The sequence below is a fragment of the Taudactylus pleione genome, unplaced genomic scaffold, assembly GCF_031769625.1.
Source record: "Taudactylus pleione unplaced genomic scaffold, aTauple2 ptg001839l, whole genome shotgun sequence".
Classification (NCBI taxonomy): Eukaryota; Metazoa; Chordata; class Amphibia; order Anura; family Myobatrachidae; genus Taudactylus; species Taudactylus pleione.
The window spans coordinates 300,719-444,897 of NW_028286236.1; the positions used below are offsets into that span (position 1 = coordinate 300,719).

The following is a 144,179-nucleotide window of genomic DNA, read 5'->3' on the forward strand; positions in this document are numbered from 1 at the left end:
TGGAAAGGTCAGTGAACGGAACCGCGACCCGTGATTCGCGGGATGACATTTTGGCTTCTCTCAATCCACGTAACACTGCCCCAGATTTTACTCTGCGGCCAGCTATAAAGTGCAGGCAGTCACAACAGGTCACTTTCCTCCTCCTGGTCCCTCCTGCCCTGTGTACTTTACTATACCACAGTGCATGTTAAGTGTATAAGCTAACTGAGGCTATGACCTCCATTACTGGGTGGAATACACTGAGCTCCTGGAGACAAACAGGGACCCTGCTGCCAAACATCCAGAAAAGCTCCCTCCTACCCTCAGATCCCCTCCAGTGGGACACAGACAGCTGGTTTGGTGAACCCTCCTGTACCACTACACAGCCCTTCACCTTCTAGTCTGACAGACCCATCACTCATCCTGTAATAGTGACTGCAGTACTAGTGCAAATAATCTGTCACCCTGGAAGCTGGTGTCCCTTGGGACCAGAGGTCTTATAAGTGATACCCTTCATTTCACACAGAACTTACCTTGTAAATCTTAAGACAATCTGCCACGACCTAGCTAGCAAACAAGACAGACGCAACTGTGTGGAGCTTTCCCCCTGTGGACTCTCTACCTACCCCACCAGACCATCACCACGGTCACCGGCGTCCAAACGGAGACCTTTAGACTCCCACTATAACCCAGGTCTACTGCCTGGCCCCTGGGACCATCCTAAACTCCAGAAGCTGTTGCAGCTTATCTACCTCTCAGAAGACGTGGCCTCGAATTGGAGACGCAAAATCACAACTGCAATCTCAGGACTCAAATTTAGCCGCTTTAAATGACAATATTGAAGATTTGGAAAATCTCAACAGAAGAAACAATCTTCACCTCATTGGTCTCCCAGAAATGGTGCGACTCAAAGATCTTCTTTCCTTGGTCTCTAACTGGCTCCCTGAGACCATGGGAGTCACATCAGCACCGTCATTATGCAAGGTATAACCATGCACACCGTATCGGACCAGAACGTCAATCCTCATAACAATAACTCAGACCAGTCATCTTTAAGCTACTAAACTACATTGACAAGGTGAAACTTCTGGAAGCGTATTTCTCGAAGCATATAGGAAACAAGATAATCTCTGCTATGATGGAAACAAATTACTTATTTTTCAAGACTTTTCTTTCCAAGTATCATCAAGATGAGAATTTTCCCCAGTATGTAAGGAACTCTTCTCTAAAGGAATCCGCTTCGCCCTACTGTATCCCGCAAAATTATGGGTTATAAACGCGGGAAAGCCATACTACTTTGATTCCCCTAACACGGCAAAGCCCTTCCTTACTTCTTTGAATTCCGCTTCTCCTGGTTCACAGATGGATGACAATGACTGAACACGTAGATTGATTAGTATCGTTTATATATCTGTCTTTTATAATTATGTTCATGCCTATAATATTGCTATTACTATTACGGCTCAATACGGTATTCATACTATTATTGATGTTGGTGAGATACAAGGTTTTATATCTACCCTGGATAATTAAGCGGAGTGGGTACGTTCTCTCACTCATGTTCTTTTCTCACTAACTAATTTTCTCTAAGCGAGTAATTTTTCTTTTTATGAAACGACGATTTTTGAAATCGTCCTTTTGGGTTAAAAAAAATTGTAAATGTTTTGACAGGTCACAACTTGTTTGGATTACTGGTAAAATTGTGCACACTGAGGTATACAATTATATTTCAAAAAGTTTAACATTCATTCTTTTTAGAGTTTTAAATGACCTTATGCCTGCTAGCTGGGATGGGCGGACGGTATATATAATGTGGCTTTGCCCTTCTTACTTCCATAGACTGGGTATAGATTGAGGTCAGTGAGACCTGATAGTGCTGTCTCTGACACTGTTGCCAAAAATACTCTCAAACTAGTCTCTTGGAACGTGGAAGGGTTGAACACCCCAATTAAGAGAAAGAAGATATTAAAACATTGAAAGAAATTTGATGATCCTATCACATTAAAAGACACCTGGATTAATGAATACAAATGTGCATCTTTTGTCACAAAATCCAGTGGTGTACTTATTTTATTTGGCAAATCTTTACATTATGAGATCACAGATGAATGGATAGATTCTGAGGGAAGATTTATATTCTTAAAAGTTGATATTGAACATGAAATGTGTACTTTGGCCTGTGTTTACACCCCTACAGGCCCAAACACCACCTTTTTTTCAGACATATTTGTTCATTTACAGAGCTGGACAGAGGGCTTTAATTTTTGGTGGAGATCTAAATGCTATTCTTGATGCCTCCTTAGATACCTTAGGTGGTCCTAGACAAATGGGATACTCTCGTAATGCTCCATCCACACTATCTTTAATGATGGAGTCACATAAATCCTTCTCTAGGCTACACTACTGGCTCATATCAGACTCTTTGTTGCATAGGGTCGAAGATTCAAAGATCGCCAAAATCCTCCTCTCTGTCATTAATCATTAATTAGGCACCCATTAATCTCACAATATATTTAAATTCACCATGCTATAGCTCTTTCAACTGGAGATTTCCTGACTACCTAGCCTCCTCTGACAACTTTAAAAATCACCTACTGCAATCTTTTCATAACTACACACAAAATAACCAAGCTCACACTGAGAACATTAACTTGTTTTGGCAAGCGTCAAAGCCAGTATTGAGGGGTCATTTACTGTCCTATGTTGCTTCAAATAAGAAACAATTCCAAGAGAGGCTTTCCCAGGCCACCCGTGAAGTAACAACGGCATATTCAAATTTATTGGCTAATCCCTCAGAGGCTCATAGATTGCTATATAAAGATGCTAAATCTGTCTATGACATGCTATGCACTGAACAAGCACAACTCCATTTGTCATACCAGAAAAATATTTTTTTTTAGATGGGGTAATCGCCCAGGGAAGTTATTAGCTGGTTTGGCGAGGTCATCTAATGTTTATAAACATATATCTTCCCTCTGGACTGCTCAGGATGTGAATATAACTGACCCAGTACACATTAACAAATTATTTTTGGAATTCTTTGAATCTTTGTATACAGCTCCTTTTGATGACCCTATTCAAGGTTTAACATTTCTAAATCAAGCAGAACTCACAACACTCACTATGGCAGATAGAGAATTACTCATATCTCTCCAATCACTGAAATGGAAATAAACACAATTATTAAGTCCTTACCCACCGGGAAAACACCAGGTTCTGATGGCCTTTCGGCAGCTTATTATAATATCCTTTCTTCCCAGATACAACCCTATCTCTCTACACTATTCAACTCTATTCTCACCGGCAACCCTGCTCCCAAAGAATTTAACACTGCCAGAGTAATACTGATTCCCAAACCTAACAAAGATTCAATGCTCGTTTCCTCATACAGGCCAATTTCCCTTTTAAACTAAGATTTCAAAATCTTTACGAAAATTATGGCTTCTCGCCTACAGTTGATATTACCTAGACTATTGCATCCAGCACAAACAGGTTTTCTTAAAAATAGATACTCTGTACATAATGTTCGCACTTTACTGGCAGCCATGTTCCACACACATAATTCACTAGAACAAGAAATATAGTTATCAGCTGTGACACTGATAAAGCGTTCGACAGAGTCTCCTGGTCCCATCTAACCAGAATTCTCCAACTTCAGGAAATCATCCCTGAGTTCCTACATGTATTTCACACAATATGCCAGACATCAGTGGCTTTCCTGACCATAAACGCTCAAGATACAAATCATTTTAATTTATCCCGAGGCACAAGACAGGGATGCTCACTGTCCCCACTATTATTTAATTTGGTGCTTGACTCCCTATTTCGACACTTCCTAAAGGAGTACAGATGGCAAGGTATCCGATTTAACCATATAGAAATTAAATTTTCGGCATTTGCCGATGACATACTGCTTTACTTCAGGAATCCACAGGTCGCTATTCCTCATCTATTAAAGATGTTAGACATTTTCAATTTGATATCTGGATTTAAAATGAATTATAATAAGACAGAAGCACTAGCCTTTTTTGCATCTGCAAAATTGAGATGGGGTACCTCCTTTCCATTCCATTGGGCCACTGCTAATTGTCTTACCTACTTGGGCATAAAAATTCCTAATCACCCTTCCAAACTATACACTTCAAACTACTTGCCTCTTTTCACTAGAATTTATTCTGACTTTACAAAATGGGCTCACCTCCCTCTGACAAACACAGGCCGATGCCATTTATATAAAATGTTTTCCGAGATTTTTATATGCACTACAAATGCTCCCTATAATTCTGCCGAAATCTGCTATTGATCAACTTAATAAAGCATTATCTAAATTTATTTGAGCAGGGAAACGTCCAAGAGTTTCTCTATTTAAGCTGCAACAATCAAAAGATATGGGAGGCCTTAATGTACCTTGCATATGTACCTATGCACTGGCAGCTAATTACAGAATTGCTCTAGACTGGATAGGAGGATATAATACAAATACAACATTAGGTCTGTAACAAACTTTTCTACCATATTCGTATTCAGTATCACTTCTACACACACCCCCACAAGCCATACCAGAAAATGTTAAAAACAATATGTTATTGTAAACTACCTGTATGGCATGGAGAGCGATCCACCAAAAATTAAACACATCAAGATATTCCTCTATTTTCCAGTCATTATGGGGTAATCCTAAATTTGACCCACATAAATCTTCTCCAATTTTTAGGACATGGTATAATGGGGGTCTACGTTATGCTTATCAATTTTTACAAGACGAGACCATGACTCTTCTTACCCATTCTCAGATAAAGGAGAAATATCCTTCACTAACTATCACATTATTCCAATTCTTACAAAAGCTAATAGTTATATTTCAACCATCCTTTCATCCTTAACTAATGAGGACAGGGATTGTTGATTGGATGGGATGGTGCGATGTAAAATGAGGACTTCCTTTACCACCTCTCTCATCTACACTCACTCCCGACCATTGCTTAATTTAGAGTCCGGTAATGTGGGACTGTTGAAATGGCAATCAGATTTCCCTGAACTTATAATAAATAATATTTTGGAGGCCAACACCAAACTAGACAATTAGTTTATATTTCTTACACTGAAATGCATCAAAAAATTCTACATAGATCCTATGTCACACCCAAATTAAAATTCCTTATTGGAAACGCTCCTAACTCTAACTGCTACAAATGCGGATCACCAGAGGCAGATATTGTACATTGCTTGAGGACTTGTCCACAGGTACAGACAATATGGGAATCGCTTCAAACCTATATCACTGGTGAATTAAAAATCCAATTCATTATCTATAAAACTTCGGCTTTCTGGGGAATCTATCCCAATACACACTCGAATACCTTGACAAAAGGCAACCGCATCTTGCTTAATAAGCTGGCTGCAGCCACAAAAAAATAACATACTTTCCTAGTGTATTACTCCTAAACCAATACCCATCTCACTAATATATCCTAGGCTCTCATTCCTATTTTCAATGGATTGGACAAACACCACAATACAAAAAGAGAAACTAGCAAAGACATTTTTCAACATCTGGCTTCCTTATATACACACCTTATCAGCTACATTAAGAGAAGCCTTAAGGAAATGTTTCACTCTCACATCCTGGTATAATATGGAAATACTCAGCTCTGGGAACTATTTTTGAAATATGAAATAGCTTTTTGAATTGTTTTTGTGTAACTTGTTTAACACCGATTTTGCAATTTTCAGATGAATATATGTATGACCCGCTCATATTTGTTCTGAATGTTTTCAATACCAATATGTGAAAATATATATATAAGACCTTTTGTTCTTTCTATTATAATGTAACATGATTGTTATATTGTTGTACTTTGGTTGTGTACTCTATACCTTGTGATAAATACCTGCCAATAAAAAATATTGGGTAAAAAAATGGATACTAAGGTGTCAGCAATTGTAGATGAAAGTAATTTATAAAAATCATTCCCAAGACCAGCAGGTCCAGGTATTTTATCCGGCTTCAGGTGTTAAATGACTCTTTGTACTTCCTCTAAGGTCACCGGGGCCATTAATGCGCCAAATTGTCATTATTTATGCTGCTACCAAACTGGACATGTGCAACTAATCACAAACTGATATTAAAGGGGATAAATGCAATGCTATAAATAGAACTGTATTATCAGGGCAATAAGACAGATATCACATGGAGGGGAATATTTGAATCCACCACACTCTGTGCAAACAATACAAACTTTTCTATGGGAGATGTGCAATTATTTAATCCATGATTATATACTGTTACCCAATGGGATGTGTGGAATTATTCATACGCTGCTACTGAAGGGGGTATATGCAATATTCTAAATAGATTTTGTGTTGTTAGACGCATATATACAGATATTATGTGGTGGTGAATATTTGAACCCATTATATTTTGTACAACATTACTACCTCTTGGGAGGTGTGCAATAATTCTATCCCTGTCCGAATATTATTGACATACTATGTTGTTGGGCAAAAAAACATACTGTAGGACTAATTGTGCAAGTGACAAATAACTAATCTCTTAAATATTTTCATTCCCTACTGGGCAATATAAGAATTTTTATTGTATCTCAGTATACCCATTCATTAATTGTGACCGGTAGGTAATCTTTCAGATATTATCTATGATTACCATATTTTTCTGAATTTCACCTAACCATGTTTTTTTCATAATTTCTCTTTATTATTTTTTTTAAAGTAGGTAGAAATAAAAGTTGTTTTAATTACTACAATCAATACACTTGTTACACATAAAGAGTGCCCCAAAAAATAAATTCTTTCTTTTTGCCTTTGCAAAATACCAACCAGATATACAAATATATTGATTCCTGGGAGCACTCTATTACTTATAGATATGAACCCAATATAATATTCCCTACAGTTGGTTATAATAAATGATACACAATGTTATCACCATTCCTGTGCAGGACCTGTTTTCCCATTTCCTTGTGTTTCCCTTTTTCTACATAGGCTTCTGGTTTCAGGTCACTGTCTCCTGAAGAAATACTATATCCATATTCTGTTTGGCCAGATAAAGTAGTACCCTACGCCTCTTAGCAGGAGAATTAATGCTCCCAATATCCCAAGATCCTATATTTAGCTGACACATTATAGCAATAGGAATAGACATGATGGTCAGTTCCTTATAGATATCAGATAACAGTTATGAGCATGGGAACAACAGGGAAGAGGAAGTGCAGGAGGGAAGATACATGAGGAAAAAAGACAGACACAGCAAAATAAGGGGAGCGATGTTATAATAACCCATAGGATAAACATCCCTGTAACAGGGCAGGTAAATATACCAGATCTATACAACTTCCTGGTGTAAATAAACCCAAACCACAATATGTACAGTAATACTGTATACAGAAACCTTTCCACGCAAGCTTTTAGCCACTACCCCTGTAGTAGAGAAGCAGGGGGTGATATCATAGTGAGTATACCAAACCATATATATATATATATATATATATATATATATATATATAATAGAAAATAGTGATATAAAACAAGAATAGAAATCAGACGTGTATAATAAACAATATATAAATATCCTATTCAGAAAAATAGGTGGGCATGACTGGATTTTGCATTTAAGCCCATGGAGCAGAAACTGGGTCGGAGATATCTGCACTTCATTATTGAGCTTTCTCATGTAAATATACTTGTGCGTCGTCTGGGCAGGTGAGGTCTTAGAAGGAATCCCCTTGGAACAAGCGGAGTCTAGCAGGGTATATCAGCATGAATTTCCTGCATTCCCGGATGAGTTCTGAACAAATTGGTGAAGAAGATTTTTGGGCACGTGTGAGATCCACAGAAAAATCTTGGAAGATATATAATTTATGGCCCCCCCAGGAGATATTCCTATTCTTCTGCTAAACACTCCAAAACACCACCTTGTGGATATAATTTCAGCATTTAAATAATGTGACCCTAGGTCTGGTATCTGTGGGTCTACTAGAAGGACCCACTCTGCATGGATGGAACAAACTGTGCCAGCACCTGTCCCTTCACAGACTCAGGTGACCCCACCACCCTGATGTTGTTTATTCCAGACCTATTTTCAAGGTCATCAAGTTTATTTTTCAATTGAAAATTCTCCTTTTCCAATTTTTTATGGAGTATTGAACATCCGCCATATGGTTATAGAGGGAGCCTACTCTATGCTCTGCGTCACTCTGTGGGACAATTGCTGTAACTGTGTTAAAATGTCACTAACAGCTTGTTTTAAAAGGCGACCCATAGTGGATTTAATTGCCTCTACGACTGCACTGTAGGAGGCAGGGGAGGTAATCTGCGTTGTACCAGCATCAGAGGATGCAGCTTTATTGTGCGCTGGGGAGTACCTCCATGTTAGCTTCAGTCTGGCATTTTCCTTGTCTAGGTTGGAGCGGCAGAGGATGCAGGAGAGAAGAATTTCTCCATAAAGCACCGGAGAATATAATAGTAATCGGAATCCCTTTTGGAGACTGTTTAATTAGCCTTTAAAAGTTAAATTCACTGGGTTCATGGCGGAGCACCAGGAGGGAGACGCTCACTCCATGCAGTCAGAACCGGAAGTCAACTATCTCCAATTGTTAATATCTGTGTGTGGTTATATAAAAAATAGTTTAGGTTATACTTTGACCTCAAATGTTGGATTCTTCATAAAAATTAATTTTGGTGAAGTTCAAATACATTTATATAAGTAGTTCTAATGCCTTACAATAGGAGATATATATGATCTCTGGAGGCAAATACTGTGCCATATACATAAATACAGGCTCATTGAGATTTTATTCAAAAATCTGTAAAACCACCCAAATAATATATATGTATTAAATATATGTACAAATATAAGGTCAAGAATATTACTGTAATCACTCATAAAATACTCCAAAAATACACGGGACACTGACAATTTCTTACACATCCAACTTTATTGATAACATATTTGATTGACATAGTTAGAAAATGTGAATAAAATACACTGCACATTCTTTTCACAATTTTCATTTTCTTTCTGTTTTTATTTTGCTAGTTTTAAAACTTGATTCCATATTTTAGAATGAAACATACAAAGTTATATTTTATTATATGTTTCTGTGAGTACACCATAGCTGACAAAGCTTCTCTTTCCCAATTGTTTCATTGATAATTTGTGTCTATGGTAGCACCCCCATTCAGAATAGCTATTTTTTATGTTAAAACTGGAGGTTTGTCATCCTTAAGATATAATATCCTGATTTAAATTCAATGTTCTCACCAAAATTGATCCACCTCCCTTCCCAGGACTCGAACTTATCACCTTGTGCTTCCTAAACCTTTTCTCTACCACTGCTCTATCTCTCCACCTGCTAGTGATGGAGCTGGGCTCAGATTAGACCTATTTCTATTAAGTTAACATATTCTATTATCCCTATCATCAAAGTCACTGTAATATGACTCGCTCATAAGGTATAGTCCAATTTATTTTTCAATCATTTAATAGTCAACAATATAATCTTCATATTTATGTACTTTTATACAATCTAGCCCAATTTTCTCCCATGTTATTAAATCCTCATATAACACATTATCAGTGGGCGCTAAAGTTCACTCGTATACAAACAAATGAGAGTAAAATATGAGAAAAGGGTTATAGTTGAGAATAAATTAGCTAGTTGTTATCCATGTATATAATTACATCATGTGACTATAAAGTATAAGGATTTGTATTGTATTGAACCACAAATTACATATTTGTCCCCCCAAGTTCTTACTTGGCCTCAAACCTATTACCTCTTGCTGCAGTAGACAAATTTGAAAGACTACTCTACACCCACAAACATTAACACATGTATCTTCTTTACCTATTACAGGAAATATACCACTAGTTACACCACTCTAACCACAATGTGTCTTAGTGGTGCATTTATTAATGCTGAACGTACCTAAATACAGAGAAAATTACATGTCTTATCCTGCACATTCCATCATTGTAGGCTGGTCTCCTCTATCAGTTATTCATTTCATCCTGGTATCGTGTTACCTACATGTGGGGAATACGGGTATGAGACCTAAATACAGAGAGAATTACATGTCCTGCACATCCCATCATTGTAGGCTGGTCTCCTCTATCAGTTATTCATTTCATCCTGGTATCGTGTTACCTACACATGTGGGGAATACGGGTAACAGACTCCACACACAAGTCATGTAACCCCTATTTGTACAAAAAGAGATGCAGTTATGGCCTCATATACGGGTCCAGCTGACCAGGCTGACTACACCAACATCTAAGCACAGGACAGGACTCATAATCTATAGTATCACTGAGCCCTCGTGGGAACAAGATTTGTAATGTAAACACCCAAAATGCCTCTTTAGCACATAAGTTCCTGTCTGCGCCCCTGCTTGTCCTCCTCACATGCTGCACCCCTACATGTGACAGGCCTTCAGGAGCACAGCTATGATTGGTAGCAAAGTGCTGCGACACACTGCGCGGCTAGTGACCCTTTACTATGTTCACTCTGTGTTCCCTGAGTCTAGATTTCAGGAAACGAATGGTACATTCAACATATTGTAGGCCACAAAGGCTTTTATTATATACATTAATGTACACAGCTTTTACAGTATTTAGTATTGATGCACCATAAGTAGTACCTAAATAATATACATTAATTTCATCAATCGGCCATAGTGTAAATATTCAGCAGCTATTTAATATCTCAAGCATATAAATGTGATAAAGGTGAATGAAATGGTCAGAGCATAAACCACACTGCGATCAGTCACCAGGAGCGTCTGCAGGTCACATATACAGAGCTGATAACACTGTAACTGTATATATGATGGTAGCGCAATAACACTGTAACTGTATATGATGGTAGCACAATAACACTAACTGTATATGATGGTAACGCAATAACACTGTAACTGTATATGATGGTACAGAGCTAATAACACTATCTGTATATGATGGAAGTGCAATAAACACCAATTGGTAGGAACTATATGTAGAAACTCCAGCTAGGATGAGTCTCCCTAGATTGGTTGTTATTGTGCTACCATCATATACAGTTACAGTGTTATTACGCTACCATCATATACAGTTACAGTGTTATTAACTCTTTATATGTGACCTGCAGACGCTCCTGGTGACTGACTGCGCTGTGATCTATGCTCTTCCTGAACCATCTCCACTTCCTGCTGTTGTACTTTGTTTATGTGTGACTATAACGTATAGACTGGCAGCATGACATAGACTTCCTCACTAGATACCAACTACATATTGTTGTTTACTTAGTCGTTATTAAGACTATTTATTGTGTTTTCCTCCTACACACCTGAATTGTGCTCTGTGCAGCACCTAGGGTCCATGAATATCAGCTCAATGAAATTGTATTTCACCTGTGTGAGTTCTTTGATGTATAAGAAGATGTGATTTCCGTATAAAACATTTCCCACACTCAGGACATGAAAAAGGTTTCTCACCGGTGTGTGTCATCTGATGTCTAACAAGAAGTGATTTCTTGGTAAAACATTTCCCACACTCAGAGCATAGAAGTAACTGCTCAACTGTGTGACTTCTCTGATGTACAACAAGAGATGATCTCTGTGTAAAACAGTTCCCACACTCAGAACAGGAAAATGGTTTCTCACCTGTGTGACGTCTCATATGTGTAACAAGATCTGATTTATGTATAAAACATTTCCCACACTCAGGGCATGGAAATGGATTCTCACCTGTGTGACTTCCCTGATGTATAAGAAGATGTGTTTTCCGTATAAAACATTTCCCACACTCAGGACATGAAAAAGGCTTCTCACCTGTGTGAGTTCTCTGATGTCTAACAAGAAGTGATTTCTTGGTAAAACATTTCCCACAATCAGAGCATGGAAGTAGCTTCTCACCTGTGTGACTTCTCTGATGTACAACAAGAGATGATCTCTGTGTAAAACATTTCCCACACTCAGAACAGGAAAATGGTTTCTCACCTGTGTGACATCTCTGATGTGTAACAAGATCTGATTTATGTGTAAAACATTTGCCACAGTCAGAGCATGTAAATGGCTTCTCACCTGTATGTGTCATCTTATGTCTAGCAAGATGTGATTTCTGGGTAAAACATTTACCACACTCAGAGCATAGAAATGGCCTCTCACCTGTGTGAGTTCTCTGATGTTTAACAAGAAGTGATTTCTTGGTAAAACGTTTCCCACAATCAGAGCATGGAAGTAGCTTCTCGGCTGTGTGACTTCTCTGATGTACTACAAGAGATGATTTATGTGTAAAACATTTTCCACACTCAGAACAGGAAAATGGTTTCTCACCTGTGTGATTTCTCATATGTGTAACAAGATCTGATTTATGTGTAAAACATTTCCCACAGTCAGAGCATGGAAATGGCTTTTCACCTGTGTGTGTCATCTTATGTCTAACAAGATGTGATTTCTTGGTAAAACATTTCCCACGCTCAGAGCATAGAAATGGCCTCTCACCTGTGTGACTTCTATGATGTGTAACAGAAAATGACTGATGTATAGAACTTTTACCAGAATCAAAACAAGATAATATCGTATCACCTTTATGAGCTGTATTGTGTGTAACAAGATCTGAATTATCAGAAGAACGTTCCTCATGATTAGAGGGACCATATGACATATCCGCACTGTGAAGTGTTGGATGTATATTTAGGGTAATGGGGTTTTCTCCTGGACAATCTTGTCTGATGTTCTTATCTTCTATTTTAAAACCTGGACACACAATGAGATCTCCCTCCGAGGTATTCCTGCTTGTGCGTCCATCTACTGGAAACAAACGTATGAGGATAGACATAATTGTTTATATTGAGGAGCAAATGTTCTGGATGTCTCAACATTTTCTTAAACTTAACATGTCTAAGAATGAGCTGATTGTCTTCCCACCACCTGGAGTCCTCTCACCTCCCTCAATTTTACTATCCATCAGCAACCTCACCATGTCATCCATCTCACAAGTCCTCTGTCTTGGAGATATCCTCAACTCCACCCTCTCAATACCCTCATTCAGTCCCTCTCCCAGTCATCCACTCACCAGTCACCTCCAGACTGGGTTACTGTAACCTCCTCCCGTGTGTCCTCCCCAACTCTGATCTCTCATTACTCCAAACTGTCCTCAATGCTGCTGCCAGGCTCATCTTCTCCAATCTACTGCTTCTGCCTCCACTATCCCAAAAGGTCCAACACTGGCTCCTCATCTCCTTCAGAATCCAATTCAAACACCTTTTACTCACCTATAAAGCCCTCTTCCCCCTATATCTCCAACTGCATCTCCCTCTAGACTACCATCACCCACTTTGCCCCGACAATGCTTGGCACCTCTCCTCCCAACTAATTGTATCCTTCCCCTCCTGCCTCCAAGACTTTGCTGGTGCTGCTCCCCACCACTGGAACTCTCATACTCTCAGACTCTCCACCTCTTTCTAAGCTTCATATAGACTCTCAATCCCACCTCTACTACGTCCCACCTTGACCTCTACTAAAGCTTCCCTGCTCTCATTCTAACTCATCTCACTATGATCCTCGCTCACTGTCTCTCCCGTGTGTCACCCCTCTCTGTCAGCCCCTCCACCTATAGATTGTAAGCTCTAATGAGCAGGGCCCTCTTTCCTTTTGTGCTCTCGCTCCCCTGACCTATACTATTACCTCCTCCCCAATACTAACAGAACCATTGGGCTCAGCCCATGCTGCTTCTGTGATTACTGTGACTGTATAAGCTTCAATGTTGTTATAGCTGGTATCCCATGTGCTACAATGTTTTGTACTGTAAGTCTTATGCACTATTCCCTCGTTAGGCTTGCAATGTGTTATGTTTTTATACTGCGTAAGGCATACGGACCCCCTAAGAATAACAGTAAATAATACTGATAGTGAGACCACGATGTCTAATTTTAATTTGCAAACTACGGTACAGCTAATTATTACAATAATAACTGTACATACAGCAGATATGGCTCTTGCTGCACAGATAAAATACAAACACAACAGGATTACCAAGCAGATGGCATAGACCCAGCCACGGTGACATGTGGTGAGTAACATTCCCCAACCTTACACATTGCCCAGCTAGTATCATGGGACAGAAAACCACATAAGCCAGTGACACAGGGCAACCAGTCACTACTCTCACACATACACACTGGAGATGTGGAAGCACAGTAGCTGTGTACACTAGCAGCATGTCCTGGCCACCGGTTACACTACTCACAGGTCTCCAGGTAGGCACAAAGGTAGCAAATGGCAACAGTCATTATATATTCCTCTGGTCACACTCAGGTGTCACAGTCCCATTGTCAGAGTCACACTACTTTTATAGGCCGAATCATTCATTGTAGACAAGCATTGGTGGAAGCACTGTGCAATAATAAGTGTGTGCTTATAGCTTTGTGTGTGTGTATATACATGGAGTTTGTTGTGATGTGTGAGTATATGGTTTTATAGTGCAGAGAGGAGACTGGTCAGATCTCTGGGCTGGTAACACACAGTGACATGATGTGAGGGGGAGAGCAGGAGTATAATAGGGGCTGATGGTTCCTGATGTATGAGATACACCAGAGAGTGTGGGGAGGAGACTGGTCAGATCTCTGGGCTGGTAACACACAGTGACATGATGTGAGGGGGAGAGCAGGAGTGTAATAGGGACTAATGGCTCCTGATGTATGAGATACACCAGAGAGTGTGGGGAGGAGACTGGTCAGATCTCGGGGCTGGTAACACACAGTGACATGATGTGAGGGGGGAGAGCAGGAGTATAATAGGGGCTGATGGCTCCTGATGTATGAGATACACCAGAGAGTGTGGGGAGGAGACTGGTCAGATCTCTGGGCTGGTAACACACAGTGGCATGATGTGAGGAGGAGAGCAGGAGAATAATAGGGGCTGATGGCTCCTGGTGTATGAGATACACCAGGGAGTGTGGGAAGGAGACTGGCCAGATCTCTGGGATGGTAACACACAGTGTCATGATGTGAGGAGAGCAGGAGTATAATAGTGGCTGATGGCTCCTGATGTATGAGATACACCAGAGAGTGTGGAGAGGAGACTGGTCAGATCTCTGGGCTGGTGACACACAGTCACTGGATGCTCCTTCCACATAAGCAGATTGTGGTTTAGCTCGGGCATTACATACAATGTCCAGAGCACAACCCTCATTTGCCTGCGGGGTGTCACGGCCAGGGTATTTCAGCATGGCGCTAGGCGAGTGTTACCTGTGAGGTCATTATGGCGCGGGCTGTCTGGTGGCGGAGCTGGTGTCTGGCGGGGGGCTTTGGCTGCGCGCGTTGTTGTGCGGGCCTGTTGTCACTCTGCGCTGGTAAGGCCTGGCGGCGTCTCCATTCCGTTTGGCATGGGCGCCGCCATCTTGCCTTCTGGCCATGTGATGCGGCTGGCCAATCCTGGTGAGTCACATGTTCCCTCTGGTCAGTAACAGCACGGCATGGGGTATTTAGGAAGGGTCAGTGCCTTCCTTCTTTGCCAGTGCAACGTGTATCTCAGCCTAGCTGAGAGGGAGTTCTCTGTGCTTACCTGTTCCTGTGAATTCGCAGTCTGCCTGTCAGCTCCTAGCTCCCACTGGACTACCCCGCTTCCTCCATCACCCTTGCCCATACCTGAGTGCCTGAGCCTGCTGACATCCTGCGCTTCAGTTCACTACTTGTATACCTGGCTTGTTTATTTTCAGCTCACTACAAACCTGGCTTGATTATTTTCAGTTTCACTACCTGCACACCTGGACAGCTTTAATTGTATCTACTTGGACATTAACCCTTTTACTCCCACCACAGAACTCTTGTGCACATTATATATTCCTGGACTTTTATTTATTGCCATTATCTGTCTACTCAAGCACTTATTAAAAATTCTAGTTTTATTTTTAAATCTGCTTCTGTGATCACTCCTGCTACCACCCCGGGTCCACAAACAACCCAGAACATCACACGGGGGGAATATAAACAGCCACCACTATCACTGATAAGATTTCTCTAGACATTCCACATCCACACAACAGAAAGTCTCAATAAAGGCAGCATTGGTGCACCACATATTATTCACGTAATTACAGAGGCTATGGGGCTGCAGATTACTTGGGCACGGTGGTAGATGAAAACCAATGGTGGTTTATTGATCAGAATGGGTGATATAGAGCACAGCACACTTCAGTAATACAATTCCACACGACAGTTTCCACAATGATTCCCTGGCAGAGTATCACCTCTTATCCTAGGGCCAGGGACTCATCTCTACAGCCCTCAGTCTAACCCTCCTTTATCACCCTCCTAATACCCTCGTTGGAAGGATCTGCTCAGGGGAGTTACCGAAGGTTCAGATTGGTGGGGTCTTTGTGCTATCCTGCCCCCAGTACCCTGCTGGGTCAGACTCCTGGCTCTCTGGCAATAGGGAGTAAAAAGAAGGTACAAGGTACCTTAATTCACTCAACCCTTGAGTGTCAACTGTGGAGGGAGAATTTAACCTGTGAAGAAGGGCCGATGATAGGGTGTAAGGCACCCTCCTGCAAACTTGTGCCATCATATTTCTAATATAGTAGCAAGTGGCTCCATTGGTAAGGTGACTAACTGCAAAGTATAAGGTGCCAAGTTCAAATCCATGGTAGGACTGTATTTTAAATTACAGAGAATGTGAATTAGCTGCATTTAGTTAGAATTCAAAGGCTTCCATTGTGGCAGAAAATCCCTCTATTTGTATGTTGTCTGACTGCAAAGCAGAGGTGACAGGTTCGAGTCCAAACTATGTCAGTATTTTAAATTGTGTTAAATTAAGGAGAATATAACTGAAGGGGGATGTGAAAAGATGCAGAGAGGAGATGCCGGGACTCACAAAGGAGAAAGCTACATTGCGAACGGGGCACGGAAGGCGCCGGGCTACTCTCTGCAATGCATACACCGCTTACCACATTGTGCTGGCCTTGATGTCATATTTCCCTCACAGGTACTTCTGGTATGATCTATTCCTAAGGGCATAGGGATAAACATTCTGTATGGAAACATCTATCACCTAATGTCACACGGCAACACATAACCATAAATGTAAATACAATGTCATATTATCAGTAAAGGGCTGGTATAAGCACCAGGGTATGAAGTAATTAAAGAACACTGGGCTAAAAAGTACAGTCCAGGTAGGGTTTGGAATAAGACGTTGTAACTTTAGTCACCTACACAATTCCGGTTTCTTTACTTTCCTATCCAACTTTTTAGTCCATGTTCTCAGCACAAACTTACTGGTGTTATAACCAAACCTGGGTCAGAAGGCCATGCTACCTGAGAAGTCTAGTGCATAGCCTATTGGATATGGTGGAATTATGATTAGCAGGTCACAATTTTTACATCCTCCACCAGATTCCTAATTACATGTCTCTGGTAGCAAATAACTGTGGCCCAAACACACTTGTAAATGGCCGCCCCTCTCCCACTCCTGACTTCCAGGCTGATCATTGATCCACACTTTGAGCTGTAGCCTGCCTTAGGCATCCGAGGAAGGCATCTATTAGCTTCACCATTGAATGTCTTCCTAAGCAACTTTAAAGGACTCCTAAGGATGTTGTAGGCATAACAGGGCTCCTTCATCCACAGTCTCCACTTTTGTAGGGTCTATGTGGTGCCCTCACGCTTATGTAGTGCCATCTTTGGTGTGAGGCTAACAACCACCAGCAATCTGCTTGTTTCACAGCCTGGCCCCTGGCAATGTGGCTCTCAAATGTCTCCTGGTACTGCTGAGTGTGCAGACGACCTCTACTCCAGCCAGTACCATGGCAGCTCTTTTATGCCATTTTAGAACCCATTCAGCGAGCGTTGTTGGTGCTGCTGTCTCCATTCTGCTGATTCTTGCTGCTGAGCTTTTAACTTGAGCGATCCCACTGCTGCCACCAAATGTGATGACACGGGGTTGCAGATCACTAGGGTTTGGAAAAAGGTGTTGTTACTTTGTTCCCTAGACAATTCCGTCTCTTTACATAGTACTATGCCCATGTGCATGTCCTCCATGCTGAGCACAGACAACACATGTGACAGCGCCCACTGGCCCACTGGACATTTTCTCACTGCTGCTGAGATGACTATATCACACCATCAGCAAGTGCTACCCTTACTACAAGCCATGTGGCTTCCAGCACAACTCTCCATCAATAAATGTCAGGCACACACGAGTAGGATAATGGGATGTTTGTACTTACTGTTATATCCTTTTCTCTGATTCCATCTGAGGGACACTGGATCATGGGTAGCAGAGAGGACCGTAGGAGCTGGCACTTATTAGACTAGTATACCTGTAAGATGGTAGCTCCTCCCCTTTGCAACCTCTTCGTCATCAGTACAACTTCAAAAGTAGCGATAAACCAAGGGGAAACAACACAGTGTAATATACAAACCAGCAAGAACCAACCAACAAAACAACAGAGTGCAACGGTGGGAACACGGTGTCCCCCAGATGGAATCAGAGAAAAGGATGTAAAAGTTATTACAAAATTCCTGTTTTCTCTTTCATCTAAGCTGGGGGACACTGGACCACGGAAAGCTGAAAAGCTTCCCTTAGGGCAGGGTAGGCTTACAAAAACCTAAACGCAACGTCTTCCGTCCAAAACCATGGATTTCTCGATGTGAAAGCCGGAAACGGTAACAGATCAGGAAGGTGTGGGCAGAGAACCAGGTGACAATTATTACATCATGAGTCTTCTCTGTTTGCTTAGTGCTGGCCTGTATTCCAGATATGGAGATCATTAAAGGTGGTTGAAAAAGTGTCCAAGGAGAGATTATCCTGACTTTCATCACCCTTGAGTGGAACCACACTCAGATAAGCATATCCTTACCTATTTTACACCCATCAATTGGTATTTTATTTATTACACTATGAGCTCCTTCTTGTCCTGTTACTCTCTCCCTCTATATTAACACACACACATTTATTAATTTGTTTATAAGGGCATTTAAATATATTGATTTACCTCACAAACTGTTCCTCAGATGAAAGCACATTGGAATTACAGCTGAAAACAGTAGTGAGTAAGATCACACAATCATCTACTGACTTACCTCAGAGCACTTATTCATCACAGTGGGTGGAACCAGTGTGGAAAGCAGCCAATAGCAGTGTGGTAAGCAGTGACATATTTGCATTAGATATATACTACTATTACATCCCTCATAGACTTAGACATCATTCTGTCACGTCTGATTACACTTTCCATGTCTCATATAAATTGTGGATGATTCTTCTATAATTAGCTTTACTAAAATATAAACTGTTCACTGACAGAGGAGGGTAAGAAATAAGAGATTATTGTAGTGACTGAGCAAAGAGAATATGTGACTCTATTCTGTAGTAAGTGTTTATTACTGACCTGTGCTGATATCTGTAGGGATTTCCTCCTCCTTACACTGCTGATCACCTCTCACATATGTCTCTTGTCCGTCTATATCTTCTGTCTTCATATCAGTCACATATGTCTCATCTTCTCCCTGCATATCTTCTGCCTTCATATCAGTCACATACGTCTCTTCTTCTCCCTCTGTATCTTCCACCTCTATAATTGTCAGATACATCTCTTCTTCTCTCTTTATATTTTCCACCTTAATAGCAGTCAGGTCTTCATCCTAAATTACCCACAAAACAATCAAATGAGGAGATTTGTGTACTTACTTGATTAAATCCTTTTCTTCGAGTTCAATAGGGACAACGCTGGTATAGGGCACTACACACTTCTTTGATTTAGGGCAGCCCTGCCTCCTTCTCATCTATACCCCACTCCCAGGCCCAGGCAAGCCAGTTGAGTTAGCAAGCCCAAGGCAGGAGCGAGAAGAAGGAAGACTGGCAGACACACATCTCCAAACACACACAAAGAGATGGACAGGGGAACCAGAAACAGAACAAACCTCCGCAAGCCAAGTGCGTAAGGGTGGGCGCCCTGTGCCCCCTATGGAACTTGAAGAAAATGGTTTAACCAGGTAAGAGCATAAATCTTCCTTTCTTCTTCCTACCTATAAGGGACACAGGGACAAATCTGGGATATCCCAAAGTAATTCCCATAAGGGAGGGGATGCTCCTGAGCTGCACTGAGAACTCTCCACCCAAATGCCACGTCTGCAGAGGCAAAGGTGTCAAAGGAATAGAAAAAGAAACGTGGACAGAAGACCACGTAGCCACCCTGCAGAGATTCTCTGCCTACCATGGCGTGCTGCCCAAGAAGTACTTATCAACCTGGTGAAATGAGATGTCACCACGGCTGGTGCTGGGAGAAATGTCACCACATACACGTGGCAGATAGTCAAACAAAGCCAGCGGGCCAAGGTCTGCTTTGTAGCCAGCCAGCCCCATTTGTGAAAGCCATAGAGCACAAATATGGAAACGGACTTACGGATGTAAGAGTGGTCTACGTAGATCTGGAGGGCGCTCATCACATCCAAAGAGGCCTCTTCCAGCGAAAGACAATCTCCTAGTTGATATGGAACCGAGAAACGACCTTCAGAAGGTAGCCTGTGTCCAAAGAAAGGCCCGATCGAGGGAAAGATCTTGGCGGCTTAGAAAGTCCACATCCCAATTCTGGACCCCTGGAATGAAGACCTCCGACAAAGCTGGAAGATGAAGCTCTGCACAGCTAATAATGCGACTCAACTTCTTCATGGCGCCGCAACTGCAAATGCTTCCCTGATGGTTGATGTAGGCAACGACAATTGCGTTGTCGGAGTGAACCTGGACTGGACGATGTTGGAGGAGCAGTTGCACTAGACACAGAGCCTGAAAGACCATTCAGAGTTCCAGAATGTTGATCAGAAGGCTGGTCTCCTGAACCGTTCACTGACCCTGAAATGACTGGCATCGGTGAGGAGCAGAACCCAATTCTGAATCTAAAAGGGGCGGCCCATGTCCATGTGGATAGGATCCATTCCATCGGGTCAGAACTGCCCCCTGAAGCGGCCAACTGGAAAACTGGGTGTCAAAGGTGGAAAACAAGTGTGCCCATGACCCGCATGCAAGAGTGGATACTCGGCAGTGATGCAAGAATCTGCGCATCCTGTCCTGAAGTTTGACTCACTAAACAGTTAAGTACATTCAGGCCCCCAGGTGGAGCCAGATGAAGATGTTCACTGAGGACATCTGGAGACTGGCCCAGGATAAGAAGGCCGTCCAGGTAATGGAGAATCCTAACACCTGTAAAGGAGATGCCATGACTGTCATGATTTTCGTGGAGCCGTGGAAAGACCAAATGGCAAAGCCCAAAATTGGTAATGATCCACCCGGACCGCAAAACCAGAAGAAGCACGGGTGACTGAGCCAGATAGGAACATGTACATAAGCATCCTGAGTGTCCAGGTAGGCCATGTAATCTCCCGATTCCAGTGATAGAATGATAGAACATAGAAATTGTATACGAAATCTGGGGATCCGCAAGAAGCGGTTGAGTGACTTTAGTATTGATGAAAGGTACCGCTTGACTTCTGAACCAAGAAGAGATTGGCATAGAAGCCCGTGTCTCTCTGAGCCCTGGGTACTGGAATAATTACCTTGTAGGCCAGAAGGGAGTGAAATGACTCCAGCAGTGCTTTTGCTTTTTGTAGATCTGCTAGAAAACCTGTGGAAAAGAACTGGGCTGAGGACGCCTTCAGAAGGTTAGAGTGTAGCCCTGAGAAACCACCTCCCATACCCAGTGGTCCGATGTGTTGGCCAGCCAGGTCTCGGAGAAAAGCAGAAGTCAGCCTCCTATGCTGGGGTCCCCAAGGTGGAGGCCTGCCCTGTGTGGATGCAGTCTTGTCGTCAGGCTTGGTGGCGGGAACACTGGCAGCCCAGCGCTTTTTGATTTGGGTATGGAGCCCTTGGAGGAAGAACCATGGGACCTGGAGGAAGACTGGCCCCTAGCCTTTCCCTGTGGATGAAAAGAATGAAAATTAGACGCTCGAAATCTAGGGGCTGCTACAGATGGTAGAAACGCTGTCTTAGATGCCACCACCTTGTCCAATTCCGGACCAAAAAGAATTTCCCCATAATAAAGAAGGGCCTCCATAGCCTTCTTAGAATCTAGAGTCTGCACGCCAGGAATGAAGCCAGAGGGCTCTCCTAGTCGCGATGGGGGAAGCTGACACTTTGGAGGTTATACTAGTGTCAAGGGCTGCCTCGTCCAGATAGGAGGCAGCCTCCTTAATATGCGCCACTTGGAACAATAACTGGTTCCTAGGAGTACCAGAAGAGAGGTCGTTTCCAACTGCCGATGGTCTTAGCCACCCAAGCGGAAGCTATAGCCGAAGGTGTGATAGCACCTGCATGGGAATAAATAGCCTTAAGGAAGCTTTCCAACTTCCTTTCCATTGGATCCTTAAAGGAAACCATATTAGTGATATGAGAGTGAGGTATACAGGGAAAGAGGAGCCCAGCTCTCCGGAGACTGTCTGTATAACCTGACCTGAGAGTGATATACAGGGAGACAGGAGCGCAGCTCTCCGGAGACTGTCTGTATAACCTGACCTGAGAGTGATATACAGGGAGACAGGAGCCCAGCTCTCCGGAGACTGTCTGTATAACCTGACCTGAGTGATATACAGGGAGACAGGAGCCCAGCTCTCCGGAGACTGCCTGTATAACCTGACCTGAGAGTGAGGTATACAGGGAGGCGGGAGCCCAGCTCTCCGGAGACTGTCTGTATAACCTGACCTGAGAGTGAGATATACAGGGAGACAGGAGCCCAGCTCTCCGGAGACTGTCTGTATAACCTGACCTGAGAGTGATATACAGGGAGACAGGAGCCCAGCTTTCCGGAGACTGCCTGTATAACCTGACCTGAGAGTGAGGTATACAGGGAGGCAGGAGCCCAGCTCTCCGGAGACTGCCTGTATAACCTGACCTGAGAGTGAGGTATACAGGGAGGCGGGAGCCCAGCTCTCCGGAGACTGTCTGTATAACCTGACCTGAGAGTGAGATATACAGGGAGACAGGAGCCCAGCTCTCCGGAGACTGTCTGTATAACCTGACCTGAGAGTGATATACAGGGAGACAGGAGCCCAGCTTTCCGGAGACTGCCTGTATAACCTGACCTGAGAGTGAGGTATACAGGGAGGCAGGAGCCCAGCTCTCCGGAGACTGTCTGTATAACCTGACCTGAGAGTGAGGTATACGGGGAGACAGGAGCCCAGCTCTCCGGAGACTGTCTGTATAACCTGACCTGAGAGTGATATACAGGGAGACAGGAGCCCAGCTTTCCGGAGACTGCCTGTATAACCTGACCTGAGAGTGAGGTATACAGGGAGGCAGGAGCCCAGCTCTCCGGAGACTGTCTGTATAACCTGACCTGAGAGTGAGGTATACGGGGAGACAGGAGCCCAGGTGTTGACGGCTTGTTAGAGCCGGTGGGTGAATTTGCAGGAAGCCACCTTACCTGATTCTCCCTGGTGACGGCTGCAGCTGGGGTCCTCTGTGCTAGAGGAGTACACGGACGAGGTCGCTGACCCAGTTGCCAGCACCACGGCTACCGAAGCCAGCGGTTGGTGGAGCGTCAGCTTTACTCACTCAATTAGAATAAAATGTAAAAAATAAAATAAAGATATGGGACCAATGTTAGAAGGGTGCCCGGCTCCTGCCGGCACAAAATGAGAACTGGCCTGCCTGGAGCTGGGGGTGTGGTATAGGGGAGGAGGCTGGGCTGCCTGGAGCTGGGGGAGGGGTATAGCGGAGGAGGCTGGGCTGCCTGGAGCTGGGGGCAGGGTATAGGGGAGGAGGCTGGGGGCAGGGTATAGGGGAGGAGGCTGGGCTGCCTGGAGCTGGGGGCAGGGTATAGGGGAGGAGGCTGGACTGCCTGGAGCTGGGGGCAGGGTATAGGGGAGGAGGCTGGGCTGCCTGGAGCTGGGGGCAGGGTATAGGGGAGGAAGCTGGGCTGCCTGGGGCTGGGTGCGGGGTATAGGGGAGGAGGCTGGGCTGCCTGGAGCTGGGGGCAGGGTATAGGGGGGGAAGCTGGGCTGCCTGGAACTGGGGGCAGGGTATAGGGGGGGAAGCTGGGCTGCCTGGAACTGGGGGCAGGGTATAGGGGAGGAAGCTGGGCTGCCTAGGGCTGGCGGCGGGGTATAGGGGAGGAGGCTGGGCTGCCTGGAGCTGGGGGCAGGGTATAGGGGAGGAGGCTGGGCTGCCTGGAGCTGGGGGCAGGGTATAGGGGAGGAAGCTGGGCTGCCTGGAGCTGGGGGCGGGGTATAGGGGAGGAGGCTGGGCTGCCTGGAGCTGGGGGCGGGGTATAGGGGGAGGAGGCTGGGCTGCCCTGAAGTCAAAGAAGATTAACTGTCTGGTGAGCAGTCCTATTGCACAGCCCCAGACGAGCGTTGTCCCTGTGTCCTCTATGGCAATGAAGAAGAAAACACTTTAATACTGTCTGAGCACATTATTTGAGAATAAATAGTATAATAGAAAAATGACAATCAATTAGAAGCAGATTAATTCATTAATAAAAAGTCACTTTGGAATTTGGATCCTTAGGAAGAACCTATATTACCTGATGCTCCTGTGGGGTCCTGTGATTCTCCTCTGTACAGTGCTGGGAATACAGAGGACGGGGACATCTCTCTGGGGTATTACTGTTACTGGCTCCATCTGTAGGAGACACACAGTGACTGAGTACATTCTGTATATGTGATCATTAGATGCTGAGGTGACAGTAACATAACCAGCAGGAAGGAGTCGGCACAGATTACAAGCGGGAACAACCACCCGCAGAGCTAGCAGCGTGTGACCATTGTTACTACCAGCACAGAATAAGAAGTTACAGACAGTCTGGTCAGTGGTGATTAGAGTCCCCTGTGCAGGACACAATATACTGGGCGGCATGTAGGGTCAGTCCATAAATGGGCCCTTTATCAGTAAGGCCGTCTGTGACTGGATGAGCTTACTCTGCCAGGTGATCACAGATGTATAACATGATAGAATAGAGGGTGATTACTGATCCCTGAGTAACCCGAGTCAGCTTACTCCACCACTCCTAGGGATTCCCTCTCACCGGCAGTGACTGCGCTATTACTGACTCCTCCCACTGCCTAGTGGGCGGGAAACTCGCTGCCACCGCCAGGCTCCAACACCGGTACCTGGAACTACTTCTCCCACGCTCCTATTACCAGCACCTGGAACTACTCCTCCCATGCCCCTATTACCAGCACCTGGAGCTGGCTTCTTCTGGGTACGTGTGGACACACTGCTGCAACGCTTCCTGGGCAGTGCCGACTAATTCCCAATGGTCTCTTAGTATGGACTAGTCTACACGGAGATCTGACAGAGGGTTTCAGCTATGAGACATGGCCTCAATCCAGAACAGCTGGAGAATGGAATAGCATTTTGCCCTATTCTGGTGGTCACAGGATACAAGCAGATGCAGGCGTCTAAAGGCAAAATGTTTATTGCTCAAACGTCTTGAAAGAGACAATTCCCATTGCTGAAGGTGCTTGGGGCAATCACAGCATACAAAATGTTGCAGAAGTACAATCCTTCTTGATGTTCCAGACTCCATATACTCAGGGTTCACAGGCACCCTTATTACACAGTTCTAACACAGAATACCACAGGGGGAAGCCTGCCCTGGTCATTTAACCAATCCAGCTAAGTGCATATGCTGTACATGCACACATTTATCATTGTCCCTAGTGTACAGTAGGGAGTGGTCACTCTTCTGTGCCTGAGACCACATGTAGAGTTAGCCACAGCCCAGGTGCCAACAAGTCTGGAGGGGGGATTGTGACGTCTAAAACTTTACTTCCAGAATTCTGCTAGGAGACCTTATCACCTCCCCTGTCTGAATTTGGGACTAGATGTAGGGAGAAAAGATCCCCAGACAGCAGTCTATTGGCCACCGAGTGTCAGCTCTTTGGAGCTCAGAGAAACCAATCAGCTGGCTGTGCTGGCTGCTCTCCCTGCATCTCCTCATGTCACTCTGCTGCAGGAGGCTGCATGGGAGGTCACTCTGATTCCATGGGAGGGGGACCAGCCGCCCACAAAGGGATCCAAATCCCCCTAGATCACCAGGGAAGAGGTAAGTGCAATGTTACTTTTACATATTACACTGTATCAGGCTTTTATACCAATGACCTGCACACAGCCATAGATATTATATGTAGTATTTATCCAACACAAGCCCCAGAAACTAGCGCTGGAGCTTAACTCTTTCAGTGGTGGGGACTGTGAGCTAGGCTCTAGTTCCATAGCATTCGGGAGCTCGTAGCCCTGCAGACTGGGACTAGGCTCCCGAATACAGTAACTCTGGCTGCACAGTCTGTCTGCATCACCACAGCCACCGGACTTAATCCCCGCTCCACATTGAGGTACCGGGATGGCTCCTGATATACGAGATACACCAGAGAGTGCGGGAAGGAGACAGTGACATGACGTGAGGGGGAGAGCAGGAGTATAATAGGGACGGATGGCTACTGATGTATGAGATACACCAGAGAGTGTGGGGAGGAGACTGGTCAGATCTCTGGGCTGGTAACACACAGTGACATGATGTGAGGAGGAGAGCAGGAGTATAACAGAGGCTGATGGCTCCTGATGTATGAGATACACCAGAGAGTGTGGGGAGGAGACTGGTCAGATCTCAGGGCTGGTAACACACAGTGACATGATGTGAGGGGGAGAGCAGGAGTATAATAGGGGCTGATGGCTCCTGATGTATGAGATACACCAGAGAGTGTGGGGAGGAGACTGGTCAGATCTCTGGGCTGGTAATGCACAGTGACATGATGTGAGGGGTAGAGCAGGAGTATAATAGGGGCTGATGGCTCCTGATGTATAAGATACACCAGAATATGTGGGGAGGAGACTGGTCAGATCTCTGGGCTGGTAATACACAGTGACATGATGTGAGGGGGAGAGCAGGAGTATAATAGGGGCTGATGGCTCCTGATGTATGAGATACACCAGAGAGTGTGGGGAGGAGACTGGTCAGATCTCTGGGCTGGTAACACACAGTGACATGATGTGAGGGGAGAGCAGGACTATAATGGGGGCTGATGGCTCCTGATGTATGAGATACACCAGAGAGTGTGTGGAGGGGACTGGTCAGATCTCTGGGCTGGTAACACAGTGACATGATGTGAGGGGGAGAGCAGGAGTATAATAGGGGCTGATGGCTCCTGATGTATGAGATACACCAGAGAGTGTGGGGAGGAGACTGGTCAGATCTCTGTGCTGGTAACACACAGTGACATGATGTGAGGGGGAGAGCAGGAGTATAATAGGGGCTGATGGCTCCTGATGTATGAGATACACCAGAGAGTGTGGGGAGAAGACTGGTCAGATCTCTGGGCTGGTAACACACAGTGACATGATGTGAGGGGGAGAGCAGGAGTATAATAGGGGCTGACGGCTCCTGATGTATGAGATATACCAGAGTGTGTGGAGAGGAGACTGGTCAGATCTCTGGGCTGGTAACACACAGTGACATGATGTGAGGGGGAGAGCAGGATTATAAGAGGGGCTGATGGCTCCTGACTCTCCAACTCTGCAGATTAATTTCCCTCATTAGTTTGCACTGATAGAGGAGGGTGTAGGATAAGAGATTGATGTAATCACTGAGCAAGGTGAGTATGTGATGAGTTTCTGTAGTAAGTGTTTATTACTCACCTGTGCTGATATTTGTAGGGATTTCCTCCTCCTTACACTGCTGATCACCACTCACATACGTCTCTTCTTCTCCCTCTATATCTTCTGCCTTATTATCAGTCACATATGTCTCTTCTTCTCCCTCTATATCTTCTGCCTTCATATCAGTCACATACGTCTCTTCTTCTCCCTCTATATCTTCTGCCTCAATATTAGTCAGAACTTCACTCTAAATTACCCATAAAATAATAACGTCTGATTCCATTGAGAGTAAACAGCACAATACGAGTATATTAGAAAACACATAGATTGGCGAGACCCTAATCCCACCTACCTGATGCTCCTGTGGGATCCTGTTATTCTCCTCTGTAAAATCCTGGGAATAATGAGAATGGGGACATCTCTCTGGGGTATTTCTGTTACCAGATCCATCTGTAGGAGACACACAGTGACTGAGTACATTGTATATATGTGATTATTAGATGATGTGTGTATATAGGAGGCCCTCATACCTGTACAATAAATGACAGTTTCCTCTTACCCAGTGATGTGGGGGGACGGTGATTCTCCATAATCACGTCCTTGTACAGACCCTTGTGTTCCTTTATATACTCCTCCTCCTGCATGGAGACACAGACAGTGACATCCTGACACCTTATAGGAACCTGACACACACAATGATACAGTCATCATCCATACACATGCCCTGGTGTTACTGTATAATGTCCCAATCCCAGCAGTCACCTCTCCAGTCATCACCCAGACACATCCCCTAGTGTTACTGTATAATGTCCCATTCCCAGCAGTCACCTCCCCGGTCATCACACAGACACATCCCTTGGTGTTACTGTATAATGTCCCATTCCCAGCAGTCACCTCTCCAGTCATCACCCAGACACATCCCCTGGTGTTACTGTATAATGTCCATTCCCAGCAGTCACCTCTCCAGTCAGCAGATGAATGATCTTGTTGGTGAGCTCCAGGATCTTCTGGTCATTGTGTCTCTCATGTATCACTGAGGTAGGTGGAGGCACCGTGATGGGGCTCTGGGTCCTGCTCAGTCCTCCTGACACACGGGGACGGCTGCTGGGTGTCTCACACTCAACGGATGTCTTCTTCACTACTGTGTAATCCTGAGTAGTGGAGGAGAGGAAGTACCAAGGTACTCTTGTTACCTGATTGCTGGAGGAGCAAACTGGGACACAGACCGATAATTGCCTGCCGCATTCTATTTCAAGTGAGCCCATTTCTGAATGCGTTATAAATTATCACATTAAGTGATGTCACTTTGACACTCCCAAATCCCCTCACCTCCCCCATCATGTCTCTGTATTATTACTATAGATATAAGTGGTCAATGTGACACTACCAGATCCTCTCTCCTCTCCAGTCATGTCCCTGTATTATTACTATATATATATATATATATATATATATATATATAAATAAAAAAGTGATGTCACTGTGACACTCCCAGATCCCGTCAGCTCCCCAGTCATTTCCCTGTATTATTACTATATATATATATATATAAGTGATGTCACAGTGACAGACACTACCAGACCCTCTCACCTCCCCAGTCATGTCCCTAGTGTTCCCTCTAACTCCGGCGGCAGGCAGGGCGCTGGAGCTAGAGAGGGCAATGCTGTGCGCGCGCACGCCCAAAAAGGGGGCGTGGTTATGAAAAGGGTGTGTGTCTATAAGACACGTCCCCTTTTCGTCATACTTGGGGGCGTGCCCGGCGCTTACGGACATGCCGGGCAGCCCCCAAGCGCTGCAGAAAGGGAGAATAGATGCCGGGCGCATGCGCCCGGCGTCTATATTTTCCAGCGGTGACCGGGTCACCGCATGTTTGTCCACCCCCGGGACACTGCGTCCCGCGGGTGAGAACGGCTCCCGCAGGCTGTTAGGGCAGGGCGCTTTTTGCCCTCCTCCTGGAGGGCAGGGTGCTTTTTGCCCTCCAGAAGGAGGGCAGGGCGCCGCGCCCCGCTAAAACAGCCTAGCAGGAACGCTATGTCCCTGTATTATTATTATAGATATAAGTGATGTCACTGTGACACTTCCAGATCCCCTCACCTCCCCAGTCATATCCCTGTATTTTATTACTATAGATAAAAGTGATGTCACTGTGACACTCCCAGATTCCCTCACCTCCCCAGTCATGTCCCTGTATTATTATCATTATAAATATAAGTGATGTCACTGTGACACTCTCCTATCCCCTCACCTCCCCAGTCAGCAGGTAGATGATCTCCAGGGAGAGATTTAGTATCCTCTCAGTCATGTGACTCCTGTCAGTGTCCATCCTCAGTGATCAGTGAGTTATACAGGACACGTCTCACCTCACGTTACCTCTGGCAAAGACTCTATGGTTCTTCACGTTTTCCTGGAATAAATATACTAATTATAATAAATATTATAGAATATATGTAACACAATCAAGCAGGAAACACTGAGAGACCATTAAGTCCTTCTCTCTTCCCCGAGGTCACACTGATATCACACTGATCACTATACACAGGTCACACTGATATCACACACCTGATACACACTGATCACTATACACAGGTCACACTGATATCACACACCTGATACACACTGATCACTATACACAGGTTACACTGATATCACACACCTGATACACACTGATCACTATACACAGGTTACACTGATATCACACACCTGATACACACTGATCACTATACACAGATCACACAGATATCACACACCTGATACACACTGATCACTATACACAGATCACACAGATATCACACACCTGATACACACTGATCATTACTATATATAGGTCACACTGATATCACACACCCGGTACACACTGATCACTATACACAGATCACACTGATATCACACACCTGATACACACTTATCACTATACACAGGTAACACTGATCACTATACACAGATCACACACCTGATACACACTGATCACTATACACAGGTCACCCTGATATCACACATCTGATACATACTGATCACTATACACAGGTCACCCTGATAGCATACACCTGATACACACTGATCACACTGATTACTATACATAGGTCAAACACCTGATAACCAGTGATTACTACACATAGTATAATATACACAAGTACACAACACCATATGACAAGATATTTCCCCAGGTCAGATCCCTCACAGCCCACCCACCTTTTCCTCCTCATTCCACCCTCAGGTCATTCTCCCCAGTAACCTAGGATAAAGTCTTTGCCCCCATCATCTTACCCTACTTCTCTGCTCCCCCTCCCCCATTATACACCCTCCGATAGTGCACCACATCTCCCAGCCCAGCCTCTCTCCCCCACTACTGCCCTATTCCTCTGTCTCCTAATATCTGGGCGACTTGTGTACAATCACCCATCTTATTTCCCTGCTCCCACATCTGTAATAATTACTGAGAGTCAGCAGTGTTATACAGTATGTGGATCCGCAGCTGTAAGGAAACCATAAAGGCCCCTACACACAGAACGATGGAGGTAACGATACAATCTCATTAGCGATTTCCCTTGAACTCTCCCCGGCAGCTCCCTGGCACTCAAGGACACGATGCACAATGTGACAGAAGGTCTATCGTGCACGATCTAACGATTTGCAGATCAGTAGATTGTGCCCGATAGCAGACAGATACATGCACGGATCAGGGAGATCCCTGCTACAAGCACCTTTGTAAAAAAAAAAAATCACTAAGACACAGATCCATGGACGTATCAGTGAGATCCGCCCGTGAATCTGTGTTAAAACAATGAATACAAAGTGAAAAATAAAAAAAGGCCTTCTGCCTCTCAGCCAATGACTTCAATGGTGGGAACCGCTCATTGGCTGAGAGGCGTAAGGCTTGCCTCTCTCAGCCACTGAGCCGTCATTCAGGTAGTACTGTCCTTAGAGTTCGGTGGTCCAGGTAATTGTCATTTTTTTTTTACCAAAACCCTGGATGAATACATGGATGGAAGAGGACATGATCCACGCATAGGAAGAGGTCAGTATGGTATGGTTTTCTTTAACAGGTATCGGTGGATCTATATGCACGATCTGTCATTCCAATGCATCGAAAACGGCCAGATTGTGAATAATATTGTACAGTGTGTGTACATATTAAGTCCCAGCATGCCCTGTCATGCTGGAATCCACAGTTAGCCTACCACTGTAGGATGTTCGTTCCATATGTGACAATCCTGCCAGCCATGTTTATGTAGCATAGGGAAGAGGCTGAAGCATTTCTTGGAAGGTAATCACTTACACACTGAAGATCAGTGTTTCCCATTTCCAGGCCCCAGGTGTCCCTAACAGGTGCTAATTATCTCACTGTGGATTCTGTGAGATCTGGAAAACACGCAATGTCGTGGTTCCCTGAGGAGTGGTGCGGGTAAACGCTGGTCCCTAAACACAGGTAGTTCCGGACTACAGATAGACAGTAATTAGATAGACAATGTCTAGATAGACACTAAAAGTTAGACAGTCAATAGTTACAGGGACAAAAGTTCGACAGGTACAAAAGTCAGACACATTAAAGTTCGACATGTAAAAAGGTCGACAGGTACAAAAGGTCGCCATTAAAATGGTTGACACTTTTTTATTTTATTAGGGTTAGGTTTAGGCACTTACCCCCACGGTTAGTGTTAGGCACTTACCCAGACGGTTAGTGTTAGGCACCAGGGGAAAGTTAGGGTGAAGATTAGGGCTAAAAAGCAACAAAAAAAAAATGTGTCGACCATTTTTGTGTCGAACTTTTGTACCTGTTGACCTTTTTACATGTTGAAATTTAGTTTGTCTGACTTTTGTCCCTGTCGAACTTTTGAACTATTGACTGTCCATCTAGACATTGTCTATCTAATTACTGTCTATCACTTATACCACACCCACACAAAGGCTAGTAAAAGAGAAGGTGCGGGGAGCGGAGGGAACTCCAAACAGGTTGGTGATAATTATCTCACTGGGGATTCTGTGAGGAGACCTGGTAAACATGCACTGTTATGGTTCCCTGAGGACTGGGAAACACTGGTCCCTACTCACAGGGTAGTAAGAGATAAAGTGCTGGGAGCAGAGTTAGCTCCAAACAGGTTGGTGATAATTATAGGAATGAAAATAAAGCTAAGAAAGCCTCAGACAGGTGAGGACTCAGCAGGGCCTATTACAGAGGACGTCTGTGCATCTTATACATCACCCGGTGTACACTATGGTGTCTCTCTGTGTATTCTGTCACTTCCACACTAATAACCACCTACTGAGGGTACTGACCGCCAGCTACAGCTGCTACGTTCTGTATGGGGGGTCTGAGTGCTCCGGACACCTCCCTTTCTCTATAGTCTGTTACCCACCGAGCAGTGACTGCTCCAGCTGTATTATATGTAACACCAGGGTCTGCTCCACCAGTATTATATGTAACACCAGGGTCTGCTCCAGCTGTATTATATGTAACACTAATAACCACCTACTGAGGGTACTGACCGCCAGCTACAGCTGCTACGTTCTGTATGGGGGGGGTCTGAGTGCTCCGGACACCTCCCATTCTCTATAGTCTGTTACCCACCGAGCAGTGACTGCTCCAGCTGTATTATATGTAACACCAGGGTCTGCTCCACCAGTATTATATGTAACACCAGGGTCTGCTCCAGCTGTATTATATGTAACACTAATAACCACCTACTGAGGGTACTGACCGCCAACTACAGCTGCTACGTTCTGTATGGGGGGGGTCTGAGTGCGCCGGACACCTCCCATTCTCTATAGTCTGTTACCCACCGAGCAGTGACTGCTCCAGCTGTATTATATGTAACACCAGGGTCTGCTCCACCAGTATTATATGTAACACCAGGGTCTGCTCCAGCTGTATTATATGTAACACTAATAACCACCTACTGAGGGTACTGACAGCCAGCTACAGCTGATACGTTCTGTATAGGGGGGGGGGGGGGCTGAGTGCACCGGACACCTCCCTTTCTCTATAGTATGTTACCCACCGAGCAGAGACTGCTCCAGCTGTATTATATGCAACACCAGGGTCTGCTCCAGCTGTACTATATGTAACACCAGGGTCTGCTCCAGCTGTACTATATGTAACACCAGGGTCTGCTCCAGCTGCACTATATGTAACACCAGGGTCTGCTCCAGCTGCACTATATGTAACACCAGGGTCTGCTCCACCTGTATTATATGTAACACCACGGTCTGCTCCACCTTTACTATATCTAAAACTGATGTCTGCTACAACTGTATCATATGTAACACCAGAGTCTGCACCACATGTATGACAATAATGCAGAGAAGGATGCTCCACCTGTGTTCTAAGATGACAACAATCTGTTCTATGGGTATAATAAGTAGCTGTATAATATTAGTAACTACCATTACCTGCTGCCACTTCCTTCCTCTCACCCGGAATTCATAGTAGGAGAAACGCCCCTCTACATAACCACGCCCCTCTCCACTTCCGTGTAGCTATGGCTACCGCCAGCCCCGACCCTGTATCGTAACGAGCGCCCTCCTCTTTCAACCCTCAGTGCAGTGATTGGCAGCAGCGAGTAGCCAATCAGACGGCACACAGTAGGAAGGACGTTCTGTAACTAAGCAGCCACCTGCACCTGCCGCTCACAGCTTCATCACTAGAGTAACAGCCAAATAGTCTAATGGTGCCCTCATGTACGGTGACCGTCGGCCATATTCTTATAGTTTCCCAGTCACAGAGCAGAGGGGGCGGGGCCACAGGGGCTTTAGCTGCCATTTTGTCATAGACATTCCTGACAGCCGGAGCCAGGTATCGTGTCCTGTTACTGTATATATTATATTATTATTATATAGGGGGAGGGGACTGTACAGTGATATATGAGGGGGAATAACACAGCTCCCAGCACACACTGATATGTGGTATTATTATATAGGGGGAAGGGACCGTACAGTGATATGTGAGGGGGAATAACACAGCTCCCAGCACACACTGATATGTGGTATTATTATTATTATATAGGGGAGAGGGGACCGTACAGTGATATATGAGGGGGAATAACACAGCTCCCAGCACACACTGATATGTGGTATTATTATTATATACGGGAGAGGGGACTGTACAGTGATATATGAGGGGGAATAATACAGCTCCCAGCACACACTGATATGTGGTATTATATAGGGGTAGGGGACTGAACAGTGGGATGCAATCGGAAAACCGACTGTCTTAATCCCGACAGCCGGCTTCCCGATTGCTTTATCCCGGCGTGGGATAAATGACCAGCGTCTATATCTAGACGCCTGTCATTTACCCGACGCCGGGAGACCGGCGCCCGGCATCCCAATCGAAGGGATGCCGGGCGCCGCCAGCGGACAGCCTCGGGGGGGGGGGAGGGTTAGGTTTAGGGTACCCGGGGGGGACTTAGGGTTAGGCTAAGGGGAGGGAGGGTTAGGGTTAGGCACCCCCGGGGGACTTACGTTTAGGCAGCGGGGAAGCGGGGGGTTAGGGTTAGGCACTTAGAGGGGGGATTAGGGTTAGGCACTTGGGGGGAGAGGTTAGGGTTAGGCACCCCTAAGGAAGGTTAGGGGGTTAGGTTAGGTTAGTAGATACCTATCCACGATCGGGATTTCCAGCGCTGTCGGGCTTCCGCTGCCGGGATCTCTGCTTTTGTCGGCCAGGCGCTGACGGGATTCGAACTGTCGGCCACAGGGCCGCCGGTATTTCATACTGATTCCGTACAGTGATATATGAGGGGGAATAACACAGCTCCCAGCACACACTGATATGTGGTATTATTATTATATAGGGTAGAGGGGACCGTACAGTGATATATGAGGGGGAATAACACAGCTCCCAGCACACACTGATGTGTGGTGTTATTATTATATAGGGGAGAGGGGACTGTACAGTGATATATGAGGGGGAATAACACAGCTCCCAGCACACACTATGTGGTATTATTATATAGGGGAGAGGGGACCGTACAGTGATATATGAGGGGGAATAACACAGCTCCCAGCACACACTGATATGTGGTATTATTATTATATAGGGTAGAGGGGACTGTACAGTGATATATGAGGGGGAATAACACAGCTCCCAGCACACACTGATATGTGGTATTATTACTATGTAGGGGAGTGGGGACAGTACAGTTATATATGTGGTGGATAACACAGGTCCCAGCACACACTGATATGTGGTATTATTATTATGTAGGGGAGAGGGGACTGTACAGTGATATATGAGGGGGAATAAAACGGCTCCCAGCACACACTGATATGTGGTATTATTACTATGTAGGGGAGTGGGGACAGTACAGTGATATATGTGGTGGATAACACAGGTCCCAGCACACACTGATATGTGGTATTATTATTATGTAGGGGAGAGGGGACTGTACAGTGATATATGAGGGGGAATAAAACCGCTCCCAGCACACACTGATATGTGGTATTATTACTATGTAGGGGAGTGGGGACAGTACAGTGATATATGTGGTGGATAACACAGGTCCCAGCACACACTGATATGTGGTATTATTATTATGTAGGGGAGAGGGGACTGTACAGTGATATATGAGGGGGAATAAAACCGCTCCCAGCACACACTGATATGTGGTATTATTACTATGTAGGGGAGCGGGGACAGTACAGTTATATATGTGGTGGATAACACAGGTCCCAGCACACACTTATATGTGGTATTATTATTATGTAGGGGAGAGGGGACTGTACAGTGATATATGAGGGGGAATAAAACCGCTCCCAGCACACACTGATATGTGGTATTATTACTATGTAGGGGAGTGGGGACTGTACAGTGATATATGAGGGGGAGTAACACAGCTCCCAGCACACACTGATATGTGGTATTATTATTATGTAGGGGAGAGGGGAGTGTACAGTGATATATGAGGGGGAATAACACAGCTCCCAGCACACACTGATATGTGGTATTATTATTATGTAGGGGAGAGGGGACCGTACAGTGATATATGTGGTGGATAACACATGTCCCAGCACACACTGGGCCTGATTCAGAATGGATTGCTTTTGCGATAGCGTACGCTGCTCGGTCGATGGTGCGCACTTCGCATGCGTTTGCATCGCTGAGAGCGTGTGTGAGTTAACATTGCTATTGCTCTGCAATCACTCATGCAGATACAAAGCCATCGCAGAGTGAGTGACTTCAGATCAGTGTTTTGGGGTTGGTGAGGGGAGTGGTCAGAGGGTCCGATGTGTCTGATGTATATGCAGGACTGCAAGCTATTATGGATGTGAGATAGCGGTAGTGGGGGTCTCTATGATGGCTGTGTGACGGCATTGCGATAGCATTCACAGCTGGAATTACAATAGTGATCCATATGGAATCAGGCCCACTGTTATGTGGTATTATTATTATATAGTGATGTCCAGGACACAACAAGGAACCACCATGTGCCGAAAACCAGACCTCACAACTTTCCTGACCAAAAAGATCAACTTGTATTGACTTCAGGAATAACAAGGACTATAATTATATTCCTGGTGAGGATAAACTGTCATCCTATTTTGCCCACCCTTTTACCTTTCCTCCCCAAATGACTTTATTGGAGTATTACCCCCCATCCCTGGTGCTTGTAGACTCCTAGCGTTCCCGCTAGGCTGTTTTAGCGGGGCGCGGCGCCCTGCTCTCCTTCTGGAGGGCAAAAAGCATCCTGCCCTCCAGAAGGAGGGCAAAAAGCGCCGTGCCCTCACAGCTTGCGGGTGCCGTCTTCACCCGCAGGACGCAGTGTCCCGCGGGTGGAGAAATGTGCGGTGACTCGGTCACCGCCGGAGAATAGACGTCGGGCGTATGCGCCCGGCATCTATTCTCCCTGTCTGCAGCGCTTGGGGGCTGCCCGGCGTGTCCGTAAGTGCCGGGCACGCCCCCAAGTATGACGAAAAGGGGACGCGTCTTATAGACATGCCCCCTTTTCATGGCCACGCCTTCGGCGCGCGCACATACTTGCCCTCTCTAGCTCTGGCGCCCTGCCTGCCGCCGGAGCTAGAGTGAACACTGGACCCTGTTGGGAGTATTACCCCTCGCCCCCCATGGGCAATACTCCCCCACATGCAGAACTTACCTGATGATCAGTGCCCCCTGCTGCAGCTAATCTCTGTACTTGCTGAGATCAGCCAAATATCTGTCCCTGGTACATGCGCTCCAGAATTACTTTTGCACAGTATTCTGGGGTGTGATTCCGGAAGTGATGTCATCGGTCACAGACTGCTGCAGTATTGCAGGGTGGTACAGGGAGTCAGAGGGCATTCGTTTTGCATATATATATATATTAGCGTTCCCGCTAGGCTGTTTTAGCGGGGTGCAGCGCCCTGCCCTCCAGGAGGAGGGCAAAAAGCGCCCTGCCCTCACAGCCTGCGGGAGCCGTTCTCACCCGCGGGACGCAGTGTCCCGCGGGTGGAGAAACATGCGGTGACCCGGTCACCGCCGGAGAATAGACGCCGGGCGCATGCGCCCGGCATCTATTCTCCCTGTCTGCAGGGCTTGGGGGCTGCCCGGCGTGTCCGTAAGTGCTGGGCACGCCCCCAAGAGTGACAAAAAGGGGACGCGTCTTATAGACACGCCCCCTTTTCCGATGGCCACGCCCCCTTCTCGGTCGCACGCGCGCCTTCGGCGCGTGCACGGGCATGCCCTCTCTAGCTCCAGCGCCCTGCCTCCCGCCGGAGCTAGAGGGAACACTATATATATAGATCAGATCGCCTCTGAAAAACTGAGGGACACAGCGGGTGGCGTTTTCGGGGACCTTGTCTACTGAAGCACAGCTGATTGCGGTTACATCACATGCTACAACGCCTATTACATGGTTACACCGTTATAAACAAGTCTGAGGATGTGGATAAGTAACTTGTGAGACTAAACGGATAATATCATGTCATGTAAATGTAATCTGTGTATTAATGCTTTTCAGGTATGTTAGTAGTAAGTGCTTGCTGGTTGTCGTGACTGTAAATAATTAAATTATACAAGTATTTATAGATAAAAATTAGCGTTATGAGTGAAATAGTTGCTCAAGCCTATAATAATAAAGATGAGTGTATAATAAAAGTGTGTAAGTAATAGCGATGGTGGGCACGCGCTGTGTATGTATCTACTGGATGGTCTCTCTCGCTGCTTCCCTATTATACATTGCCCCTGCTCTGATAATCTCTGTTGCCACCTTGTGTCTGTGGTTCCTCATAGCCGCTTACATCATAGAGGTTTCTCTCGCTGCTTCCCTATTATACATTGACCCTGCTCTGATGGTCTCTGCTGCCACCTTGTGTCCGTGTACAGTTATTGGTAGGGTTCCTCATAGCCGCTTATATCATAGAGGTTTCTCTCGCTGCTTCCCTATTGCACATTGTCGTTGGCCATAGTACCGCTTTCCCATCCTTCCTGGACGGCTTCATGATAATATTTCTCCATTTTTGTATCTCTCTCACAGCTGAGGTTTCTTCTCTTTGTTAGATCTTAGATGTTCAGCTCCTCCTATGTGGCTGTAATGAGTCCAGTTCCGTGGAGATAACATCCATGATAACAGTAACCAATAGACAGATGGTAAAATCTTGATACAATTTGGATTTTTGGTTTTTCAATATTTTTTATAATTTTCTGTAGCTTAATTTGGTTTCCACAGTAGGTCCCTGTTCGCAGCACTAATTCTCATGTGGAGCACGCCTGGTCTTTGCTAGGGTCCTTGCTGTTATATTTGTGCTGTGTTCTCTATTAGAGTAAAACTGGTGTAATAATCGTTTTCTTGCAAACAGCTGTAAATAGCCTTCCCATTGGATACGTCCCATTGGCTGTGCCCCATTGTATATGTAAGAGCAAAGTTTGAATTTGGGCCTTATTGAGGACTTGATCAGAAAGATTGCTTATTATTTCTTTCTGTTCATCTTTTTGGTGGTGGCACATGTTCCTTCCAGTACTTATCTTCTCTCCAGTATCTTCTCTCTCTCTGTTTTCGGGTTTCCTTGTCTCCTCTTTATATTCCAATTGGTCTCATCTGTGTTCCTCACAGCTGCTCTGAGTAATCCAGGTTCTGTATTCCTCACAGCTGCTCTGATCGATCTAGGTACCGTCTGTGTTCCTCAAAACTGCTCTGAGCGATCCACGTCTTGTCTGTATTCCTCACAGCTGCTCTGAACAAGCTAGATCACGTCTGTGTTCCTCAAAGCTGCTCTGAGCGATCTAGGGCCGTCTGTTTTCCTCACAGCTGCTTTGAGCGATCCAGGTCCAGTCTGTGTTCCTCAAAGCTGCTCTGAGCGATGTAGGTCCCGTCTGTGTTCCTCACAGCTGCTCTGAGCGATCTAGGTCCCGTGTGTGTTCCTCACAGCTGCTCTAAGCGATCCAGGCCCCGTCTGTGTTCCTCACAGTTGCTGTGAAAAAATTCCAGGGTGCTGAATTTCTTAGGTCTTTTGCTTTGGAAACCAGATAATTTATTAGTGGCATATACAGGCGCAATAAGGAGCATATAGCGGTAATGATCAGCCATCGGGAGTCTTTATAATGGAACAATGTCTCATATATTGTGTTCACTCTAGCTCCGGCGGCTGGCAGGGCGCCGGAGCTAGAGAGGGCACTTTTGTGCGAGCACCCGAAAAGGGGGTGTGGCCATTGAAAGGGGGCGTGTCTATAAGACGCGTCCCCTTTTTGTCACTCTTGGGGGTGTGCCCGGCACTTACGGACACGCCGGGCAGCCCCCAAGCGCTGCAGACAGGGAGAATAGATGCTGGGCGCATGCACCCGGCGTCTATTCTCCGGCGGTGACCGGGTCACCGCACATTTATCCACCCGCGGGACACTGCGACCAGATGGTGAAGACGGCACCCGCAGGCTGTGAGGGCAGGGCGCTTTTTGCCCTCCTTCTGGAGGGCAGGGTGCTTTTTGCCCTCCAGAAGGAGAGCAGGGTGCCGCGCCCCGCTAAACCAGCCTAGCAGGAACACTAATTTATCTGTGCGAGGAATGATAACGTATTGGCCATGTCCCAGGAGAGAGTTATGGAGGATTTCAGGAATCACTCCCAGAGTTTGTGACAAAACCTCAGCAATGTCCCATTCTGATTATGTATGTATTTATGCATGGATGTTATTTCTATGTACACTACCATTCAAAAGTTTGGGGTCACCCTAGACAATTTCGTGTTTTACATGAAAACTGACTTTTATTTATCAATGAGTTGCAAAATGAATAGAACATATAGTCAAGACATTGGCAAGGTTAGAAATAATGATTTTTATTTGAAATAATAATTTTGTCCTTCAGGCTTTGCTTTCGTCAAAGAATGTTCCTTTTGCAGCAATTACAGCATTGCAGACCTTTGGCATTCTAGCTATTAATTTGTTGAGGTAATCTGAAGAAATTTCACCCCACGCTTCCCGAAACGCCTCCAACAGGTTGGATTGGCTTGATGGGCACTTCTTGCGTACCATACGGTCTGGCTGCTCCCACAACAGCTCAATGGGGTTGAGATCTGGGGACTACGCTGGCCACTCCATTATAGACAGAATACCAGCTGTCTGCTTCTTCCCTAAATAGTTCTTGCATAATTTGGAGGTGTGCTTTGGGTCATTGTCGTGTTGGAGGAGGAAATTGGCTCCAATCAAGCCCTGTCCACAGGGTATGGCATGGCGTTGCAAACTGAAGTGATAGCCTTCCTTATTCAAAATCCCTTTTACCTTGTACAAATCTCCCACTTTACCAGCACCAAACCAGCCAAAGACCATCACATTACCTCCACCATGCTTGACAGATGGCGTCAGGCACTCTTCCAGCATCTTTTCACTTGTTCTGTGTCTCACAAATGTTCATCTGTGTGATCCAAACACCTCAAACTTCGATTCGTCTGTCCATAACACTTTTTTTCAATCTTCCTCTGTCCAATGTCTGTGTTCTTTTGCCCACATTAATCTTTTCCTTACATTGGCCAGTCTCAGATATGACTTCTTGGCCACTCTGCCTAGAAGGCCAGCATCCCGGAGTCGCCTCTTCACTCTAGACGTTGACACTGGCGTTTTGCGGGTACCAATTAACGAAGCTGCCAGTTGAGGGCTTGTGAGGCGTCTATTTCTCAAAGTAGAGACTCTAATGTACTTGTCTTCTTGCACAGTTGTGCACCGGGGCCTCCCACTTTTCTTTCTACTTTGGTTAGAGCCTGTTTGTGCTGTTCTCTGAAGGGAGTAGTACATACCTTTGTAGGAAATGTTTAGTTTCTTGGCAATTTCTCAAATGGAATAGCCTTCATTTCTATGAACAAGAATAGACTCGAGTTTCACATGAAAGTTCTCTTCTGGCCATTTGGGGAGTATAATCGAACCCACAAATGTGATGCTCCAGATACTCAACTAGCTCAAAGGAAGGCCAGTTTTATAGCTTCTCTAACGAGAAAATCCGTTTTCAGCTGTCCTAACATAATTGCACAAGGGTTTTCTAATCATTCATTAGTCTTCTAACGCGCTTAGCAAACACAATGTACCATTAGAACACTGGCGTGATGGTTGCTGGAAATGGGCCTCTATACACCTATGTAGATATTCCTTTAAAAAACAGACGTTTACAGCTTGCATAGTCATTTACCACATTAACAATGTATTTCTGATTAATTTAAAGTTGTCTTCATTGAAAAAAACAGTGCTTTTCTTTCAAAAATAAGGACATTTCTAAGTGACCCCAAACTGTTGAATGGTAGTGCATGTATGTAATATATATGTCTCTAGGAAATAGAGTAAATAGTGTCATTTGTGTAATTTATATTTTATGTAATTATGTGGTCTGACATTGCCCGTTTCTAGGGTGAAATTAGAACAGAAACCAAATTATCTGGAAAGCCCTCGTTTCTGTCCCATTGTTATGTAACTGGATACCTGTAATGATAGCTGTGGAGTCAGGAGCATAGTGAAATATAAATTGTTGATTGAAACAGAAACATAGTGCAGGCAATGCAGAGAATCCAGGAGTGATACATGAACCGGACTGGAACTGGTGGTAACAGAAACTTGAGGGTCTGCAAAACTGGATACTAACAAGAACCATATACTGCAGAGTGGATGAGTCAGTCACATGCAGCAATAGTAGGAGCAGCTTGCAGAGGCCCAGCTGGCTTTAGCTGCACATATTATAGGCTGGGGATATACAGACTGGATACAAACAAGAACCATATACTGCAGAGTGGGTGAGTCAGAGTCACATGCAGTAATAGGAGGGACAGCTTGCAGAGGCCCAGCTGGCTTTAGCTGCACATATTATAGGCTGGGGATATACAGACTGGATACAAACAAGAACCATATGCTGCAGAGTGGATGAGTCAGAGTCACATGCAGCAATAGGAGGGACAGCTTGCAGAGGCCCAGCTGGCTTTAGCTGCACATATTATAGGCTGGGGATATACAGACTGGATACAAACAAGAACCATATGCTGCAGAGTGGATGAGTCAGAGTCACATGTAGTAATAGGAGGGACAGCTTGCAGAGGCCCAGCTGGCTTTAGCTGCACATACTATAGGCTGGGGATATACAGACTGGATACAAACAAGAACCATATACTGCAGAGTGGATGAGTCAGAGTCACATGCAGTAATAGGAGGGACAGCTTGCAGAGGCCCAGCTGGCTTTAGCTGCACATACTATAGGCTGGGGATATACAGACTGGATACAAACAAGAACCATATACTGCAGAGTGGGTGAGTCAGAGTCACATGCAGTAATAGGAGGGACAGCTTGCAGAGGCCCAGCTGGCTTTAGCTGCACATATTATAGGCTGGAGATATACAGACTGGATACAAACAAGAACCATATGCTGCAGAGTGGGTGAGTCAGAGTCACATGCAGTAATAGGAGGGACAGCTTGCAGAGGCCCAGCTGGCTTTAGCTGCACATATTATAGGCTGGGGATATACAGACTGGATACAAACAAGAACCATATGCTGCAGAGTAGATGAGTCAGAGTCACATGCAGCAATAGGAGGGACAGCTTGCAGAGGCCCAGCTGGCTTTAGCTGCACATATTATGGGCTGGGGATATACAGACTGGATACAAACAAGAACCATATGCTGCAGAGTGGGTGAGTCAGAGTCACATGTAGTAATAGGAGGGACAGCTTGCAGAGGCCCAGCTGGCTTTAGCTGCACATACTATAGGCTGGGGATATACAGACTGGATACAAACAAGAACCATATACTGCAGAGTGGATGAGTCAGAGTCACATGCAGTAATAGGAGGGACAGCTTGCAGAGGCCCAGCTGGCTTTAGCTGCACATACTATAGGCTGGGGATATACAGACTGGATACAAACAAGAACCATATACTGCAGAGTGGGTGAGTCAGAGTCACATGCAGTAATAGGAGGGACAGCTTGCAGAGGCCCAGCTGGCTTTAGCTGCACATATTATAGGCTGGAGATATACAGACTGGATACAAACAAGAACCATATGCTGCAGAGTGGGTGAGTCAGAGTCACATGCAGTAATAGGAGGGACAGCTTGCAGAGGCCCAGCTGGCTTTAGCTGCACATATTATAGGCTGGGGATATACAGACTGGATACAAACAAGAACCATATACTGCAGAGTGGGTGAGTCAGAGTCACATGCAGCAATAGGAGGAACAGCTTGCAGAGGCCCAGCTGGCTTTAGCTGCACATATTATAGGCTGGGGATATACAGACTGGATACAACCAAAGGCAATAAGCTGCAAAGTAGATGAGACAGATTCACAGACAGCAGTGGAGATGCAGTTTGCAGAAGTCCAGTAGACAGGAGATCAGGTTCAGGCCATTGTATACAATCCAGGGATAACAATCAATGACCAGCAGGGGGCGTGGTGAGGGGCATGAATAAATAGTCTGTATGGCAGGTGCAGGTGATAAAAAGAGTGATATTAACTCCTTCATGTGAGGAGACAATGTCTGAATACATCAGCAGCACCTCTGGTAGCACAGAGGTACTACAGGCCAGATACAAAATAAAGGACAGTGTCCTAACACCGATGTAAAATTTCCAGTGGTGCAAAGAGCATCTGATATGTATCTGGGACGAATAAGACCCCCAGCCAGAAGCATTGGTGTAAACTTATGCAGTACAGCGTTGTGTGACGGCCTCTGAGGAGCCTTATGGGACTGGGACACAGGAATATCTGATAGACACTGACCAGGGCTCTATGGCTGGGGGGAAAGGGGAGACTTACTGGTCACTCAGTGTAACATGTCTGACTGTGTTACATGTGTTATCTGTGATGTGTATTATATTATATTTATTCCTAGACAGTACTGCTGTGAGGAATCAGAGTCTTTATTACACATCACACGATTTGTATTCTCTCCGATTCACTGAGGATGGACAAGAACGAAAGTCACAGGACTGAGAGGATCTTACATCTCACCCTGGAGATCATCTACGAGCTGACTGGGGAGGTGAGAGGGCCTGGGGGTGTCACAGTGACATCACTTATATATATAGTAATAATACAGGGACATGACTGGGGAGATGAGGGGATCTGGGAGTGTCACAGTGACATCACTTATATCTATAGTAATAATACAGGGACATGACTGGGGAGGTGAGGGGATCTGGGAGTGTCACAGTGACATCACTTATATCTATAGTAATAATACAGGGACATGACTGGGGAGGTGAGGGGGTCTGCGAGTATCACAGTGACATCACTTATATCTATAGTAATAATACAGGGACATGACTGGGGAGGTGAGAGGATCTGGGAGTGTCACAGTGACATCACTTATATCTATAGTAATAATACAGGGACATGACTGGGGAGGTGAGGGGATCTGGGAGTGTCACAGTGACATCACTTATATCTATAGTAATAATACAGGGACATGACTGGGGAGGTGAGGGGGTCTGCGAGTATCACAGTGACATCACTTATATCTATAGTAATAATACAGGGACATGACTGGGGAGGTGAGGGGATCTGGGAGTGTCACAGTGACATCACTTATATCTATAGTAATAATACAGGGACATGACTGGGGAGGTGAGGGGATCTGGTAGTGTCACAGTGACATCACTTATATCTATAGTAATAATACAGGGACATGACTGGGGAGGTGAGGGGATCTGGGAGTGTCACAGTGACATCACTTATATCTATAGTAATAATACAGGGACATGACTGGGGAGGTGAGGGGATCTGGGAGTGTCACAGTGACATCATATATATATATATATATATATATATATATATAGTAATAATACAGGGACATGACTGGGGAGGTGAGGGGATCTGGTAGTGTCACAGTGACATCACTTATATCTATAGTAATAATACAGGGACATGACTGGGGAGGTGAGGGGATCTGGGATGGCACAGTGACCACTTATATATATATATAGTAATAATACAGGGACATGACGGGAGGTGAGGGGATCTGGGAGTGCCACAGTGACATCACATATCTATAGTAATAATACAGGGACATGACTGGGGAGGTAGGATCTGGGAGTGTCACAGTGACATCACTTATATCTATAGTAATAATACAGGGACATGACTGGGGAGGTGAGGGGATCAGGGAGTGTCACACTGACATCACTTATATCTATAGTAATAATACAGGGACATGACTGGGGAGGTGAGGGGATCTGGGAGTGTCACAGTGACATCATATATATATATATATATATATATATATAATACAGGGACATGACTGGGGAGGTGAGGGGATCTGCGAGTATCACAGTGACCACTTATATATATATATAGTAATAATACAGGGACATGACGGGAGGTGAGGGGATCTGGGAGTGCCACAGTGACATCACTTATATCTATAGTAATAATACAGGGACATGACTGGGGAGGTGAGGGGATCTGGGAGTGTCACACTGACATCACTTATATCTATAGTAATAATACAGGGACATGACTGGGGAGGTGAGGGGATCTGGGAGTGTCACACTGACATCACTTATATCTATAGTAATAATACAGGGACATGACTGGGGAGGTGAGGGGATCTGGGAGTGTCACACTGACATCACTTATATCTATAGTAATAATACAGGGACATGACTTGGAAGGTGAGGGGATCTGGGAGTGTCACAGTGACATCATATATATATATATATATATATATATATATATATATATATATATATATATAGTAATAATACAGGGACATGACTGGGGAGGTGAGGGGATCTGCGAGTATCACAGTGACCACTTATATATATATATATAGTAATAATACAGGGACATGACGGGGAGGTGAGGGGATCTGGGAGTGTCACAGTGACATCACATATATCTATAGTAATAATACAGGGACATGGCTGGGGAGGTGAGGGGATCTGGGGGTGTCACAGTGACATCACTTATATCTATAGTAATAATACAGGGACATGGCTGGGGAGGTGAGGGGATCTGGGGGTGTCACAGTGACATCACTTATATCTATAGTAATAATACAGGGACATGACTGGGGAGGTGAGGGGATCTGGGAGTGCCACAGTGACATCACTTATATCTATAGTAATAATACAGGGACATGACTGGGTAGGTGAGGGGATCTGGGATGGCACAGTGACGTCACTTATATCTATAGTAATAATACAGGGACATGACTGAGGAGGTGAGGGGATCTGGGGGTGTCACAGTGACATCACTTATATCTATAGTAATAATACAGGGACATGACTTGGAAGGTGAGGGGATCTGCGAGTATCACAGTGACATCACTTATATCTTCAGTAATAATGAGCAGCAGGTAGCCAGTCTCAGATATAGTATAAGTCCCACAGTCCTCACTTGAGTTGGGATTTAGTACATTGCTCGCAGTATGTTCTTTTCTTTTTGTCACTGACACAAATATGTCAGATCTGCGTACGATATACTCTACATTTTCCTATATGTAAGACTTGATATTGTGAAATAGTCTTCTTATATATTATGCAAAGTTAACACCTGAATAAACAACCCCATATAGGTTGAGTTTAATTGATGTTTTCATTTTTGTCTCCCCAATACACAGGATTACACAGTAGTGAAGAAGACATCAGGTGAGTGTGAGACACCCAGCAGCCGTCCCCATGTGTTAGGAGGAGTAAGCAGGGCCCAGAGCCCCATCACGGTGCCTCCACCTCACTCACTGATACATGAGAGACACAATGACCAGAAGATCCTGGAACTCACCAACAAGATCTTTCAGCCGCTTACTGGACAGGTGACTTCTGGGAATAGGACATTATACAGTAACACCAGGGGATGTGTCTGCGTGATGACTGGAGAGGTGACTGCTGGGAATGGGACATTATACAGTAACACCAGGGGATGTTTCTGGGTGATGATTGGAGAGGTGACTGCTTTGGAAGGGGACATTATACAGTAACACCAGGGGATGTGCCTGGGTGATGACTGGAGAGGTGACTGCATTATACAGTAACACCAGGGGATGTGTCGGGGGATGACTGGAAAGGTGACTGCTGGGAATGGGACATTATACAGTAACACCAGGGGATGTGTCTGGGGGATGACTGGAAAGGTGACTGCTAGGAATGGGACATTATACAGTAACACCAGGGATGTGTCTGGGTGATGACTGGGGAGGTGACTGCTGGGAATGGGACATTATACAGTAACACCAGGGGATGTGTCTGGGTGATGGCTGGAGAGGTGACTGCTGGGAAAGGGACATTATACAGTAACACCAAGGGATGTGTCTGGGTGATGACTGGAGAGGTGACTACTGGGAATGGGACATTATACAGTAACACCAAGGGATGTGTCTGGGGGATGACTGGAGAGGTGACTGCTGGGAATGGGACATTATACAGTAAACCAGGGGATGTGTCTGGGGGATGACTGGAGAGGTGACTGTTGGGAATGGGACATTATACAGTAACACCAGGGGATGTGTCTGGATAACTGTATCATTGTGTGTGTCAGGTTCCTATAAGTTGTCAAGATGTCATTTTGAATGTTTCTATGCAGGAGGGGAAGTATATAGAGGAACACAGGGGTCTGTACAAGGACGTGATGATGGAGAATCACCGGCCCCTCACATCACTGGGTAAGAGGAGACTGTCCTTTATTGTACAAGGGAGAGCAGGTATGGTGGTTCCCTATATACACACATCATCTGATAATCACATATATACAATGTACTCAGTCACTGTGTGTCTCCTACAGATGGACCCAGTAACAGAAATACCCCAGAGAGATGTCCCCATCCTCTTTATTCACAGGATTGTATAGAGGAGAATCACAGGACCCCACAGGAGGATCAGGTAGATGGGATTTATGGTCTCACCAATATACCAAAGTGACTGTCACTATATACTACAGAAGCTGTGTGTGTCTTATACACTGATATTATACTGTGTAATCTCAAGTAATGACATCAGACATTATGCAGTTTTTTATTCTCTGATTTAATTAGGGTGAAGATCTGACTAATATTAAGATAAATGATATAGAGGGAGAAGAAGAGACGTATGTTACTGATATGAAGGCAGAAGATACAGAGGGAGAAGAAGAGACGTATGTGACTGATATAAAGGCAGAAGATACAGAGGGAGAAGAAGAGACGTATGTGACTGATAATAAGGCAGAAGATATAGAGGGAGAAGAGACGTATGTGAGGTGTGATCAGCAGTGTAAGGAGGAGGAAATCCCTACAGATATCAGCACAGGTGAGTAATAAACACTTACTACAGAAAAGAGTCACATTCTCTCTCTGCACCATGATATAGTGTTCGGTTTGATTTTAACCAGTGTATTATATGTGTGGAGATTGTATGTTCTCCCAGTTTTGTGTGCATTTCCTTCCCCAATCCAAAAAATATACTGGTATGTTAACTGACTTCTGACAAGGAGAGATATATATCTGACCAGTCACCTCCCCACACTCTCTGGTGTATCTTCTACATCAGGAGCCATCAGCCCCTATTATACGTCTGCTCTCCCCCTCACGTCATGTCACTGTGTGTTACCAGCCCAGAGATCTGACCAGTCTCCTCCCTACACTCTATGGTGTATCTCATACATCAGGAGCCATTAGCCCCTATTATACTCCTGGTCTACCCCTCACATCATGTCACTGTGTGTTACCAGCCCAGAGATCTGACCAGTCTCCTCCCCACACTCTCTGGTGTATCTCATACATCAGGAGCCATCAGCCCCTATTATACTCCTGCTCTCCTCCTCACATCATGTCACTGTGTGTTACCAGCCCAGAGATCTGTCCAGTCTCCTCCCCACACTCTCTGGTGTATCTCATACTTCAGGAGCCATCAGCCCCTATTATACTCCTGCTCTCCCCCTCACATCATGTCACTGTGTGTTACCAGCCCAGAGATCTGTCCAGTCTCCTCCCCACACTCTCTGGTGTATCTCATACATCAGGAGCCATCAGCCCCTATTATACTCCTGCTCTCCCCCTCACATCATGTCACTGTGTGTTACCAGCCCAGAGATCTGTCCAGTCTCCTCCCCACACTCTCTGGTGTATCTTATACATCAGGAGCTATCCGCCCCTATTATACTCCTGCTCTCCCCCTCACATCATGTCACTGTGTGTTACCAGCCCAGAGATCTGACCAGTCTCCTCCCCACACTCTCTGGTGTATCTCATACATCAGGAGCTATCCGCCCCTATTATACTCCTGCTCTCCCCCTCACATCATGTCACTGTGTGTTACCAGCCCAGAGATCTGACCATTCTCCTCCCCACACTCTCTGGTGTATCTCATATATCAGGAGCCATCAGCCCCTATTATACTCCTGCTCTCCCCCTCTCTCTGGTGTAGCTCATCAAGAGACATCACTATAATGATTAAATCACTGGTTAATGGAATGATACCCCATGTGACATTACCCATGATCCTCCTCGTGCACTAGTACATGTGATAATACCCATTATCTTCCTTGAGTAATATTGACTGACTGGTTTTCAATATACTGTATACTACACATCACAACATATGAGTCACATATACTCCACCTTCTCACACACACAGCTATAACCACACTCCCGTCATTGTATAATGGGTCCCTCCAGTCTCTGTGCTTGGATGCTCTGTACTGTTGCGCTTTATCTGCTGACCCAATATTCTTATCCTGCTCTGCCCTACTGATTTCTTACTCTTTCTGCTGTTGCCCGTCTATGCCCTGCGCCATACCCCTACCCTGTACTGCTGCCTCCCCCGCTCTGTGCCCTGCACCATACCCCTACCCTGTCCTGCTGCCTTCCCCTGCTCTGGGCCCTGCACCATTCCCCTACCTAGTCCTGCTGCCTCCCCCACTCTTTGTTCTTTGCCATCCCCTACCCTGTCCTCCTGTCTCCACCTTCTAGCACATACTGGTCTGTATATCAGAAGTTTGTTGCATTAGCTGAGTGGGCGAAAAAGCACCAGAGCAGAGAGTGACACCCCAGGCAGGAAAGAGGAACTGCACGGGTTGTGACAGGTGCAGGGTGCTAGATTGAAGACTACTAAATATTCTCTGTAAAGTGCTTCGCAGTATGTCTGTGCTATATAAAGAGCTTCTCAGTATATCTGTGCTATATAACGTGCTTCTCAGTATGTCTGTGCTATATAACGTGCTTCTCAGTGTGTCTGTGCTATATAACGTGCTTCTCAGTGTGTCTGTGCTATATAACGTGCTTCTCAGTATGTCTGTGCTATATAAAGTGCTTCTCAGTATGTCTGTGCTATATAAAGTGCTTCTCAGTGTGTCTGTGCTATATAAAGTGCTTCTCAGTGTGTCTGTGCTATATAACGTGCTTCTCAGTGTGTCTGCTATATAAAGTGTTTCTCAGTATGTCTGTGCTATATAACGTGCTTCTCAGTGTGTCTGTGCTATATAACGTGCTTCTCAGTGTGTCTGTGCTTTATAAAGTGCTTCTCAGTATGTCTGCGCTATATAAAGTGCTTCTCAGTGTGTCTGCTATATAAAGAGCTTCTCAGTATGTCTGTGCTATATAAAGAGCTGCTCAGTATGTCTGTGCTATATAAAGTGCTTCTCAGTGTGTCTGTGCTATATAAAGTGCTTCTCAGTATGTCTGTGCTATATAAAGAGCTCAGTATCTCTGTGCTATATAAAGAGCTTCTCAGTATCTCTGTGCTATATAAAGTGCTTCTCAGTATGTCTGCTATATAAAGAGCTTCTCAATATCTCTGTGCTATATAAAGAGCTTCTCAGTATGTCTGTGCTATATAAAGAGCTTCTCAGTATCTCTGTGCTATATAAAGAGCTTCTCAGTGTGTCTGCTATATATTGTGCTTCTCAGTGTGTCTGTGCTGTATAAAGTGCTTCTCAGTGTGTCTGCACTATATAAAGTGATTCTCAGTGTGTCTGTGCTATATAAAGTGCTTCTCAGTGTGTCTGCGCTATATAAAGTGATTCTCAGTATGCCTGCGCTATATAAAGTGCTTCTCAGTGTGTCTGTGCTATATAAATTGCTTCTCAGTATGTCTGTGCTATATAAAGTGCTTCTCAGTATGTCTGTGCTATATAAAGTGCTTCTCAGTATGTCTGTGCTATAAAGTGCTTCTCAGTGTGTCTGCGCTATATAAAGTGATTCTCAGTATGCCTGCGCTATATAAAGTGCTTCTCAGTGTGTCTGTGCTATATAAATTGCTTCTCAGTATGTCTGTGCTATATAAAGTGCTTCTCAGTATGTCTGTGCTATATAAAGTGCTTCTCAGTATGTCTGTGCTATAAAGGGCTCTCAGTATGTTTGTGCTATATAAAGTGCTTCTCAGTATCTCTGTGCTATATAAAGTGCTTCTCAGTATGTCTGTGCTATATAAAGGGCTTCTCAGTATCTCTGTGCTATATAATGTGCTTCTCAGTATGTCTGTGCTATATAAAGAGCTTCTCAGTATCTCTGCTATATAATGTGCTTCTCAGTATGTCTGTGCTATATAAAGAGCTTCTCAGTATGTCTGTGGTATATAATGTGCTTCTCAGTGTGTCTGTGCTATATAAAGTGCTTCTCAGTGTGTCTGTGCTATATAAAGTGCTTCTCAGTATTTCTGTGCTATATAAAGTGCTTCTCAGTATGTCTATGCTATATAAAGTGCTTCTCAGTATCTCTGTGCTATGTAATGTGCTTCTCAGTGTGTCTGTGCTATATAATGTGCTTCTCAGTGTGCCTGTGCTATATAATGTGCTTCTCAGTGTGTCTGTGCTATATAAAGTACTTCTCAGTATGTCTGTGCTATATAAAGTGCTTCTCAGTGTGTCTGTGCTATATAATGTGCTTCTCAGTGTGTCTGTGCTATATAAAGTACTTCTCAGTATGTCTGTGCTATATAAAGTGCTTCTCAGTGTGTCTGTGCTATATAATGTGCTTCTCAGTGTGTCTGTGCTATATAATGTGCTTCTCAGTATGTCTGTGCTATATAACGTGCTTCTCAGTATGTCTGTGCTATATAAAGGGCTCTCAGTATCTCTGTGCTATATAAAGTGCTTCTCAGTATGTCTGTGCTATATAAAGGGCTCTCAGTATGTCTGTGCTATATAAAGAGCTTCTCAGTATCTCTGTGCTATATAATGTGCTTCTCAGTATGTCTGTGCTATATAAAGAGCTTCTCAGTATGTCTGTGCTATATAAAGAGATCCTCAGTGTGTCTGTGCTATATAAAGTACTTCTCAGTATGTCTGTGCTATATAAAGGGCTCTCAGTATGTGCCATAATAGAGAACTGTGCATAATAATAATACAGTTATTGTATTTCCAGCAGATGGACACACAAGCAGGAATGACTTGGAGGGAGATCCCATCTTATCTACAGATATTAAAATAGAAGATAACATCACACAGGAATCTCCACAAGATATACCCGTTATGCTAAATATAAATCCAGTACCTCGCAGTGCAGCTATGTCATGTGATCCCTCTAATTGTGACCAATGTTCTCCTGATATCTCAGCTTTTATTACACATAGTGCAGCTCATACACCTGGTAAAATATTTCCCTGTTATGAGTGTGGGAAATGTTTTACATGTAAATCACAGCTTGTTAGACATCAGAAACGTCACACAAGTGAGAAGCCATTTCCATGTTCTGAGTGTAGTAAATGTTTTAGAGACAAATCAGATCTTATTAGACATCAGGGAAGTCACACAGGTAAGAAACCATTTCCATGTTCTGAGTGTGGGAAATGTTTTACAAACAAATCATATCTTGTTACACATCAGAGATATCACACAGGTGAGAGGCCATTTACATGCTCTGAGTGTGGGAAATGTTTTACACAGAAATCAGATCTTCTTACACATCAGAGAAGTCACACAGGTGAGAGACCATTTCCATGCTCTGAGTGTGGGAAATGTTTTACATATAAATCAAACCTTGTTAAACATGAAAGAACTCACACAGGTGAGAAACCATTTCCATGCTCTGAATGTGTGAAATGTTTTACACATAAATCGGCTCTTATTAGACATCAGAGATATCACACAGGTGAGAAACCATTTCCATGTTCTGAATGTGGGAAATGTTTTAGAGAAAAAGCAGAGCTTATTAAACATCAACGAGTCCACACAGGTGAGAAGCCATTTTCATGTTCTGAATGTGGGAAATGTTTTACACACAAATCATATCTTGTTGTACATCAGAGAAGTCACACAGGTGAGAAACCATTTCCATGTCCCGATTGTATCAAATGTTTTACACAGAAATCAGATCTTTTTAGGCATCAGAAACGTCATACAGGAGAAAAACAATGTGTGTGAGCCTCAAGAAATATATAGAAATTTCAGCGGTTTTTGCAGTACTGAAAATTTTCAAAACCAGCATAAATACATTATCGGCCTAGATTGCTGTCCCTGCTTAGTGAAAGGTAAATGACATTTGCATTATCACACTATATACTAATATATTATACTTTATTATACAGTCAATATTGGGACATTGACAAAATTTTCATATTTTGGCCTCTATTCACCACCACAATGGCTTTGAAATGAAACAAACAAGATGTGCTTTAACTGCAGACTTTCAGATTTAATTTGAGGGTAATTACATCCAAATCAGGTGAACGGTGTAGGAATTACAACGGTTTCTAAATGTGCCTCCCACTTTTTAAGGGGCCAACAGTAATGGGACAAACTAAACAATCCTAAATCTAACATTCACTTTTTAATACTTTGTTGCAAACCCTTTGCAGGCAATTACAGCCTGAAGTCTGGAATGCATAGACATCACCAGACGCTGGGTTTCATCCCTGGTGATGCTCTGCCAGGCCTCTACTGCAAATGTCTTCAGTTCCTGCTTGTTCTTGGGGCATTTTCCCTTCAGTTTTGTCTTCATCAAGTGAAATGAATGCTCAATCGGATTCAGGTCAGGGGATTGACTTGGCCATTGCATAACATTCCACTTTTTAGCCTTAAAAAATTCTTTGGTTGCTTTTGCAGTATGCTTCTGGTCATTGTCCATCTGCACTGTGAAGCACCGTCCAATGAGTTCTGAAGCATTTGACTGAATATGAGCATATAATATTGCCCGAAACACTTCAGAATTCTTTCTGCTGCTTTTGTCAGCAGTCACATCATCAATAAATACAAGGGAACCAGTTCCATTGGCAGCCATACATGACCACGCCATGACACTACCAACACCATGCTTCACTGATGAGGTGGTATGTTTGGGATCATGAGCAGTTCCTTTCCTTCTCTATACTCTTCTCTTCCCATCACTCTGGTACAAGTTGATCTTTGTCACATCTGTCCATAGGATGTTGTTCCAGAACTGTAATGGCTTTTTTAGATGTTGTTTGGCAAACTCTAATCTGGTCTTCCTGGTTTTGAGGCTCACCAATGGTTTACATCTTGTGGTGAACCCTCTATATTCACTCTTGTGAAGTCTTCTCTTGATTGTTGACTTTGACACATATACACCTACCTCCTGGAGAGTGTTCTTGATTTGGCCAACTGTTGTGAAGGGGTTTTTCTTCACCAGGGAAATAATTCTTCTGTCATCCACCACAGTTGTTTTCCGTGGTCTTCCGGGTCTTTTGGTGTTGCTGAGTTCTCTGGTGCATTCTTTCTTTTTAAGAATGTTCCAAACAGTTGATTTGGCCACACCTAATGTTTTTGCTATCTCTCTGATGGGTTTGTTTTGATTTTTCAGCCTAATTATGGCTTGCTTCACTGATAGTGACAGCTCTTTGGATCTCATATTGAGAGTCGACAGCAACTGATTCCAAATGCAAATGTCACACCTAGAATCAACTCCAGACCTTTTACCTGCTTAATTGATAATGAAATTACGAGGGAATAGCCCACACCTGTCCATGAAATAGCTTTTGAGTTGATAGTCCCATTACTTTTGGCCCCTTAAAATGTGGGAGGCACATATAGAAACCGTTGTAATTCCTACACCGTTCACCTGATTTGGATGTAATTACCCGCAAATTAAATCTGAAAGTCTGTAGTCAATTTGATTTAACCATTTGGACTCAAGCATGGCTATCCTTAAACCCTGACCTGTAATGGGGGAGTTTGGGAAGCTCTGTATTAGATTATTATTGTGCTATTGGCCTATTTGCAGTAACAAGACCACATGATGTAATATAGGGACATAACTAATCTGTCATCATGACAATGTGCTGGGGGTGTAATATGGGAAGTGGGAAACTATGATATCATGTGATGACTGGGCTGTAAGTGACGGGGTGAGATGGCTGATATAATGACATCTGTAACCTCTGATTTTATCTCACTGGATCCAGTATTCTCTGGTTGGGTTTCCTGGTAAATGGATCTCTAATCTCCTTACAGCAGTCTGATGTCTGGTTCCTTCTAATTAGATCCTCTGTAACCTACTATTTACACTATTCCAAAATATAAGGACATTAAATCATGATCACTTATGTAATTTATACATTATTAGATAATGTAGTTAGTGTTGGGACACAGGAAGCTGCTGGTCCTGGTATAAACCACTAACAGTAATGTCCATTAAGTGCATCAGGCTCCCGATATCCCCAGCAGAATACAGATGTGAGCAGGGTACGTAGTAATGGAGGAATAATACAGGGACATCACAGGATAAGTAGGATCAGTACAGATTGTCCTCAGTATGTCCTGCACTGTCTCACCTCCCACAGTGGTGACGCCACCAGTAATGTGCAAGGTGAGGAGCTGGAGATTATTTGGTAGTGAGGTAGTGAGCATTTGGTAGTGAGGTAGTGAGCACAGAAAGGACAATACAAGCTTTGTTATACACCTACAAATATATGAGATACAGAGTTTGGTAACAAGTAAATAAACCAGATGTCGCACGGACCTGTCTGACGTCCATGTGGGGTAACACAGCTGCGTGTGGCGCTTGTTAGTATTTACCACATTGTTTGACCTGAATGTTTTTGTACATTGTTAGTAAAGCTGGAATAGTGCCCAGTTGTCCTCTCGGTGGTGCACATGTTCTGTGATTTCCTAGGTGTAAGATCTAGTGATTTGCTGTAAGATGGGATTTAGTGGAAACACTGATGTTACCAGAGATGTCACAAGGAAGTATAGAGGTTTCTGCATAAGGGTGAATTGTGTCTCATGGGCATGTCGCATTAAGCCACAGCTGGCAGGAGAAAATAACAGAGATAGGGACAGGGCAGTCAGCTATAGACCAGGGTACGAGCCGAGGTCAGGGCCACAGAAGATCAAACGTCAGGCATAAGCCGGGTCACTATTGGTCAGTCAGACAATTACTATGACTTATTCAGAACTGGATATAAACTGACATAAAGCTGTATTACTCTGTCACTTTAGGTACCGGTGATTATAGGTATATATTGGGGTGATTATAGGTATATATTGGGGTGATTATAGGTATATATTGGGGTTGCACCAGCTCTTCCTATTCCCAGGTTCTTGTTATGTAGTTTTTATGTAGTTTTTATTGTCCTGTTTTTTTAGCTTTATCCTAACTTTGCTTTTAGTATCTTTATACTGTGACTGTCTTAGTATCCATTTCTCATACCCAAACAAGAAAGGTTTTGTCTTACACGTGTGCCCCTCTTTGCTGTCTCCTGTCACTGTGACACCGCTCTGGTGTTGGGGATTTGCTCTCTGATGGGCACCTGCATGGATACACTGGCCTGTCCTGTTATTACCTCCTATCATGGTATATATCAGCATATTGTTGGTACATACGTCTAAGATAACACTGGTTAACAGTCAATCTGTTGCCAGAGATTTAAGAGTCGATTTCGATTAATTTTGTGCTCCTGATCATGAATATAACATGCATATTTTTCAGTTGGCTCTAGTTTTTGAGATATGCATATGTCTTTTTAATATTTCTGAAAAATTTTATTTAACAATGTTAAATATATATATTTTTTATTCTGATTAAATTTGATTCATAATATGTTATAAAAAGACTCAGGATAATTACATACATAAGTGTTAGGAAGCTATGAGAACCGTTTTTTGTAGGCTTTTCTTTTGTGTTCTTGTTGTGGGCAGTCCCTCTGCAGACTCCAACAGTAATCGGCCATCATGTGACGATCCCACCTTCCTTCATATCTTTCTTCCATTACCTGAATATCCTGGTGGAACCGTTCACCCTATTCTTTGCTTAAATCTCCTAGATTGGACGACAAGTGATCTAAATGGTTGTACAAAAAATGTACTTTAATACTCATGTTGGCACCTACTTTCTCAAAACATTTTAGCATGTGGACTAATTTATGATAGATATCTGCCTTGTAATTGCCTAAAATTTTTGAATGACAGACACATAACTCAGCCATGCTTCAGATTCGGTTTCAGTCATATATGTGGTAAAATTTGGATCCTTCACCAGTTTCCATATCTGTGGGCCATCAAAAATTCCTGCCTTTAATTTTTCAATACTAAGAGATGGAAATGTTGGACAAATATATGTGAAACAATCGCCTGACTTGTCCAATGCTTTTACAAATTGTTTCATTATACCCAGTGTGATATGGAGAGGCGGCAGTATGATTTTTTTTCCTGCCAATTAAGGGCTCTTGAATGATGTTGGCTTCTCCTACAGTTATAACTTCTCTTGGGGGCCATACGTTTTGCTGTCAGTGCTTTTGTTTTGCACGACTGTCCACTGTGCTGCCCAAGAAGAAAGTTTCCCATTTTTAAATCGACACAAACTGACCAGTGATGCTGAGAATAAGCAATTCAGTAAGACCAACTTTTCATACTGTTCTTTAAGTTTTCTTGAATGACTGATAGGAATCGATACAAATGTATTCCCATTGTGCAGTAATACGCATTTTAAGCTCCTTTTAGAACTATCCAAAAAGAGACGACATACTTCAAATGGAGAAAATTGAATTTTATAATTTTTCATTAATTTGAAAATTGCTCAGCTATAGCGAGGATCTAGTGTGAAAATAGGACCTGCGAGTACTCTCACACCGATCTTATATCCTGGACAAGAAAAAAATATATGTTTGTTTTTTGTTCCCCACCCAGTGTAATATGTCATCTCTATTGTATGTGTGCCATGGAGGGAATGACAGCGCTGTGCGAGTATCATATCCTGCAGCTTATAACACATGAGTAATACAGAGATGACACATTGTACACAAGCCATTAATAATAACAGGAATTGCTCTGTATGAGTAACTGGACGTTACAGGACTATTATGTGCAGGATGTTACTCTCATCATTAATTTAAGGACCATATTATACCAAAGAGAGAAAGCCAGGACAGCTATTCCTCATGGATGGCTCCTAATACGTACCACCTGATGGAAAATGCCAGGATGCTGCACATCTCTGAGCGTTGGATGTATGATCTGTTATCTATATACAGGTGCACAGCACAGCGTCACTGCACCAGTATGCCGGGAGCCTCACATCATTACTCTGTTCTGTTACCTAGCTGTATCCATGTCAGTCTTGTCTGATCATAGTTGTAATGGAGTTGTATGAGCTGACATACTCTGTGCTGCTGTTACCATTTTCTTTAGTTACAGATTACCAGCACCACCCACCTTATCTGCTGCTTGTGTGTCTGCCCCCAGGTTTGCAGGAAGCAGCAGCTGCTCATATTATAATCTGCTTTTCTTGCATTCACACAATATTAAAGTTAACTATAATATTAAATATTCAATAAATAACATTCCAAGTGATTCTACAGAAGGAAACTATATATATTTTTTTTATTGAGGCATGACACAATAATACAAGTCATTTCATAGCTTAGACATTAGTATAAAATTGGTGTTATAAACAATATGGATCCAATATTAAATAAAGAAAATACATGTATATGTCTATATAACACAGATTAAGGTTATACAGGAAGAAAGTGATAAGTAAAAAAACAAGGTGAATGAAATAAGCACAGTGACAAAGTTTACAATAAAGTACCAAAGTATCTTTGCTCCAAACGCTTTACTTAAATTTTCCTTTTCCAAACGTATGTGTCCGTCTCTGGAGTGGTCACCACAGAGGGTCAGACAGAAACTGGACAAACAGAAACGGGAAATCAGACCAAACAACTAACAGTAAGAAACCGCTCTGTGATACTAATTGTGCAGAGCTTGTAAATTAGGCGATGGCTCTTATCATATATATAATCCACAGTTTTCTGCGCTACAAAAACATAAAGTACACAAGTATAAGGGGCCTTAGGCTGACATAGTAAGAGAAAACGGATTTGTGACCTAACTGTTGCTAATTTTATGCATCTAATCTACTGTCACTGCATCAAATAAAATCTAACAACAACATATAAACAGGATACAGGAGATACAAAACTTACATCAGCTTCAACATGGAAGAGAAATAAATAAAATGCATCGCAGAACCAATAATTATGTTATGTATCAACTCCCATAGTCGTAGCAGTCGGAAGATCTCATTTACACCGGACAGTATAGAAGTAAATAATCTATTCAAGTAACAGCACGTGGGCGGCCCTGATATAGAAGTGGTACATATACAGTAATGGTATATTAGGGATAACATTGGTATGGGAAATATAAGTGGTACATATACAGTGCTGGTATATTAGGGGTAACATAGGTATGGGAAATATAAGTGGTACATATACAGTGCTGGTATATTAGGGATAACATTGGTATGGGAAATAGAAGCGGTACATATACGGTGCTGGTATATTAGGGATAACCTTGGTATGGGAAATAGAAGCGGTACATATACAGTGCTGGTATATTAGGGATAACATTGGTATGGGAAATAGAAGCGGTACATATACGGTGCTGGTATATTAAAGATAACATTGGTATGGGAAATAGAAGTGGTACATATACGGTGCTGGTATATTGGGGATAACATTGGTATGGGAAATAGAAGTGGTACATATACGGTGCTGGTATATTAGGGATAACATTGGTATGGGAAATAGAAGTGGTACATATACAGTGCTGGTATATTAGGGATAACATTGGTATGGGAAATAGAAGTGGTACATATACTGGGCTGGTATATTAGGGATAACATTGGTATGGGAAATAGAAGTGGTACATATACGGTGCTGGTATATTAGGGATAACATTGGTATGGGAAATAGAAGTGGTACATATACAGTGCTGGTATATTAGCGATAACATTGGTATGGGCAATAGAAGTGGTACATATACGGTGCTGGTATATTAGGGATAACATTGGTATGGGAAATAGAAGTGGTACATATACAGTAATGCTGGTATATTAGGGATAACATTGGTATGGGAAATAGAAGTGGTACATATACAGTAATGCTGGTATATCAGGGATAACATTGGTATGGGAAATAGAAGTGGTACATATACGGTGCTGGTATATTAGGGATAACATTGGTATGGGAAATAGAAGTGGTACATATACAGTGCTGGTATATTAGGGATAACATTGGTATGGAAAATAGAAGTGGTACATATACAGTAATGCTGGTATATCACGGATAACATTGGTATGGGAAATAGAAGTGGTACATATACAGTGCTGGTATTTTAGGGGTAACATTGGTATGGTAAATAGAAGTGGTACATATGCGGTGCTGGTATATTAGGGATAACATTGGTATGGGAAATAGAAGTGGTACATATACAGCACGGGTATATTAGGGATAACATTGGTATGGGAAATAGAAGTGGTACATATACAGTGCTGGTATATTAGGGATAACATTGGTATGGGAAATAGAAGTGGTACATATACAGTGCTGGTATATTAAGGGTAACATTGGTATGGGAAATAGAAGTGGTACATATACGGTGCTGGTATATTAGGGATAACATTGGTATGGGAAATAGAAGAGGTACATGTACGGTGCTGGTATATTAGGGATAACATTGGTATAGGAAATAGAAGTGGTACATATACAGCACGGGTATATTAGGGATAACATTGGTATGGGAAATAGAAGTGGTACATATACAGTGCTGGTATATTAGGGATAACATCGGTATGAGAAATAGAAGTGGTACATATACAGTAATGCTGGTATATCAGGGATAACATTGGTATGGGAAATAGAAGTGGTACATATACGGTGCTGGTATATCAGGGGTAACATTAGTATGGTAAATAGAAGTGGTACATATGCGGTGCTGGTATATTAGGGATAACATTGGTATGGGAAATAGAAGTGGTACATATACAGCACGGGTATATTAGTGATAACATTGGTATGGGAAATAGAAGTGGTACATATACAGTGCTGGTATATTAGGGATAACATTGGTATGGGAAATAGAAGTGGTACATATACGGTGCTGGTATATCAGGGATAACATTGGTATGGGAAATAGAAGTGGTACATATACAATGCTGGAATATTAGGGATAACATTGGTATGGGAAATAGAAGTGGTAAATATATACGGTGCTGGTATATTAGGGATAACATTGGTATGGGAAATAGAAGTGGTACATATATACGGTGCTGGTATATTAGGGATAACATTGGTATGGGAAATAGAAGTGGTACATATACAGTGCTGGTCTATTAGGGGTAACATTGGTATGGGAAACAGAAGTGGTACATATACGGTGCTGGTATATTAGGGATAACATTGGTATGGGAAATAGAAGCGGTACATATACGGTGCTGGTATATTAGGGATAACCTTGGTATGGGAAATAGAAGCGGTACATATACGGTGCTGGTATATTAAAGATAACATTGGTATGGGAAATAGAAGTGGTACATACACAGTGCTGGTATATTAGGGATAACATTAGTATGGGAAATAGAAGTGGTACATATACAGTACTGGTGTATTAAGGGTAACATTGGTATGGGAAATAGAAGTGGTACATATACAGTGCTGGTATATTAGGGATAACATTGGTATGGGAAATAGAAGTGGTACATATATACGGTGCTGGTATATTAGGGATAACATTGGTATGGGAAATAGAAGTGGTACATATACGGTGCTGGTATATTAGGGATAACATTGGTATGGGAAATAGAAGTGGTACATATACAGTACTGGTCTATTAGGGGTAACATCGGTATGGGAAATAGAAGTGGTACATATACAGTGCTGGTCTATTAGGGGTAACATCGGTATGGGAAATAGAAGTGGTACATATACAGTGCTAGTATATTAGGGATAACATTGGTATGGGAAATTGAAGTACATATACAGTAATGCTGGTATATTAGGGATAACATTGGTATGGGAAATAGAAGTGGTACATATACGGTGCTGGTATATTAGGGATAACATTGGTATGGGAAATAGAAGTGGTACATATACAGTGCTGGTATTTTAGGGGTAACATTGGTATGGTAAATAGAAGTGGTACATATGCGGTGCTGGTATATTAGGGATAACATTGGTATGGGAAATAGAAGTGGTACATATACAGCACGGGTATATTAGGGATAACATTGGTATGGGAAATAGAAGTGGTACATATACAGTGCTGGTATATTAGGGATAACATTGGTATGGGAAATAGAAGTGGTACATATACAGTGCTGGTATATTAAGGGTAACATTGGTATGGGAAATAGAATTGTTACATATACGGTGCTGGTATATTAGGGATAACATTGGTATGGGAAATAGAAGAGGTACATGTACGGTGCTGGTATATTAGGGATAACATTGGTATGGGAAATAGAAGTGGTACATATAGACGGTGCTTTTATATTAGGGGATAACATTGGTATGGGAAATAGAAGTGGTAAATATATACGGTGCTGGTATATTAGGGATAACATTGGTATGGGAAATAGAAGTGGTACATATATACGGTGCTGGTATATTAGGGGATAACATTGGTATGGGAAATAGAAGTGGTACATATACGGTGCTGGTATATTAGGGATAACATTGGTATGGGAAATAGAAGTGGTAAATATATACGGTGCTGGTATATTAGGGATAACATTGGTATGGGAAATAGAAGTGGTACATATATACGGTGCTGGTATATTAGGGGATAACATTGGTATGGGAAATAGAAGTGGTACATATACAGTGCTGGTATATTAGCGATAACATTGGTATGGGAAATAGAAGTGGTACATATATGGTGCTGGTATATTAGGGATAACATTGGTATGGGAAATAGAAGTGGTACATATACAGTAATGCTGGTATATTAGGGATAACATTGGTATGGGAAATAGAAGTGGTACGTATACGGTGCTGGTATATTAGGGATAACATTGGTATGGGAAATAGAAGTGGTACATATATGGTGCTGGTATATTAGGGATAACATTGGTATGGGAAATAGAAGTGGTACATATACAGTAATGCTGGTATATTAGGGATAACATTGGTATGGGAAATAGAAGTGGTACATATACAGTACTGGTCTATTAGGGGTAACATCGGTATGGGAAATAGAAGTGGTACATATACAGTGCTGGTCTATTAGGGGTAACATCGGTATGGGAAATAGAAGTGGTACATATACAGTGCTAGTATATTAGGGATAACATTGGTATGGGAAATTGAAGTGGTACATATACAGTGCTGGTCTATTAGGGGTAAAATTGGTATGGGAAACAGAAGTGGTACATATACGGTGCTGGTATATTAGGGATAACATTGGTATGGGAAATAGAAGTGGTACATATACGGTGCTGGTATATCAGGGATAACATTGGTATGGGAAATAGAAGTGGTACATATACAGTGCTGGTATATTAAGGGTAACATTGGTATGGGAAATAGAAGTGGTACATATACGGTGCTGGTATATTAGGGATAACATTGGTATGGGAAATAGAAGAGGTACATGTACGGTGCTGGTATATTAGGGATAACATTGGTATAGGAAATAGAAGTGGTACATATACAGCACGGGTATATTAGGGATAACATTGGTATGGGAAATAGAAGTGGTACATATACAGTGCTGGTATATTAGGGATAACATCGGTATGAGAAATAGAAGTGGTACATATACAGTAATGCTGGTATATCAGGGATAACATTGGTATGGGAAATAGAAGTGGTACATATACGGTGCTGGTATATCAGGGGTAACATTAGTATGGTAAATAGAAGTGGTACATATGCGGTGCTGGTATATTAGGGATAACATTGGTATGGGAAATAGAAGTGGTACATATACAGCACGGGTATATTAGTGATAACATTGGTATGGGAAATAGAAGTGGTACATATACAGTGCTGGTATATTAGGGATAACATTGGTATGGGAAACAGAAGTGGTACATATACGGTGCTGGTATATTAGGGATAACATTGGTATGGGAAATAGAAGTGGTACATATACGGTGCTGGTATATCAGGGATAACATTGGTATGGGAAATAGAAGTGGTACATATACAATGCTGGAATATTAGGGATAACATTGGTATGGGAAATAGAAGTGGTAAATATATACGGTGCTGGTATATTAGGGATAACATTGGTATGGGAAATAGAAGTGGTACATATATACGGTGCTGGTATATTAGGGATAACATTGGTATGGGAAATAGAAGTGGTACATATACAGTGCTGGTCTATTAGGGGTAACATTGGTATGGGAAACGGAAGTGGTACATATACGGTGCTGGTATATTAGGGATAACATTGGTATGGGAAATAGAAGCGTTACATATACGGTGCTGGTATATTAGGGATAACCTTGGTATGGGAAATAGAAGCGGTACATATACGGTGCTGGTATATTAAAGATAACATTGGTATAGGAAATAGAAGTGGTACATACACAGTGCTGGTATATTAGGGATAACATTAGTATAGGAAATAGAAGTGGTACATACACAGTGCTGGTATATTAGGGATAACATTAGTATGGGAAATAGAAGTGGTACATATACAGTACTGGTGTATTAAGGGTAACATTGGTATGGGAAATAGAAGTGGTACATATACAGTGCTGGTATATTAGGGATAACATTGGTATGGGAAATAGAAGTGGTACATATATACGGTGCTGGTATATTAGGGATAACATTGGTATGGGAAATAGAAGTGGTACATATACGGTGCTGGTATATTAGGGATAACATTGGTATGGGAAATAGAAGTGGTACATATACAGTACTGGTCTATTAGGGGTAACATCGGTATGGGAAATAGAAGTGGTACATATACAGTGCTGGTCTATTAGGGGTAACATCGGTATGGGAAATAGAAGTGGTACATATACAGTGCTAGTATATTAGGGATAACATTGGTATGGAAAATTGAAGTACATTTACAGTAATGCTGGTATATTAGGGATAACATTGGTATGGGAAATAGAAGTGGTACATATACGGTGCTGGTATATTAGGGATAACATTGGTATGGGAAATAGAAGTGGTACATATACAGTGCTGGTATTTTAGGGGTAACATTGGTATGGTAAATAGAAGTGGTACATATGCGGTGCTGGTATATTAGGGATAACATTGGTATGGGAAATAGAAGTGGTACATATACAGCACGGGTATATTAGGGATAACATTGGTATGGGAAATAGAAGTGGTACATATACAGTGCTGGTATATTAGGGATAACATTGGTATGGGAAATAGAAGTGGTACATATACAGTGCTGGTATATTAAGGGTAACATTGGTATGGGAAATAGAAGTGGTACATATACGGTGCTGGTATATTAGGGATAACATTGGTATGGGAAATAGAAGAGGTACATGTACGGTGCTGGTATATTAGGGATAACATTGGTATAGGAAATAGAAGTGGTACATATACAGCACGGGTATATTAGGGATAACATTGGTATGGGAAATAGAAGTGGTACATATACAGTGCTGGTATATTAGGGATAACATCGGTATGAGAAATAGAAGTGGTACATATACAGTAATGCTGGTATATCAGGGATAACATTGGTATGGGAAATAGAAGTGGTACATATACGGTGCTGGTATATCAGGGGTAACATTAGTATGGTAAATAGAAGTGGTACATATGCGGTGCTGGTATATTAGGGATAACATTGGTATGGGAAATAGAAGTGGTACATATACAGCACGGGTATATTAGTGATAACATTGGTATGGGAAATAGAAGTGGTACATATACAGTGCTGGTATATTAGGGATAACATTGGTATGGGAAATAGAAGTGGTACATATACAGTGCTGGTCTATTAGGGGTAAAATTGGTATGGGAAACAGAAGTGGTACATATACGGTGCTGGTATATTAGGGATAACATTGGTATGGGAAATAGAAGTGGTACATATACGGTGCTGGTATATCAGGGATAACATTGGTATGGGAAATAGAAGTGGTACATATACAATGCTGGAATATTAGGGATAACATTGGTATGGGAAATAGAAGTGGTAAATATATACGGTGCTGGTATATTAGGGATAACATTGGTATGGGAAATAGAAGTGGTACATATATACGGTGCTGGTATATTAGGGATAACATTGGTATGGGAAATAGAAGTGGTACATATACAGTGCTGGTCTATTAGGGGTAACATTGGTATGGGAAACAGAAGTGGTACATATACGGTGCTGGTATATTAGGGATAACATTGGTATGGGAAATAGAAGCGGTACAGATACGGTGCTGGTATATTAGGGATAACCTTGGTATGGGAAATAGAAGCGGTACATATACGGTGCTGGTATATTAAAGATAACATTGGTATGGGAAATAGAAGTGGTACATACACAGTGCTGGTATATTAGGGATAACATTAGTATGGGAAATAGAAGTGGTACATATACAGTACTGGTGTATTAAGGGTAACATTGGTATGGGAAATAGAAGTGGTACATATACAGTGCTGGTATATTAGGGATAACATTGGTATGGGAAATAGAAGTGGTACATATATACGGTGCTGGTATATTAGGGATAACATTGGTATGGGAAATAGAAGTGGTACATATACGGTGCTGGTATATTATGGATAACATTGGTATGTGAAATAGAAGTGGTACATATACAGTACTGGTCTATTAGGGGTAACATCGGTATGGGAAATAGAAGTGGTACATATACAGTGCTGGTCTATTAGGGATAACATTGGTATGGGAAATAGAAGTGGTACATATACAGTGCTAGTATATTAGGGATAACATTGGTATGGGAAATTGAAGTGGTACATATACAGTGCTGGTCTATTAGGGGTAAAATTGGTATGGGAAACAGAAGTGGTACATATACGGTGCTGGTATATTAGGGATAACATTGGTATGGGAAATAGAAGTGGTACATATACGGTGCTGGTATATCAGGGATAACATTGGTATGGGAAATAGAAGTGGTACATATACAGTGCTGGTATATTAAGGGTAACATTGGTATGGGAAATAGAAGTGGTACATATACGGTGCTGGTATATTAGGGATAACATTGGTATGGGAAATAGAAGAGGTACATGTACGGTGCTGGTATATTAGGGATAACATTGGTATAGGAAATAGAAGTGGTACATATACAGCACGGGTATATTAGGGATAACATTGGTATGGGAAATAGAAGTGGTACATATAAAGTGCTGGTATATTAGGGATAACATCGGTATGAGAAATAGAAGTGGTACATATACAGTAATGCTGGTATATCAGAGATAACATTGGTATGGGAAATAGAAGTGGTACATATACGGTGCTGGTATATCAGGGGTAACATTAGTATGGTAAATAGAAGTGGTACATATGCGGTGCTGGTATATTAGTGATAACATTGGTATGGGAAATAGAAGTGGTACATATACAGTGCTGGTATATTAGGGATAACATTGGTATGGGAAATAGAAGTGGTACATATACAGTGCTGGTCTATTAGGGGTAAAATTGGTATGGGAAACAGAAGTGGTACATATACGGTGCTGGTATATTAGGGATAACATTGGTATGGGAAATAGAAGTGGTACATATACGGTGCTGGTATATCAGGGATAACATTGGTATGGGAAATAGAAGTGGTACATATACAATGCTGGAATATTAGGGATAACATTGGTATGGGAAATAGAAGTGGTAAATATATACGGTGCTGGTATATTAGGGATAACATTGGTATGGGAAATAGAAGTGGTACATATATACGGTGCTGGTATATTAGGGATAACATTGGTTTGGGAAATAGAAGTGGTACATATACAGTGCTGGTCTATTAGGGGTAACATTGGTATGGGAAACAGAAGTGGTACATATACGGTGCTGGTATATTAGGGATAACATTGGTATGGGAAATAGAAGCGGTACAGATACGGTGCTGGTATATTAGGGATAACCTTGGTATGGGAAATAGAAGCGGTACATATACGGTGCTGGTATATTAAAGATAACATTGGTATGGGAAATAGAAGTGGTACATACACAGTGCTGGTATATTAGGGATAACATTAGTATGGGAAATAGAAGTGGTACATATACAGTACTGGTGTATTAAGGGTAACATTGGTATGGGAAATAGAAGTGGTACATATACAGTGCTGGTATATTAGGGATAACATTGGTATGGTAAATAGAAGTGGTACATATATACGGTGCTGGTATATTAGGGATAACATTGGTATGGGAAATAGAAGTGGTACATATACGGTGCTGGTATATTAGGGATAACATTGGTATGGGAAATAGAAGTGGTACATATACAGTACTGGTCTATTAGGGGTAACATCGGTATGGGAAATAGAAGTGGTACATATACAGTGCTGGTCTATTAGGGGTAACATTGGTATGGGAAATAGAAGTGGTACATATACAGTGCTGGTATATTAGGGATAACATTGGTATGGGAAATAGAAGTGGTACATATACAGTACTGGTCTATTAGGGGTAACATCGGTATGGGAAATAGAAGTGGTACATATACAGTGCTGGTCTATTAGGGGTAACATCGGTATGGGAAATAGAAGTGGTACATATACAGTGCTAGTATATTAGGGATAACATTGGTATGGGAAATTGAAGTGGTACATATACAGTGCTGGTCTATTAGGGGTAAAATTGGTATGGGAAACAGAAGTGGTACATATACGGTGCTGGTATATTAGGGATAACATTGGTATGGGAAATAGAAGTGGTACATATACGGTGCTGGTATATCAGGGATAACATTGGTATGGGAAATAGAAGTGGTACATATACAATGCTGGAATATTAGGGATAACATTGGTATGGGAAATAGAAGTGGTAAATATATACGGTGCTGGTATATTAGGGATAACATTGGTATGGGAAATAGAAGTGGTACATATATACGGTGCTGGTATATTAGGGATAACATTGGTATGGGAAATAGAAGTGGTACATATATACGGTGCTGGTATATTAGGGCTAACATTGGTATGGGAAATAGAAGTGGTACATATACAGTGCTGGTCTATTAGGGGTAACATTGGTATGGGAAACAGAAGTGGTACATATACGGTGCTGGTATATTAGGGATAACATTGGTATGGGAAATAGAAGCGGTACATATACGGTGCTGGTATATTAGGGATAACCTTGGTATGGGAAATAGAAGCGGTACATAAACGGTGCTGGTATATTAAAGATAACATTGGTATGGGAAATAGAAGTGGTACATACACAGTGCTGGTATATTAGGGATAACATTAGTATGGGAAATAGAAGTGGTACATATACAGTACTGGTGTATTAAGGGTAACATTGGTATGGGAAATAGAAGTGGTACATATACAGTGCTGGTATATTAGGGATAACATTGGTATGGGAAATAGAAGTGGTACATATATACGGTGCTGGTATATTAGGGATAACATTGGTATGGGAAATAGAAGTGGTACATATACGGTGCTGGTATATTAGGGATAACATTGGAATGGGAAATAGAAGTGGTACATATACAGTACTGGTCTATTAGGGGTAACATCGGTATGGGAAATAGAAGTGGTACATATACAGTGCTGGTCTATTAGGGGTAACATCGGTATGGGAAATAGAAGTGGTAAATATATACGGTGCTGGTATATTAGGGATAACATTGGTATGGGAAATAGAAGTGGTACATATATACGGTGCTGGTATATTAGGGATAACATTGGTATGGGAAATAGAAGTGGTACATATACAGTGCTAGTCTATTAGGGGTAACATTGGTATGGGAAACAGAAGTGGTACATATACGGTGCTGGTATATTAGGGATAACATTGGTATGGGAAATAGAAGCGGTACATATACGGTGCTGGTATATTAGGGATAACCTTGGTATGGGAAATAGAAGCGGTACATAAACGGTGCTGGTATATTAAAGATAACATTGGTATGGGAAATAGAAGTGGTACATACACAGTGCTGGTATATTAGGGATAACATTAGTATGGGAAATAGAAGTGGTACATATACAGTACTGGTGTATTAAGGGTAACATTGGTATGGGAAATAGAAGTGGTACATATACAGTGCTGGTATATTAGGGATAACATTGGTATGGGAAATAGAAGTGGTACATATATACGGTGCTGGTATATTAGGGATAACATTGGTATGGGAAATAGAAGTGGTACATATACGGTGCTGGTATATTAGGGATAACATTGGAATGGGAAATAGAAGTGGTACATATACAGTACTGGTCTATTAGGGGTAACATCGGTATGGGAAATAGAAGTGGTACATATACAGTGCTGGTCTATTAGGGGTAACATCGGTATGGGAAATAGAAGTGGTACATATACAGTGCTAGTATATTAGGGATAACATTGGTATGGGAAATTGACGTACATATACAGTAATGCTGGTATATTAGGGATAACATTGGTATGGGAAATAGAAGTGGTACTTATACGGTGCTGGTATATTAGGGATAACATTGGTATGGGAAATAGAAGTGGTACATATAGACGGTGCTTTTATATTAGGGGATAACATTGGTATGGGAAATAGAAGTGGTAAATATATACGGTGCTGGTATATTAGGGATAACATTGGTATGGGAAATAGAAGTGGTACATATATACGGTGCTGGTATATTAGGGGATAACATTGGTATGGGAAATAGAAGTGGTACATATACGGTGCTGGTATATTAGGGATAACATTGGTATGGGAAATAGAAGTGGTAAATATATACGGTGCTGGTATATTAGGGATAACATTGGTATGGGAAATAGAAGTGGTACATATATACGGTGCTGGTATATTAGGGGATAACATTGGTATGGGAAATAGAAGTGGTACATATACAGTGCTGGTATATTAGCGATAACATTGGTATGGGAAATAGAAGTGGTACATATATGGTGCTGGTATATTAGGGATAACATTGGTATGGGAAATAGAAGTGGTACATATACAGTAATGCTGGTATATTAGGGATAACATTGGTATGGGATATAGAAGTGGTACGTATACGGTGCTGGTATATTAGGGATAACATTGGTATGGGAAATAGAAGTGGTACATATATGGTGCTGGTATATTAGGGATAACATTGGTATGGGAAATAGAAGTGGTACATATACAGTAATGCTGGTATATTAGGGATAATATTGGTATGGGAAATAGAAGTGGTACGTATACGGTGCTGGTATATTAGGGATAACATTGGTATGGGAAATAGAAGTGGTACATATACAGTAATGCTGGTATATTAGGGATAGCATTGGTAAGGGAAATAGAAGTGGTACATATACAGTGCTGGTATATTAGGGATAACATTGGTATGGGAAATAGAAGAGGTACATGTACGGTGCTGGTATATTAGGGATAACATTGGTATAGGAAATAGAAGTGGTACATATACAGCACAGGTATATTAGGGATAACATTGGTATGGTAAATAGAAGTGGTACATATGCGGTGCTGGTATATTAGGGATAACATTGGTATGGGAAATAGAAGTGGTACATATACAGCACGGGTATATTAGGTATAACATTGGAATGGGAAATAGAAGTGGTACATATACAGCACAGGTATATTAGGGATAACATTGGTATGGTAAATAGAAGTGGTACATATGCGGTGCTGGTATATTAGGGATAACATTGGTATGGGAAATAGAAGCGGTACATATACGGTGCTGGTATATTAAAGATAACATTGATATGGGAAATAGAAGTGGTACATGCACAGTGCTGGTATATTAGGGATAACATTAGTATGGGAAATAGAAGTGGTAGATATACAGTACTGGTGTATTAAGGGTAACATTGGTATGGGAAATAGAAGTGGTACATATACAGTGCTGGTATATTAGGGATAACATTGGTATGGGAAATAGAAGTGGTACATATACGGTGCTGGTATATTAGGGATAACATTGGTATGGGAAATAGAAGTGGTACATATACGGTGCTGGTATATTAGGGATAACATTATTATGGGAAATAGAAGTGGTACATATACAGTACTGGTCTATTAGGGGTAACATTGGTATGGGAAATAGAAGTGGTACATATACAGTACTGGTCTATTAGGGGTAACATCGGTATGGGAAATAGAAGTGGTACATATACAGTGCTGGTATATTAGGGGTAACATCGGTATGGGAAATAGAAGTGGTACATATACAGTGCTAGTATATTAGGGATAACATTGGTATGGGAAATTGAAGTACATATACAGTAATGCTTGTATATTAGGGATAACATTGGTATGGGAAATAGAAGTGGTACATATACGGTGCTGGTATATTAGGGATAACATTGGTATGGGAAATAGAAGAGGTACATGTACGGTGCTGGTATATTAGGGATAACATTGGTATAGGAAATAGAAGTGGTACATATACAGCACGGGTATATTAGGGATAACATTGGTATGGGAAATAGAAGTGGTACATATACAGTGCTGGTATATTAGGGATAACATCGGTATGAGAAATAGAAGTGGTACATATACAGTAATGCTGGTATATCAGGGATAACATTGGTATGGGAAATAGAAGTGGTACATATACGGTGCTGGTATATCAGGGGTAACATTAGTATGGTAAATAGAAGTGGTACATATGCGGTGCTGGTATATTAGGGATAACATTGGTATGGGAAATAGAAGTGGTACATATACAGCACGGGTATATTAGTGATAACATTGGTATGGGAAATAGAAGTGGTACATATACAGTGCTGGTATATTAGGGATAACATTGGTATGGGAAATAGAAGTGGTACATATACAGTGCTGGTCTATTAGGGGTAAAATTGGTATGGGAAACAGAAGTGGTACATATACGGTGCTGGTATATTAGGGATAACATTGGTATGGGAAATAGAAGTGGTACATATACGGTGCTGGAATATCAGGGATAACATTGGTATGGGAAATAGAAGTGGTACATATACAATGCTGGAATATTAGGGATAACATTGGTATGGGAAATAGAAGTGGTAAATATATACGGTGCTGGTATATTAGGGATAACATTGGTATGGGAAATAGAAGTGGTACATATATACGGTGCTGGTTTATTAGGGATAACATTGGTATGGGAAATAGAAGTGGTACATATACAGTGCTGGTCTATTAGGGGTAACATTGGTATGGGAAACAGAAGCGGTACAGATACGGTGCTGGTATATTAGGGATAACCTTGGTATGGGAAATAGAAGCGGTACATATACGGTGCTGGTATATTAAAGATAACATTGGTATGGGAAATAGAAGTGGTACATACACAGTGCTGGTATATTAGGGATAACATTAGTATGGGAAATAGAAGTGGTACATATACAGTACTGGTGTATTAAGGGTAACATTGGTATGGGAAATAGAAGTGGTACATATACAGTGCTGGTATATTAGGGATAACATTGGTATGGGAAATAGAAGTGGTACATATATACGGTGCTGGTATATTAGGGATAACATTGGTATGGGAAATAGAAGTGGTACATATACGGTGCTGGTATATTAGGGATAACATTGGTATGGGAAATAGAAGTGGTACATATACAGTACTGGTCTATTAGGGGTAACATCGGTATGGGAAATAGAAGTGGTACATATACAGTGCTGGTCTATTAGGGGTAACATCGGTATGGGAAATAGAAGTGGTACATATACAGTGCTAGTATATTAGGGATAACATTGGTATGGGAAATTGAAGTGGTACATATACAGTGCTGGTCTATTAGGGGTAAAATTGGTATGGGAAACAGAAGTGGTACATATACGGTGTTGGTATATTAGGGATAACATTGGTATGGGAAATAGAAGTGGTACATATACGGTGCTGGTATATCAGGGATAACATTGGTATGGGAAATAGAAGTGGTACATATACAATGCTGGAATATTAGGGATAACATTGGTATGGGAAATAGAAGTGGTAAATATATACGGTGCTGGTATATTAGGGATAACATTGGTATGGGAAATAGAAGTGGTACATATATACGGTGCTGGTATATTAGGGATAACATTGGTATGGGAAATAGAAGTGGTACATATACAGTGCTGGTCTATTAGGGGTAACATTGGTATGGGAAACAGAAGTGGTACATATACGGTGCTGGTATATTAGGGATAACATTGGTATGGGAAATAGAAGCGGTACATATACGGTGCTGGTATATTAGGGATAACCTTGGTATGGGAAATAGAAGCGGTACATATACGGTGCTGGTATATTAAAGATAACATTGGTATGGGAAATAGAAGTGGTACATACACAGTGCTGGTATATTAGGGATAACATTAGTATGGGAAATAGAAGTGGTACATATACAGTACTGGTGTATTAAGGGTAACATTGGTATGGGAAATAGAAGTGGTACATATACAGTGCTGGTATATTAGGGATAACATTGGTATGGGAAATAGAAGTGGTACATATATGGTGCTGGTATATTAGGGATAACATTGGTATGGGAAATAGAAGTGGTACATATACAGTAATGCTGGTATATTAGGGATAATATTGGTATGGGAAATAGAAGTGGTACGTATACGGTGCTGGTATATTAGGGATAACATTGGTATGGGAAATAGAAGTGGTACATATACAGTGCTGGTGTATTAGGGATAACATTGGTATGGGAAATAGAAGTGGTACATATACAGTAATGCTGGTATATTAGGGATAGCATTGGTAAGGGAAATAGAAGTGGTACATATACAGTGCTGGTATATTAGGGATAACATTGGTATGGGAAATAGAAGAGGTACATGTACGGTGCTGGTATATTAGGGATAACATTGGTATAGGAAATAGAAGTGGTACATATACAGCACAGGTATATTAGGGATAACATTGGTATGGTAAATAGAAGTGGTACATATGCGGTGCTGGTATATTAGGGATAACATTGGTATGGGAAATAGAAGTGGTACATATACAGCACGGGTATATTAGGTATAACATTGGAATGGGAAATAGAAGTGGTACATATACAGTGCTGGTATATTAGGGATAACATTGGTATGGGAAATAGAAGTGGTACATATACGGTGCTGGTATATTAGGGATAACATTGGTATGGGAAATAGAAGTGGTACATATACGGTGCTGGTATATCAGGTATAACATTGGTATGGGAAATAGAAGTGGTACATATACAATGCTAGTATATTAGGGATAACATTGGTATGGGAAATAGAAGTGGTAAATATATACGGTGCTGGTATATTAGGGATAACATTGGTATGGGAAATAGAAGTGGTAAATATATACGGTGCTGGTATATTAGGGATAACATTGGTATGGGAAATAGAAGTGGTACATATACAGTGCTGGTCTATTAGGGGTAACATTGGTATGGGAAACAGAAGTGGTACATATACGGTGCTGGTATATTAGGGATAACATTGGTATGGGAAATAGAAGCGGTACATATACGGTGCTGGTATATTAGGGATAACCTTGGTATGGGAAATAGAAGCGGTACATATACGGTGCTGGTATATTAGGGATAACATTGGTATGGGAAATAGAAGCGGTACATTTACGGTGCTGGTATATTAAAGATAACATTGGTATGGGAAATAGAAGTGGTACATGCACAGTGCTGGTATATTAGGGATAACATTAGTATGGGAAATAGAAGTGGTACATATACAGTACTGGTGTATTAAGGGTAACATTGGTATGGGAAATAGAAGTGGTACATATACAGTGCTGGTATATTAGGGATAACATTGGTATGGGAAATAGAAGTGGTACATATACGGTGCTGGTATATTAGGGATAACATTGGTATGGGAAATAGAAGTGGTACATATACGGTGCTGGTATATTAGGGATAACATTATTATGGGAAATAGAAGTGGTACATATACAGTACTGGTCTATTAGGGGTAACATTGGTATGGGAAATAGAAGTGGTACATATACAGTACTGGTCTATTAGGGGTAACATCGGTATGGGAAATAGAAGTGGTACATATACAGTGCTGGTATATTAGGGGTAACATCGGTATGGGAAATAGAAGTGGTACATATACAGTGCTAGTATATTAGGGATAACATTGGTATGGGAAATTGAAGTACATATACAGTAATGCTTGTATATTAGGGATAACATTGGTATGTGAAATAGAAGTGGTACATATACGGTGCTGGTATATTAGGGATAACATTGGTATGGGAAATAGAAGAGGTACATGTACGGTGCTGGTATATTAGGGATAACATTGGTATAGGAAATAGAAGTGGTACATATACAGCACGGGTATATTAGGGATAACATTGGTATGGGAAATAGAAGTGGTACATATACAGTGCTGGTATATTAGGGATAACATCGGTATGAGAAATAGAAGTGGTACATATACAGTAATGCTGGTATATCAGGGATAACATTGGTATGGGAAATAGAAGTGGTACATATACGGTGCTGGTATATCAGGGGTAACATTAGTATGGTAAATAGAAGTGGTACATATGCGGTGCTGGTATATTAGGGATAACATTGGTATGGGAAATAGAAGTGGTACATATACAGCACGGGTATATTAGTGATAACATTGGTATGGGAAATAGAAGTGGTACATATACAGTGCTGGTATATTAGGGATAACATTGGTATGGGAAATAGAAGTGGTACATATACAGTGCTGGTCTATTAGGGGTAAAATTGGTATGGGAAACAGAAGTGGTACATATACGGTGCTGGTATATTAGGGATAACATTGGTATGGGAAATAGAAGTGGTACATATACGGTGCTGGAATATCAGGGATAACATTGGTATGGGAAATAGAAGTGGTACATATACAATGCTGGAATATTAGGGATAACATTGGTATGGGAAATAGAAGTGGTAAATATATACGGTGCTGGTATATTAGGGATAACATTGGTATGGGAAATAGAAGTGGTACATATATACGGTGCTGGTTTATTAGGGATAACATTGGTATGGGAAATAGAAGTGGTACATATACAGTGCTGGTCTATTAGGGGTAACATTGGTATGGGAAATAGAAGTGGTACATATACAGTGCTGGTATATTAGGGATAACATTGGTATGGGAAATAGAAGTGGTACATATATACGGTGCTGGTATATTAGGGATAACATTGGTATGGGAAATAGAAGTGGTACATATACGGTGCTGGTATATTAGGGATAACATTGGTATGGGAAATAGAAGTGGTACATATACAGTACTGGTCTATTAGGGGTAACATCGGTATGGGAAATAGAAGTGGTACATATACAGTGCTGGTCTATTAGGGGTAACATCGGTATGGGAAATAGAAGTGGTACATATACAGTGCTAGTATATTAGGGATAACATTGGTATGGGAAATTGAAGTGGTACATATACAGTGCTGGTCTATTAGGGGTAAAATTGGTATGGGAAACAGAAGTGGTACATATACGGTGTTGGTATATTAGGGATAACATTGGTATGGGAAATAGAAGTGGTACATATACGGTGCTGGTATATCAGGGATAACATTGGTATGGGAAATAGAAGTGGTACATATACAATGCTGGAATATTAGGGATAACATTGGTATGGGAAATAGAAGTGGTAAATATATACGGTGCTGGTATATTAGGGATAACATTGGTATGGGAAATAGAAGTGGTACATATATACGGTGCTGGTATATTAGGGATAACATTGGTATGGGAAATAGAAGTGGTACATATACAGTGCTGGTCTATTAGGGGTAACATTGGTATGGGAAACAGAAGTGGTACATATACGGTGCTGGTATATTAGGGATAACATTGGTATGGGAAATAGAAGCGGTACATATACGGTGCTGGTATATTAAAGATAACATTGGTATGGGAAATAGAAGTGGTACATACACAGTGCTGGTATATTAGGGATAACATTAGTATGGGAAATAGAAGTGGTACATATACAGTACTGGTGTATTAAGGGTAACATTGGTATGGGAAATAGAAGTGGTACATATACAGTGCTGGTATATTAGGGATAACATTGGTATGGGAAATAGAAGTGGTACATATACGGTGCTGGTATATTAGGGATAACATTGGTATGGGAAATAGAAGTGGTACATATACAGTACTGGTCTATTAGGGGTAACATCGGTATGGGAAATAGAAGTGGTACATATACAGTGCTGGTCTATTAGGGGTAACATCGGTATGGGAAATAGAAGTGGTACATATACAGTGCTAGTATATTAGGGATAACATTGGTATGGGAAATTGAAGTACATATACAGTAATGCTGGTATATTAGGGATAACATTGGTATGGGAAATAGAAGTGGTACATATACGGTGCTGGTATATTAGGGATAACATTGGTATGGGAAATAGAAGTGGTACATATAGACGGTGCTTTTATATTAGGGGATAACATTGGTATGGGAAATAGAAGTGGTAAATATATACGGTGCTGGTATATTAGGGATAACATTGGTATGGGAAATAGAAGTGGTACATATATACGGTGCTGGTATATTAGGGGATAACATTGGTATGGGAAATAGAAGTGGTACATATACGGTGCTGGTATATTAGGGATAACATTGGTATGGGAAATAGAAGTGGTAAATATATACGGTGCTGGTATATTAGGGATAACATTGGTATGGGAAATAGAAGTGGTACATATATACGGTGCTGGTATATTAGGGGATAACATTGGTATGGGAAATAGAAGTGGTACATACATATACAGTGCTGGTATATTAGCGATAACATTGGTATGGGAAATAGAAGTGGTACATATATGGTGCTGGTATATTAGGGATAACATTGGTATGGGAAATAGAAGTGGTACATATACAGTAATGCTGGTATATTAGGGATAACATTGGTATGGGAAATAGAAGTGGTACATATACAGTAATGCTGGTATATTAGGGATAATATTGGTATGGGAAATAGAAGTGGTACGTATACGGTGCTGGTATATTAGGGATAACATTGGTATGGGAAATAGAAGTGGTACATATACAGTGCTGGTGTATTAGGGATAACATTGGTATGGGAAATAGAAGTCGTACATATACAGTGCTGGTATATTAGGGATAACATTGGTATGGGAAATAGAAGAGGTACATGTACGGTGCTGGTATATTAGGGATAACATTGGTATAGGAAATAGAAGTGGTACATATACAGCACGGGTATATTAGGGATAACATTGGTATGGTAAATAGAAGTGGTACATATGCGGTGCTGGTATATTAGGGATAATATTGGTATGGGAAATAGAAGTGGTACATATACAGCACGGGTATATTAGGTATAACATTGGAATGGGAAATAGAAGTGGTACATATACAGTGCTGGTATATTAGGGATAACATTGGTATGGGAAATAGAAGTGGTACATATACGGTGCTGGTATATTAGGGATAACATTGGTATGGGAAATAGAAGTGGTACATATACGGTGCTGGTATATCAGGGATAACATTGGTATGGGAAATAGAAGTGGTACATATACAATGCTGGAATATTAGGGATAACATTGGTATGGGAAATACAAGTGGTAAATATATACGGTGCTGGTATATTAGGGATAACATTGGTATGGGAAATAGAAGTGGTAAATATATACGGTGCTGGTATATTAGGGATAACATTGGTATGGGAAATAGAAGTGGTACATATACAGTGCTGGTCTATTAGGGGTAACATTGGTATGGGAAACAGAAGTGGTACATATACGGTGCTGGTATATTAGGGATAACATTGGTATGGGAAATAGAAGCGGTACATATACGGTGCTGGTATATTAGGGATAACCTTGGTATGGGAAATAGAAGCGGTACATATACGGTGCTGGTATATTAGGGATAACATTGGTATGGGAAATAGAAGCGGTACATATACGGTGCTGGTATATTAAAGATAACATTGGTATGGGAAATAGAAGTGGTACATACACAGTGCTGGTATATTAGGGATAACATTAGTATGGGAAACAGAAGTGGTACATATACAGTACTGGTGAATTAAGGGTAACATTGGTATGGGAAATAGAAGTGGTACATATACAGTGCTGGTATATTAGGGATAACATTGGTATGGGAAATAGAAGTGGTACATATACGGTGCTGGTATATTAGGGATAAAATTGGTATGGGAAATAGAAGTGGTACATATACGGTGCTGGTATATTAGGGATAACATTATTATGGGAAATAGAAGTGGTACATATACAGTACTGGTCTATTAGGGGTAACATTGGTATGGGAAATAGAAGTGGTACATATACAGTACTGGTCTATTAGGGGTAACATCGGTATGGGAAATAGAAGTGGTACATATACAGTGCTGGTATATTAGGGGTAACATCGGTATGGGAAATAGAAGTGGTACATATACAGTGCTAGTATATTAGGGATAACATTGGTATGGGAAATTGAAGTACATATACAGTAATGCTGGTATATTAGGGATAACATTGGTATGGGAAATAGAAGTGGTACATATACGGTGCTGGTATAATAGGGATAACATTGGTATGGGAAATAGAAGTGGTACATATACAATGCTGGAATATTAGGGATAACATTGGTATGGGAAATACAAGTGGTAAATATATACGGTGCTGGTATATTAGGGATAACATTGGTATGGAAAATAGAAGTGGTACATATATACGGTGCTGGTTTATTAGGGATAACATTGGTATGGGAAATAGAAGTGGTACATATACAGTGCTGGTCTATTAGGGGTAACATTGGTATGGGAAACAGAAGCGGTACAGATACGGTGCTGGTATATTAGGGATAACCTTGGTATGGGAAATAGAAGCGGTACATATACGGTGCTGGTATATTAAAGATAACATTGGTATGGGAAATAGAAGTGGTACATACACAGTGCTGGTATATTAGGGATAACATTAGTATGGGAAATAGAAGTGGTACATATACAGTACTGGTGTATTAAGGGTAACATTGGTATGGGAAATAGAAGTGGTACATATACAGTGCTGGTATATTAGGGATAACATTGGTATGGGAAATAGAAGTGGTACATATATACGGTGCTGGTATATTAGGGATAACATTGGTATGGGAAATAGAAGTGGTACATATACGGTGCTGGTATATTAGGGATAACATTGGTATGGGAAATAGAAGTGGTACATATACAGTACTGGTCTATTAGGGGTAACATCGGTATGGGAAATAGAAGTGGTACATATACAGTGCTGGTCTATTAGGGGTAACATCGGTATGGGAAATAGAAGTGGTACATATACAGTGCTAGTATATTAGGGATAACATTGGTATGGGAAATTGAAGTGGTACATATACAGTGCTGGTCTATTAGGGGTAAAATATATATGGGAAACAGAAGTGGTACATATACGGTGCTGGTATATTAGGGATAACATTGGTATGGGAAATAGAAGTGGTACATATACGGTGCTGGTATATCAGGGATAACATTGGTATGGGAAATAGAAGTGGTACATATACAATGCTGGAATATTAGGGATAACATTGGTATGGGAAATAGAAGTGGTAAATATATACGGTGCTGGTATATTAGGGATAACATTGGTATGGGAAATAGAAGTGGTACATATATACGGTGCTGGTATATTAGGGATAACATTGGTATGGGAAATAGAAGTGGTACATATACAGTGCTGGTCTATTAGGGGTAACATTGGTATGGGAAACAGAAGTGGTACATATACGGTGCTGGTATATTAGGGATAACATTGGTATGGGAAATAGAAGCGGTACATATACGGTGCTGGTATATTAGGGATAACCTTGGTATGGGAAATAGAAGCGGTACATATACGGTGCTGGTATATTAAAGATAACATTGGTATGGGAAATAGAAGTGGTACATACACAGTGCTGGTATATTAGGGATAACATTAGTATGGGAAATAGAAGTGGTACATATACAGTACTGGTGTATTAAGGGTAACATTGGTATGGGAAATAGAAGTGGTACATATACAGTGCTGGTATATTAGGGATATCATTGGTATGGGAAATAGAAGTGGTACATATACGGTGCTGGTATATTAGGGATAACATTGGTATGGGAAATAGAAGTGGTACATATACAGTACTGGTCTATTAGGGGTAACATCGGTATGGGAAATAGAAGTGGTACATATACAGTGCTGGTCTATTAGGGGTAACATCGGTATGGGAAATAGAAGTGGTACATATACAGTGCTAGTATATTAGGGATAACATTGGTATGGGAAATTGAAGTACATATACAGTAATGCTGGTATATTAGGGATAACATTGGTATGGGTAATAGAAGTGGTACATATACGGTGCTGGTATATTAGGGATAACATTGGTATGGGAAATAGAAGTGGTACATATAGACGGTGCTTTTATATTAGGGGATAACATTGGTATGGGAAATAGAAGTGGTAAATATATACGGTGCTGGTATATTAGGGATAACATTGGTATGGGAAATAGAAGTGGTACATATATACGGTGCTGGTATATTAGGGATAACATTGGTATGGGAAATAGAAGTGGTAAATATATACGGTGCTGGTATATTAGGGATAACATTGGTATGGGAAATAGAAGTGGTACATATATACGGTGCTGGTATATTAGGGGATAACATTGGATTGGGAAATAGAAGTGGTACATATACAGTGCTGGTATATTAGCGATAACATTGGTATGGGAAATAGAAGTGGTACATATATGGTGCTGGTATATTAGGGATAACATTGGTATGGGAAATAGAAGTGGTACATATACAGTAATGCTGGTATATTAGGGATAACATTGGTATGGGAAATAGAAGTGGTACATATACAGTAATGCTGGTATATTAGGGATAATATTGGTATGGGAAATAGAAGTGGTACGTATACGGTGCTGGTATATTAGGGATAACATTGGTATGGGAAATAGAAGTGGTACATATACAGTGCTGGTGTATTAGGGATAACATTGGTATGGGAAATAGAAGTCGTACATATACAGTAATGCTGGTATATTAGGGATAGCATTGGTAAGGGAAATAGAAGTGGTACATATACAGTGCTGGTATATTAGGGATAACATTGGTATGGGAAATAGAAGAGGTACATGTACGGTGCTGGTATATTAGGGATAACATTGGTATAGGAAATAGAAGTGGTACATATACAGCACGGGTATATTAGGGATAACATTGGTATGGTAAATAGAAGTGGTACATATGCGGTGCTGGTATATTAGGGATAATATTGGTATGGGAAATAGAAGTGGTACATATACAGCACGGGTATATTAGGTATAACATTGGAATGGGAAATAGAAGTGGTACATATACAGTGCTGGTATATTAGGGATAACATTGGTATGGGAAATAGAAATGGTACATATACGGTGCTGGTATATTAGGGATAACATTGGTATGGGAAATAGAAGTGGTACATATACGGTGCTGGTATATCAGGGATAACATTGGTATGGGAAATAGAAGTGGTACATATACAATGCTGGAATATTAGGGATAACATTGGTATGGGAAATACAAGTGGTAAATATATACGGTGCTGGTATATTAGGGATAACATTGGTATGGGAAATAGAAGTGGTAAATATATACGGTGCTGGTATATTAGGGATAACATTGGTATGGGAAATAGAAGTGGTACATATACAGTGCTGGTCTATTAGGGGTAACATTGGTATGGGAAACAGAAGTGGTACATATACGGTGCTGGTATATTAGGGATAACATTGGTATGGGAAATAGAAGCGGTACATATACGGTGCTGGTATATTAGGGATAACCTTGGTATGGGAAATAGAAGCGGTACATATACGGTGCTGGTATATTAGGGATAACATTGGTATGGGAAATAGAAGCGGTACATATACGGTGCTGGTATATTAAAGATAACATTGGTATGGGAAATAGAAGTGGTACATACACAGTGCTGGTATATTAGGGATAACATTAGTATGGGAAAGAGAAGTGGTACATATACAGTACTGGTGAATTAAGGGTAACATTGGTATGGGAAATAGAAGTGGTACATATACAGTGCTGGTATATTAGGGATAACATTGGTATGGGAAATAGAAGTGGTACATATACGGTGCTGGTATATTAGGGATAAAATTGGTATGGGAAATAGAAGTGGTACATATACGGTGCTGGTATATTAGGGATAACATTATTATGGGAAATAGAAGTGGTACATATACAGTACTGGTCTATTAGGGGTAACATTGGTATGGGAAATAGAAGTGGTACATATACAGTACTGGTCTATTAGGGGTAACATCGGTATGGGAAATAGAAGTGGTACATATACAGTGCTGGTATATTAGGGGTAACATCGGTATGGGAAATAGAAGTGGTACATATACAGTGCTAGTATATTAGGGATAACATTGGTATGGGAAATTGAAGTACATATACAGTAATGCTGGTATATTAGGGATAACATTGGTATGGGAAATAGAAGTGGTACATATACGGTGCTGGTATAATAGGGATAACATTGGTATGGGAAATAGAAGTGGTACATATACAATGCTGGAATATTAGGGATAACATTGGTATGGGAAATAGAAGTGGTAAATATATACGGTGCTGGTATATTAGGGATAACATTGGTATGGGAAATAGAAGTGGTACATATATACGGTGCTGGTTTATTAGGGATAACATTGGTATGGGAAATAGAAGTGGTACATATACAGTGCTGGTCTATTAGGGGTAACATTGGTATGGGAAACAGAAGCGGTACAGATACGGTGCTGGTATATTAGGGATAACCTTGGTATGGGAAATAGAAGCGGTACATATACGGTGCTGGTATATTAAAGATAACATTGGTATGGGAAATAGAAGTGGTACATACACAGTGCTGGTATATTAGGGATAACATTAGTATGGGAAATAGAAGTGGTACATATACAGTACTGGTGTATTAAGGGTAACATTGGTATGGGAAATAGAAGTGGTACATATACAGTGCTGGTATATTAGGGATAACATTGGTATGGGAAATAGAAGTGGTACATATATACGGTGCTGGTATATTAGGGATAACATTGGTATGGGAAATAGAAGTGGTACATATACGGTGCTGGTATATTAGGGATAACATTGGTATGGGAAATAGAAGTGGTACATATACAGTACTGGTCTATTAGGGGTAACATCGGTATGGGAAATAGAAGTGGTACATATACAGTGCTGGTCTATTAGGGGTAACATCGGTATGGGAAATAGAAGTGGTACATATACAGTGCTAGTATATTAGGGATAACATTGGTATGGGAAATTGAAGTGGTACATATACAGTGCTGGTCTATTAGGGGTAAAATATATATGGGAAACAGAAGTGGTACATATACGGTGCTGGTATATTAGGGATAACATTGGTATGGGAAATAGAAGTGGTACATATACGGTGCTGGTATATCAGGGATAACATTGGTATGGGAAATAGAAGTGGTACATATACAATGCTGGAATATTAGGGATAACATTGGTATGGGAAATAGAAGTGATAAATATATACGGTGCTGGTATATTAGGGATAACATTGGTATGGGAAATAGAAGTGGTACATATATACGGTGCTGGTATATTAGGGATAACATTGGTATGGGAAATAGAAGTGGTACATATACAGTGCTGGTCTATTAGGGGTAACATTGGTATGGGAAACAGAAGTGGTACATATACGGTGCTGGTATATTAGGGATAACATTGGTATGGGAAATAGAAGCGGTACATATACGGTGCTGGTATATTAGGGATAACCTTGGTATGGGAAATAGAAGCGGTACATATACGGTGCTGGTATATTAAAGATAACATTGGTATGGGAAATAGAAGTGGTACATACACAGTGCTGGTATATTAGGGATAACATTAGTATGGGAAATAGAAGTGGTACATATACAGTACTGGTGTATTAAGGGTAACATTGGTATGGGAAATAGAAGTGGTACATATACAGTGCTGGTATATTAGGGATAACATTGGTATGGGAAATAGAAGTGGTACATATATGGTGCTGGTATATTAGGGATAACATTGGTATGGGAAATAGAAGTGGTACATATACAGTAATGCTGGTATATTAGGGATAATATTGGTATGGGAAATAGAAGTGGTACGTATACGGTGCTGGTATATTAGGGATAACATTGGTATGGGAAATAGAAGTGGTACATATACAGTGCTGGTGTATTAGGGATAACATTGGTATGGGAAATAGAAGTGGTACATATACAGTAATGCTGGTATATTAGGGATAGCATTGGTAAGGGAAATAGAAGTGGTACATATACAGTGCTGGTATATTAGGGATAACATTGGTATGGGAAATAGAAGAGGTACATGTACGGTGCTGGTATATTAGGGATAACATTGGTATAGGAAATAGAAGTGGTACATATACAGCACAGGTATATTAGGGATAACATTGGTATGGTAAATAGAAGTGGTACATATGCGGTGCTGGTATATTAGGGATAACATTGGTATGGGAAATAGAAGTGGTACATATACAGCACGGGTATATTAGGTATAACATTGGAATGGGAAATAGAAGTGGTACATATACAGTGCTGGTATATTAGGGATAACATTGGTATGGGAAATAGAAGTGGTACATATACGGTGCTGGTATATTAGGGATAACATTGGTATGGGAAATAGAAGTGGTACATATACGGTGCTGGTATATCAGGTATAACATTGGTATGGGAAATAGAAGTGGTACATATACAATGCTGGTATATTAGGGATAACATTGGTATGGGAAATAGAAGTGGTAAATATATACGGTGCTGGTATATTAGGGATAACATTGGTATGGGAAATAGAAGTGGTAAATATATACGGTGCTGGTATATTAGGGATAACATTGGTATGGGAAATAGAAGTGGTACATATACAGTGCTGGTCTATTAGGGGTAACATTGGTATGGGAAACAGAAGTGGTACATATACGGTGCTGGTATATTAGGGATAACATTGGTATGGGAAATAGAAGCGGTACATATACGGTGCTGGTATATTAGGGATAACCTTGGTATGGGAAATAGAAGCGGTACATATACGGTGCTGGTATATTAGGGATAACATTGGTATGGGAAATAGAAGCGGTACATATACGGTGCTGGTATATTAAAGATAACATTGGTATGGGAAATAGAAGTGGTACATGCACAGTGCTGGTATATTAGGGATAACATTAGTATGGGAAATAGAAGTGGTACATATACAGTACTGGTGTATTAAGGGTAACATTGGTATGGGAAATAGAAGTGGTACATATACAGTGCTGGTATATTAGGGATAACATTGGTATGGGAAATAGAAGTGGTACATATACGGTGCTGGTATATTAGGGATAACATTGGTATGGGAAATAGAAGTGGTACATATACGGTGCTGGTATATTAGGGATAACATTATTATGGGAAATAGAAGTGGTACATATACAGTACTGGTCTATTAGGGGTAACATTGGTATGGGAAATAGAAGTGGTACATATACAGTACTGGTCTATTAGGGGTAACATCGGTATGGGAAATAGAAGTGGTACATATACAGTGCTGGTATATTAGGGGTAACATCGGTATGGGAAATAGAAGTGGTACATATACAGTGCTAGTATATTAGGGATAACATTGGTATGGGAAATTGAAGTACATATACAGTAATGCTTGTATATTAGGGATAACATTGGTATGGGAAATAGAAGTGGTACATATACGGTGCTGGTATATTAGGGATAACATTGGTATGGGAAATAGAAGAGGTACATGTACGGTGCTGGTATATTAGGGATAACATTGGTATAGGAAATAGAAGTGGTACATATACAGCACGGGTATATTAGGGATAACATTGGTATGGGAAATAGAAGTGGTACATATACAGTGCTGGTATATTAGGGATAACATCGGTATGAGAAATAGAAGTGGTACATATACAGTAATGCTGGTATATCAGGGATAACATTGGTATGGGAAATAGAAGTGGTACATATACGGTGCTGGTATATCAGGGGTAACATTAGTATGGTAAATAGAAGTGGTACATATGCGGTGCTGGTATATTAGGGATAACATTGGTATGGGAAATAGAAGTGGTACATATACAGCACGGGTATATTAGTGATAACATTGGTATGGGAAATAGAAGTGGTACATATACAGTGCTGGTATATTAGGGATAACATTGGTATGGGAAATAGAAGTGGTACATATACAGTGCTGGTCTATTAGGGGTAAAATTGGTATGGGAAACAGAAGTGGTACATATACGGTGCTGGTATATTAGGGATAACATTGGTATGGGAAATAGAAGTGGTACATATACGGTGCTGGAATATCAGGGATAACATTGGTATGGGAAATAGAAGTGGTACATATACAATGCTGGAATATTAGGGATAACATTGGTATGGGAAATAGAAGTGGTAAATATATACGGTGCTGGTATATTAGGGATAACATTGGTATGGGAAATAGAAGTGGTACATATATACGGTGCTGGTTTATTAGGGATAACATTGGTATGGGAAATAGAAGTGGTACATATACAGTGCTGGTCTATTAGGGGTAACATTGGTATGGGAAACAGAAGCGGTACAGATACGGTGCTGGTATATTAGGGATAACCTTGGTATGGGAAATAGAAGCGGTACATATACGGTGCTGGTATATTAAAGATAACATTGGTATGGGAAATAGAAGTGGTACATACACAGTGCTGGTATATTAGGGATAACATTAGTATGGGAAATAGAAGTGGTACATATACAGTACTGGTGTATTAAGGGTAACATTGGTATGGGAAATAGAAGTGGTACATATACAGTGCTGGTATATTAGGGATAACATTGGTATGGGAAATAGAAGTGGTACATATATACGGTGCTGGTATATTAGGGATAACATTGGTATGGGAAATAGAAGTGGTACATATACGGTGCTGGTATATTAGGGATAACATTGGTATGGGAAATAGAAGTGGTACATATACAGTACTGGTCTATTAGGGGTAACATCGGTATGGGAAATAGAAGTGGTACATATACAGTGCTGGTCTATTAGGGGTAACATCGGTATGGGAAATAGAAGTGGTACATATACAGTGCTAGTATATTAGGGATAACATTGGTATGGGAAATTGAAGTGGTACATATACAGTGCTGGTCTATTAGGGGTAAAATTGGTATGGGAAACAGAAGTGGTACATATACGGTGTTGGTATATTAGGGATAACATTGGTATGGGAAATAGAAGTGGTACATATACGGTGCTGGTATATCAGGGATAACATTGGTATGGGAAATAGAAGTGGTACATATACAATGCTGGAATATTAGGGATAACATTGGTATGGGAAATAGAAGTGGTAAATATATACGGTGCTGGTATATTAGGGATAACATTGGTATGGGAAATAGAAGTGGTACATATATACGGTGCTGGTATATTAGGGATAACATTGGTATGGGAAATAGAAGTGGTACATATACAGTGCTGGTCTATTAGGGGTAACATTGGTATGGGAAACAGAAGTGGTACATATACGGTGCTGGTATATTAGGGATAACATTGGTATGGGAAATAGAAGCGGTACATATACGGTGCTGGTATATTAGGGATAACCTTGGTATGGGAAATAGAAGCGGTACATATACGGTGCTGGTATATTAAAGATAACATTGGTATGGGAAATAGAAGTGGTACATACACAGTGCTGGTATATTAGGGATAACATTAGTATGGGAAATAGAAGTGGTACATATACAGTACTGGTGTATTAAGGGTAACATTGGTATGGGAAATAGAAGTGGTACATATACAGTGCTGGTATATTAGGGATAACATTGGTATGGGAAATAGAAGTGGTACATATACGGTGCTGGTATATTAGGGATAACATTGGTATGGGAAATAGAAGTGGTACATATACAGTACTGGTCTATTAGGGGTAACATCGGTATGGGAAATAGAAGTGGTACATATACAGTGCTGGTCTATTAGGGGTAACATCGGTATGGGAAATAGAAGTGGTACATATACAGTGCTAGTATATTAGGGATAACATTGGTATGGGAAATTGAAGTACATATACAGTAATGCTGGTATATTAGGGATAACATTGGTATGGGAAATAGAAGTGGTACATATACGGTGCTGGTATATTAGGGATAACATTGGTATGGGAAATAGAAGTGGTACATATAGACGGTGCTTTTATATTAGGGGATAACATTGGTATGGGAAATAGAAGTGGTAAATATATACGGTGCTGGTATATTAGGGATAACATTGGTATGGGAAATAGAAGTGGTACATATATACGGTGCTGGTATATTAGGGGATAACATTGGTATGGGAAATAGAAGTGGTACATATACGGTGCTGGTATATTAGGGATAACATTGGTATGGGAAATAGAAGTGGTAAATATATACGGTGCTGGTATATTAGGGATAACATTGGTATGGGAAATAGAAGTGGTACATATATACGGTGCTGGTATATTAGGGGATAACATTGGTATGGGAAATAGAAGTGGTACATACATATACAGTGCTGGTATATTAGCGATAACATTGGTATGGGAAATAGAAGTGGTACATATATGGTGCTGGTATATTAGGGATAACATTGGTATGGGAAATAGAAGTGGTACATATACAGTAATGCTGGTATATTAGGGATAACATTGGTATGGGAAATAGAAGTGGTACATATACAGTAATGCTGGTATATTAGGGATAATATTGGTATGGGAAATAGAAGTGGTACGTATACGGTGCTGGTATATTAGGGATAACATTGGTATGGGAAATAGAAGTGGTACATATACAGTGCTGGTGTATTAGGGATAACATTGGTATGGGAAATAGAAGTCGTACATATACAGTGCTGGTATATTAGGGATAACATTGGTATGGGAAATAGAAGAGGTACATGTACGGTGCTGGTATATTAGGGATAACATTGGTATAGGAAATAGAAGTGGTACATATACAGCACGGGTATATTAGGGATAACATTGGTATGGTAAATAGAAGTGGTACATATGCGGTGCTGGTATATTAGGGATAATATTGGTATGGGAAATAGAAGTGGTACATATACAGCACGGGTATATTAGGTATAACATTGGAATGGGAAATAGAAGTGGTACATATACAGTGCTGGTATATTAGGGATAACATTGGTATGGGAAATAGAAGTGGTACATATACGGTGCTGGTATATTAGGGATAACATTGGTATGGGAAATAGAAGTGGTACATATACGGTGCTGGTATATCAGGGATAACATTGGTATGGGAAATAGAAGTGGTACATATACAATGCTGGAATATTAGGGATAACATTGGTATGGGAAATACAAGTGGTAAATATATACGGTGCTGGTATATTAGGGATAACATTGGTATGGGAAATAGAAGTGGTAAATATATACGGTGCTGGTATATTAGGGATAACATTGGTATGGGAAATAGAAGCGGTACATATACGGTGCTGGTATATTAGGGATAACCTTGGTATGGGAAATAGAAGCGGTACATATACGGTGCTGGTATATTAGGGATAACATTGGTATGGGAAATAGAAGCGGTACATATACGGTGCTGGTATATTAAAGATAACATTGGTATGGGAAATAGAAGTGGTACATACACAGTGCTGGTATATTAGGGATAACATTAGTATGGGAAACAGAAGTGGTACATATACAGTACTGGTGAATTAAGGGTAACATTGGTATGGGAAATAGAAGTGGTACATATACAGTGCTGGTATATTAGGGATAACATTGGTATGGGAAATAGAAGTGGTACATATACGGTGCTGGTATATTAGGGATAAAATTGGTATGGGAAATAGAAGTGGTACATATACGGTGCTGGTATATTAGGGATAACATTATTATGGGAAATAGAAGTGGTACATATACAGTACTGGTCTATTAGGGGTAACATTGGTATGGGAAATAGAAGTGGTACATATACAGTACTGGTCTATTAGGGGTAACATCGGTATGGGAAATAGAAGTGGTACATATACAGTGCTGGTATATTAGGGGTAACATCGGTATGGGAAATAGAAGTGGTACATATACAGTGCTAGTATATTAGGGATAACATTGGTATGGGAAATTGAAGTACATATACAGTAATGCTGGTATATTAGGGATAACATTGGTATGGGAAATAGAAGTGGTACATATACGGTGCTGGTATAATAGGGATAACATTGGTATGGGAAATAGAAGTGGTACATATACAATGCTGGAATATTAGGGATAACATTGGTATGGGAAATAGAAGTGGTAAATATATACGGTGCTGGTATATTAGGGATAACATTGGTATGGGAAATAGAAGTGGTACATATATACGGTGCTGGTTTATTAGGGATAACATTGGTATGGGAAATAGAAGTGGTACATATACAGTGCTGGTCTATTAGGGGTAACATTGGTATGGGAAACAGAAGCGGTACAGATACGGTGCTGGTATATTAGGGATAACCTTGGTATGGGAAATAGAAGCGGTACATATACGGTGCTGGTATATTAAAGATAACATTGGTATGGGAAATAGAAGTGGTACATACACAGTGCTGGTATATTAGGGATAACATTAGTATGGGAAATAGAAGTGGTACATATACAGTACTGGTGTATTAAGGGTAACATTGGTATGGGAAATAAAAGTGGTACATATACAGTGCTGGTATATTAGGGATAACATTGGTATGGGAAATAGAAGTGGTACATATATACGGTGCTGGTATATTAGGGATAACATTGGTATGGGAAATAGAAGTGGTACATATACGGTGCTGGTATATTAGGGATAACATTGGTATGGGAAATAGAAGTGGTACATATACAGTACTGGTCTATTAGGGGTAACATCGGTATGGGAAATAGAAGTGGTACATATACAGTGCTGGTCTATTAGGGGTAACATCGGTATGGGAAATAGAAGTGGTACATATACAGTGCTAGTATATTAGGGATAACATTGGTATGGGAAATTGAAGTGGTACATATACAGTGCTGGTCTATTAGGGGTAAAATATATATGTGAAACAGAAGTGGTACATATACGGTGCTGGTATATTAGGGATAACATTGGTATGGGAAATAGAAGTGGTACATATACGGTGCTGGTATATCAGGGATAACATTGGTATGGGAAATAGAAGTGGTACATATACAATGCTGGAATATTAGGGATAACATTGGTATGGGAAATAGAAGTGGTAAATATATACGGTGCTGGTATATTAGGGATAACATTGGTATGGGAAATAGAAGTGGTACATATATACGGTGCTGCTATATTAGGGATAACATTGGTATGGGAAATAGAAGTGGTACATATACAGTGCTGGTCTATTAGGGGTAACATTGGTATGGGAAACAGAAGTGGTACATATACGGTGCTGGTATATTAGGGATAACATTGGTATGGGAAATAGAAGCGGTACATATACGGTGCTGGTATATTAGGGATAACCTTGGTATGGGAAATAGAAGCGGTACATATACGGTGCTGGTATATTAAAGATAACATTGGTATGGGAAATAGAAGTGGTACATACACAGTGCTGGTATATTAGGGATAACATTAGTATGGGAAATAGAAGTGGTACATATACAGTACTGGTGTATTAAGGGTAACATTGGTATGGGAAATAGAAGTGGTACATATACAGTGCTGGTATATTAGGGATATCATTGGTATGGGAAATAGAAGTGGTACATATACGGTGCTGGTATATTAGGGATAACATTGGTATGGGAAATAGAAGTGGTACATATACAGTACTGGTCTATTAGGGGTAACATCGGTATGGGAAATAGAAGTGGTACATATACAGTGCTGGTCTATTAGGGGTAACATCGGTATGGGAAATAGAAGTGGTACATATACAGTGCTAGTATATTAGGGATAACATTGGTATGGGAAATTGAAGTACATATACAGTAATGCTGGTATATTAGGGATAACATTGGTATGGGTAATAGAAGTGGTACATATACGGTGCTGGTATATTAGGGATAACATTGGTATGGGAAATAGAAGTGGTACATATAGACGGTGCTTTTATATTAGGGGATAACATTGGTATGGGAAATAGAAGTGGTAAATATATACGGTGCTGGTATATTAGGGATAACATTGGTATGGGAAATAGAAGTGGTACATATATACGGTGCTGGTATATTAGGGATAACATTGGTATGGGAAATAGAAGTGGTAAATATATACGGTGCTGGTATATTAGGGATAACATTGGTATGGGAAATAGAAGTGGTACATATATACGGTGCTGGTATATTAGGGGATAACATTGGATTGGGAAATAGAAGTGGTACATATACAGTGCTGGTATATTAGCGATAACATTGGTATGGGAAATAGAAGTGGTACATATATGGTGCTGGTATATTAGGGATAACATTGGTATGGGAAATAGAAGTGGTACATATACAGTAATGCTGGTATATTAGGGATAACATTGGTATGGGAAATAGAAGTGGTACATATACAGTAATGCTGGTATATTAGGGATAATATTGGTATGGGAAATAGAAGTGGTACGTATACGGTGCTGGTATATTAGGGATAACATTGGTATGGGAAATAGAAGTGGTAGATATACAGTGCTGGTGTATTAGGGATAACATTGGTATGGGAAATAGAAGTCGTACATATACAGTAATGCTGGTATATTAGGGATAGCATTGGTAAGGGAAATAGAAGTGGTACATATACAGTGCTGGTATATTAGGGATAACATTGGTATGGGAAATAGAAGAGGTACATGTACGGTGCTGGTATATTAGGGATAACATTGGTATAGGAAATAGAAGTGGTACATATACAGCACGGGTATATTAGGGATAACATTGGTATGGTAAATAGAAGTGGTACATATGCGGTGCTGGTATATTAGGGATAATATTGGTATGGGAAATAGAAGTGGTACATATACAGCACGGGTATATTAGGTATAACATTGGAATGGGAAATAGAAGTGGTACATATACAGTGCTGGTATATTAGGGATAACATTGGTATGGGAAATAGAAGTGGTACATATACGGTGCTGGTATATTAGGGATAACATTGGTATGGGAAATAGAAGTGGTACATATACGGTGCTGGTATATCAGGGATAACATTGGTATGGGAAATAGAAGTGGTACATATACAATGCTGGAATATTAGGGATAACATTGGTATGGGAAATACAAGTGGTAAATATATACGGTGCTGGTATATTAGGGATAACATTGGTATGGGAAATAGAAGTGGTAAATATATACGGTGCTGGTATATTAGGGATAACATTGGTATGGGAAATAGAAGTGGTACATATACAGTGCTGGTCTATTAGGGGTAACATTGGTATGGGAAACAGAAGTGGTACATATACGGTGCTGGTATATTAGGGATAACATTGGTATGGGAAATAGAAGCGGTACATATACGGTGCTGGTATATTAGGGATAACCTTGGTATGGGAAATAGAAGCGGTACATATACGGTGCTGGTATATTAGGGATAACATTGGTATGGGAAATAGAAGCGGTACATATACGGTGCTGGTATATTAAAGATAACATTGGTATGGGAAATAGAAGTGGTACATACACAGTGCTGGTATATTAGGGATAACATTAGTATGGGAAACAGAAGTGGTACATATACAGTACTGGTGAATTAAGGGTAACATTGGTATGGGAAATAGAAGTGGTACATATACAGTGCTGGTATATTAGGGATAACATTGGTATGGGAAATAGAAGTGGTACATATACGGTGCTGGTATATTAGGGATAAAATTGGTATGGGAAATAGAAGTGGTACATATACGGTGCTGGTATATTAGGGATAACATTATTATGGGAAATAGAAGTGGTACATATACAGTACTGGTCTATTAGGGGTAACATTGGTATGGGAAATAGAAGTGGTACATATACAGTACTGGTCTATTAGGGGTAACATCGGTATGGGAAATAGAAGTGGTACATATACAGTGCTGGTATATTAGGGGTAACATCGGTATGGGAAATAGAAGTGGTACATATACAGTGCTAGTATATTAGGGATAACATTGGTATGGGAAATTGAAGTACATATACAGTAATGCTGGTATATTAGGGATAACATTGGTATGGGAAATAGAAGTGGTACATATACGGTGCTGGTATAATAGGGATAACATTGGTATGGGAAATAGAAGTGGTACATATACAATGCTGGAATATTAGGGATAACATTGGTATGGGAAATAGAAGTGGTAAATATATACGGTGCTGGTATATTAGGGATAACATTGGTATGGGAAATAGAAGTGGTACATATATACGGTGCTGGTTTATTAGGGATAACATTGGTATGGGAAATAGAAGTGGTACATATACAGTGCTAGTCTATTAGGGGTAACATTGGTATGGGAAACAGAAGCGGTACAGATACGGTGCTGGTATATTAGGGATAACCTTGGTATGGGAAATAGAAGCGGTACATATACGGTGCTGGTATATTAAAGATAACATTGGTATGGGAAATAGAAGTGGTACATACACAGTGCTGGTATATTAGGGATAACATTAGTATGGGAAATAGAAGTGGTACATATACAGTACTGGTGTATTAAGGGTAACATTGGTATGGGAAATAGAAGTGGTACATATACAGTGCTGGTATATTAGGGATAACATTGGTATGGGAAATAGAAGTGGTACATATATACGGTGCTGGTATATTAGGGATAACATTGGTATGGGAAATAGAAGTGGTACATATACGGTGCTGGTATATTAGGGATAACATTGGTATGGGAAATAGAAGTGGTACATATACAGTACTGGTCTATTAGGGGTAACATCGGTATGGGAAATAGAAGTGGTACATATACAGTGCTGGTCTATTAGGGGTAACATCGGTATGGGAAATAGAAGTGGTACATATACAGTGCTAGTATATTAGGGATAACATTGGTATGGGAAATTGAAGTGGTACATATACAGTGCTGGTCTATTAGGGGTAAAATATATATGGGAAACAGAAGTGGTACATATACGGTGCTGGTATATTAGGGATAACATTGGTATGGGAAATAGAAGTGGTACATATACGGTGCTGGTATATCAGGGATAACATTGGTATGGGAAATAGAAGTGGTACATATATACGGTGCTGGTATATTAGGGATAACATTGGTATGGGAAATAGAAGTGGTACATATACAGTGCTGGTCTATTAGGGGTAACATTGGTATGGGAAACAGAAGTGGTACATATACGGTGCTGGTATATTAGGGATAACATTGGTATGGGAAATAGAAGCGGTACATATACGGTGCTGGTATATTAGGGATAACCTTGGTATGGGAAATAGAAGCGGTACATATACGGTGCTGGTATATTAAAGATAACATTGGTATGGGAAATAGAAGTGGTACATACACAGTGCTGGTATATTAGGGATAACATTAGTATGGGAAATAGAAGTGGTACATATACAGTACTGGTGTATTAAGGGTAACATTGGTATGGGAAATAGAAGTGGTACATATACAGTGCTGGTATATTAGGGATATCATTGGTATGGGAAATAGAAGTGGTACATATACGGTGCTGGTATATTAGGGATAACATTGGTATGGGAAATAGAAGTGGTACATATACAGTACTGGTCTATTAGGGGTAACATCGGTATGGGAAATAGAAGTGGTACATATACAGTGCTGGTCTATTAGGGGTAACATCGGTATGGGAAATAGAAGTGGTACATATACAGTGCTAGTATATTAGGGATAACATTGGTATGGGAAATTGAAGTACATATACAGTAATGCTGGTATATTAGGGATAACATTGGTATGGGAAATAGAAGTGGTACATATACGGTGCTGGTATATTAGGGATAACATTGGTATGGGAAATAGAAGTGGTACATATACAGTACTGGTCTATTAGGGGTAACATCGGTATGGGAAATAGAAGTGGTACATATACAGTGCTGGTCTATTAGGGGTAACATCGGTATGGGAAATAGAAGTGGTACATATACAGTGCTAGTATATTAGGGATAACATTGGTATGGGAAATTGAAGTGGTACATATACAGTGCTGGTCTATTAGGGGTAAAATATATATGGGAAACAGAAGTGGTACATATACGGTGCTGGTATATTAGGGATAACATTGGTATGGGAAATAGAAGTGGTACATATACGGTGCTGGTATATCAGGGATAACATTGGTATGGGAAATAGAAGTGGTACATATATACGGTGCTGGTATATTAGGGATAACATTGGTATGGGAAATAGAAGTGGTACATATACAGTGCTGGTCTATTAGGGGTAACATTGGTATGGGAAACAGAAGTGGTACATATACGGTGCTGGTATATTAGGGATAACATTGGTATGGGAAATAGAAGCGGTACATATACGGTGCTGGTATATTAGGGATAACCTTGGTATGGGAAATAGAAGCGGTACATATACGGTGCTGGTATATTAAAGATAACATTGGTATGGGAAATAGAAGTGGTACATACACAGTGCTGGTATATTAGGGATAACATTAGTATGGGAAATAGAAGTGGTACATATACAGTACTGGTGTATTAAGGGTAACATTGGTATGGGAAATAGAAGTGGTACATATACAGTGCTGGTATATTAGGGATATCATTGGTATGGGAAATAGAAGTGGTACATATACGGTGCTGGTATATTAGGGATAACATTGGTATGGGAAATAGAAGTGGTACATATACAGTACTGGTCTATTAGGGGTAACATCGGTATGGGAAATAGAAGTGGTACATATACAGTGCTGGTCTATTAGGGGTAACATCGGTATGGGAAATAGAAGTGGTACATATACAGTGCTAGTATATTAGGGATAACATTGGTATGGGAAATTGAAGTACATATACAGTAATGCTGGTATATTAGGGATAACATTGGTATGGGAAATAGAAGTGGTACATATACGGTGCTGGTATATTAGGGATAACATTGGTATGGGAAATAGAAGTGGTACATATAGACGGTGCTTTTATATTAGGGGATAACATTGGTATGGGAAATAGAAGTGGTAAATATATACGGTGCTGGTATATTAGGGATAACATTGGTATGGGAAATAGAAGTGGTACATATATACGGTGCTGGTATATTAGGGATAACATTGGTATGGGAAATAGAAGTGGTAAATATATACGGTGCTGGTATATTAGGGATAACATTGGTATGGGAAATAGAAGTGGTACATATATACGGTGCTGGTATATTAGGGGATAACATTGGATTGGGAAATAGAAGTGGTACATATACAGTGCTGGTATATTAGCGATAACATTGGTATGGGAAATAGAAGTGGTACATATATGGTGCTGGTATATTAGGGATAACATTGGTATGGGAAATAGAAGTGGTACATATACAGTAATGCTGGTATATTAGGGATAACATTGGTATGGGAAATAGAAGTGGTACATATACAGTAATGCTGGTATATTAGGGATAATATTGGTATGGGAAATAGAAGTGGTACGTATACGGTGCTGGTATATTAGGGATAACATTGGTATGGGAAATAGAAGTGGTACATATACAGTGCTGGTGTATTAGGGATAACATTGGTATGGGAAATAGAAGTCGTACATATACAGTAATGCTGGTATATTAGGGATAGCATTGGTAAGGGAAATAGAAGTGGTACATATACAGTGCTGGTATATTAGGGATAACATTGGTATGGGAAATAGAAGAGGTACATGTACGGTGCTGGTATATTAGGGATAACATTGGTATAGGAAATAGAAGTGGTACATATACAGCACGGGTATATTAGGGATAACATTGGTATGGTAAATAGAAGTGGTACATATGCGGTGCTGGTATATTAGGGATAACATTGGTATGGGAAATAGAAGTGGTACATATACAGCACGGGTATATTAGGTATAACATTGGAATGGGAAATAGAAGTGGTACATATACGGTGCTGGTATATTAGGGATAACATTGGTATGGGAAATAGAAGTGGTACATATACGGTGCTGGTATATCAGGGATAACATTGGTATGGGAAATAGAAGTGGTACATATACAATGCTGGAATATTAGGGATAACATTGGTATGGGAAATACAAGTGGTAAATATATACGGTGCTGGTATATTAGGGATAACATTGGTATGGGAAATAGAAGTGGTAAATATACATATACAGTGCTGGTATATTAGGGATAACATTGGTATGGGAAATAGAAGAGGTACATGTACGGTGCTGGTATATTAGGGATAACATTGGTATAGGAAATAGAAGTGGTACATATACAGCACGGGTATATTAGGGATAACATTCGTATGGTAAATAGAAGTGGTACATATGCGGTGCTGGTATATTAGGGATAACATTGGTATGGGAAATAGAAGTGGTACATATACAGCACGGGTATATTAGGTATAACATTGGAATGGGAAATAGAAGTGGTACATATACAGTGCTGGTATATTAGGGATAACATTGGTATGGGAAATAGAAGTGGTACATATACGGTGCTGGTATATTAGGGATAACATTGGTATGGGAAATAGAAGTGGTACATATACGGTGCTGGTATATCAGGGATAACATTGGTATGGGAAATAGAAGTGGTACATATACAATGCTGGTATATTAGGGATAACATTGGTATGGGAAATAGAAGTGGTAAATATATACGGTGCTGGTATATTAGGGATAACATTGGTATGGGAAATAGAAGTGGTAAATATATACGGTGCTGGTATATTAGGGATAACATTGGTATGGGAAATAGAAGTGGTACATATACAGTGCTGGTCTATTAGGGGTAACATTGGTATGGGAAACAGAAGTGGTACATATACGGTGCTGGTATATTAGGGATAACATTGGTATGGGAAATAGAAGCGGTACATATACGGTGCTGGTATATTAGGGATAACCTTGGTATGGGAAATAGAAGCGGTACATATACGGTGCTGGTATATTAGGGATAACATTGGTATGGGAAATAGAAGCGGTACATATACGGTGCTGGTATATTAAAGATAACATTGGTATGGGAAATAGAAGTGGTACATACACAGTGCTGGTATATTAGGGATAACATTAGTATGGGAAATAGAAGTGGTACATATACAGTACTGGTGTATTAAGGGTAACATTGGTATGGGAAATAGAAGTGGTACATATACGGTGCTGGTATATTAGGGATAACATTGGTATGGGAAATAGAAGTGGTACATATACGGTGCTGGTATATTAGGGATAACATTATTATGGGAAATAGAAGTGGTACATATCCAGTACTGGTCTATTAAGGGTAACATTGGTATGGGAAATAGAAGTGGTACATATACAGTACTGGTCTATTAGGGGTAACATCGGTATGGGAAATAGAAGTGGTACATATACAGTGCTGGTATATTAGGGGTAACATCGGTATGGGAAATAGAAGTGGTACATATACAGTGCTAGTATATTAGGGATAACATTGGTATGGGAAATTGAAGTACATATACAGTAATGCTGGTATATTAGGGATAACATTGGTATGGGAAATAGAAGTGGTACATATACGGTGCTGGTATATTAGGGATAACATTAGTATGGGAAATAGAAGTGGTACATATACAGTACTGGTGTATTAAGGGTAACATTAGTATGGGAAATAGAAGTGGTACATATACAGTGCTGGTATATTAGGGATAACATTGGTATGGGAAATAGAAGTGGTACATATACGGTGCTGGTATATTAGGGATAACATTGGTATGGGAAATAGAAGTGGTACATATACGGTGCTGGTATATTAGGGATAACATTGGTATGGGAAATAGAAGTGGTACATATACAGTACTGGTCTATTAGGGGTAACATCGGTATAGGAAATAGAAGTGGTACATATACAGTGCTGGTATATTAGGGGTAACATCGGTATGGGAAATAGAAGTGGTACATATACAGTGCTAGTATATTAGGGATAACATTGGTATGGGAAATTGAAGTACATATACAGTAATGCTGGTATATTAGGGATAACATTGGTATGGGAAATAGAAGTGGTACATATATGGTGCTGGTATATTAGGGATAACATTGGTATGGGAAATACAAGTGGTAAATATATACGGTGCTGGTATATTAGGGATAACATTGGTATGGGAAATAGAAGTGGTACATATATACGGTGCTGGTATATTAGGGGATAACATTGGTATGGGAAATAGAAGTGGTACATATACGGTGCTGGTATATTAGGGATAACATTGGTATGGGAAATAGAAGTGGTAAATATATACGGTGCTGGTATATTAGGGATAACATTGGTATGGGAAATAGAAGTGGTACATATATACGGTGCTGGTATATTAGGGGATAACATTGGTATGGGAAATAGAAGTGGTACATAATCATATACAGTGCTGGTATATTAGGGATAACATTGGTATGGGAAATAGAAGTGGTACATATACAGTAATGCTGGTATATTAGGGATAACATTGGTATGGAAAATAGAAGTGGTACGTATACGGTGCTGGTATATTAGGGATAACATTGGTATGGGAAATAGAAGTGGTACATATATGGTGCTGGTATATTAGGGATAACATTGGTATGGGAAATAGAAGTGGTACATATACAGTAATGCTGGTATATTAGAGATAATATTGGTATGGGAAATAGAAGTGGTACGTATACGGTGCTGGTATATTAGGGATAACATTGGTATGGGAAATAGAAGTGGTACTTATACAGTGCTGGTGTATTAGGGATAACATTGGTATGGGAAATAGAAGTGGTACATATACAGTAATGCTGGTATATTAGGGATAGCATTGGTAAGGGAAATAGAAGTGGTACATATACAGTGCTGGTATATTAGGGATAACATTGGTATGGGAAATAGAAGAGGTACATGTACGGTGCTGGTATATTAGGGATAACATTGGTATAGGAAATAGAAGTGGTACATATACAGCACGGGTATATTAGGGATAACATTGGTATGGGAAATACAAGTGGTACATATACAGTGCTGGTATATTAGGGATAACATCGGTATGAGAAATAGAAGTGGTACATATACAGTAATGCTGGTATATCAGGGATAACATTGGTATGGGAAATAGAAGTGGTACATATGCGGTACTGGTATATTACGGATAACATTGGTATGGGAAATAGAAGTGGTACATATACAGCACGGGTATATTAGGTATAACATTGGAATGGGAAATAGAAGTGGTACATATACAGTGCTGGTATATTAGGGATAACATTGGTATGGGAAATAGAAGTGGTACATATACAGTGCTGGTCTATTAGGGGTAAAATTGGTATGGGAAACAGAAGTGGTACATATACGGTGCTGGTATATTAGGGATAACATTGGTATGGGAAATAGAAGTGGTACATATACGGTGCTGGTATATGAGGGATAACATTGGTATGGGAAATAGAAGTGGTACATATACAATGCTGGTATATTAGGGATAACATTGGTATGGGAAATAGAAGTGGTAAATATATACGGTGCTGGTATATTAGGGATAACATTGGTATGGGAAATAGAAGTGGTAAATATATACGGTGCTGGTATATTAGGGATAACATTGGTATGGGAAATAGAAGTGGTACATATACAGTGCTGGTCTATTAGGGGTAACATTGGTATGGGAAACAAGTGGTACATATACGGTGCTGGTATATTAGGGATAACATTGGTATGGGAAATAGAAGCGGTACATATACGGTGCTGGTATATTAGGGATAACCTTGGTATGGGAAATAGAAGCGGTACATATACGGTGCTGGTATATTAGGGATAACATTGGTATGGGAAATAGAAGCGGTACATATACGGTGCGGGTATATTAAAGATAACATTGGTATGGGAAATAGAAGTGGTATATACACAGTGCTGGTATATTAGGGATAACATTAGTATGGGAAATAGAAGTGGTACATATACAGTACTGGTGTATTAAGGGTAACATTGGTATGGGAAATAGAAGTGGTACATATACGGTGCTGGTATATTAGGGATAACATTGGTATGGGAAATAGAAGTGGTACATATACGGGCTGGTATATTAGGGATAACATTATTATGGGAAATAGAAGTGGTACATATACAGTACTGGTCTATTAGGGGTAACATTGGTATGGGAAATAGAAGTGGTACATATACAGTACTGGTATATTAGGGGTAACATCGGTATGGGAAATAGAAGTGGTACATATACAGTGCTGGTATATTAGGGGTAACATCGGTATGGGAAATAGAAGTGGTACATATACAGTGCTAGTATATTAGGGATAACATTGGTATGGGAAATTGAAGTACATATACAGTAATGCTGGTATATTAGGGATAACATTGGTATGGGAAATAGAAGTGGTACATATACGGTGCTGGTATATTAGGGATAACATTGGTATGGGAAATAGAAGTGGTACATATAGACGGTGCTTTTATATTAGGGGATAACATTGGTATGGGAAATAGAAGTGGTAAATATATACGGTGCTGGTATACTAGGGGATAACATTGGTATGGGAAATAGAAGTGGTACATATACGGTGCTGGTATATTAGGGATAACATTGGTATGGGAAATAGAAGTGGTAAATATAAACAGTGCTGGTATATTAGGGATAACATTGGTATGGGAAATAGAAGTGGTACATATATACGGTGCTGGTATATTAGGGGATAACATTGGTATGGGAAATAGAAGTGGTACATATACGGTGCTGGTATATTAGGGATAACATTGGTATGGGAAATAGAAGTGGTAAATATATACGGTGCTGGTATATTAGGGGATAACATTGGTATGGGAAATAGAAGTGGTACATAATCATATACAGTGCTGGTATATTAGGGATAACATTGGTATGGGAAATAGAAGTGGTACATATACAGTAATGCTGGTATATTAGGGATAACATTGGTATGGAAAATAGAAGTGGTACGTATACGGTGCTGGTATATTAGGGATAACATTGGTATGGGAAATAGAAGTGGTACATATATGGTGCTGGTATATTAGGGATAACATTGGTATGGGAAATAGAAGTGGTACATATACAGTAATGCTGGTATATTAGAGATAATATTGGTATGGGAAATAGAAGTGGTACGTATACGGTGCTGGTATATTAGGGATAACATTGGTATGGGAAATAGAAGTGGTACTTATACAGTGCTGGTGTATTAGGGATAACATTGGTATGGGAAATAGAAGTGGTACATATACAGTAATGCTGGTATATTAGGGATAGCATTGGTAAGGGAAATAGAAGTGGTACATATACAGTGCTGGTATATTAGGGATAACATTGGTATGGGAAATAGAAGAGGTACATGTACGGTGCTGGTATATTAGGGATAACATTGGTATAGGAAATAGAAGTGGTACATATACAGCACGGGTATATTAGGGATAACATTGGTATGGGAAATACAAGTGGTACATATACAGTGCTGGTATATTAGGGATAACATCGGTATGAGAAATAGAAGTGGTACATATACAGTAATGCTGGTATATCAGGGATAACATTGGTATGGGAAATAGAAGTGGTACATATGCGGTGCTGGTATATTACGGATAACATTGGTATGGGAAATAGAAGTGGTACATATACAGCACGGGTATATTAGGTATAACATTGGAATGGGAAATAGAAGTGGTACATATACAGTGCTGGTATATTAGGGATAACATTGGTATGGGAAATAGAAGTGGTACATATACAGTGCTGGTCTATTAGGGGTAAAATTAGTATGGGAAACAGAAGTGGTACATATACGGTGCTGGTATATTAGGGATAACATTGGTATGGGAAATAGAAGTGGTACATATACGGTGCTGGTATATGAGGGATAACATTGGTATGGGAAATAGAAGTGGTACATATACAATGCTGGTATATTAGGGATAACATTGGTATGGGAAATAGAAGTGGTAAATATATACGGTGCTGGTATATTAGGGATAACATTGGTATGGGAAATAGAAGTGGTAAATATATACGGTGCTGGTATATTAGGGATAACATTGGTATGGGAAATAGAAGTGGTACATATACAGTGCTGGTCTATTAGGGGTAACATTGGTATGGGAAACAAGTGGTACATATACGGTGCTGGTATATTAGGGATAACATTGGTATGGGAAATAGAAGCGGTACATATACGGTGCTGGTATATTAGGGATAACCTTGGTATGGGAAATAGAAGCGGTACATATACGGTGCTGGTATATTAGGGATAACATTGGTATGGGAAATAGAAGCGGTACATATACGGTGCGGGTATATTAAAGATAACATTGGTATGGGAAATAGAAGTGGTATATACACAGTGCTGGTATATTAGGGATAACATTAGTATGGGAAATAGAAGTGGTACATATACAGTACTGGTGTATTAAGGGTAACATTGGTATGGGAAATAGAAGTGGTACATATACAGTGCTGGTATATTAGGGATAACATTGGTATGGGAAATAGAAGTGGTACATATACGGTGCTGGTATATTAGGGATAACATTGGTATGGGAAATAGAAGTGGTACATATACGGGCTGGTATATTAGGGATAACATTATTATGGGAAATAGAAGTGGTACATATACAGTACTGGTCTATTAGGGGTAACATTGGTATGGGAAATAGAAGTGGTACATATACAGTACTGGTATATTAGGGGTAACATCGGTATGGGAAATAGAAGTGGTACATATACAGTGCTGGTATATTAGGGGTAACATCGGTATGGGAAATAGAAGTGGTACATATACAGTGCTAGTATATTAGGGATAACATTGGTATGGGAAATTGAAGTACATATACAGTAATGCTGGTATATTAGGGATAACATTGGTATGGGAAATAGAAGTGGTACATATACGGTGCTGGTATATTAGGGATAACATTGGTATGGGAAATAGAAGTGGTACATATAGACGGTGCTTTTATATTAGGGGATAACATTGGTATGGGAAATAGAAGTGGTAAATATATACGGTGCTGGTATATTAGGGGATAACATTGGTATGGGAAATAGAAGTGGTACATATACGGTGCTGGTATATTAGGGATAACATTGGTATGGGAAATAGAAGTGGTAAATATAAACAGTGCTGGTATATTAGGGATAACATTGGTATGGGAAATAGAAGTGGTACATATATACGGTGCTGGTATATTAGGGGATAACATTGGTATGGGAAATAGAAGTGGTACATAATCATATACAGTGCTGGTATATTAGCGATAACATTGGTATGGGAAATAGAAGTGGTACATATATGGTGCTGGTATATTAGGGATAACATTGGTATGGGAAATAGAAGTGGTACATATACAGTAATGCTGGTATATTAGGGATAACATTGGTATGGGAAATAGAAGTGGTATGTATACGGTGCTGGTATATTAGGGATAACATTGGTATGGGAAATAGAAGTGGTATATATACAGTGCTGGTGTATTAGGGATAACATTGGTATGGGAAATAGAAGTGGTACATATACAGTAATGCTGGTATATTAGGGATAACATTGGTATGGGAAACAGAAGTGGTACATATACAGTGCTGGTATATTAGGGATAGCATTGGTATGGGAAATAGAAGTGGTACATATACAGTGCTGGTATATTAGGGATAACATTGGTATGGGAAATAGAAGCGGTACATATACGGTGCTGGTATATTAGGGATAACATTGGTATGGGAAATAGAAGCAGTACATATACGATGCTGGTATATTAGGGATAACATTGGTATGGGAAATAGAAGCGGTACATATACGGTGCTGGTATATTAGGGATAACATTGGTATGGGAAATAGAAGCGGTACATATACGGTGCTGGTATGTTAGGGATAACATTGGTATGTTAAATAGAAGTGGTACATATATACGGTGAAGGTATATTAGGGGATAACATTGGTATGGGAAATAGAAGAGGAAAATATATACGGTGCTGGTATATTAGGGATAACATTGGTATGGGAAATAGAAGTGGTACATGTACGGTGCTGGTATATTAGGGATAACATTGGTATGGGAAATAGAAGTGGTACATATACAGCACGGGTATATTAGGGATAACATTCGTATGGGAAATAGAAGTGGTACATATACAGTGCTGGTATATTAGGGATAACATCGGTATGAGAAATAGAAGTGGTACATATACAGTGCTGGTATATTAGGGATAACATCGGTATGGGAAATAGAAGTGGTACATATATCCGGTGCTGGTATATTAGGGATAACATTGGTATGAGAAATAGAAGTGGTATATATACAGTGCTGGTATATTAGGGATAACATTGGTATGGGAAATAGAAGTGGTACATATACAGTAATGCTGGTATATCAGGGATAACATTGGTATGGAAATAGATGTGGTACATATACGGTGCTGGTATATCAGGGGTAACATTAGTATGGTAAATAGAAGTGGTACATATGCGGTGCTGGTATATTAGGGATAACATTGGTATGGGAAATAGAAGTGGTACATATACAGTAATGCTGGTATATTAGGGATAACATTGGTATGGGAAATAGAAGTGGTACTTATACAGTAATGCTGGTATATCAGGGATAACATTGGTAGGGGAAATAGAAGTGGTACATACACGGTGCTGGTATATTAGGGATAACATTGGTATGGGAAATAGAAGTGGTACATATACAGTGCTGGCATATTAGGGATAACATTGGTATGGGAAATAGAAGTGGTACATATACAGTAATGCTGGTATATCAGGGATAACATTGGTAAGGGAAATAGAAGTGGTACATATACAGTGCTGGTATATCAGGGGTAACATTGGTATGGGAAATAGAAGTGGTACTTGTACGGTGCTGGTATATTAGGGATAACATTGGTATGGGATAATAGAAGTGGTACATATATAGTGCTGGTATATTAGTGGTAACATTGGTATGGGAAATAGAAGTGGTACATATACGGTGCTGGTTTATTAGGGATAACATTGGTATGGGAAATAGAAGTGGTACATGTACGGTGCTGGTATATTAGGGATAACATTGGTATAGGAAATAGAAGTGGTACATATACAGCACGGGTATATTAGGGATAACATTGGTATGGGAAATAGAAGTGGTACATATACGGTGCTGGTATATTAGCGATAACATTGGTATGGGAAATAGAAGTGGTACATACATATATGGTGCTGGTATATTAGGGATAACATTGGTATGGGAAATAGAAGTGGTACATATACGGTGCTGGTATATTAGGGATAACATTGGTCTGGGAAATAGAAGTGGTACATATACGGTGCTGGTATATTAGGGATAACATTATTATGGGAAATAGAAGTGGTACGATAAACGAAATGACTTTATAGGAGTGGAGAGGGTTAAACTTCCTAGGCTGGGGGCAGACCAGTGTGAGGAATCATGTGATAATTAGGGCCAATGGGTTTTTAGGGTTGTAGGTTATAGCAGGGATATTAGAGATTGTTGGAGGCGGAGTCAGCCTCTTTTGTTCCTGTCTTGGGAATGGGTAAGTGCTCTTACCTGAGCTCTGTTATATTTTCTTCATAGCCATCCTACTGTTTTTCTTTCCTCTTCTTATCTTTGTTCTTCACCTTCTTCATCTATCCCTCTCTCTCTCTGCCCTCCCCCACCTTTGCGCTCTGCATTTTCTAACAATCCTCCTAACCCTTATAAGGACTGTGACCCCCCCCAAATTGGTAGCATGCCCCGCCCGCACCGCTCATCGCGGATCCCCGCCCGTTACCGGGCACAGGAAGAAGGCCCAGGGAGTTCTGGGGAGGCTCCTGCCTCTCAAGAGGGAGCTGAAGGGGCTAGCGCGAGTCGCGCAGCCCCGCGGCGTCATGGGCGGCCGGGCGCGGCCGCGCTTACCCGCGGCCGTCAAGCAGGTGCTGTCAGGGCGGCTGGACACAGCCGCCGGCGGGGGGAAGGCGCGGCTGCTCTGAGCAGCCGCGAGAGGCAGTTAGTGAGCCCGCGGGAGGGCAGAGCTGCCGCGATTAGGGCGGTGAGCGCTCGCCCCCCGCGGGTTCAAAGGTCACAGGCGCACACGCGCACCGCAAGGAGGGCTGCTAATAGCCCTGTTAGTGCCCGGAGGGGCAGGGGGGACTCCCCCACAGTTAATGAAGTGGGGAATGTCGAGGTGGGGGAGATGGACAGCCCTGGCAGCACATTAGGGGCTTTGTCAGTCAGGGAGGCAGCCATTTTAGGACAGGGAGAGCTGATGGAGGATGATTGGCAGGCTAGTCAGCAATCAGCAGACAGGGCCATGTCTGGGGCAGCAGCTTCTGGCTATGTGGATACTCAGGTCCCTAGTGGGGGTGCAAGTCAGTCCTTTGACCCTGCAGCTTTTGCGGCCATGATGTCATCAATGACATCTGCTTTTGCTCCCATGGTGGCGGCATTGGCTACTAGCCAAGCAGATAGTGAAAGGGTGGATCAGAGGCAGCGTTCAATTTCTGCTACTCTAGGGCCAGCGGTAGATCAGTTCATGCAGGCTTGCAAGGCTATGGGCTCCGCTGCGGCTCAGTTGGCAAGACCAGAGGCGTCTGGGGCTAGTGCTGCTGTGTCTTCTCCTGCTGTGTCGACCGTGCCCAGGGTTTCGGCCCAGGGGGCGGCTTCATCGTCTGTTTCAGATACTGCTGAGGGCGAAGCTATGGAACAGGATTTCAGCGTCGAGGAGGCTTCATCATCGGTCGTGTCCGGGAGGGAGCAGTCCGGATCGTCAGGTGAGATCTCAGAAGATGATGATGTTGCTGACTCTGCCTCCTCTTCTTCCTCTGTCTCTGACTTGTCGTCGACCTCTTCTTCTCTGGCTTCTTCTGTCAGCAGCGCGAAAAAGGCGCGGAAGAGGGCTGCTAAATATGCGCGCAAGGAGGCGGATAGGCGGGATAAGCGGGCTAAGCAGCAGCGTCAGAGTAGTAGCGCGCGGAAGTCCAAGAAGCGTCAGCATCAACCAGGTGTGGTGCATTGCGACAATACAGCAGTATTGCGGGGTCTGCGCGATTGTTGCAAGAAAAAAATCAGGAAGGGCGATTATGTGGACATGTTCATTTTAACTGAGCAAGCCAAAAAAGATTTCAAGGCAGCTAAGCTTAAAGGCGGGGTGGGGTTGGAAGCTTTTCGTTCCTATGATAACTGGCTTGCTGGGTTTTGCGTATTCGCAGCATGCTACTTGAAAGATCGCCCAGGGGAGCACCTGAACGTAATAAGGTATATCCACCTGATTCATGGGATGCAGCATAAATCCAGGGGCAGCGCCTGGAGAACATATGATGAGGAATTTAGGCGCAAGCAGGACGGATCCAAGCGCTTAGATTTTGGGTGCAAGGACGTGGAAGTGTGGCTTGACGTCACGCAACCACCAAAAGGTGGAGTGGAGGATTCTCGGGTAGGCGGGGATACTCATAAGGGGGGGTCTGGGGCGTGGCGCCCGAGTTCTGATCCCTCCCCGGGGCGTCGACAGACGGGCCCCGGTCGGCTTTCTGCGCAGACACCTTTTAAAGGTAAATGTTTTGCCTTTAATAATGCCTCCTGTTCCCAGGGCCAACGGTGCCGTTTTCGACACCTTTGCTTGCGTTGCAACGGATCGCACCCCGCCTCTAATTGTTTCAGGTTGTCAGCCCAACAGGGATCCAAGTCGGGAGGAGGAGCTATTCCCAAAGCGGGAGGTAGCGCAGGCGCTAAATAGGGCACCAACCCCTATCCGTTTGGATGCTATGTCCAGGTGGCTAGGGTGGTACCCTAATAGGCAGGACGCTAAGTTTTTGTTTTTCGGGTTCAAGTTGGGTTTTCGTTTACCAGTTATAGGGGAAGTTCGAGTCGGTTCCCCGAGAAATTTACAATCAGCTCGACTTTTTCCTGACGTTCTTCAGTTAAAAGTCGAGAAAGAGGTTCAGTTAGGACGTATGGTGGGTCCATTTGCGCATCCTCCAATGGGGAATCTGATTCTTTCCCCAGTGGGGGTGGTGCCTAAGAAAACTCCAGGAAAATTTCGGCTGATCCAGCATCTGTCTTATCCATTGGGGTCCTCCGTTAATGACGCTATACCTCCTGAATTCTGTTCAGTGAGGTATCAGTCTTTTGATGATGCTCTCAGTATCGTTAGGGCATATGGACGCGGGGCCCTCATGGCTAAGATGGATGTGGAGTCAGCTTTTCGTTTGCTTCCTTTGCACCCCGAATCGTTTAGGTTCATGGGTTTTCGCATTGGGGGGGAATACTTCATAGACAAGTGCTTGCCTATGGGGTGTTCGATTTCCTGCGCATACTTTGAAAAATTTAGCACTTTCCTTCATTGGTGCGTAGAGTTTTCTTGTGGGGGTCATGGGATAGCGCACTATCTCGATGACTTCCTCTGCGTGGGGCCCGCTGGGTCAGAGCGTTGTAACGAGTTACTTGGTTCCATGAGAGCGCTGTTTTTTCATTTTGGAGTACCTGTGGCAGACGAAAAGACAGAGGGACCCCTCTCGTGTTTGTCATTTTTAGGTATCGAGATTGATACCTTGGCTGGATCCTGTCGGCTGCCGCGCGATAAAATTGACAAATTGCGAGATTCCATTTCAGAGTGTTTGGTTGCGCGCAAAATTTCGCTCAGGCAGGCCCAATCACTGTTGGGTTGTATGAACTTTGCCTGTAGAGTTATACCGATGGGGAGGGTATTTTGCAGAAAGCTAGAGAGGGCCACAGCGGGGGTTTCCAAACCTCACCATTTGATCCGTTTATCGTCAGAAATAAAGAGAGACCTGGAAGTTTGGGTTTCCTTTTTGGCAGATTTTAATGGGATCAGGATATGGTTATCCCCTCTGGTGGGCAATGTCGATTTGCAGCTTTTCACCGATGCAGCAGGATCTTCGGGGTTCGGTTGCTACCTGAGGGGATCCTGGTGCGTCGCAACTTGGCCAGAGGAGTGGATTCGTGCAGGTTTGACAAGAGATATGCTGCTCTTAGAACTGTTCCCAATAATGGTCGCCTTGGAGGTCTGGGGCGAGCGCATCTGCAATCGCAGCATTCTGTTCAGATGTGACAATCTGGGCGTGGTGCATGCGGTAAACGGGCAGCGAGCAAAGTTGTTGCTGGTTTTGCGTGTGCTAGCGCAGCTGGTGCTTGCCTGTTTGCGCCATAATGTGCTGTTTCGAGCTCAACACGTACCCGGAGTTGACAACGGGATTGCCGATGCGCTGTCCAGATGTCAATGGGGTCGGTTCCGTACATTGGCTCCTGATGCAGAGACTGATGGTGTGCTGTGCCCCTCTTATGTTTGGCAGGTTATCAAGCCGGACTGGAGGGGTTAGCGGAGCTGTCCATTGCACCAAGTACCCTCAAGGCTTACCGTCGGTCTTGGGAAGAATGGGAAGTTTTTTCCCGTAGCCAAGGCCTTGGAGGTAAGGGTCAGCATCAATTGATGCTTGCTTTTATTTGGCAGCTGTATGTATCTGGCAAATCGAGAGCGGTAGTTTCACGGTACCTGGCAGGTATTTCGTTTTTCTCCAAATTGAAGGGAATCCCTGACCTTACAAGGAGTTTTGTCATCACAAAGGCCTTGAAAGGTTGGGCGCGCGCTGAGCCGGTTAACCCCGATAAAAGACGGCCTATAGACATTTATCTGTTACCGTCCATTCTAGGAGCGGTTGCGGACGTGGCGGCCTCCGGTTTCGAAACGCTTTTGTTTAAGTTAGCTTTTTCCATGGCTTTTCATGGTGCTTTCCGGGTGTCGGAATTGGTTGCTCCCTCCAAATGGAGGGATTCAACTATGCTGCGTTCGGATGTGAAGGTGGGTGAGAGGTCCTTGCTGTGCAGATTGCGTCGTTCTAAGACCGATCAGTTAGGCAGGGGTCGCTGGATAACATTGGTCCCCTCGGCGGATTGTCGAATTTGTCCGGTCGGCTTGGCCACTCGTTATGCATATGTCAGACCCTCAGCGGAGGGCTCATGGCTGATGCATGGCGATGGGCTTCCGCTGACAAAATTTCAGTTTAGTTGGATGCTGCGGCGATGTCTTTGCAGCGTGGGCCTCTCACCAGGGGAGTTCGGCACGCATTCGTTTCGAATTGGTGCTGCCACTTCCGCCGCTGCTGCGGGATTTCCAGAGTCACAGATTCAAGCTCTGGGCCGATGGAAATCAGCCAGTTATAAGCGTTACATTCGACCGAATCATTGAGGTTAATGTTGTGCATGCACGTTACATATGGTTTGTTATGTTTTACGAAATGTCATTGGTCCTGGTCTTGTTTGTTTTCCCCTGTCTTTCCTACTCGGGGACTAGCTACTCGCCATTGATTTCAGTGGGAGTCTGGAGAGTTTTGACGATTTTTTTACCTGATCTGACGGATTTAATTCGGCTATTTGGTTTATAATTACAATTATATGTCCCTCAGCAGGTTTTACGTTTTCTCTCTGGTCGAGTTCACTTGTGTTATCCGATATCTCTCCCAAACCCCCCCCCCCCCGCTCTCCCCCCCCCCCCTTCTTTTTTATTTTAACTTATCCTCTTATGTCTTCATGTTGCTTCAAATTGGCACAGAAGCTTGTTGATCTTTAAAGATTCAAATCAAAATTTTTTCTTTTTGGCAGATCCTCAGTAATATGTTCCCCGTTAGATATACATGATTAAATATGCTAAAATTTTACAATAACTTTAATGTTTTCTTTGTTTTTCCCTCATTATAGGAATGGCTTTTGATGATTGTACTGTATGGATAATTGGCCATTCATTTGTTTATTGGGAGGCTAGGTTCATGCAGGCGCAGGACGCGCCGTTGTTTCCGGGGGCTAGTGGAGTTAGATGGATAGGGGTCAGAGGTATGTTGTGGGAGAGCCTTAAGCCTAAACTCTTGCAGCAGGTTCAGCGGTATGGCTTACCGAGAGTCGTGGTTATTCATCTAGGCGGGAATGATTTGGGCAAGAGGACATCTCTGGATTTAAGGCATGCGGTGGTGGAGGATTTGGGTCAGATTATAATGGCATGGCCAGCTTGCACAATAGTTTGGTCTTTCATGGTCCCTAGATTGTGTTGGCGTGGTGTGGTTGACGGCAGAGCCATTGATGAAGCCCGGAAGAAAGTGAACTTTACGGTTTCAAAATTTGTGTTGGAAAATGGTGGGGCAGTGGTCAGACATCCTAGGATAAAATTTCGGTATACTTACCTTTTTCGGTCTGACGGGGTTCATTTAGCGGAGGAAGGTATGTTTATTTTTCTTGAGGATCTGTTTGAGGTTGTGGTTTCTGTGCGTTAGTTCTATGGTGGCGGTGCAAGGTTTCTTTTGGCAGAACCTTGCTTTTGGCGGGAAAGAACGGCAGGTTACCTATTAGCACTGTGAATATTTGTTTACTCATTGTTTTGCTCACCTTCGTTGACTCATAAAGTCTGCTGGACCACCCTGCCGGGGGCAGCATCATCACCTTACCGGGTGGGTAGTCAAGATAGAAGGCTTGAGCGTATTGTGTTGTGGTTGGAGTGTTTATAGTGTTAGGCTTGGGCTGTTGTTAGCCGTTCTTTCTTTGCCACCATATTTAAATTAATTTAATTAATATAGTAACTAATTCATTATATGTTTTTAAATAAATAGCTAACAAATTCTGCCAAATACAAGTCTCCGTGTCTTTATTTCAATTAAGTATGTTATTGTCACTGATTCACACGCAGGTCAATCCTCAGACGATGGGAAGTTTAGATAAACGAAATGACTTTATAGGAGTGGAGAGGGTTAAACTTCCTAGGCTGGGGGCAGACCAGTGTGAGGAATCATGTGATAATTAGGGCCAATGGGTTTTTAGGGTTGTAGGTTATAGCAGGGATATTAGAGATTGTTGGAGGCGGAGTCAGCCTCTTTTGTTCCTGTCTTCCCACCCTCCCTCCCTAAAGTTTATTTTTATGGGCTCTTTTTGATTTGGGTTTGGTGATTGTTTCGTTGGCTATTTTAGGCGGGAAAGAACGGCAGGTTACCTATTAGCACTGTGAATATTTGTTTACTCATTGTTTTGCTCACCTTCGTTGACTCATAAAGTCTGCTGGACCACCCTGCCGGGGGCAGCATCATCACCTTACCGGGTGGGTAGTCAAGATAGAAGGCTTGAGCGTATTGTGTTGTGGTTGGAGTGTTTATAGTGTTAGGCTTGGGCTGTTGTTAGCCGTTCTTTCTTTGCCACCATATTTAAATTAATTTAATTAATATAGTAACTAATTCATTATATGTTTTTAAATAAATAGCTAACAAATTCTGCCAAATACAAGTCTCCGTGTCTTTATTTCAATTAAGTATGTTATTGTCACTGATTCACACGCAGGTCAATCCTCAGACGATGGGAAGTTTAATATATAGTGCTGGTATATTAGTGGTAACATTGGTATGGGAAATAGAAGTGGTACATATACGGTGCTGGTTTATTAGGGATAACATTGGTATGGGAAATAGAAGTGGTACATGTACGGTGCTGGTATATTAGGGATAACATTGGTATAGGAAATAGAAGTGGTACATATACAGCACGGGTATATTAGGGATAACATTGGTATGGGAAATAGAAGTGGTACATATACGGTGCTGGTATATTAGCGATAACATTGGTATGGGAAATAGAAGTGGTACATATATGGTGCTGGTATATTAGGGATAACATTGGTATGGGAAATAGAAGTGGTACATATACGGTGCTGGTATATTAGGGATAACATTGGTCTGGGAAATAGAAGTGGTACATATACGGTGCTGGTATATTAGGGATAACATTATTATGGGAAATAGAAGTGGTACATATACAGTACTGGTCTATTAGGGGTAACATTGGTATGGGAAATAGAAGTGGTACATATACAGTGCTGGTATATTAGGGGTAACATCGGTAAGGGAAATAGAAGTGGTACATATACAGTGCTGGTATATTAGGGGTAACATCGGTATGGGAAATAGAAGTGGTACATATACAGTGCTAGTATATTAGGGATAACATTGGTATGGGAAATTGAAGTACATATACAGTAATGCTGGTATATTAGGGATAACATTGGTATGGGAAATAGAAGTGGTACATATACGGTGCTGGTATATTAGGGATAACATTGGTATGGGAAATAGAAGTGGTACATATAGACGGTGCTTTTATATTAGGGGATAACATTGGTATGGGAAATAGAAGTGGTAAATATATACGGTGCTGGTATATTAGGGATAACATTGGTATGGGAAATAGAAGTGGTACATATATACGGTGCTGGTATATTAGGGGATAACATTGGTATGGGAAATAGAAGTGGTACATATACGGTGCTGGTATATTAGGGATAACATTGGTATGGGAAATAGAAGTGGTAAATATAAACGGTGCTGGTATATTAGGGATAACATTGGTATGGGAAATAGAAGTGGTACATATATACGGTGCTGGTATATTAGGGGATAACATTGGTATGGGAAATAGAAGTGGTACATATACAGTGCTGGTATATTAGCGATAACATTGGTATGGGAAATAGAAGTGGTACATATATGGTGCTGGTATATTAGGGATAACATTGGTATGGGAAATAGAAGTGGTACATATACAGTAATGCTGGTATATTAGGGATAACATTGGTATGGGAAATAGAAGTGGTACGTATACGGTGCTGGTATATTAGGGATAACATTGGTATGGGAAATAGAAGTGGTACATATACAGTGCTGGTGTATTAGGGATAACATTGGTATGGGAAATAGAAGTGGTACATATACAGTAATGCTGGTATATTAGGGATAACATTGGTATGGGAAATAGAAGTGGTACATATACAGTGCTGGTATATTAGGGATAGCATTGGTATGGGAAATAGAAGTGGTACATATACAGTGCTGGTATATTAGGGATAACATTGGTATGGGAAATAGAAGCGGTACATATACGGTGCTGGTATATTAGGGATAACATTGGTATGGGAAATAGAAGCAGTACATATACGATGCTGGTATATTAGGGATAACATTGGTATGGGAAATAGAAGCGGTACATATACGGTGCTGGTATATTAGGGATAACATTGGTATGGGAAATAGAAGCGGTACATATACGGTGCTGGTATATTAGGGATAACATTGGTATGTTAAATAGAAGTGGTACATATATACGGTGAAGGTATATTAGGGGATAACATTGGTATGGGAAATAGAAGAGGTAAATATATACGGTGCTGGTATATTAGGGATAACATTGGTATGGGAAATAGAAGTGGTACATGTACGGTGCTGGTATATTAGGGATAACATTGGTATGGGAAATAGAAGTGGTACATATACAGCACGGGTATATTAGGGATAACATTCGTATGGGAAATAGAAGTGGTACATATACAGTGCTGGTATATTAGGGATAACATCGGTATGAGAAATAGAAGTGGTACATATACAGTGCAGGTATATTAGGGATAACATTGGTATGGGAAATAGAAGTGGTACATATATCCGGTGCTGGTATATTAGGGATAACATTGGTATGGGAAATAGAAGTGGTACATGTACGGTGCTGGTATATTAGGGATAACATTGGTATAGGAAATAGAAGTGGTACAAATACAGCATGGGTATATTAGGGATAACATCGGTATGAGAAATAGAAGTGGTACATATACAGTGCTGGTATATTAGGGATAACATCGGTATGAGAAATAGAAGTGGTATATATACAGTGCTGGTATATTAGGGATAACATTGGTATGGGAAATAGAAGTGGTACATATACAATAATGCTGGTATATCAGGGATAACATTGGTATGGGAAATAGATGTGGTACATATACGGTGCTGATATATCAGGGGTAACATTAGTATGGTAAATAGAAGTGGTACATATGCGGTGCTGGTATATTAGGGATAACATAGGTATGGGAAATAGAAGTGGTACATATACAGTAATGCTGGTATATTAGGGATAACATTGGTATGGGAAATAGAAGTGGTACTTATACAGTAATGCTGGTATATCAGGGATAACATTGGTAGGGGAAATAGAAGTGGTACATATTAGGGGTGTGCACCGGACACTTTTCGTGTTTTGTGTTTTGGTTTTGGATCTGGATCTTTCTTCGTGTTTTGGATCTGGATTGGTTTTGCCAAAACCACCCTTCCGTGTTTTGGGTTCTGGGTTTTGTGTTTTGGATCTGGATTTTTTCTTAAAAAATAAAAAAAACCCGCTAAAATCACATAAATGGGCCTTTTTTTGTTCCTACGCTATTAATAACCCCAATAACATTAATTTCCACTCATTTCCACTCTATTCTGAACACCTCACACCTCACAATATTGTTTTTAGGCCAAAAGGTTGTACCGAGGAAGCTGGATGACTATGCTAAGCGACACAAGGGGGCGGCACAAACACGTGGCCCATCTAGGAGTGGCACTGCAGTGGCAGACAGGAAGCCAATCAGCGTTATGGTGCCCATTTGCATGTAGCACGAACCCGGGAGATCCGTGCTACATGCATCTGTGTGATTGGCACAGAGCAATGACAGGTCCGTGAGACCCGTCTGTGCTGCTGTGGTAAAAAAAAAAAAAAAAAACCTGTGTAAAAAAAGAAAAAAATGGCGTGCACCCCCCCAAAAAAGAGCAACCAGCCCCGGGCATTAGTAACCCAGTGCTGGGTGTGCTTAAATACAGGGGACAAACGACGTAGGGGTCCCCTGTACTTAAGCACAACCAGCACCGGGCTAGTCAGAACCAGCGCTGGTTGCCAAAATACGGGGGACAAACGACGTAGGGGTCCCCTGTATTCTGCGCAACCAGCTCTGGGCTCTGATCCGGTCCTGGTTCTGGAAATATAGGGGACAAAAAATGAGTAGGGTTCCCCTGTATGTTCCAGAACCAGCACTGGACTTTTTCTAGCGGGGGGCTGATGCCACAGCCAGGGGAGCCCTTTCACCGGGCCCCCCAGCCGCAGCATCAACCCTGACCGCTAGTCAGCCCAGGCCGGGGATCCCTGGAGAGCTGGGGACCCCCCCAATAAAGGGGTCACCCTCTCCAGGGCACCCCAGGCCCAGGCTGATAGCCCGGGGCTATCCCCGCCACCCCTGGTGGCGGTGGGTGGCGGGTTGATTGTGTGGTGTGGTGTAAATAAAGAATATCAAACATTGTCTTTACAAGTAGAACTGCAAGTCCCAGCTAGCCTGCCCCGCATGCTGGTACTTGGAGAACCACAAGTACCAGCATGCAGGGCATTAAGGGCCCACTAGTACCTGTAGTTCACCTGTAAAAAAAATGTTTAAAAAAACACAGGACACACACACCGTGACAGTATAAGTTTATTAAACATACATACACACACACACATGTACACATACTCACCTATGTAACCTGTAGCATCGGTCCACTTGTCCGGTAAAGTATCCCTAGGGGACCTGTGAAAAAAAACATACTCACCATCTCCTATGCGAGGTTCTGTCCTCTTCGTTCCAAAGTAGGCATCCCCGGACTTGGCAAAAAAAAAAAAACGAAAACGCGATCCACGAACTTAGTACCGTTCTATAGAACGGTACTTCCCGAATGAGAGCTTAGCGGCGGGGTATCACCATGGAAACCCCGCTGCTAAGCGTTCATTGGCTGAGAGAGGTCATCTCCCGTCTCTCAGCCAATGAACGGCTCCCTCCATTGTAGTCAATGGTGGGAACCGCAGGGTAAACTTTAATAACCTTGCGGCTCCCAGCATTGACTACAATGGAGGGAGCCGTTCATTGGCTGAGAGAGACGGGAGATGGCCTCTCTCAGCCAATGAACGCTTAGCAGCGGGGTTTCCATGGTGATACCCCGCCGCTAAGCTCTCATTCGGGAAGTACCGTTCTATAGAACGGTACTAAGTTCGTGGATCGCGTTTTCGTTTTTTTTTTTTTTGCCAAGTCCGGGGATGCCTACTTTGGAACGAAGAGGACAGAACCTCGCATAGGAGATGGTGAGTATGTTTTTTTTCACAGGTCCCCTATGGATACTTTACCGGACAAGTGGACCGATGCTACAGGGTTACATAGGTGAGTATGTGTACATGTGTGTGTGTGTGTGTGTGTGTATGTATGTTTAATAAACTTATACTGTCACGGTGTGTGTGTCCTGTGTTTTTTTTAAACATTTTTTTACAGGTGAACTACAGGTACTAGTGGGCCCTTAATGCCCTGCATGCTGGTACTTGTGGTTCTCCAAGTACCAGCATGCGGGGCAGGCTTGCTGGGACTTGCAGTTCTACTTGTAAAGACAATGTTTGATATTCTTTATTTACACCACACCACACAATCAACCCGCCACCCACCGCCACCAGGGGTGGCGGGGATAGCCCCGGGCTATCAGCCTGGGCCTGGGGTGCCCTGGAGAGGGTGACCCCTTTATTGGGGGGGTCCCCAGCTCTCCAGGGATCCCCGGCCTGGGCTGACTAGCGGTCAGGGCTGATGCTGCGGCTGGGGGGCCCGGTGAAAGGGCTCCCCTGGCTGTGGCATCAGCCCCCCGCTAGAAAAAGTCCAGTGCTGGTTCTGGAACATACAGGGGAACCCTACTCATTTTTTTCCCCTGTATTTCCAGAACCAGGACCGGATCAGAGCCCAGAGCTGGTTGCGCAGAATACGGGGGACCCCTACGTCGTTTGTCCCCCGTATTTTGGCAACCAGCTCTGGTTCTGACTAGCCCGGTGCTGGTTGTGTTTAAGTACAGGGGACCCCTATGTCGTTTGTCCCCTGTATTTAAGCACACCCAGCACTGGGTCACTAATGCCCGGGGCTGGTTGCTCTTTTTTTGGGGGGGAGGACGCCATTTTTTTCTCTTTTTACACAGGTTTTTTTTTTTTTATTTACCACAGCAGCACAGACGGGTCTCACGGACCCGTTAGTGCTCTGTGTCAATGACACAGATGCAAGTAGCACGGATCTCCTGGTCCGTGCGTGCATCTGTGTCATTGAAATACACAGCAGCACAGACGGGTCTCACTGACCCATCTGTGCTCTGTGTCACTGTCAATCACACAGATGCATGTAGCACGGATCTCACGAGTCCGTGCTACATGCAAATGAGCACCATAATGCTGATTGGCTGAGAGCCGTGACAGACGGCTCTGTCAGCCAATCAGCACTTTGCCCATTAAAGGCAAAGGCATTTTTTTTTAAATGGCCGCTCGAGGCAAAACCTCGAGATCCGACAGCAGATCTCGAGGTTTTGCCTCGGGAGAGGGATCCGGGGCAGACAGGGAGATCCGAGCTTGGGCTCGGATCGCCCCGGATCCCCGAAGTTCGGGTGGGTTCGGTTCTCAGGGAACCGAACCCGCTCATCCCTAGTACATATACGGTGCTGGTATATTAGGGATAACATTGGTATGGGAAATAAAAGTGGTACATATACAGTGCTGGCATATTAGGGATAACATTGGTATGGGAAATAGAAGTGGTACATATACAGTAATGCTGGTATATCAGGGATAACATTGGTATGGGAAATAGAAGTGGTACATATACAGTGCTGGTATATCAGGGGTAATATTGGTATGGGAAATAGAAGTGGTACTTGTACGGTGCTGGTATATTAGGGATAACATTGGTATGGGAAATAGAAGTGGTACATATACAGTGCTGGTATATTAGTGGTAACATTGGTATGGGAAATAGAAGTGGTACATATACGGTGCTGGTATATTAGGGATAACATTGGTATGGGAAATAGAAGTGGTACATGTACGGTGCTGGTATATTAGGGATAACATTGGTATAGGAAATAGAAGTGGTACATATACAGCACGGGTATATTAGGGATAACATTGGTATGGGAAATAGAAGTGGTACATATACAGTGCTGGTATATTAGGGATAACATCGGTATGAGAAATAGAAGTGGTATATATACAGTGCTGGTATATTAGGGATAACATTGGTATGGGAAATAGAAGTGGTACATATACAGTAATGCTGGTATATCAGGGATAACATTGGTATGGGAAATAGATGTGGTACATATACGGTGCTGGTATATCAGGGGTAACATTAGTATGGTAAATAGAAGTGGTACATATGCGGTGCTGGTATATTAGGGATAACATTGGTATGGGAAATAGAAGTGGTACATATACAGTGCTGGTCTATTAGGGGTAAAATTGGTATGGGAAACAGAAGTGGTACATATACGGTGCTGGTATATTAGGGATAACATTGGAATGGGAAATAGAAGTGGTACATATATGGTGCTGGTATATCAGGGATAACATTGGTATGGGAAATAGAAGTGGTACATATACAATGCTGGTATATTAGGGATAACATTGGTATGGGAAATAGAAGTGGTAAATATATACGGTGCTGGTATATTAGGGATAACATTGGTATGGGAAATAGAAGTGGTAAATATATACGGTGCTGGTATATTAGGGATAACATTGGTATGGGAAATAGAAATGGTACATATACAGTGCTGGTCTATTAGGGGTAACATTGGTATGGGAAACAGAAGTGGTACATATACGGTGCTGGTATATTAGGGATAACATTGGTATGGGAAATAGAAGCGGTACATATACGGTGCTGGTATATTAGGGATAACCTTGCTATGGGACATAGAAGCAGTACATATACGGTGCTGGTATATTAGGGATAACATTGGTATGGGAAATAGAAGCGGTACATATACGGTGCTGGTATATTAAAGATAACATTGGTATGGGAAATAGAAGAGGTACATATACAGTGCTGGTGTATTAGGGATAACATTGGTATGGGAAATAGAAGTGGTACATATACGGTGCTGGTATATTAGGGATAACATTGGTATGGGAAATAGAAGTGGTAAATATACTGTGCTGGTATATTAGGGATAACATTGGTATGGGAAATAGAAGTGGTACATATACAGTACTGGTATATTAGGGGTAACATCGGTATGGGAAATAGAAGTGGTACATATACAGTGCTGGTATATTAGGGGTAACATCGGTATGGGAAATAGAAGTGGTACATATACAGTGCTGGTATATTAGGGATAACATTGGTATGGGAAATAGAAGAACATATACAGTAATGCTGGTATATTAGACATAACATTGGTATGGGTAATAGAAGTGGTACATATACAGTGCTGGTATATTAGGGGTAACATTGGTATGGGAAATATAAGTGGTACATATACAGTGCTGGTATATTAGGGATAACATTGGTATGGGAAATAGAAGTGGTACATATACTGTGCTGGTATATTAGGGAAGACATCGGTATGGGAAATAGAAGTGGTACATATACAGTGCTGGTATATTAGGGATAACATTGGTATGGGAAATAGAAGTGGTACATATACGGTGCTGGTATATTAGGGATAACATTGGTATGGGAAATAGAAGTGGTACATATACAGTGCTGGTATATTAGGGATAACATTGGTATGGGAAATAGAAGTGGTACATATACGGTGCTGGTATATTAGGGATAACATTGGTATGGGAAATAGAAGTGGTAAATGTACGGTGCTGGTATATTAGGGATAACATTGGTATGGGAAATAGAAGTGGTACATATACGGTGCTGGTATATCAGGGATAACATTGGTATGGGAAATAGAAGTGGTACATATACGGTGCTGGTATATCAGGGATAACATTGGTATGGGAAATAGAAGTGGTACGTATGCAGTGCTGGTATATTAGGGATAACATTGGTATGGGAAATAGAAGTGGTACATATACAGTGTTGGTATATTAGGGATAACATTGGTATGGGAAATAGAAGTGGTAAATATATACGGTGTTGGTATATTAGGGATAACATTGGTATGGGAAATAGAAGTGGTACATATACAGTGCTGGTCTATTAGGGGTAACATTGGTATGGGAAACAGAAGTGGTACATATACGGTGCTGGTATATTAGGGATAACATTGGTATGGGAAATAGAAGTGGTACATATACGGTGCTGGTATATCAGGGATAACATTGGTATGGGAAAAAGAAGTGGTACATATACAGTGCTGGTATATTAGGGATAACATTGGTATGGGAAATAGAAGTGGTACATATATAGTGTTGGTATATTAGGGATAACATTGGTATGGGAAATAGAAGTGGTACATATACTGTGCTGGTATATTAGGGATAACATTGGTAAGGGAAATAGAAGTGGTACATATACAGTACTGGTATATTAGGGGTAACATCGGTATGGGAAATAGAAGTGGTACATAAACAGTGCTGGTATATTAGGGGTAACATCGGTATGGGAAATAGAAGTGGTACATATACAGTGCTGGTATATTAGGGATAACATTGGTATGGGAAATAGAAGAACATATACAGTAATGCTGGTATATTAGACAAAACATTGGTATGGGAAATAGAAGTGGTACATATACAGTGCTGGTATATTAGGGGTAACATTGGTATGGGAAATATAAGTGGTACATATTAGGGGTGAGCGGGTTCGGATTTCTGAAATCCGAACCCCCCCGAGCCCCCCCGATCCGAGTCCGATCCGAGTCAGGCTCGACTTTTCCCGCCTGACTCGGATTCTGAAATCGAGGCAAAACGTCATCATCCCGCCTTCCGAGTCTCGCGGGTTTTGGATCCTATATAAGGTACCCGCGTCGGCGCCATTTTCTCACTCGGCTGTGGACAGTGAAGAGGGAGGGTGGGAGTTAGGGCTGTGTAGTGTAGTGTAGTGTAGTGCTGCTGTTGTCCACTACTTCAAAGTCCATAGGGGCTGGCTGTGTTGTGCTGTGCTGCTGTTGTTAGTAGGGGCTGTGTCCACTACTTCAAAGTGCATAGGGGCTGGCTGGACTGTGTTGTGCAGTCAGTTCTCCATAGGGGCTGTGTCCACTCCAAAGTCCTGTGCAGTGTCCCAGTCCTAAAGGAGTGCTGTAGTGTTGTCCAGGGGGTGCTCTGTCCATCAGGGGTGCTCCCCCCAAGTGCTAAAAAAATAATATATTTTCTGTGTTTGTGAATTGTGTGCGCAGTAGCCGCACGTGCATCAACAAAGTAGTGCCAAGCGTGCGCCTGTGTCATAAGTAAAGGGCCGGCTGGCTTGACCGTTAAAGGGTGCTGTAACCCCCGAAAGTACACTCCAGTCCAAACCAAAAAAAAATTATTTTCTGTGTTTGTGAATTGTGTGCGCAGTAGCCGCACGTGCATCTACAAAGTAGTGCCAAGCGTGCGCCTGTGTCATAAGTAAAGGGCCGGCTGGCTTGACCGTTAAGGGTGCTGTAACCCCCGAAAGTACACTCCAGTCCAAACCAAAAAAAAAATTATTTTCTGTGTTTGTGAATTGTGTGCGCAGTAGCCGCACGTGCATCAACAAAGTAGTGCCAAGCGTGCGCCTGTGTCATAAGTAAAGGGCCGGCTGGCTTGACCGTTAAGGGTGCTGTAACCCCCGAAAGTACACTCCAGTCCAAACCTAAAAAAAAATTATTTTCTGTGTTTGTGAATTGTGTGCGCAGTAGCCGCACGTGCATCAACAAAGTAGTGCCAAGCGTGCGCCTGTGTCATAAGTAAAGGGCCGGCTGGCTTGACCGTTAAAGGGTGCTGTAACCCCCGAAAGTACACTCCAGTCCAAACCAAAAAAAAATTATTTTCTGTGTTTGTGAATTGTGTGCGTAGTAGCCGCACGTGCATCAACAAAGTAGTGCCAAGCGTGCGCCTGTGTCATAAGTAAAGGGCCGGCTGGCTTGACCGTTAAGGGTGCTGTAACCCCCGAAAGTACACTCCAGTCCAAACCTAAAAAAAAAATATTTTCTGTGTTTGTGAATTGTGTGCGCAGTAGCCGCACGTGCATCAACAAAGTAGTGCCAAGCGTGCGCCTGTGTCATAAGTAAAGGGCCGGCTGGCTTGACCATTAAGGGTGCTGTAACCCCCGAAAGTACACTCCAGTCCAAACCGAAAAAAAAATTATTTTCTGTGTTTGTGAATTGTGTGCACTGTGGCTGCACGTGCATCAACAAAGGAGCAGCGCCAAGCGTGCGCCTGTGTCCCATAAGTAAAGAGCCGGCTGGCTCATTTCTTAAAGGGTGGTGTAACCCACAAAGTGCACTACTCTCCAGCAAAAATAAAATAATATTTTCTGTGTTTGTGTGCGCTTTAGCCGCACGTATATATATCAATATAACATAAATGGAGGACCAAACTTTCTCCGATAAAAATAAAATAGGGAAAGATCAAGAACCTCTTCCTCCTAGTGCTGTTGCTGCTGCTGGGAGTTGTTCATCATCCCAGAGAGGAAGTAGGAACATCACTACTTTTACTAAACAATTGACCCTCCAACAGTCCCTAGCGATGAGGATGAAGTACGACAGCAGTCATCCTGAAGCAAAACGTATAACTGAGGCCTTGACTGCTATGTTGGTGTTAGACGTGCGTCCGGTATCCGACATTAGTGCAGTGGGATTTAGACAATTGATGGAGGTAGTGTGTCCTCGGTTCCAAATCCCGTCTAGATTCCACCTGCATCCTCAAAGCAGCAGCGACAAGCGTGCGTCTGTCTGTTAAAGGGTGGTGACACCCTCAAAGTGTGCTACACAAACAATTAAAATATTGTTCTTTTTTTTCTGTCTTTGTGAATTGTGTGGGCTGTAGCCGCACCTGCATCCTTAAAGCAGCAGCGACAAGCGTGCGTCTGTCTGTTAAAGGGTGGTGACACCCTCAAAGTGTGCTACACAAACAATTAAAATATTGTTCTTTTTTCTGTCTTTGTGAATTGTGTGGGCTGTAGCCGCACCTGCATCCTTAAAGCAGCAGCGACAAGCGTGCGTCTGTCTGTTAAAGGGTGGTGACACCCTCAAAGTGTGCTACACAAACAATTAAAATATTGTTCTTTTTTTTTCTGTCTTTGTGAATTGTGTGGGCTGTAGCCGCACCTGCATCCTTAAAGCAGCAGCGACAAGCGTGCGTCTGTCTGTTAAAGGGTGGTGACACCCTCAAAGTGTGCTACACAAACAATTAAAATATTGTTCTTTTTTTTTTGGTCTTTGTGAAATGTGTGGGCTGTAGCCGCACCTGCATCCTTAAAGCAGCAGCGACAAGCGTGCGTCTGTCTGTTAAAGGGTGGTGACACCCTCAAAGTGTTCCACACAAACAATTAAAATATTGTTCTTTTTTTTTCGGTCTTTGTGAAATGTGTGGGCTGTAGCCACACCTGCATCCTTAAAGCAGCAGCGACAAGCGTGCGTCTGTCTGTTAAAGGGTGGTGTAACTCTCAAAGTGTTCCAAAAAATAAAAAACTATTTTTTTAATGTGTTTGTGACTTGTGTGCGATGTAGCCACACTTGCATCCTCAAAGCAGCAGCGACAAGCGTGCGTCTGTCTGTTAAAGGGTGGTGACACCCTCAAAGTGTGCTACAGAAACAATTAAAATATTGTTCTTTTTTTTTCTGTCTATGTGAATTGTGTGGGCTGTAGCCGCACCTGCATCCTTAAAGCAGCAGCGACAAGCGTGCGTCTGTCTGTTAAAGGGTGATGACACCTCAAAGTGTTCTACACAAACAATTAAAATATTGTTCTTTTTTTTTTCGGTCTTTGTGAAATGTGTGGGCTGTAGCCGCACCTGCATCCTTAAAGCAGCAGCGACAAGCGTGCGTCTGTCTGTTAAAGGGTGGTGACACCTCAAAGTGTTCTACACAAACAATTAAAATATTCTTCTTCTTTTTTCTGTCTTTGTGAATTGTGTGGGCTGTAGCCGCACTTGCATCCTCAAAGCAGCAGCGACAAGCGTGCGTCTGTCTGTTAAAGGGTGGTGTAACCCTCAAAGTGTGCTCCACAAACAATAAAAATATTCTTTTTTTTTTTCTGTCTTTGTGAATTGTGTGGGCTGTAGCCGCACTTGAATCCTCAAAGCAGCAGCGACAAGCGTGCGTCTGTCTGTTAAAGGATTACATCGGTGACAGCATCCAAGTAGGCATGTCAGACAGTCCGTACCTGTACTGGCAGGAAAAAGAAGCAATTTGGAGGTCCCTGTACAAACTGGCTCTATTTTACCTGAGTTGCCCCCCCTCCAGTGTGTACTCCAAAAGAGTGTTTAGTGCAGCCGGGAACCTTGTCAGCGAAAGGCGTAGGAGGTTGCTTCCACAAAATGTGGAGAAGATGATGTTCATAAAATGAATTATCAACTCTTCCAGGGAGACCAGCCTCCAGAACGTACAGAGGGACCTGTGGTTCCAGCAGGGACGAATTAATACTCTGTGAGGATGAGGATGTACACACTGAAGAGGGTGAGGAATCGGTGGATGAGGAGGATGAGGATGACATCTTGCCTCCGTAGAGCCAGTTTGTGCAGGGACACATTAATTGCCAGCTTGTTTTGTGGGGGCCCAAACGAACCAATCATTTCAGCCACAGTTGTGTGGCAGACCCTGGCGCTGAAATGATTGATTTGTTAAAGTGTGCATGTCCTGTTTATACAACATAAGGGTGGGTGGGAGGGCCCAAGGACAATTCCATCTTGCACTTCTTTTTTTTCTTTGCATTATGTACAGTTTGGGGCCTAGTTTTTCTAACTGCCATCCTGTCTGCCACTGCAGTGTCACTCCTAGATGGGTCACGTGTTTGTGCCGCCCACTCGTGTCGCTTAGCATAGTCATCCAGCTACCTCGGTGCAACCTTTTGGACATGAAAACACTATTGTGAGGTGTGAGGTGTTCAGAATAGACTGGAAATGAGTGGAAATTAAGGTTATTGAGGTTAATAATAGCATAGGAGCAGAGAAACCAACAAATTCTGTGATTTTAGCTGTTTTTATGCTTTTTTAAAAAAAAAAACAGATCCAAAACACAAAACCCAGAACCCAAAACACGGAAGGGTGGTTTTGGCAAAACCAATCCAGATCCAAAACACGAAGAAAGATCCAGATCCAAAACCAAAACACAAAACACGAAAAGTGGCCGGTGCACACCCCTAGTACATATACAGTGCTGGTATATTAGGGATAACATTGGTATGGGAAATAGAAGTGGTACATATACTGTGCTGGTATATTAGGGAAGACATCGGTAGGGAAATAGAAGTGGTACATATACAGTGCTGGTATATTAGGGATAACATTGGTATGGGAAATAGAAGTGGTACATATACAGTGCTGGTATATTAGGGATAACATTGGTATGGGAAATAGAAGTGGTACATATATAGTGCTGGTATATTAGGGATAACATTGGTATGGGAAATAGAAGTGGTACATATACTGTGCTGGTATATTAGGGATAACATTGGTATGGGAAATAGAAGTGGTACATATACGGTGCTGGTATATTAGGGATAACATTGGTATGGGAAATAGAAGTGGTACATATACGGTGCTGGTATATTAGGGATAAGATTGGTATGGGAAATAGAAGTGGTACATATACGGTGCTGGTATATTAGGGATAACATTGGTATGGGAAATAGAAGTGGTACATATACGGTGCTGGTATATTAGGGATAACATTGGTATGGGAAATAGAAGTGGTAAATGTACGGTGCTGGTATATTAGGGATAACATTGGTATGGGAAATAGAAGTGGTACATATACGGTGCTGGTATATCAGGGATAACATTGGTATGGGAAATAGAAGTGGTACGTATGCAGTGCTGGTATATTAGGGATAACATTGGTATGGGAAATAGAAGTGGTACATATACAGTGTTGGTATGTTAGGGATAACATTGGTATGGGAAATAGAAGTGGTAAATATATACGGTGTTGGTATATTAGGGATAACATTGGTATGGGAAATAGAAGTGGTACATATACAGTGCTGGTCTATTAGTGGTAACATTGGTATGGGAAACAGAAGTGGTACATATGCGGTGCTGGTATATTAGGGATAACATTGGTATGGGAAATAGAAGTGGTACATATACGGTGCTGGTATATCAGGGATAACATTGGTATGGGAAATAGAAGTGGTACATATACAGTGCTGGTATATTAGGGATAACATTGGTATGGGAAATAGAAGTGGTACATATACAGTGCTGGTATATTAGGGATAACATTGGTATGGGAAATAGAAGTGGTACATATATAGTGCTGGTATATTAGGGATAAAATTGGTATGGGAAATAGAAGTGGTAAATATATACGGTGCTGGTATATTAGGGATAACATTGGTATGGGAAATAGAAGTGGTACATGTACGGTGCTGGTATATTAGGGATAACATTGGTATGGGAAATAGAAGTGGTACATATACAGCACGGGTATATTAGGTATAACATTGGTATGGGAAATAGAAGTGGTACATATATACGGTGCTGGTATATTAGGGGATAACATTGGTATGGGAAATAGAAGTGGTACATATACGGTGCTGGTATATTAGGGATAACATTGGTATGGGAAATAGAAGTGGTACATATACAGTGCTGGTATATTAGCGATAACATTGGTATGGGAAATAGAAGTGGTACATATACGGTGCTGGTATATTAGGAATAACATTGGTATGGGAAATAGAAGTGGTACATATACAGTAATGCTGGTATATCAGGGATAACATTGGAATGGGAAATAGAAGTGGTACATATACGGTGCTGGTATATTAGGGATAACATTGGTATGGGAAATAGAAGTGGTACATATACAGTGCTGGTATATTAGGGATAACATTGGTATGGGAAATAGAAGTGGTACATATACAGTAATGCTGGTATATCAGGGATAACTTTGGTATGGGAAATAGAAGTGGTACATATACAGTGCTGGTATTTCAGGGGTAACATTGGTATGGTAAATAGAAGTGGTACATATGCGGTGCTGGTATATTAGGGATAACATTGGTATGGGAAATAGAAGTGGTACATATACAGCACGGGTATATTAGGGATAACATTGGTATGGGAAATAGAAGCGGTACATATACAGTGCTGGTATATTAGGGATAACATTGGTATGGGAAATAGAAGCGGTACATATACGGTGCTGGTATATTAGGGATAACATTGGTATGGGAAATAGAAGCGGTACATATACGGTGCTGGTATATTAAAGATAACATTGGTATGGGAAATAGAAGTGGTACATACACAGTGCTGGTATATTAGGGATAACATTAGTATGGGAAATAGAAGTGGTACATATACAGTACTGGTGTATTAAGGGTAACATTGTTATGGGAAATAGAAGTGGTACATATACCGTGCTGGTATATTAGGGATAACATTGGTATGGGAAATAGAAGTGGTACATATACAGTGCTGGTATATTAGGGGTAACATCGGTATGGGAAATAGAAGTGGTACATATACAGTGCTGGTATATTAGGGATAACATTGGTATGGGAAATAGAAGAACATATACAGTAATGCTGGTATATTAGACATAACATTGGTATGGGTAATAGAAGTGGTACGGGAAATAGAAGTGGTACATATACGGTGCTGGTATATTAGGGATAACATTGGTATGGGAAATAGAAGTGGTACGTATGCAGTGCTGGTATATTAGGGATAACATTGGTATGGGAAATAGAAGTGGTACATATACAGTGCTGGTATATTAGCGATAACATTGGTATGGGAAATAGAAGTGGTACATATACGGTGCTGGTATATTAGGAATAACATTGGTATGGAAAATAGAAGTGGTACATATACAGTAATGCTGGTATATCAGGGATAACATTGGTATGGGAAATAGAAGTGGTACATATACGGTGCTGGTATATCAGGGATAACATTGGTATGGGAAATAGAAGTGGTACATATACAATGCTGGAATATTAGGGATAACATTGGTATGGGAAATAGAAGTGGTAAATATATACGGTGCTGGTATATTAGGGATAACATTGGTATGGGAAATAGAAGTGGTACATATATACGGTGCTGGTATATTAGGGATAACATTGGTATGGGAAATAGAAGTGGTACATATACAGTGCTGGTCTATTAGGGGTAACATTGGTATGGGAAACAGAAGTGGTACATATACGGTGCTGGTATATTAGGGATAACATTGGTATGGGAAATAGAAGCGGTACATATACGGTGCTGGTATATTAAAGATAACATTGGTATGGGAAATAGAAGTGGTACATACACAGTGCTGGTATATTAGGGATAACATTAGTATGGGAAATAGAAGTGGTACATATACAGTACTGGTGTATTAAGGGTAACATTGGTATGGGAAATAGAAGTGGTACATATACAGTGCTGGTATATTAGGGATAACATTGGTATGGGAAATAGAAGTGGTACATATATACGGTGCTGGTATATTAGGGATAACATTGGTATGGGAAATAGAAGTGGTACATATACGGTGCTGGTATATTAGGGATAACATTGGTATGGGAAATAGAAGTGGTACATATACAGTACTGGTCTATTAGGGGTAACATCGGTATAGGAAATAGAAGTGGTACATATACAGTGCTGGTCTATTAGGGGTAACATCAGTATGGGAAATAGAAGTGGTACATATACAGTGCTAGTATATTAGGGATAACATTGGTATGGGAAATTGAAGTGGTACATATACAGTGCTGGTCTATTAGGGGTAAAATTGGTATGGGAAACAGAAGTGGTACATATACGGTGCTGGTATATTAGGGATAACATTGGTATGGGAAATAGAAGTGGTACATATACGGTGCTGGTATATCAGGGATAACATTGGTATGGGAAATAGAAGTGGTACATATACAATGCTGGAATATTAGGGATAACATTGGTATGGGAAATAGAAGTGGTAAATATATACGGTGCTGGTATATTAGGGATAACATTGGTATGGGAAATAGAAGTGGTACATATATACGGTGCTGGTATATTAGGGATAACATTGGTATGGGAAATAGAAGTGGTACATATACAGTGCTGGTCTATTAGGGGTAACATTGGTATGGGAAACAGAAGTGGTACATATACGATGCTGGTATATTAGGGATAACATTGGTATGGGAAATAGAAGCGGTACATATACGGTGCTGGTATATTAGGGATAACCTTGGTATGGGAAATAGAAGCGGTACATATACGGTGCTGGTATATTAAAGATAACATTGGTATGGGAAATAGAAGTGGTACATACACAGTGCTGGTATATTAGGGATAACATTAGTATGGGAAATAGAAGTGGTACATATACAGTACTGGTGTATTAAGGGTAACATTGGTATGGGAAATAGAAGTGGTACATATACAGTGCTGGTATATTAGGGATAACATTGGTATGGGAAATAGAAGTGGTACATATATACGGTGCTGGTATATTAGGGATAACATTGGTATGGGAAATAGAAGTGGTACATATACGGTGCTGGTATACTAGGGATAACATTGGTATGGGAAATAGAAGTGGTACATATACAGTACTGGTCTATTAGGGGTAACATCGGTAGGGGAAATAGAAGTGGTACATATACAGTGCTGGTCTATTAGGGGTAACATCGGTATGGGAAATAGAAGTGGTACATATACAGTGCTAGTATATTAGGGATAACATTGGTATGGGAAATTGAAGTACATATACAGTAATGCTGGTATATTAGGGATAACATTGGTATGGGAAATAGAAGTGGTACATATACGGTGCTGGTATATTAGGGATAACATTGGTATGGGAAATAGAAGTGGTACATATACAGTGCTGGAATTTTAGGGGTAACATTGGTATGGTAAATAGAAGTGGTACATATGCGGTGCTGGTATATTAGGGATAACATTGGTATGGGAAATAGAAGTGGTACATATACAGCACGGGTATATTAGGGATAACATTGGTATGGGAAATAGAAGTGGTACATATACAGTGCTGGTATATTAGGGATAACATTGGTATGGGAAATAGAAGTGGTACATATACAGTGCTGGTATATTAAGGGTAACATTGGTATGGGAAATAGAAGTGGTACATATACGGTGCTGGTATATTAGGGATAACATTGGTATGGGAAATAGAAGAGGTACATGTACGGTGCTGGTATATTAGGGATAACATTGGTATAGGAAATAGAAGTGGTACATATACAGCACGGGTATATTAGGGATAACATTGGTATGGGAAATAGAAGTGGTACATATACAGTGCTGGTATATTAGGGATAACATCGGTATGAGAAATAGAAGTGGTACATATACAGTAATGCTGGTATATCAGGGATAACATTGGTATGGGAAATAGAAGTGGTACATATACGGTGCTGGTATATCAGGGGTAACATTAGTATGGTAAATAGAAGTGGTACATATGCGGTGCTGGTATATTAGGGATAACATTGGTATGGGAAATAGAAGTGGTACATATACAGCACAGGTATATTAGTGATAACATTGGTATGGGAAATAGAAGTGGTACATATACAGTGCTGGTATATTAGGGATAACATTGGTATGGGAAATAGAAGTGGTACATATACAGTGCTGGTCTATTAGGGGTAAAATTGGTATGGGAAACAGAAGTGGTACATATACGGTGCTGGTATATTAGGGATAACATTGGTATGGGAAATAGAAGTGGTACATATACAATGCTGGAATATTAGGGATAACATTGGTATGGGAAATAGAAGTGGTAAATATATACGGTGCTGGTATATTAGGGATAACATTGGTATGGGAAATAGAAGTGGTACATATATACGGTGCTGGTATATTAGGGATAACATTGGTATGGGAAATAGAAGTGGTACATATACAGTGCTGGTCTATTAGGGGTAACATTGGTATGGGAAACAGAAGTGGTACATATACGGTGCTGGTATATTAGGGATAACATTGGTATGGGAAATAGAAGCGGTACATATACGGTGCTGGTATATTAGGGATAACCTTGGTATGGGAAATAGAAGCGGTACATATACGGTGCTGGTATATTAAAGATAACATTGGTATGGGAAATAGAAGTGGTACATACACAGTGCTGGTATATTAGGGATAACATTAGTATGGGAAATAGAAGTGGTACATATACAGTACTGGTGTATTAAGGGTAACATTGGTATGGGAAATAGAAGTGGTATATATACAGTGCTGGTATATTAGGGATAACATTGGTATGGGAAATAGAAGTGGTACATATATACAGTGCTGGTATATTAGGGATAACATTGGTATGGGAAATAGAAGTGGTACATATACGGTGCTGGTATATTAGGGATAACATTGGTATGGGAAATAGAAGTGGTACATATACAGTACTGGTCTATTAGGGGTAACATCGGTATAGGAAATAGAAATGGTACATATACAGTGCTGGTCTATTAGGGGTAACATCGGTATGGGAAATAGAAGTGGTACATATACAGTGCTAGTATATTAGGGATAACATTGGTATGGGAAATTGAAGTGGTACATATACAGTGCTGGTCTATTAGGGGTAAAATTGGTATGGGAAACAGAAGTGGTACATATACGGTGCTGGTATATTAGGGATAACATTGGTATGGGAAATAGAAGTGGTACATATACGGTGCTGGTATATCAGGGATAACATTGGTATGGGAAATAGAAGTGGTACATATACAATGCTGGAATATTAGGGATAACATTGGTATGGGAAATAGAAGTGGTAAATATATACGGTGCTGGTATATTAGGGATAACATTGGTATGGGAAATAGAAGTGGTACATATATACGGTGCTGGTATATTAGGGATAACATTGGTATGGGAAATAGAAGTGGTACATATACAGTGCTGGTCTATTAGGGGTAACATTGGTATGGGAAACAGAAGTGGTACATATACGGTGCTGGTATATTAGGGATAACATTGGTATGGGAAATAGAAGCGGTACATATACGGTGCTGGTATATTAGGGATAACCTTGGTATGGGAAATAGAAGCGGTACATATACGGTGCTGGTATATTAAAGATAACATTGGTATGGGAAATAGAAGTGGTACATACACAGTGCTGGTATATTAGGGATAACATTAGTATGGGAAATAGAAGTGGTACATATACAGTACTGGTGTATTAAGGGTAACATTGGTATGGGAAATAGAAGTGGTACATATACAGTGCTGGTATATTAGGGATAACATTGGTATGGGAAATAGAAGTGGTACATATATACGGTGCTGGTATATTAGGGATAACATTGGTATGGGAAATAGAAGTGGTACATATACGGTGCTGGTATATTAGGGATAACATTGGTATGGGAAATAGAAGTGGTACATATACAGTACTGGTCTATTAGGGGTAACATCGGTATGGGATATAGAAGTGGTACATATACAGTGCTGGTCTATTAGGGGTAACATCGGTATGGGAAATAGAAGTGGTACATATACAGTGCTAGTATATTAGGGTTAACATTGGTATGGGAAATTGAAGTACATATACAGTAATGCTGGTATATTAGGGATAACATTGGTATGGGAAATAGAAGTGGTACATATACGGTGCTGGTATATTAGGGATAACATTGGTATGGGAAATAGAAGTGGTACATATAGACGGTGCTTTTATATTAGGGGATAACATTGGTATGGGAAATAGAAGTGGTAAATATATACGGTGCTGGTATATTAGGGATAACATTGGTATGGGAAATAGAAGTGGTACATATATACGGTGCTGGTATATTAGGGGATAACATTGGTATGGGAAATAGAAGTGGTACATATACGGTGCTGGTATATTAGGGATAACATTGGTATGGGAAATAGAAGTGGTAAATATATACGGTGCTGATATATTAGGGATAACATTGGTATGGGAAATAGAAGTGGTACATATATACGGTGCTGGTATATTAGGGGATAACATTGGTATGGGAAATAGAAGTGGTACATATACAGTGCTGGTATATTAGCGATAACATTGGTATGGGAAATAGAAGTGGTACATATATGGTGCTGGTATATTAGGGATAACATTGGTATGGGAAATAGAAGTGGTACATATACAGTAATGCTGGTATATTAGGGATAACATTGGTATGGGAAATAGAAGTGGTACGTATACAGTGCTGGTATATTAGGGATAACATTGGTATGGGAAATAGAAGTGGTACATATATGGTGCTGGTATATTAGGGATAACATTGGTATGGGAAATAGAAGTGGTACATATACAGTAATGCTGGTATATTAGGGATAATATTGGTATGGGAAATAGAAGTGGTACGTATACGGTGCTGGTATATTAGGGATAACATTGGTATGGGAAATAGAAGTGGTACATATACAGTGCTGGTGTATTAGGGATAACATTGGTATGGGAAATAGAAGTGGTACATATACAGTAATGCTGGTATATTAGGGATAGCATTGGTAAGGGAAATAGAAGTGGTACATATACAGTGCTGGTATATTAGGGATAACATTGGTATGGGAAATAGAAGAGGTACATGTACGGTGCTGGTATATTAGGGATAACATTGGTATAGGAAATAGAAGTGGTACATATACAGCACGGGTATATTAGGGATAACATTCGTATGGTAAATAGAAGTGGTACATATGCGGTGCTGGTATATTAGGGATAACATTGGTATGGGAAATAGAAGTGGTACATATACAGCACGGGTATATTAGGTATAACATTGGAATGGGAAATAGAAGTGGTACATATACAGTGCTGGTATATTAGGGATAACATTGGTATGGGAAATAGAAGTGGTACATATACGGTGCTGGTATATTAGGGATAACATTGGTATGGGAAATAGAAGTGGTACATATACGGTGCTGGTATATCAGGGATAACATTGGTATGGGAAATAGAAGTGGTACATATACAATGCTGGTATATTAGGGATAACATTGGTATGGGAAATAGAAGTGGTAAATATATACGGTGCTGGTATATTAGGGATAACATTGGTATGGGAAATAGAAGTGGTAAATATATACGGTGCTGGTATATTAGGGATAACATTGGTATGGGAAATAGAAGTGGTACATATACAGTGCTGGTCTATTAGGGGTAACATTGGTATGGGAAACAGAAGTGGTACATATACGGTGCTGGTATATTAGGGATAACATTGGTATGGGAAATAGAAGCGGTACATATACGGTGCTGGTATATTAGGGATAACCTTGGTATGGGAAATAGAAGCGGTACATATACGGTGCTGGTATATTAGGGATAACATTGGTATGGGAAATAGAAGCGGTACATATACGGTGCTGGTATATTAAAGATAACATTGGTATGGGAAATAGAAGTGGTACATACACAGTGCTGGTATATTAGGGATAACATTAGTATGGGAATTAGAAGTGGTACATATACAGTACTGGTGTATTAAGGGTAACATTGGTATGGGAAATAGAAGTGGTACATATACAGTGCTGGTATATTAGGGATAACATTGGTATGGGAAATAGAAGTGGTACATATACGGTGCTGGTATATTAGGGATAACATTGGTATGGGAAATAGAAGTGGTACATATACGGTGCTGGTATATTAGGGATAACATTATTATGGGAAATAGAAGTGGTACATATCCAGTACTGGTCTATTAAGGGTAACATTGGTATGGGAAATAGAAGTGGTACATATACAGTACTGGTCTATTAGGGGTAACATCGGTATGGGAAATAGAAGTGGTACATATACAGTGCTGGTATATTAGGGGTAACATCGGTATGGGAAATAGAAGTGGTACATATACAGTGCTAGTATATTAGGGATAACATTGGTATGGGAAATTGAAGTACATATACAGTAATGCTGGTATATTAGGGATAACATTGGTATGGGAAATAGAAGTGGTACATATACGGTGCTGGTATATTAGGGATAACATTGGTATGGGAAATAGAAGTGGTACATATAGACGGTGCTTTTATATTAGGGGATAACATTGGTATGGGAAATAGAAGTGGTAAATATATACGGTGCTGGTATATTAGGGATAACATTGGTATGGGAAATAGAAGTGGTACATATATACGGTGCTGGTATATTAGGGGATAATATTGGTATGGGAAATAGAAGTGGTACATATATAGTGCTGGTATATTAGGGATAACATTGGTATGGGAAATAGAAGTGGTAAATATATACGGTGCTGGTATATTAGGGATAACATTGGTATGGGAAATAGAAGTGGTACATGTACGGTGCTGGTATATTAGGGATAACATTGGTATGGGAAATAGAAGTGGTACATATACAGCACGGGTATATTAGGGATAACATTGGTATGGGAAATAGAAGTGGTACATATACAGTGCTGGTATATTAGGGATAACATCGGTATGAGAAATAGAAGTGGTACATATACAGTGCTGGTATATTAGGGATAACATTGGTATGGGAAATAGAAGTGGTACATATATACGGTGCTGGTATATTAGGGGATAACATTGGTATGGGAAATAGAAGTGGTACATATACGGTGCTGGTATATTAGGGATAACATTGGTATGGGAAATAGAAGTGGTACATATACAGTAATGCTGGTATATTAGGGATAACATTGGTATGGGAAATAGAAGTGGTTCATATACAGTAATGCTGGTATATCAGGGATAACATTGGTATGGGAAATAGAAGTGGTACATATACGGTGCTGGTATGTTAGGGATAACATTGGTATGGGAAATAGAAGTGGTACATATACAGTGCTGGTATATTAGGGATAACATTGGTATGGAAAATAGAAGTGGTACATATACAGTAATGCTGGTATATCAGGGATAAGATTGGTATGGGAAATAGAAGTGGTACATATACAGTGCTGGTATTTCAGGGGTAACATTGGTATGGTAAATAGAAGTGGTACATATGCGGTGCTGGTATATTAGGGATAACATTGGTATGGGAAATAGAAGTGGTACATATACAGCACGGGTATATTAGGGATAAAATTGGTATGGGAAATAGAAGTGGTACATATACAGTGCTGGTATATTAGGGATAACATTGGTATGGGAAATAGAAGTGGTACATATACAGTTCTGGTATATTAAGGGTAACATTGGTATGGGAAATAGAAGTGGTACATATACGGTGCTGGTATATTAGGGATAACATTGGTATGGGAAATAGAAGAGGTACATGTACGGTGCTGGTATATTAGGGATAACATTGGTATAGGAAATAGAAGTGGTACATATACAGCACGGGTATATTAGGGATAACATTGGTATGGGAAATAGAAGTGGTACATATACAGTGCTGGTATATTAGGGATAACATCGGTATGAGAAATAGAAGTGGTACATATACAGTAATGCTGGTATATCAGGGATAACATTGGTATGGGAAATAGAAGTGGTAAATATATACGGTGCTGGTATATTAGGATAACATTGGTATGGGAAATAGAAGTGGTAAATATATACGGTGCTGGTATATTAGGGATAACATTGGTATGGGAAATAGAAGTGGTACATATACAGTGCTGGTCTATTAGGTGTAACATTGGTATGGGAAACAGAAGTGGTACATATACGGTGCTGGTATATTAGGGATAACATTGGTATGGGAAATAGAAGCGGTACAAGTAGATAGAGAGCCCATTTCTCCACCCCCTGCCACTCCCACTTTTCCTCCCCTTTTTGATATCGTTTAATATGGTTTTGATATTGAGAGATATTAAAGCCATATAAGCTGATATCTTTTTTGATAGGCTTTTGATATAAAATTTGAAATCAAATGTATATAAATGCGATAGGCCTTGATATAAAATGAGTTCACTGTTTAATCAGACATTGCTGCTGTTAGATGAAGCATCATCAGTAAGATGTTTTGTCCCATAGCCGGTATTGTTGTTAACCCTTCGTGATAGCTATAAAAGTAAATACATCTTTATGTAGCAGGCAGCCATGCCTACGAACAAAAGAAACGGTGCGTCGCGCCGCGCCGCTAATCGGAAAAAGCGGATGAAAAAGGCGTATTACACGGTATTGAAGCCCGGCAGTTATAGCGGCTTTGATAAGTATTATAAGGCCAATAAAGACGCGTTTAAAAGAACAGAAATTTTAAAAAAAATGGATGCTACAACAAGACGTGGGCTGTAAGCCTAACGTATAAGAGCGCAGCAAAACAATACCTGCGATAGGGTCATTTTAATAACCCTTAGATGGTGCAGAAGCTGCACCTCTAAATGATTAAAGTACTATTAAACTTTCATGATATCTATTAAAAGTAAATACAGCTTTATTTAGCAGGCCACTATGCCTATGAACAAAATCTTAGAAAAGAAAATGATAAATGCATAACTGCGATAGGGACATTTTAATAACCCTTAGATGTTGCAGAAGCAGCACTTCTAAATGTTTAATATTGAAAATAATGATAAAATGCATGTTTCTATTTCACCAGTGCTTGGGGGCTGTAAATTCTCACAGATGGCATTGCAATGTGAGAAACAGGAATCAGGGTCTTCCATTCATACATAGCTATTCATTTCATAGAGCTATTGTTTGAACGGCCGTTCACAGGGACACACAAAGAAGTGCTTTAGGGAAAGCTTCTGCCTAAGGTCAGATGGCTGATTGTCACAATAAAAATACAGTGCAGAATACCTACAGATGTCAAAAAGATCAATGGCTTTGTATCGATTAGGAGTACCATCTGCCTAAGGTCAGATGGGTAATTGTTAGAAAGGTCATGGGAATGGAAGGAGGTTTTCGTACAAATGTGGGAATCTGAATTGATATATACATTTAAGAATTACAAATGTAAAAAAACCAGACAGAATACCTACAGATATATAGATGTTTTACAGAGCTTCATATACAAATATAATAACAAGTATCATAGAACGATTAAGCGTACGCCGTGTGACGCGATCGCCTCTAACGCTTTGAGCATTTTTAAGACGACGTACGGCGAATACTTTAAAACAAATAAAATACAACATCATCTAGCCGCCGGTGCGCACGTACGCGTCTCCAAATATAAGGATGTATTTCAGAAAGACTATGAACAGAAT

General features: G+C 41.4%; 2 protein-coding genes across 5 annotated transcripts; one reads left to right on the forward strand and one right to left on the reverse strand.

Moving 5' to 3' along the window:
* Nucleotides 1–11,135: 11,135 nt before the first annotated feature.
* On the reverse strand, nt 11,136–34,050 carry LOC148436303 (uncharacterized). Of its 2 annotated transcripts, none has more exons than XM_088465061.1 (9): nt 33,952–34,050; nt 29,810–29,968; nt 28,524–28,715; nt 28,124–28,202; nt 27,917–28,014; nt 27,604–27,811; nt 24,491–24,588; nt 19,367–19,619; nt 11,136–12,783 (listed from the first exon to the last, which is right to left on the reverse strand). In XM_088465061.1, exons 2-9 carry the CDS (start codon nt 29,885–29,887, stop codon nt 11,366–11,368), a joined length of 2,424 nt encoding a protein of 807 aa, XP_088321187.1. In that variant the 5' UTR covers nt 29,888–29,968; nt 33,952–34,050; the 3' UTR covers nt 11,136–11,365. The 2 variants fall into 2 exon arrangements, with proteins under 2 accessions (XP_088321187.1, XP_088321186.1); XM_088465060.1 differs by having other exon boundaries at nt 11,136–12,786.
* Nucleotides 31,542–55,871, forward strand: LOC148436304 (uncharacterized). 3 transcript variants are annotated; one of them, XM_088465065.1, is made up of 7 exons: nt 31,542–31,579; nt 44,822–44,971; nt 47,552–47,743; nt 48,511–48,589; nt 48,709–48,806; nt 48,959–49,211; nt 53,264–55,871. In XM_088465065.1, the coding sequence occupies exons 2-7, from the start codon at nt 44,894–44,896 to the stop codon at nt 54,259–54,261; spliced, it is 1,698 nt and encodes a 565-aa protein (XP_088321191.1). In that variant the 5' UTR covers nt 31,542–31,579; nt 44,822–44,893; the 3' UTR covers nt 54,262–55,871. The 3 variants fall into 3 exon arrangements, with proteins under 3 accessions (XP_088321191.1, XP_088321190.1, XP_088321192.1); XM_088465064.1 differs by lacking the exon at nt 31,542–31,579 and adding an exon at nt 34,316–34,354; XM_088465066.1 differs by lacking the exon at nt 31,542–31,579 and adding an exon at nt 34,316–34,354 and having other exon boundaries at nt 53,267–55,871.
* Nucleotides 55,872–144,179: the final 88,308 nt, after the last annotated feature.

Coding starts and splice junctions, on each gene's coding strand:
- LOC148436303 (XM_088465060.1), bottom strand. CDS start 29,887: ATGGACACTGACAGGAGTCACATGACTGAGAGGATACTAAATCTCTCC. Junction 28,015..28,123: donor CCGTCCCCCCACATCACTGG/GTAAGAGGAAAC, acceptor TGTCTCCTACAG/ATGGATCTGGTAACAGAAAT. Junction 24,589..27,603: donor CCCTACAAATATCAGCACAG/GTGAGTAATAAA, acceptor TGTCTCCTACAG/ATGGAGCCAGTAACAGTAAT.
- LOC148436304 (XM_088465065.1), top strand. CDS start 44,894: ATGGACAAGAACGAAAGTCACAGGACTGAGAGGATCTTACATCTCACC. Junction 44,972..47,551: donor TCTACGAGCTGACTGGGGAG/GTGAGAGGGCCT, acceptor CCCAATACACAG/GATTACACAGTAGTGAAGAA. Junction 49,212..53,263: donor CCCTACAGATATCAGCACAG/GTGAGTAATAAA, acceptor TTGTATTTCCAG/CAGATGGACACACAAGCAGG.